At 41.1% G+C, this 129,061-nt stretch overlaps 3 protein-coding genes across 4 annotated transcripts; 1 reads left to right on the top strand and 2 right to left on the bottom strand.

Moving 5' to 3' along the window:
* Positions 1-13,933: 13,933 nt before the first annotated feature.
* On the bottom strand, positions 13,934-20,412 carry c4h11orf98 (chromosome 4 C11orf98 homolog). The gene is made up of 4 exons (XM_080421318.1): positions 20,346-20,412; positions 18,601-18,734; positions 17,045-17,142; positions 13,934-15,250 (listed from the first exon to the last, which is right to left on the bottom strand). The coding sequence occupies exons 1-4, from the start codon at positions 20,379-20,381 to the stop codon at positions 15,132-15,134; spliced, it is 387 nt and encodes a 128-aa protein (XP_080277444.1). The 5' UTR covers positions 20,382-20,412; the 3' UTR covers positions 13,934-15,131.
* Positions 20,413-29,433: 9,021 nt separating this feature from the next.
* Positions 29,434-121,692, top strand: gsap (gamma-secretase activating protein). Of its 2 annotated transcripts, XM_080420735.1 has the most exons (32): positions 29,434-30,011; positions 30,913-30,983; positions 34,456-34,512; positions 35,616-35,685; positions 36,754-36,801; positions 37,110-37,198; positions 39,299-39,368; positions 39,900-39,949; positions 40,812-40,922; positions 43,089-43,145; positions 43,776-43,822; positions 44,739-44,824; positions 45,958-46,035; positions 46,732-46,824; positions 48,046-48,138; positions 52,069-52,246; positions 52,809-52,974; positions 55,957-56,026; positions 58,704-58,783; positions 60,156-60,236; positions 64,125-64,247; positions 65,405-65,460; positions 67,614-67,645; positions 70,292-70,353; positions 77,413-77,508; positions 88,187-88,257; positions 88,346-88,440; positions 88,673-88,792; positions 108,923-108,984; positions 117,921-118,025; positions 118,808-118,904; positions 119,278-121,692. In XM_080420735.1, exons 1-32 carry the CDS (start codon positions 29,855-29,857, stop codon positions 119,376-119,378), a joined length of 2,772 nt encoding a protein of 923 aa, XP_080276861.1. In that variant the 5' UTR covers positions 29,434-29,854; the 3' UTR covers positions 119,379-121,692. The 2 variants fall into 2 exon arrangements, with proteins under 2 accessions (XP_080276861.1, XP_080276862.1); XM_080420736.1 differs by lacking the exons at positions 108,923-108,984; positions 117,921-118,025; positions 118,808-118,904; positions 119,278-121,692 and adding an exon at positions 91,153-91,464.
* Positions 96,184-100,346, bottom strand: LOC308079312 (somatostatin receptor type 5-like). Its single transcript, XM_080420739.1, has 4 exons — positions 100,248-100,346; positions 98,803-99,269; positions 97,625-97,801; positions 96,184-96,802 (listed from the first exon to the last, which is right to left on the bottom strand). The coding sequence occupies exons 2-4, from the start codon at positions 99,214-99,216 to the stop codon at positions 96,437-96,439; spliced, it is 957 nt and encodes a 318-aa protein (XP_080276865.1). The 5' UTR covers positions 99,217-99,269; positions 100,248-100,346; the 3' UTR covers positions 96,184-96,436.
* Positions 121,693-129,061: the final 7,369 nt, after the last annotated feature.

The raw sequence follows: 129,061 nt of genomic DNA on the forward strand, positions 1-129,061 counted from the left end.
TTTTTTGTTTTGTAATGTATCAGAGTGCAATACACCTCCCAACCATTAGTGTCGCATGGTTGAAAGTATCGGAGACAATTTGGATAAAATGGCCGGCGATGGGATTAAAATGCTTTTTATTGAACAATACGGGAGATACGGGTACTCATCGCGGTCCGCATCGCCTTGTAACATCCGTGGCTCGGTGGTAAGCACTTTATATTTGAAATCTGAACGTTTATGTTTATGTGAGAGATGGCAATGTGAAAAAATCGAACACAACTTTAGACCAGGGGGACTCGGCACCATGACGCTTGTATACAAGCGTCATGTGAACCATGGCTAGTTCAGGCAGATGTCCATGACAGAAATAGGCGCAGTCTATTTAAATGCCAATAAGTTCACTCTCAACTCTTCTAGTTGCTGCTGCTTACATGCTGCCACCTTTGCCGACTGCTTTTGCTTCACCTCCTCCACCCCAGCATCCACCTGTTGGTTCTGCTCCCCGCGGGTGGAGGGTTCTAGTATATTTGATCACTCCCTGCTCTCATGCTGACCCTCTGCGTTACGCTTAGCAACAAGCGAAGGGAATCAGAGATACAACAATTATTGCATCTCATATATCTAGGTCTGTCACAATTATTACATAATCGTATAATCACAATTATTTTTGCATAATCGTCATAAACGTTTCCATATTTTCTAATATTAAAAAAGCAGAGATAGCAGATCTACAAGCTTACAACGTGTGACTTTGTGACATGTTGTAAGCGTGTAGATCAGCAATTTTGTTTTTAAATTTGAAAGTAAAAAATTATCAAATATGTCAGTAATATAAGTTATTTGTCATAGGCTTTCTGCCCTGTGCAATTTTTGATTATGAAGCCTAAAGGCCAGACAGAAATGTAATTTTTTATTCATATTATGTTCCAATGTTCAATGCCAAAAACACAATTAAATCGTTAATCCCAATTATTTGTGTGACAATTAATTGTCAACTTGAAGATTGTAATCGAGACAGCCCTACATATATCATCACTCAAATATTTTTCCATAATCGTGCAAGTTGTCTGACTGAAATGTGTGATCGTATGATCATTTTGTATTTGATCATAACTGAAGACAGCAAGAAGGGTACAGTGTGTGGAGGGCTTAAAAAGCTTAATTCATACTTTGTCGCTCGCACAAAGGTGTTGCTTATTGAAAAGGAACTGCTTTTCAAATCATAAACGATAGAAAAGACGCAATGCAACACCGGTGTGCAATGGAACATAAATTAGGCTCAGGAAGGAATCAAAAGCTCATCTATGGCTATGGTACAAAGCATGTACAATTCAAAAACACATGCAGTAGTGCACTGTATACACAAAGTGATAACCCTTTAAAGTACATCATGATGTCAGGTTACATTGTCCGTCATGTCTCTATACTGGTGTGAATTCAGAGGCTTCCTGAGTATTGGGGAATAAAAATATTGCTGTCTGTCCTTTATATTCCATAGCCATCTGATGCATTTCTCTCTTTGACATAGTGAAAGCGTGGACATTGCCATTAACATACTGTATAACTGTGAGCCATTCAGAAACCAAAAAAAACATTACATTATTAAATGAAGGTGGACATTATTTTTAAACATACCATAAGTCTCAGACATTTTGTCCTTCTGAGATCCCCTCTTGGGAAGCAAGACTCAAAAAGTGTGCCTGTTTTTTTTGTGAAAGCCATGACTTTTACACCTCATAGTGCAGATCGTTGAGCTCCAGTCTCGTGTAGTGGCGTCTGTCGAAGGACTCCATGGCTTTACGGCCCCCCACGGCCAAGGCCAGCATGAGGATGACCAACCCCAGAACCATCACTGCCACCAGGCCGCTCTTCAGAGCCCCCCGTGCAGCTATGGCCTTGCCCTGACCCTGACCCGCACCCTCCACTGAGACAGGGTCATGGAGGGAGTGATCTGACTGAATCGCCCCCTGGGCCACAATGATCAGCGCCGCAACGGTAGTCGTCCTGGTGGTGGATGGCTCTGTTGCAACAGTGATTGGAGTAGTAGTAGTAGTAGTAGTAGTAGTAGTAGTAGTAGTAGTAGTAGTAGTAGTAGTAGTAGGAGTAGTAGTAGTAGTAGTAGTAGTAGTAGCGGTAGTAGTAGTAGCAGCAGCAGCAGCAGCAGTAGTTGTGGTGGTAGCTGTAGTTGAAGTAGGTGTCGCGGCGGCCGGCTCTGGCTTTGCAACGGCCCTGTGTTCAGCATCGCTGTCGGGCATCACGGCAGCTGGCAAAGTGGTGGGAGTCTGGACGTGCGTGGAGGCTGTAGTGGTGGTGGTAACAGGGTGAGGTTTGGGTTTCTTGGGTGACTTGTTCTGTTTCTTAGTGGATTTGTTACTCTTCCTCGTGGCTAGTGTGTTTGTAGTGGCTGTGATTGTTGCTACGGTTGGATGAGCCTCGCTCGCTACTAGCCTAACTGCAGTTGCAGTCGTAGTTGTAGAAGCAGTGGTTACGCTTGGCGGTGCTGCCACCAGAGGCAGTGTGGCTATGATGATTATGGGTGGAGGTGTTTGTGTTGTTGTGGTGGTGGTGGTGGTGGTGGGCTGAGTTGTGGTGGTCGAGGTGCTGGTGGTGGTTGTAGCTGGTGTTGTGGTAGTGGTTGTCGCTGGCTGTGGAGTTGGGGTGGCATGTGTGGTGGTGGTAGTGGGCTCTGGTGTGGTGCTAGTGATGGTGGTAGTGGGCTCTGGTGTGGTGCTAGTGATGGTGGTAGTGGTGGTGGTGGTGGTGGGTAGCGTGGTGGTTGTCACTGCCGTGGTTGGCAGCATTGCTGTGGTACCTGGTGTTGCGGTGGTTGTGGTTGGCTGTGGGGTGGTGGTTGGGGTGCTCGGGGATTGGGTGGTGGTGGTTGTGGTCGTTTGGTCTGCGGCAGGAGTCGTGGGTCTCACCGTGGTGGGATGGAGCAACCCTAGAGCAAAAGCAACGATTTGAAACAAAATATTGACTTAACCCATTAAGACCTGAGAAGATTCTAGAAATGTCTTCTAAATCCTAACAATTTTTTGAAAGAAAAACCCAAATTTATTTTCCTCGGTTTTTCAAAAATAGCAGATCTACAAGCTCATAGCGCGGCACTCGGTGCCGCGCTATGAGCTTGTATATCTGCTATTTTTGAATAGCCTAAAGAAATCTAAAAGTGACACAGATGCGTTCCAGGTATTTTAACAAGACAAAGAATCTAAAAGCACTGCTAGCTACACCCAAACGGACCAAAGGACTTTGAACCGATTGACATTGCCATCCTTAGAGCCCAGCATGTTCACTAGAGGGGCTAACTAACACAAATGATGATTAGTGCCTGGAATATATTTGTATATTTGTTGTATATTACAGTATGTATTCACTGAAGGATTCATATTATTTGAACAATAACTGTACAGTGAAATGAAATAAAATACCAAAATAAAAAACAAGTGGCCATTTTTCAAAAGTGCCCTTTGGCCAAAGGATGGCACTATTTATATTTATTTATACGTTTACTTGGATGGGACAGCGCATATAAATGAACATCTCATGAATGGATTTAGCAAGAATGCTAATTTCCGTCCATAGTCCCCAAGAGCAGTGGTTCTCTACCTTTTCTGTATCAGGGCCCACTCGAAAATATTGAAAGCATTTGCCGCTCACCCATCTGACCAGGTCAGGTGGGTGGGCGGCACACGGCCCACCCACCTGACCTGGTCAGATGGGTGAGCCACCAGGTCAGGTGGGTGGGCCGCGTGCATTCTCAGAGCATTTTAATGATCGAGTGTGTTCCACCTCGGATCAATGGAACTAGCGCACTATGCTATAAGTTCTTATGTATTGGTGTCACATTTTAATATTAATGTTATATTATCAGTAAAACCGTAGTGTTTTGACAATGATTTGCGGGCCCACTTGCAATACCGGCCCACAGGTTGAGAACCACTGCACTAGAGCACTGTTTCCCACACACTGGGTCGGGACCCATTAGTGGGTCGCAAGTAACCATCCCTTTATTTTGTTTGTGTCCAAGATTTTGTTTTAATTATCATTATTTCAAAAGATTTTCAAACAATTCACAATCTTTCATAAAAAAAATAATAATTCAAACTTCAAAATTCAAAATCGAAGAAATGTCATGAATTAGGAAAAAAATGCATTTAAGAAATAGTGGGGGGGGGAAATAGCCGATCTACAAGCTCACAACGCATTGTAGATTGTCTATTTTCACTAATTTGGGTCCCAGGGAGACATCAAATTTCACTTTTGGGTCTCAAGCTAAAAGGTTTGGGGAACCAGTGCACTAGAGGAACAAAGCAATGCAGTTCAGTTACCTTTGAAGATATCATAAGTGTTGATGCCCTCCTGAGCCGACATCAGAGGACAGTCCTGCTCTGTTGCACAGTGGAACAAGTAGCAGTTTTCAGTCGCCGAGGGTTTCTTAGAGTTGAACACAGCCATGTTGCACTTGGCACCTTTAAGACATAAGAAAGAAGAAAATTTTTAGTCAAACTGAGTGTTTTAACTTAGCCTTTAGCAGCCAGGCACTGGCCTGCACTGAACTGCGCCACCACTCTGCTCAGCAGCTTCATGCAGACATAAAAGAATAGCCACTGTTTTATCCAGTCTGTGGAAGTCTGAGTGATTTTAATTATTATTTTAGGTATAAAATACACAACCACGTGCCTTATATGTATTGTTTCATTTAATCACGTCATTTAATCATTGCAGCCAATAGGTCTGTATCTATTAAAAGTTTGCACTGGGCCTTAATGCATGGACTAGTTATGTTAGAAAGGGTATCCTTGGCATATGACTTAGTATGTTACGTGCTTCTTCCAGAGTTCAGGGCCATGATCAGGTGTCTGGGGTTTTGCAGAGCGCCACTAGACTGTTCTAAATTAAGCTAATTATTAGAATCAGCACAACGCCTAATGACTGTACATGTATACGGATACTATGGATTGAGTTTACACTCACTACACCAATATGCAATATCAACCATGTTACATGTGGTGTCATCAATACGGCCATAATGACTATTCGAAGTGTACTTATATATAACCAGCTTTAGTTGGGCGGCAGCGGCTCAGGATGTAGAGAGTGTCCGCTTGGGGAACGGAAGGTTTCCGGTTCGATCCCGGGCTCCCTCTGTCATTACTGTCAAAGTGTCCTCGAGCAAGACACACTGAACCCCTAACTGTTCCCGATGAGCAAGTTGGTGCCTTGCATGATTTCCTCTGCCATTGGTGTGTGAATGTAATGCACTCTGGATAAAGGTGCTATACAAATGTACCATTTAACATTATGTAATACTTAATTCATGACTACTTGCCTACAGATCTGCAAACCGAATGAGTGCTGTCTTTTAGACATGAGTCAGGGAAATAAGGAACCTTATCCGAGAGAAGATGTTATGATGAGTGGATTGTGACAATTAGTGGCTGAGTGTTGTCTATCTATAGCACCTTTAATTATGACTAGGCTTACTTATAAACAATCAGAGAACTTTTCTTGAAACGTGCCTTAGAATATAGATAAACTTACCATAGCCCTGCAAGGCCAATTTAAGTGGTGTGCCAGTCGTTCTCGGCTTGTGTTGAGGCAACCAAAAATGTAGTCCCTGGTAATTACATTTCAAGCTACCACACAAGGTACAGATGGACAGTACATGGTTGGACAGACACTCAGATGGACAAAGATAAGATAGACCACAGTTTTATCCACTGCTGCACTATTGTTAACTCGATAAAATATGGGCTATTTCCCAGAATCTGGTGATAACAGTGATAAGAACAAAAACAAAGGTAATGTGGATAGCAAAAAAACACTAGAGGGAACAAACAGTGAAATGACAAAGCTATTGCAATTCCGAATTGCCGCTAAAGCAGTGCATCTACATCAACATAACTCAAGTTACTCAGTACTGGAATACAACTGCCAGGCTCTCAATGACTTTCTCTGGGTTGGTGCAACTACACATTAGACACTGCTGCCATCTGCTGGTGATGCTCAAATCATGACTTTATTTAAGGGTGGTGTAAGTGATACACATTGTTGTTAAAGTAAGTGTAAATAGCGCTATATCCTTTTTTTTTTACGTTTTTTTGTGTGGCTTTTATACCTTTATTGATAGGACAGTAGGCTGCCAGGACAAAGGGAGAGAGATGGGGAGTGCCATGCAGCAAAGGCCGTCGGACTTGGGAGTCGAACCCGCGACCCGCTGTCTGGCTGGACCACCAGCCTAGGTACCCAGACGGTTATGCCAACCGTCCGGGCCAAATACCGTCATATTCTGATAGTAATCATTGTCTATAGAGTGTTTGTTCAGTAACAGGAGTCTCCCTGTCATGTACAGTATATCTGCTGCTATGTACCTACCTGTATCTTTGTGGGGTTCCCTCTCCTGATGGAATGAAATGTGTAACCTTTGTAATTGGATTATAGAGCTTAAACTTTTTAACCATACTTAATTTTTTAACCAAAAAATATCACTTACTATTAATCGATCTAAATGCATTTTTTTGGTGTGCGACACCCGTGTGCAACTAATTATAAATCAGGCACATGAATTTCTAAAAGAGATGTGATTTCCAATCCCCAGATGTGGAGGTCTTGACCACTTGCTCAGCTAAACAAACAAATGAATGAATGAATGAATGAATGAATGAATGAATGAATGAACGAACGAATGAACGAATGAACGAAAAATAAAGCATCGTAAGCATCACCTACCCGGCTTCACTTCCTCTGAGCAGCAGGCCAGGACACAGTCCCGCTCGGACGTGACCACGCGCGTGTCCATGGCCGTCCTGGGTGTGGTTAAGGCAACTCTGACGTTGACGACAGCCCCCTTGTGTTGTCTGGAGTAACACGTCTCTGCCTCCATCGGCGCGGCAGAGACGACGGTCATCAGCATCATGGCCGCGGCCGCGACGAGCGTCCTCGCGGGCAGACTGTTCCGTTTGAGCGTCATGGCTTGCAGCACTTCCACCGGGGCTCGTTTTAGAAAGGCCAACAACCCTCAGCACGGTCCACAGCGGGAGAGCACGGATCTAGAGAAATGGTCTGCAGAGTGTTCAGTGTCAGGAGGACGTTTATGCGTATTTGACAGCACGGTGGAAACAATCAGGAAATATGGGAGAGAGAGAGGAAATGGCCATGTGACAGATGTGACCCGGGATGACCTGACCCGATTACGCAGCATAATCGCATGACATCGCCCGTCAAGCGTAGTTTAAATGAACGCTAAGTGACTGGACCACCTGGGGACCCGCAGACGTAGACTGAATCATGCTAAACGTATTGTTCTGCTGATTCAATCAAAGTGATTATACAAAGACAACGTTCTGCTTCTAGAGATGTGCGATATCTTGATTTCAGAAGAGGTTCACAAACAGTATGGAATGAATGCACCAAACATTGAACAAAGACTAACCAGGTCAAGGAAAAACGTAATGTTGGTCTTAATTGTCTGCACAATTGACAGCATTTAATCTCATGTGCTGTGGCCTAAAACTGTAAATCCACAGTGAAAATTACTTTCACACTCCAGTGACAAAAGGGCCAAGACACAGAAGTGTGTTGAGTTGTGAAGAAGAGAAATACTTTTTTTTTTTAAATTCAGACAGCCTAGTTTTGGTGATAAGGTCACACTTACTTATGTCGGCTCAGCATAAAAGACATAAAACATTTTAGAGCTGAGAGTTAAAAGAACACATTAAGCATAAATCATCATCTTTGATTCTTTCATCACAGATATAAAAGGTTTCTAGCTGTTGGAAAAAGTCATTCACAATGACAAGTTCACGATGACATGTCATGTGTCATTTCAGCGTCAAAGATTACACAGAATTGACACATGACGTCTGTTGTAGCATCTACTTTGACTCATGTTATATTCAAAGCTGCATTTGCTCTGTGAAACCGGGCCATGTGAGTTTGCTCTCCACGTCTCCATGTCTCACCAAGGGAGACTCTTTCACAGTGGCATGGAAAATAATTGGATTTTGTAATTTGTCAGGGTGCAAAATATGTGTAAGTCTACACTAAACAAACTTGTACAACTGTACATGTACTGTAGGCACCCTGGTAGTTTAACTAGTTGGTAAGCAAACCAAATTCATTGAGGCATTCCAGGTGCAAATCTCTATCCAATTAAGAACAAAGTCCTAAAACACTACTAAAATAAAAATCTCAACACATCCAGCAAAATGAGAACTGCAGTCTTTCAGTGCTGCTAACTAAGGCCCTGGTAGACTTCAAGACACCTCAAAAAACAAGCTTCCTTCAAAACCTTATGTGTTCACACACCAGCTACTCTTGCTGCACGTTTTAAAAGAACTCCTCCCTCAGCTATCAGCCTGACTCAGTGAAGTTGATCTTCGCGTCACCATTAAAAACCTTGTTTTTTTTACCATCTTTATTTCCCTTGTCTGTTTCCGCTTTCAAAGTGACACTAGACCACTAGCTTCAAAGCCAACAGCACAGAGTATAAATATAGAAATCTAAAAAAAGGAAGATATTTCTGTCAACCGTTTCATTAGCTCCTTTGGAGCGAGAGAAAAGTCAGATTCACACCGTGAAAACTGGCTGTGACTTTAAGCTGGCTGTGACTTTAAGTGCACACGTTTGACTAATATATCCTATAAAAACTAACATTTAGAAATATCTTCAATTGTGAATCGCTGCCACAGTCCTTCTTCATAATTAATTAGGAGGAGAGTTCTAAAAATCGTAATGCCATCAGTACATCTAGACCTCAAATCAAATTGATGCACGTTAATTAAAGGGATACTTCACTTTCAAATAAAATAAACATTTAAAAAAATTATTTAAAAAAAATGAAAGAAGTTATGGCAAAATAAAGGCCCCCTCACGCATTAGAGTGTCCTACTAATGTGTGAGGGGGCCTTTATTTTGCCATAACTTCTTTCATTTTTTTTAAATAATTTTTTTTAATGTTTATTTTATTTGAAAGTGAAGTATCCCTTTAATATTGTATGTATTGTATGTCTTTATGATGAATTAAGTACAAAGGACCACAATGGAGGGGGCTTTTTTTGTTATCCTTTTAGCATTGCTTTTGTAACTGTACTGACGTACACTTTCCAAGCTTTCTCATAAAATCAATCAAATCGTGTTGGCTTACAAGTATTGATTGATTACTTGATTGATTTTATTTGGTGACATTACATAAAAAAGAGCACAATAGCACTTTCCCGACATACAGTCATAGCATCACAGAGGACACAATAAAGCCCACGGGCTTATTCCCATTGTGGCCCTCTGTACATAAAACACTTAACAGCATAACAAACAAACAAAAACAACAGTACAGGAACAGAGTATGCATAAAGAAACTGAATCTAAGTCAAATGTGAGCGGACAAATGATTTCTAAATTCAAATTCCATCAGAAATCAATGGGTATTTCTGTGGTGGAGTTGATGTACTCACCGACAGCTTAAGTTGAAGTAGTTCTCCATCAGATGTTGACCAGCCGTCTGGGTCCACAGTCCATCACACCCAGAGACCCACTATCTCCTCACAGCAGGACTCTGACCCCGTCTCCTGCATGGGATGAGGAACAGAACAGCCTTGCTGTTATCTCCCTTTTTATCTCGCTAGTCGTGAAAAGTAACCAAGTATACTGTGTACTTAACCACTTAAACCCCATATGGATAACCGGAGTCCCTCAGGGCTCAATACTAGTGTATTTTCTGTTTTCTCTTATTGTGGGGAAAGCTTTCGCTGAAAATAGCCGTTCGACAAGCTAACAATGGGGATTGACGATCTGCTATTTTCAGCGAAAGCTTTCTCCACAATACCTATGCTGGGGTTTAAGTGGTAAGTATCCTACAATTTGGAGGTGTTTTTAATGTTATTTTAGTTTTTGTATAGTTTATACTTCTACTCCGCAACATGACATGTCAGAGGCAAATATTGTAGGCTACTTTTTTTCTCCACTGCAATTATTTGACAGCTTTAGTTTGCAGATTTAAATTATTATTAGAAAAACCCCATTGTAGGTGTATTTCAGGTATTCGAAAATAGCCACTGTACAGCTCACAACAACGTGTGGCGTGAGCTTGTATTTTGGGAGAAAGAAGTTTGACACATTTTGAAAAAAAATTAGTACTTTTACTCTGTTACTGTAAGTATATCGCATGGCCGGGAACAGTCTCTGTGCTCTTCCTTATTGCAGCAGATATCTGACCCATATATAAGCAGGTAAACAACACCTCTAGATAAACCCAGTTCATTTTTACACCCTGTTATGCCAGAATGTCCTGAAGTTGTGTTACAAAGGAGTGATACCATGGGCCTTACCTAAAAACATGCTGCCAATGAGATAAGAAGCATGGTAAAAAAAAAACAGACAAAGGCCTAGAATTGGTGCTGTTTATTTAGAGGTGCACAGTTATCATCATCTATCAGGCTCACAGCTGGAACTTAAACAGTGAATTGTGATTTTAGACTGGGTGCAATAATTGCACCCAGTCTAAAATCACAATTCACTGTTTAAGTTGTTTCTCATCTCATCTCATCCCATGCAGCAAGCAATGGATGCATTCACTGAACAGCATGTAAGATAATAAGGCTACAATGATTCCACAATGACGCAATCTTCAAGCAATTGGTGGTTTTCTGAGGACACTTGTTATTATCTCACACTCATCCTGCAGCCACTTTAAAAAGGGGCCAAAACAAAAGATCACAAAAGGCCCTGTATATTAGTTATACCAAATATACAGAGAGAGAGCACGCCGTTCTATTGGGTGATTGTAAAAAAAATCATCCATTTCTTCCACACATTGTTTGTCCCATACTGTACAGTCTGAGGACACCGATGCTGCACCCGACCGCTGGGCATCTAAACCTGGAACCACAATGTATTGCATTTGCATTATAGCAGTGTTAATACTAGCTCCATAAAGAACCTCTCACTCCGCTATACAGCTCCGAGATGAGGTTCTATGTCGTTACCTTCCAGAATCGGGTGAACGTCCGCCAAGGCTCCGCTGTTTACCCTTTTGTATACGTCGTATCCCAAAACTAATGGTAGATTCCAAGCCGCACGGATGTTTAAAGTTTGGTTCGGCGCATAAAATTTTAGGAACGGAGCGAAACTACCCGTTTAAATCGCTTATTCAGTCAGCCTGTGGCCATGTTTCCCATTGTAGCCAAACCGGGAGCAGTACTGGCAGCGGACGTAGGGGGGTTTTCCGGGTTGAATGGGAAACATGGCCACAGGCTGACTAAATAAGCGATTTAAACGGGTAGTTTCGCTCCGTTCCTAAAATTTTATGCGCCGAACCAAACTTTAAACATCCGTGTGGTTTGGAATCTACCATTAGTTTTGGGATACGACGTGTATACACAAGGGTAAACAGCGGAGCCTTGGCGGACGTTCACCCGATTCTGGATAAGAACGACATAGAACCTCATCTCGGAGCTGTATAGCGGAGTGAGAGGTTCTTTATGGAGCTAGTATTGCATTTGCATTATAGCAGTGTTAATACATAGAGTTCTGTATTGATTTAGTACCTTACCCGTCCGCAGAGGACATGTTGACGATCCGAAGTGTTGCCGAGAAATGATGCCAAATTAAAAAGCACCTTGAGCGGATGGTTTCTTCCCTTGAAATCTCACTATAATAGCCTATATATAAACTGTATCGGATCGTTTTATAGGCCCCACTATATCACGATGATTTTTTTTTTTTTTTTTACCAAAACATGGCCAACGCGAAACGTATAGCATCTATTCTTCTTCTGGACCAAAACATGATGATAAAAGAGTGGAGGAGAAAGCAATCTACGATGCAAGAGATGTGAGTGTACTAGCTACTGAGTCTGAGTGTGACCAGTGGCCAGGTTTTGTGAGAGAAATAAGCAACCAGGTCGGGGAAAACGAGCCCAAAAAGAAGCGACTATTTAGGCCACATGAGCACTTTAAACCCTATTCATACGTCGGCTTTTTGAAAATAGCCGATCTACAAGCTCACAACGCGTCGCGACGTGATCTGCTATTGTCAAAAAAAAAATCTTGGAGAAAATGGGAAACATGTGGAATATTCTTGAAACATTTTACTGACACAAATCTGGTACAGGCGGGTCCCTGCCCTGGCATAACATATTTTCAGATGGGGCTGCGCAGACACATATTAATTTGGGGGTCTTTGACATCAACATTTTTGAGAACCAGCTGTGTTTAAACAACATTAGGAAACGAGCACCAAAATAAGCAACTCCACAGGAAAACAAGCCCCAAATCGCTTATAATAAGCGGACATGGCAACCCTGGTAGCTACTGAGTGTGAGTCTGACCCATTTCAGTCTTTGTCCTTCTGGAAGGAAGGGGGGAGGGAGGGATGCTCCTTCCATCCAACACAACACAACGTTCTGTCAGCATCAACACAACACATGTCTCTATCGGGTCCAAAATGTTAAACGTGTCATCATAACTGATGTAAATAAAATAAAAAATATCCCCACAACAAAAGCAGGAATGTAGGATGTTATAGGGAATTACATTGATTGTGCACACAGGCGTATTAATAATTGAAGAGGATGAACAACACTTGCTGCACAAGCACTCTCTACCAGTTAGAAAATGATGCCAGAATAGATGGGCTACATTTGGGCAGCCATTTGTGCATCCATGCGTTTTTTTTGGGACCCAAACTATGACAAACTAGCTACATTCCCAAATATAAAATAATACAGCCGTTATCAATTTGTCCCAGAGAACAAAACTCCCAATATCTGATTCCAAATATCAGCCTAAAAACCTCAGAGTGACATCACAACAAAGAACATTTTTAAATCAATCATTGGCCCTTTCATTTCATTCATTCATTTATCATACACAAACACATGGAATGGATGGAGGGAAGGAAGTGTCAGGAGTGATTTGTGACAGAAGGGTACCAGTAAGAGTGAGAGGGAAGATGTGTAAGACGGTAATGAGACCAGCCATGCTGTATGGCTTGGAAAAGGTGGCACTGACAAAAAGACAAAGGAGGCGGAGCTGGAGGTGGCAGAATTGAGGATGCTATGATTGTCATTAGGAGTGAGTGACAAGGAAGGAAAAGATCAGAAATGACATTAGTGCCCATACCATAGGGGTTGGTGAAAAGGGCCTCTCCGTGTAGAGTTTGCATGTTCACCCTGTGTCTCCTAGGGTAGGTACCCTCACAAAGACAGGGCGCTTGATGGAGGGGAAAGGGACTGGTTGGAATAACGTGTTCCATGCATGCGCTACGTCTAACCAGGGAACCTCCCCCCTGTCAGGTGATAAGAAGCGGCCTGCTAGCTCTCATGCATTGAAGGAGGCACCCAGGATTATTTAGACAATTGGCACTGGGTGAAAAAATAAGTTACAAAATCGTGGGATAAGAATTTAAGACAAGAATAAATGACTACATTAGAGGATCAGCCCAGGTTAGAAGATTTGGGGGATAAGACAAGAGAGGCGAGGTTGAGATGGTTTGGACATGTGCGAAGGCGGGATGAGGAGGAGTACATTGGGAGAAGTATGCTGAAGATGGAACTACCAGGCAAGAGGAGAAGAGGAAGGCCAAAGGAGGTTTATGGATGCGGTGAGAGAGGACATGCAGGTGGCTGGAGTGACCGAAGATGCACAGAACAGAAACAGATGGAAACAGACAAGCCACTATGGGGACCCCGATGGGAATTAGCCGAAAGAAGAAACACACATATGCCCCAAAACAACAATTTAACTTGCACTTATTTGTTTTGAGAATCAATTATTTCAATGTCCTATCTGTGTTGTTATTGGGACACTGAAAACAGCAACAGTGATGAAGTGACTGAAGAATATTGCTTGGAATGAAATAGTTTGTTTAAAGTGATTAATATAAAGTGACTTGGGCTTTAAGGTTCTAAAGCCAAACCAAATCTTAATAAAAAAATTACAAGTCAGATGCATAACAGTTGAAATAGCCTTTAATTACATCCATAATAAATGCAGACGACATAAGAAACAATCTGGTTGATGATGCATAGTTTGTCTGTGGACCTTTCACACAGGATCACAAACCCTACAACATTCCAGTCAAATGTTTACACTATTACACCCAGGTTTATTACGATATTTCTTTATGACGTTGTCTTCTGCCAATATTTATATAATATACAAAATAGCGGAGGCATTGAAGCGACTCTGTAGGTCTGAAAACAGAAGAAGAAAAAAAAAAAAAAAAGGCAACCCAGTTGTGTACTCTTAAGGAAAAGCAATCGGGTTTCTGAAAAGTCTGGAATCTTAACCACTTAAAGACGAGAGACTTTTAGACAGATTTTATATTGACGTTTTATATGCAGATATCCGATTGGCCATTTATCCCATTGTTTTTATTTTTTTCCTTTATTGTATTGGTGGATTTGATAATAGTCTTGCGTTTCCAGACGATAGATCACCCAGCAAGCAACGCAAGACTAATTTGATAATGGTTGTTCCATTCTAAACACGTTCCTCCCTGGAACCCCCCTCCCTCCCACCAAGACCCCTCGGGCCACAATAAGGATGCTGGGGTTTAAGTGGTTAAGACCTGAGGCCGATTCTACAAATGCCTTCTAAACCAGTAGTTCTCACAGTTTTGAAGATCTTTCAAAAAAGTTCAAAAACAGCAGATGTACAAGCTCACAGCACGGCACAAAGTGACGCCTGTGAGCTTGTAGATCTGCTATTGTAAGGTTAAGGAATTCAAAAGCACCTCTAGCAGCCCCTAGAGGTCATTCTGAAACAGACATTGCTATTCTTAGTGCACTCGTGTCTTTGAATCTGACAATGCATATCTCAGTTGGTAATTCACTGCTAGCAGATGACGCAGGGTTTAGACATTCTCCAAATACTTTTTTTCCCCCTTCAAGCAGTCACTGGCAGCAAAATGGAAAAGGATTTGATTCTCGGGGGCCCGGTAATGCCCCCTCATCCAAATCCAAACTATGTTGTGTTATTTATCACTGTGATTCCAGACTTTTCAGGACACCCTGTGGATCATATTCCCCGTTCAGTTCTCCCATTAGATGGCAAGGAAACACCCATTGTGCCCCTCTCCAGTTCAAATACTGGATATTGTCCTACGTGGCTGGGCGCCAAAATGGGATCATTTTTATCACCCTCCTCTCATTCCACATCTGCCATTTCCACATCCACCTGGGATCCAACCCCTTTCTTCTTTTTGTTCTTTTTGCCTGGCACAGATGATGAAGAGGCCTCTTTCTTTGGTTGTGTTACTGGCTCAGCTATGGAGACAAGACAGAAAAATTCACACAATAAGAGAGATATTTTATCCTTTTATGGCGTCCCTATATCGGGCATGTCATATTGTCAGAAATGATGAACAATCGCAAAAATAGCCAACCTACAAGCTCACAACCCGATGCGATGCTAAGTGTTGCGAGCTTGTAGATCAGCAATGGTTGCTATTTATCATACAACTAAGTAAATACGGTTTACGTGGTTTTAATACAATCACGTCACTTTCTTATAAATTGGGACAACCGCTAATATGTTGTTGCACATGCATTACAAGAGGATCAAAGGGCACAAACTTTCAAACTTAGAACACTCAAGCATAATACTCCATCACGGTGTCGCGTTCCAACACAAACTGATTTTCAAAAGCATTGTGAAATTGTCGTATCACAGGGTATAAACTAGAAAAAGTGCTCCTCGGAGCACAGGTCTCCGCCAGGTCAGGTACGTTATTGTGGCCTCTTGGTGGCGCTATTATAGGCCAATGTGAAAGGGGTGTCATTTCTTCTTAGGCTTTTCACGGCAATCAGACACTGCATTCATGATTTGAGGCTTTTGTTCCAAAAATGTGTTTTGCTAAGATTAGACCTGCTGGTGGCGCTATAACAGGCCAATGTGAAAAGGGTGCCATTTCTTCCTCGGCCTAGTGGGAATGTGATTACAAATGAATTTTGTACATAGTGGTATTTTTTCTGTATTATCTGTATTTTCATGTTGATTTTTGAAATGTTTGGTTGCTACTATATATATGTCTATGAAATTAATTCAAGGACCCCAACGGAAACAAGTCCGGACCTTTTAGTCAAAAGCATTATAAATGTAACTGTGTTGTTTTACATTCTTTTGCCTAATAAAAATTTCAATCAATCAATCAATCAATGTGTTTGTGAAATTTCACGGAAATCGCAAGCTGCGTTCATGATTTGAGGCATTTTGTTCAAAACGGACCAATCCTGCAAACTTTGGAAGCCAACCTTAGCCAATGAGGATGGAATATGGAAAATCGGACAGATCCGTGTTGATCACATGACTATAGAGATAATGTGTACCGATTTGCATGACGTTTGGATAAAATCTGTAGGAGTAAATGGGTTTAGCACAAATCGGCCTCCTGGTGGCGCTATAACAGGGCTATGTGAAAAATGGGGGCAGAGGTTCTGAATTGGCATCCAGGGAGTGTGTGTGCACAGTTTCGGAGCGAGCGGGCCAACGGCGTCGGACATTAGCTGTTCACAGACGGACACACGGACGGACGGACACACACACACACACACACGGACGGACACACACACACACACACGGACGGACAGACGGGGGGGTAAAACATACTCTCTCGCCATGCCTTCGGCCTGGCGGAGACAATTAGGCTTCAGTATTTCACTGTGCAGCCAGGCACTAGACTCACAAGTCTCTAAACACTTTGTTCAACTAGAGACTAACACCACATTCACACTAGCAGAGGCCATTTATAACTGCGTTTGTGCTGCTAAATAGGTGTGTACAAAGTGTCGGTGACGTGGATTTTCATGGGTACACCAATCCACGCCTATTTCAGACCACAGCACACTTCCGGTTGGCCGTCTCGCCACACTGAGGGAGGCAACAGAAAAGTGGTGCTGCGCCTCCTGTCGCCGCGGTGAAGGCGGCAGTTAATCTTCTCCTTAGACAATGCACTGAACCTCGCCACTTTCTCGGAACACGGAAGCGGAATACCAATGTAATTGCTAAAACTGGGTGGAAGCAATTCGGGAAAAGAAAAACATCCACTGGTCCTTCCTTACCGCCCATGCTTGCCTTTTCCTTATCCATGTGACGCAGCTGCTTAAGAAGCTTGTTTTTTTTCTTCCCAGATAAGGTGATGTTGGCTCTTGGGCTGGTGCTGCGGGTGAAACACAACACTAATTTTAGAAATTAGGCTACCGCATGGGAGTCAGGTCAAAGATGTACAATATGAAAAATACAAAAATCACCCCTGTTCAGTTACTGAAAATAGAGCCACAAACCAAACTAAAACATTAAGACAAAACACACTGGTGTCAATGCAAACATGCACATCTGCCTAGTTTAGGACCAGTTAATTGGGGGGCGGGGGGGAGAATAACCAGAAATAACGATCGTCTCTGTTCCCAACGGATTTTCTTTCAAGGCAGCACATTCCAATATTGGGCAAAACCACAAAATGGCGGTGTGATTGATTCATTGCTGCAATGAATGGATATTTTTTGCATGTGTAGGAATGTGCCAGAAAACAGAAATACTGCTACAGAGAAAAGTGAAATTCCACTGAGTACACTGATTTATTACTTAACACCTTTACCGCCGGGCCCGTAGTTCTACGGGCCGTTAAATCCAACGGTTAAGCGCCGAGCCCGTAGTCCTACGGGCTGCGGTCTTTTCGCGCATGCGCGGTCCGGGTGCACTTTCGGAATTTTTTTGATCCACTTCCGTTTCCGGTTTGATGACAGGAAATAGAATTATTTGGGATCCGGTTTCGACGATCACGCCCGCTCCCATTCTACAGACGAAACTGAAACTCAATTCTCTTCCTGTAGTTTTTTCTCCTCGCATTTCACTGTTTAACGTAATCCGCTCTAACTACAGTCATGGAAGTCCGTTTGACATGCGGTCTTCACTGGGAGATACAGGGAGATCTCGCGGATGTAAACAGACCGTTCACGGCTCAATCTTAAGGATTTTAACAAGATCTATGGCGACATGAAAAAAACAAAAAAACAACAAAAACACCTTGGCAGGTGAGTACATTATTATGAGATTAACCTCTGGCGGTGGATGTGTTAAAGGACCATAACCTATCTTCATATAATTGGTCCTCACTAATGCTCATTATAATGTTGATCACATTTTTTGCATTTTCAGAATATCTTTCTAAAGCGTGGTAAGGCTGACCTACAACAGATTAACTTTCATTCAAAAATATTGTGCAGGTCTGTATACACACACACACACACACACACACACACACACACACACACACACACACACACACACACACACGGTTGTTGTTTATAAGGAGTTGGTGGTTGGGTAATACACTGGAATGTTATTGTTTTTTTTTGCAACTGATGTGTCTGATATTGCCATGTGGGATGGGTCAAGCAATTGTCCTGACACGAAAATAAAATGTTTATTAATTAATATAATATGGTAATAATAATATCTCAGCCTGTGTCTCAACCCACCTAAACATACATTTCTGGGAATCATTCCCGGAAATGTATGTGTGTGTGTGTGTGTGTGTGTGTGTGTGTGTGTGTGTGTGTGTGTGTGTGTGTGTGCGCGTGCACGTGCATGTATGCATTTGTTCAGCATTATGTACTTTCTCTTCTTCAGATGGTGAGCAGTGATGAGGCCCTTGTCAACCACAGCTCCAATTATCTGGTGGTGCCCGTGGTTCTTCCTCTTCTGTTTGCTCAGCACCCTCCGCCGCTTGAACAGATTCTTGCCCAGCTCCTGCAAGGAGGACATAGAAGATGTACATCTGTGCTTCTCAAACACCCCCAGAGGCGTCATTTCAGGAGAATTTGAGGGTGTCAAAAATGAGTCACCATTTAAGCCCCTTTTCAAAAATAGCTAAAACAGTGGATCTACAAGCTCATAACACGTCAGGTTATAGATCCACTATTTTCACAATTGCCAAATTAGCTTAACCACTTTAACCCTATATAAATAGCCGGTCTACAAGCTCACAACTGGCTGCTTGTATATCTGCTATTTTCCTAAATACAATCTTGAAAACCTTTTAATATTTTGAAAACATTTTAACATAATCTTGTATGCGGGGGTCCCTCCCTGGCACAAAATATATTCAAGGGGGGGGGGGGGGTCCACGGCCAAATACAAATTAATTTGGGGGTCCTTAACATGAAAATGTTTCAGAACCACTGATATATGGAATCATTGGAATATCTATATTGATTGACTGACTGAATACTTGTCAGAAATGTAAACAGCACGTGGTACAGTCAGACTTTTAGGCTAAAAGGATGACACACAAAAAAGTCCTGGGGGACTTGTTTCCATTGTGGTCCTATAATATGACATCACATAGATGTCAAAATCAATAAAATAAATGTCAGTCTTCTTGTTCCAAGGCCATCCTACATTCAGTGTTAAATTGGCAAATTTTTCACCTGACACGTTAAAAAAAAATTAATTTGGAAAATGGTCTAATGTAATGTTAAGAATACATTATTTGAACATGAGACATACATTTGACATTTAAGGCCTACTATTTCTACAATCGCAACAAAACCTGCGGCTAGCCAGTCACTACGGGCAGAAACAACTACTTTAACCGAATTCTTACTTTAAAAGGTAGGGTAAGTGATTTGCTTTGGTTAAAATAATTGTTAAATAGCTCTATATTCTGATAGTACTCATTGCTATAGAGTGTTTGTTCAGTATTAGGAGTCTCCTTGTCCCTCCAGCTCTTTATTAAACAGAAAATGCATTTTCGTTTCAGTTTCAGTTTCATTTACAATTTTATCCAACCAGGACAGAGAACTCAATCAGGATACAGATTAAACAAGTGAAATTGGAAGTGATGACACTAAGAAATGAGCAGACAAAATTGGAACTGGAACACTATACAAATTAAGCTTAAAAATTGGTACTTTCTCCTGATTGGCTGAGATTTTGACACCTACCGAAAAATGTATTTTCTGTTTATTAAAGAGCTGGAGAGACAGGGAGACATCTGTTACTGAAAAAACACTCTATAACAATGATTACTATCAGAATATAGTATTTTAACCTTTTAACAAAATACTTTTTGTTTTAACCAAAAAATATCACTTACCCTACCTTTAAATATTTAATATTTTGTTGGGGAGAGAAATAGCCTAATTAACATGGAGATGCCAACAGCAATGTCTATGTGCCCACACTCTTCAATAAGCTAGCATGGATGCTAACAGCTAACCATCAGGAGGTCAGTTCAGGAAGGACAGGCTGAGTCTCAAGCATCTGTAACGTGTCGTACTCAACAATGGTCTTTACTCGCCATTAACTTGACCTAACTTTAGATTATTATTGTTTATGTTATTGTTGTCATTCTCTTACTGTTTTGGGTCTGTTGAGTCCTGCTGGGGGAACCATGCTTGTTGTTGGATGATTCGATGATTCACGTGGCTCGAGTGAAACTTCCTCCTTCCGGGTGTGGTTCACTTCTCATTGGCTGTTATCGGAAGGAGGTGGGACCAAAGTCTGGTCCCGGGGCCCACCAGGGGTCCAAAAGAGACCCTAACGACTAACCCGATAACTTTGCTGATGGAGTAAGGCTGCCACCTAGTGGACTACAGCTGTAACTGCCGCGTGGTGTCACCTGAGAATGCTCAGCTAGGCTGCTGCTTATTTTTGATATACATGATTTTAACATTACATTATGTTTTTGAGGAACAATTTATGCTAGGGTTGAGATAATTTTATACTCATATGAGCTGTGTGGCACAAACTGTAAACTGTGCTATATGTGGCAAAAACAACAACAACCACCACCACAACAACAACAACTGGGCATCAGACAAACAATGTTATCCACATCACTTATAGTTTAATAACAAACAATTCATTAACAAATAAACAGGGCACAAGGGTATTTGATATGGTGCAATAATGTGCAATAGACTAGCCTTTTCATTACTGAAAAAGGGTTGATTGGTTTGACAGTTTGACAGTCATTAAACAGCCTATGGATGTACAGTATAACTGGTATAGTGCAATAACAATAATACACAATTACACAATTTTGGGGAGCATGTGTGCAAAATAGAAGGTGCTCACATGTTCTACACAACTGAGCCTGCAGACGTCAGCTGTGGTCTGCACATCTGCCTTCATTACCACCTCCCACACATTGTAGCAGGAATTATAAGACACTGCATGGTTTTGTTCAACTATTGCCTTCATTACCACCTCAGTCCTACACATTGTAGCATTATTATAGTAATATAGTACATTTACTTTACTTGGGGTTTCCATCTCTGAGCATGTAGCTGCACTATTTTTGAAGACCTTTAAAAAGTTTTGTAACAGGCCTTACTACTCACCTAAATAAGTGCACATTGGAATATAAGATTTCATATCCACCCAATAATATTAGACTTAGGGTACGGTCACACCTAACTTTGATTCTGCCTATGTGGCCGTCTTTTTGCAATGGTTTGCAATGGCTCCGTTCCCATTGAAAACCACTGCAAAAAGACGGCCACATAGGCAGAATCAAAGTTAGGTGTGACCGTACCCTTATGTATGAAATATTGACAAAGACTAAAACTAAGGACATTTTCCCAAGGTTTTAGATAGCTTCAGGGGTGTAAAAAGTTCTCACATGTTTTACTTAAAGACGGGGTGCCGTGATTTTCAGTGATTCCCCCCCCCCCTAAAACATAATTATCAACACAACACCTGTTGTGTTATGATAATGAGGGGGAGGGTATATTTTTACTATGTCACAAAAGGGCTTTTTTTCTATTGGCACGTTTGACCCTCAAGGTTTCAGCCTCCAGGTAGAGACTCAAAATAGTCAGAGAAGACATAAAACACCATAAAAACACCACCAGGGGGCTTAATGAAGTTCTATCAACTTCATAGACACATGAAAAACAGAAAAAGTGCAAAACCATGGCACCACCTCTTTAAGTAATAGTATCAATTCTGCAATGTAGAAATACTCTGTTACAAGTAAAAGTCCGGAATTCAAAATTGACTTGAGTAAAAGTACAAAAGTATTGGTATCAAAATGTACTTAAAGTACCAAAAGTAGAAAGTACTCGTTATGCAGAATGTCCCATTTCACAAGTTTTCAAATGTATGAAATGTATAAAAATCTTTTGAAAATAGCAGATCTACAAGCTCACAATGGCATTGTGAGCTTGTAGATCGGCTATTTTCAAAGGCCAAAATGGATTTAGAGCTAATGTATGGTGGTTAATGTATGTTTTGTAATAATAATCTACAAAGTAACTAGTAACTAAAGTTTTCAAATAATTGTAGTGGAATAAAAGTACAATATTTGCCTCTGAGATGTAGTGGAGAAGTAAAAGTACTGAAAATTGGAAATACTCCAGTAAAGTAAAATATACCTCGAAATTGTATTTAAGAGCAGTACTTGAGTAAATGTACTTATTTACACCACTGATTGATTATATACAAATTGAACATAATTCCACTCTTCCACTGCATTACAGTATATGCAGTTGCAATATGCAGCCCTGTCCAGTAGAGGGGGTCATGGTGCAGTGTGAAGGCTAGAAAGGGGCGGGGCGGCAGGTACTAGGTAGGTCGGTGGAGACAGTAAACCCACCTCTACAGGATGCACATGGCCGTTGTTTGTTTTCCCTGACAGCCCGCACTGCAGGCACCGCACAACTGAGTGACACATCTCATAAAACCAATGAAGTTATTTGAAAAACACGTACTTTAAAAAAAAACAACATCAGGCAGGTTAGACTATTGATCTTTCCAACAACAAACAGCTCTATAACGTTAGATAATGTTGTGCACAAACTGTCGTTCATTAACGTTTACTCTGTTTAACAGGTGGCCAAAGCAAGGCGAGTTTATTTGTATACTCACATTTCAACTACATTTATTTTCAACAACATGGCAACACACAAGGTGAGGAGATGGAGGGGCTGACTGTTGTTGTAACCTGGATAATACTTTATTTACTGTTCATCTGGGTGTATTTATTTATGAGCACGGAAAACATGGCACAGGCTAGCCATGGATCACACGACGGTCGTCTGTCATGACAGTCATGGATGAACTTCAACCTGGTGTTTGCACTTTCTCCCTTTTTGGCCCGTGCATCGACATAAACGTTTAGATTTCAAACATAAAGTGCTTACTGCATGGCCACGGGTGTTACAATTATGCACGGGTCCTCGGCATTGCCCGTATGTTCCGTATTGTTCAATAAAAAGCATTTTAATCCGATCATTGGCCATCTTCTCCGCATTTTTTCCTTTGCTTTCGACTACGCGACCCTATCGGTTGGGAGGTGTATTGCAATCTGATACATTATAACTCTATGAGAAACTGGCCACCGATTGGATTAAAATGCTTTTTATTGAACAATACGGAAGATACAGGTACTTTTGTGGGCCCGTACATAATTGTAACATCCGTTGCCATGAGGTAAGCACTTTATATTTGACATCTGAACGTTTATGTAGATGTGCGGACCGTAATTGGAGAAAGTGCAAACGCCAGGTTGAAGTTCATCCAGATATGACAGTCATGTTTCAGGGCGAGGCACAGCCTGACTAAATAAGCGACTTAAACGTCTATCGTGGAGAGTTAGCGCCGCTGGTCCATAACGTTAGAGGGAGTTCTAATGTTATGGACCAGAGAAGGCTCCAAACGGGGCTAGACATGCAACTTGATGATCAAGTTTGATCTAATGGATCTGAACTGAAGGAATGGTAACGCGTAAAAGCGCCTCCTGCGCGCTTTGGAGAGCCTAGGCCATGGATGCACATGGCCATGTATGCGTTTTTGTATCAACATCCAGTGGTGGAAAAAGTGCTCTCATTTTTTACTTAAAGGTAGGGTAAGTGATATGTTTTGGTTAAAACAAAAAGTATTTTGTTAAAAGGTTAAAATACTATATTCTGATAGTAATCATTGCTATAGAGTGTTTTTTCAGTAACAGATGTCTCCCTGTCTCTCCAGCTCTTTAATAAACAGAAAATAAATTTTTCGGTAGGTGTCAAAATCTCAGCCAATCAGGAGAAAGTACCAATTTTTAAGCTTAATTTGTATAGTGCTCCAGTTCCAATTTTGCATGCTCATGTCTTAGTGTCATCACTTCCAATTTCACTTGTTTAATCTGTATCCTGATTGAGTTCTCTGTCCTGGTTGGATAAAATTGGAAATGAAACTGAAACTGAAACGAAAATGCATTTTCTGTTTAATAAAGAGGTGGAGAGACAAGGAGACTCCTAATACTGAACAAACACTCTATAGCAATGAGTACTATCAGAATATAGAGCTATTTAACAATTATTTTAACCAACGCAAATCACTTACCCTACCTTTAAGTAAAACTATCAATAGTGTAATATAGAAATACTCTGTTACAAGTGAAAGTCCAGAATTCAAAATTTACTTGAGTAAAAGTACAAACGTATTGGTATCAAAATGTACTTAAAGTACCAAAAGTAGAAAGTACTCATTATGCAGAATGTCCCGTTTCACAACCTTTTAAATGTATTAAAATCTTTTGAAAATAGCATATCTACAAGCTCACAATGCATCACATCAATTGTGAGCTTGTAGAGCTGCTATTTTCAAATGGCTGAAGATACAATAGGCTTTACGTTTGGAACCCCCTCAAGTAACCCAGAGGGTTTATGGACCTCACTTTGAAAAGCACCACTACAATAATATGCATGCAATACTGTTACAGACCTATAGTATAAAGTGGATGGATGGATGGATGGATGGATGGATAGATATATGGTCTCTTTGTCTGTCTGGGGGTTTGCCTTGCTTTATGAATGGATGTATGGATGTATGGATGGTCTCTGTCTTGTCCCTACATCCCTGACAAAGACTCTAATGTGTGGCAGGACCACATGGACCCTGGAGTGAGAACCACGGAGCCCCCCAGCGGCGTAGGATATGAGAGACCGCAAATAGAAGCGGTTGAGTACCACCATCAGTTCTGGAAAGTAAGTATATTTACTTGACTGCTGTACTTAAGCACATTATTATTATTATTATTATTATTATTATTATTATTATTATTATTATTATTATTATTATTATTATTTACTTGAGTTGAATATCGTCTCTGTCGGGTGAAAACCTCATATGTCCGAAAATGTAACTTTTCAGGATTCAAATTCCAAAACAGCAAAAGTAGCAGATCTACAAGCTCAAAACGTGTCGCTTCGCGCCGCGTTTCGAGCTTGTGCATCTGCTACTTTTGATGATTTTGTGTGACGCTGTAGTATGATCAAGTAGGGAGTTAATTTACGAAAAGTTAAAATATGGACATAAGAGGTTTCTGCCCGACAGCAACGATATATACTTTGTCTACCACTGATTATCCAGAAGGACTATAAAAACACCATGGAGAGCCCCATCACCCTAAGCCCAGCTAGAGGAAGCAGCGTGCCTTATATGATGACCCCCAGTCCCAGGTCTGGCTGTTATAGTTTTGCATTTTTCATTGGTTGTTATTTTTGTTTCAGTTAAAGGGTAAGTGATATTTATTTCTTTTTGTTAAAAACAAGTGTTAAATAGCTCTATATTCTGATACTAATCATTGCTATAGCTCTCTCCAGCTCTTTAGTAAACAGAAAATGCGTTTTCAGGTCATGATGCCAATTTTATCCAATCAGGATAGAGAACTCAGTCAGGATACAGATTAAACAAGTGAAATGGGAAGTGACGACACAAAGAAATGAGCAGACACAATTGGAACTGGAACACTATAAAATTGAAGCTGATAAAACTGGTAATTTCTCCTGATTGGCAAAATTGGCAACGTATTTTCTGTTTATGAAAGAGCTGGAGAGACGGGGAGAACCCCTGTTACTGTGGACAAACACTATAGCAATGAATACTGTCAGAATATAGAGCTTGAACCTTTTAACCCCCAAAATATCACTTACCCTTCCTTTAAAGCTGTGACTTTGTAACTTTCCTCCCCTACCCCGAATTTGAACCCGGTTTCCTGCGCAAGTGCTGACATTTTTACCATTGAACTAAATGGAGCCTGCCTGCCTGCTTGGTCAGTAGCCTGGCATGGCCAGACTGATCATGTGGGGAGGAACTTGTAGATAAATTAATACATTGAATCAGGTCAAATAAATGGTCAGATCCTGAGTCTAAGGTGAGACATGACCTTTGACACAATCTAAATGTCTCAATAGAAGGGCAGGGAGACAAAATACAACCACCCTAATTGTATGAGTTATATTGTATTAACATACTCTTCAAGTAAGACGCGCGAACGCGGGAAGCGAACGCAAAAAAAATAAAATAATAATGAAAAAAAAATATTAAAGAAAAAGTAACCAATAAAAAAAATAAAAAAAATACAAATACATTAAAAGGAGCATCTTAGAAAAATACAAATTCACAAAAAAAAAACTTTGAATGTTTTTGAACAATTCAACAAAGTGTTAGAAGTGCCTGTTTCACCCACTTCCGGGGGGCGGAGCCAAAATCCGAGGCCGAAGTATTTGTTCGTAGGGGGGAGGGGGTATAAAAAGTTAGGGGGGGGTAGAAAAAGTTTCGGAGCGATTCGGGCACTTCTCATTTAACATGGGGTTTCAATGGGGAGTTTTTAGAAGCCTTCTCCGGGGCGTGGCTTCCGGGGGAAGGGGCGGGCTTAAATGCAACCTTGACAGGTGTGTTCAGTTTTCGAAGACCTTTCATTTGATGTATGGTACGTCTATATTGGACATTTACTTGGCTGCACACAGGCAATGCACACAATAGTGCACACAGAGACGCAGAGAGACACACAAGCCGAGCACGGTTTCATAGTAAGCTCCACTTTCCGCTGCGTTCGCAACCATACAGATTGGACAAAATTACATAGGGCCGCTTTAACTCAAATGTTTTCCTAAATAGTTTCTAGTCTTAGTTATTTTGTTATTTTAAAACTAATGACACCCTGCTCTGTCTCTGTTGTTGACAGTGTGATGACCCCTGATCCAGCCAGCAGCCTTGCGGACACCACGGCGGGCGTCAGTGGCTGCATGCCGTGTGGTTTAGTAGTTTACTGCCGCTTTTGTAGGAGGAACGGGGAGACCGCCGAGATCTATAGGTCACACTTCCTGAAGTCGGTGGACGGGAAAGTGACCTGTCCATACCTGCGCCAATACGCGTGTCCGATATGCCAGGCCACCGGAGATAGCGCCCACACTATCCGCCACTGCCCACAGTCCGCCACGGCCCATGATTGGATCAAATAAAAGCACGTCTTCTACGGCATTGGTTCTCAAAGTGGGGTCCAGGGACCCCCAGGGTTCCTTGGGGGGTTCCAGGGAGTCCCCAGCAAAATGTGTTAAAATAGCATCAAAATTATTTTATATAGCAGATATACAAGCTCATAGTGAGTGCCGTGCTATGAGCTTGTAGATCTGCTATTTCTTTTTAAATTGTGAGCAAACCTTTGAATATATATATATTTTTAAGCGAACATTTGTAACTCAAATCTTTGCTTCTGGGGGTCCCTGGAACAGAATATTTGAGATGGGGGTCCGCAGCCAAATATATATCATTTTGGGGGTCCCTGACATGAAAAAAGTTTTAGAACCACTGTTCTACGGAAGTATGTCATGGCACCGAAAATAGCGCGACGTGTTGTAGATTGGCTATTTTCGGTTATTACTGTAGTTGTTTTGAGATCAAAGAGTATTTGTTCCATGAACATGAATGGTCTCGGATATTTCATAAAAAGCCCCAATCTGTGATTGTTTCCCAAGTGGTTGGCTGCATGTAGAACAGCAGCAACATATAGGTTTAGAATGATAATAACCTAAACATTATAGTTTTACATAATGTGTTAATTGTTCAGGAAACGAGGCACAAGTACGGGGCTCTGTGTGTGTGTGTGTGTGTGTGTGTACTTTTATGTTTCTCCTTTATGCCGTTTCACACATCGCAGATTAGGATGTGGCCTGACGAATGTTAATGTCATGAGATTTCATTTTTCTTTATTCTATGGTGGGCCTAAATTTAAAAAATAATATACGAAGAAATGGTACGTTTACTTTATTTGGGTATTTTCTATTTTTCAGTACTTATACCATATCATATTAACCAATTAAGCTCTGTATACTTTGGCAATTCAAAAATAGCTGATCTACAAGATCAGTTGTTTTTGAGAGATTTTGACACATTTAATGGGTCCTTTTACTTTTTGTTCTTTTAGTATGTTTTGATGCCAAATACTTTTGTACTTTTATGTTTCAAATGTTTATTGTGAAACACAATTAAAGTCTCAAGTAAAATTTTGAATACAGGACTTGTGGTAATACTATACTTTTATTTTAGGAAAACTTCGACATTTAAACACAGCAATGCATTGATTGCTGTGTTTAAATGCTGTGCTTTTACTGCTTTTACTGCTTTATATATATATATATATATATATATATATATATATATATATATATATATACACACACACACACACACACACACACACACACACACACACATATATATATATATATATATATATATATATATATATATATATATATATATATATATATATATATATATTTTAAATTAGATTTTATATTACAAATGAGGGCAAATTGAAGGGTAATAGGTCTGATAATGATGTACGTGCATGATAAAATCATATAGCCAACAATTCACATTATTTCAAACCATTTTTCCAAAGCATACATTCATTCATTCTTTATTCCTATGTAGTATCTACACTTTTGACTCATGTACTGGGTTTGAGTACTTTGTCCACCACACTTTATTGGTCACGTGTGGCAACGTGCATGTAGCAGACAATGGTAACACTACAGTACTGCACTGTTTGTTTATGCAGATCAGACAGTAGGCTATAATTTCCGTGTTTGCTCCACTGGGGTCAGGTGACTGTGAATGACAAAACACTCGCCCCAAAACACAGTCGCCCCGTGGCAATGGCAAATCCGACAGGTCACTCACCACCTATACCTAAATGTAAAACTATGCCTAAACCTAACCTTATTCCTAAACGTAACCTCTCAGTAAACTATGCCTAAACCTAACTGTATTCCTAAACCTTAACCCCAGTAAACTATGCCTAAACAGTAACCTAACATAATTCCTAAACTTGACCTCACTCAGTAAACTATGCCTAAAGTTACCTACCATAAGGTTAGAAATAAGTTTAGGTTTTGGCATAGTTTGAAAAAACCTAAACTTATTATTTCTAACCTTATCCTCAGTAAAACATGCAAGAATACAAGAACCGCTGGGGGCGAGGGGTCCGCAAAAAAGAATTGGGGCGAGCGTGTTTTGGGGCGAGGCTTCTGGTTACCGATTGTGTCTGTCTGTGTGTGTGTGTGTGTGTGTGTGTGTGTGTGTGTGTGTGTGTGTGTGTGTGTGTGTGTGTGTGTGTGCCATCCATACAGCGGGGCGGTGAGACATTCCAGTCCGGCCGTAGTGACGCTTCTGTCGGCTTCACAATAGCCAAGCTCCCCGCTGGCCCCTGGAGGAAGGAGGGACGACAGATTAAACACACCAGCATGAAATGAAAACATTTCCGCGTGTTGTCATTGTCAACAGGCGATCATTGAACAAAGGACAGCACAAAGCAACAGATTTGGGTCAGTTCAAAGTAGACATTTCGTAAAAGTTGGAACTTTTACGAGCGTCTCTCTCTCTCTGTCACATGAGAGAGAGCTGTGACACTGCAAGGTGTCGCTTCTGCCTTGGTTGATACATTGTAGCGACACATTGGCGACAATGTATCGACAATGACTAAAACAAGGAAGTTTAACTCGGACTTGAGTGATCAAACATTTGCATTTTATTTTATTTTATGATCAACACTTTATTGAGTGATCAAAACATTTTTTTTACATTTGGGATAAATGCTGTTGGGAAAGAAAGACGTTGTCTTCCTAAGACAGGAGAACCACCAACGAGGTGGAACAGAATTCATGCTGAAGATCCAGCCGACTTTCGACCTACAGAGAGATGTGGTGACAGATCTCTGCAGGAAAGAAGCATCGGATGGCAGAGTGAAAGGTAAAAAAACTCTTTTTTTTTAACATACCACCAAAACTGGTCCCAGACTAAGGTTGAATATTGATGCAACAATAACACTAGACCAGTGCTTCTCAAGTCTAGGGTTAAAATACTCCAGTAAAGTAAAAGTACCTCAAAATTGCACTCGAGTACAGACTCAGTACTTGAGTAAATGTGCTTAGTTACTTTACACCACTGCCCTTAAGTAACCCAGAGGGTCCCTGGACCCCACTTTGAGAACCACAAGACTGACCTAAACGTTAGCTGATAATCAGCACAATCTAACTGCATAGCAAGATGTCTCCTGCATTGCACGAAAAACACTTTTGATTCAAGCTGCATCATTATTATGTTTCAACTTCTGTTTGAAGCTGGAAAAAAAACATAAATATGTCCAAATGTCCAATATATGTCACACAGATATGATGTCAGTAAGTATTGCTTTGTTTCCATTGAGTCGTGCTGCTATGTGTGCTATATGTGTTCAAAATTATACAATGGGATGGGAATGTAGCCTACAACAGAGGAACTATCTGCTACCTTACAGGTGACACACACACACACACACACACACACACACACACACACACACACACACACACACACACACACATTTGTGTTTAATATGTAAGTGACAGGAGAAGAAATGGGAGAAATCACTCAAATTAGTAGCATTTACACTGACACTGTTCACAATGACTGGGTAGAAAGAGAACAAGGGATTGAATATTTTGTTCACGGACAATTTGACACTTTGAGGCAGGACAGTCACTCAGCTTTGTAGCAGGCAGCCCAACCTGCCATCCACTAATGCTACACATCACTGCTATGCATTCATTCATTCATCCATCCATAACATATACAGTCAAATTAATGCCATTCTCATCTTGTGATCTTGTAGAATTTTCCGGATTGGTGGACACTCGCATCCTCAACATAGAAAGAGATGGAGGAGTCCTGTACTCTTGGAAGGTAAAGTTGTTGACGTCTTCTTTTAATACAGATTATAATGGCATCACAAAATACATAATCTGGGTCTGGGAATGACCAGCAGGGCTATTGTTCTCGCATTAATAAAAAGACAAAATAAAACATTTGAAATCTTGTTTGAAATGACCAAGCCTGCCTGCCGATGATTGATGTCACTGGTAGGCAGGTTTCTGAACTGTCCACAGCCCTCCTCTGAGACACAGTAGACACACATGGTACCATAATAATAATGAGCATTAGTGAGGACCAAGTATATGAAGATGGCTTGAAAATTGGTGAAGTGGTCTTTTATGTCAACGCCTGTATTTGATTGCTTTGTGTCACAATACCTGTAATTGTAATTGTGGGAAAAAATTTAATATTTTGAAACTTGTATGGGGGGTCCCTGTGGCACAACATATTTTCAGATGGGGGGGTCCGTGGCCAAATAGCCTATGTATTAATTTAGGGGTCCATGATAAATAACCCTAGACTTGAGAAGCACTTAGTCTGGAACCAGTTTTGGTTCCAGTTGGCACCTTTATTCTTCTGTGTGTACACCAGTGTGGCTGCCCTTTTATCTTCAGGCTCACAAGGTAATCAGTGGGGTCAGTGGGGTCGACCAGGGCAATCGGCAGGTCAAGTGTGTCATTTCACATGTCGTCGCTGCTGGTTGAAAAACCTTGTATGTCCAAAACTGTTACGTTTCAGGAAATGAGGGGGAAAAAAAGAACCTGTGTTCCAATGGATCCAATGTGGTTATTATTCAGTCACGAGCTCTTGTTGATAATTTTCATTGGTTCAATATTTATAAAACGTACAAATGCATAATTTTTTTTGAAGGTAGTGAAGAATACAAGCAGATCTACAAGCTCGCAATGTGACACGCTGTAGGCTTGTAGATCGTTTTTTCCCCCGCTACTTTTACATGACCCTCTTGCACAACGGTGAAGGGCATTCATTTACCGAAAAAACTCAAAAAGTTGAAATATGGAGGTACAAGGTTTCTGTCCCACCAGCGGCGATGTAGCATGGAGCCTCATGGTGACAGAGCCTGCATGGGAAAAACCCTCATTGTTTGGTCTAGTCAGAGAGGGATTAAGCCAGGGGTCATCACCACTTGGGATGGACATTTTCATCAAACTACTTTGTTTTCGCCACAGACATACAAAATAATCAGAATCATCTTAATTGTCACATCACATGTTTACTGGTGTAAAACAGTGGGTGCAATTCGTTTTTGTGCAAGCAAGCTCCATCGTTTTTGTTATTTCCATAAAAAGGGAGAAGAAGCGGGGGCAGGGGGAGCAAGGGGAAGAGAGAGAAATATCAATAAAAAACAACAATTCAATTCAATCTTTATTTCAGACTCAGGGTCCATACAACAAAACAGGATGACAATCACACAGTAAAAGCAATAAAATAATAAAAATAAAATAAAACACATAAAAGAAAAAACAGTCCAACTACAGCTGTTCAAAGTCAGTAGAGGCTGTTACGCCAATGTCTCCATATCATGGAAGAGAACCGAGTAGAACTCTTGACAGGGTTAATTAAAATCTTAATAACATGATTGTCAGACTTTTCAAGACGACATATGAATTTGTACATTACATTTCTTAACAGGGCTTAACAGGTAGGTACCCCCAGGTTTACAAACAGCTGGCTGGCACTGTGCCATCTTGGTACTTTCACCAGCAACCGTAGAGCATCATTATATGCAACTTTTAGTTTTCGCATGCTGCTGGCTTTGTAGTTACTCCATAAGTGAGCCGTATACAATGGTGTACAGAAGGCTTTAAAGAGTGATACCTTGACATGTACAGAGCATTTGTGAAATTTCCGCATTAGTATGTTTGCCTGGGCATACAATTTGCATCTTTGTCTATGGATGTCTTTGTCATCAGAGAGATCATCGGATATACAGTGTCCAAGGTACTTAATCTCACTGCACACAAGTAGTATGTTGCTACTGAGAATAAAATTAGGAAATACTGCCTTTTTATCATCTTTACTTCGCACAATCATGATGCTACTCTTCTTGGCATTATACTTAATATTAAAATCAATGCCATACTGGGAGCAAACCCTGAGAAGCTGTTGTAAGCCTGCACTGTACGGGGAAAAGATAATTAAATCATCCGCATACATAAGGTGGTTGACTACAGCATCACCTATGACACATCCAGTTTTACTCTGGTTCAGTTTCCTAGACAGACCATCCATGTATAAATTAAACAATAGGGGAGATAAAATCCCCCCTTGCTTGACACCATTACCAACATAGAAATGTTCGGACACAGTACCTCCCCACTTCACCTGCATAGTCTGATGTGCATACCAAAAGGCTAGTATCCTTATAATGTACTTGGGTACCCCTCTTTGGCACATTTTGTCAAATAATTTGAAATGATTCAACCGGTCAAATGCTCTAGAAGCATCAATAAAACACAGAAACATGGTGGAATTGTGACTTCTATATTTTGCTATAATGTCCTTTAAAGCAAAAATACACATATCAGTGCCGTGTTTCCTTTTAAAACCAAACTGGTTGTCAGCTGTGGTAATATACCTATCCAGTCTGTCCAACAGGATTTTCTCCAATACTTTGGAGAGAATACTAGCTAAAGCAATGGGTCTGTAATTATCAATGCTATTTATTTTCCCAGCTTTGTCCTTAATAACTGGCACAAGTAGTACAGATAACATGGAAGCTGGTAAGATACCATGGTATCCACATATTTACACAATGGGTGCGTTCGGAAATACAGCACTGAGCGCACTGGCCAATACAAACTAATAGGCGAGTGCGCTCCGGTGCTTGTAGATCGGCTATTTTTGGCAAAGAGGCATAGTAGAGGGAAAAAAGAGCAGACCACGTAAACAATTTTTTTAAAATCTGAAACACAATTTTATACGATATAGAGGGGGTCCCTGCTTCATCTCTCTCTCAGTTAGGGGGTCCTTGGCCTGAAAACGTTGAAGACCCCTGGTCTATGCCAATGTGCTACACTTTCTTAAAAATGACAGTATTTGTGCTATCTATGTGTCTAACCTATTCTGAAGAAAGCCTGGAGACTGGCAAGTCAGCCACTGTACTATATTAAAGGTTCGATGACATTCATTTTAACTTTTTTTATTTTTTATGTTTTTTGGGGGGTTTTATGACCTCAATTACACCCAAAAAATCTGAACTTTGAACATTCAGTGGATTTTCTGTGGTCTGGGGTTTTCTGAATAATTAGGCTGAAAAGTAATCTGAGCTTGGCCCTTCGACAGTGAGGTCACAGTCGATTAATCCCACCCACTCTCCTCCTCGCCCCTCCCCTCCCCTATCCTTTCCTTTGGGGGGGGCGGAGCAGAGGCGATGATTGACAGGCAAAATCCCTCACCAGCGACACCCGCAGGCAAAGGATCCTGACCATAAATGCTCTTCTATTCTGTTCTGTTCTAATGTTGTTTTGTGTTCCGATAGGGAACCACAGGAAACACCAGGATTGGAAAATATGACCCTAATACAAAACAGAACAAGGTACTGTCTGTCTCTCTCTCTCTCTCTCTCTCTCTCTCTCTTTCTCTTTCTCTTTCTCTTTCTCTTTATCTTTCTCTTTCTCTTTCTCTTTCTCTTTCTCTTTCTCTTTCTCTCTCTCTAATCTTCAGGTAGGTTCATGAGCATACACAAAAAAGAGGAATGCACTTACAGGTTTTCTTGTGTGTTTTTTGTTCCTCCAAGAGTCAGCTTTTCTATTTTATAATGCTGGAGGGGAAATACAATATGTTTGTACTGCCACACCCTGCCTGCCCTGCACATGTCTGTATGTATGTATATAGAATGTAACATTTGTCATACATATGTGACGTCTGTGTGTGTGTGTGTATTACTATACTTGAGAGGGCCAAATATCCCCACAAGTTGGAGCATAGGCGGCGGGTAATGAAGGCTAGGGTAGGCTAAGCCTTCCCAAATGTTAGGCTATGAAATTCTGGGAATTGTGCAAATTATATATAATATATGTGCGCAGCATTATTTAGTAACATTTTTGATAATAATTCAGTAAAATCAGGCAAAAATAAGAATTAAATAACCTAACCCTAATCCTAACCCTATAACCGAAATAAAGTAACCAAAAACCAAAAAGAAACTAACAGAATCCGCCCAGAAACCGCATTTAAAGCGCGCGTGCACGGATTTCGGCGCCCGCGCTTCGCGGCCGACCCCCAGCCTTCCCAATTGTCAAGCTCACCCGCCGCCTCTGGCGTTATGCCTGATTCATACTTTAGTTGTCATGCACCGTAAAATGCCGATCTACAAACTCACGACGTGTTGCGCTGTGGTGCGTTGAGAGCTTGTAGGTCGGGTATTTTCGGCTTCAGGGTTAAAAATGAATGAATTTTGTTTTTTAAATGCCATTCATAAAATTGGCATATAAAATTGTTGGAGTAGTATAGTATTACAAAGGTGTGTGTGTGTGTGTGTGTGTGTGTGTGTGTGTGTGTGTGTGTGTGTGTGTGTGTGTGTGTGTGTGTGTGTGTGTGTGTGTGTGTGTGTGTGTGTGTGTGTGTGTGTGTGTGTGTGTGTGTGTGTGTGTGTGTGTGTGTGTGTGTGTGTGTGTGTGCGCGCGCTCCCCCCTACAGCTCCTGTATACATTTGACAAGCAGATGTGTGTGAGCAGCTGCTCTGTTAACAAGGAGGAGACTCTGCTAGGTGAGTTCTTCAGACATTTACTCTCTAATCCAACTACTTTTCAACAGGTTTTTTTTACACCTGAGGAGACCCATTTTATATGTCAGCAGTTCAGTGAGAAAGCAGGCCTAACCTGAAACCATCTGGTCCACATCGTTTGTGTCAAACTTTGAAAATGCGATAATCACTGTGCCAGAAGACGGCTTGGTTAAGAACCTTGTCTGTGGTCCTCACTTACTTATACCAGTGGTTCTCAAATATTTTCGTGCCAAGGATTGATATATATTTGGCTGCAGGCCCCCATCTGAAAAGGTTTTGTGCCAGAGACCCCCAGAATAAAAGTTGTAAATTATTTCAATATTTTTCAAATATTTTCAAAAATAGCAGAGCACAAGCTCGCAGCGCGGCAGGAAGTGACGTGCCGTGATCTTGTATACAGTATCTGCTATTTTTGAATAGCCAACATATAAATGGATAAAGTGGTTAAAATGATTATGATGCTATGTTAATTACTTCGGCTTGGGACCCCTAGACCCCCCCCAAGGACCCCTGGGGTTTCCCCAGACCCCACTTTGAGAACCAATGGCTTATAGGATCAGTTCCCACTAGATCAGTGATTCTCAAGATTTTTCATTTCAAGGAATCCCCGCAGTTTACTATGCCTTAGGCCATGGACCCCCACAGGTCCCTTTGGTACCATTTGTACACTCTCACAGTTAACCAATCATTAGATGGGGACCCCCTCTAACCTCCTCCAGGACCCCTGGGGGTCCCCGTACTAAACTTTGAGAACCACTGTACTAGATAACATAGGGGAGAGTGGATCTGGTTTTCATAATAAATTATCCACCCAAGCAAATTTGTAAATAAACGTCAAACATCATGACTTAAAATAATTTATATCAATATTTTTGGAAATCTCTATGGGAAAAATGAATGGTATTTTTTTAGTGGAACCACAAAATGGATACAGGTTACAGCAGGGCAAGAGAAAAGTTTGGTAGATTGGCAGACTTTTTTTTTACAGTATACAGCATAAACTATGTGATATGAGACAACATTACTGTTGGTTTGCATGTTGTCTTTCAGCCGTCAGCCTGGCACAGAGGACTGGTGCAGGGGAGCGCTTCAAACCAGGTGACACACTCACTCACTCACTCACACGTTCTCTCTCTTTCTAGCTCTCTCTCAAAAAGTCTCTAATTTCTTTGAGATACAGTGTGTGAGACAGACGTGTTTGCTGTTCAGATTTTTTTTTATAAACCAGTGCCTTTAGATATTTTGCCTGATGTTTCAGTTGACGTTAATGTGGCATGTTTAATTAAATATATGCCACTGTATATTATTTATCACTCTTGTTTGTCCATTTCTTTACCTAACCTTTCATTTCCTCTTTCTCTTCTTTTACTCTCTTTCTCGCTCTCTCTCTCTCTCTCTCCCTGTAGTATCAAAATGTCTGACTCTCCTCATAGAGATTTATCCCATCAACAACACCAGAGTCCTGAAGGCAGTAGACTGCAGAATCAGAGTGCAGGTATTTTGCAGCACCTGACTGGTAAAGGCTGTCTTGAAAAAGAGAATGCAAGCACTCGTCAGTTGAATAGTTCACACTTCACGTTTATGGGTTGCACGGTTCTGGCAGATACAGTATCTTTGAAAAGATCACAAGCACTCACTCGGTCCTTATAGGAACTCTTATTTATTGAAGCCCCAGCAGCAGATGACACATGGATGATTAAAGTTCTCAGTCGCCACGTCTGATTTCAGTCATTTGGATTCCATAGAAGCCTTCATGTCTTCTATGGAAGCATGTTGCGCAGCAAAAATAGCCGATCTACAAGCTCTCAATGCGTCGCGAGCTTGTAGACGGGCTATATTCGGTTATTAATTTAAGATTAGAGCATTTGAAGTGGTCAGACTAGCAAAATAGCTTATGTATAAGATAGGGCTGAAGTGGTTAATGTATGTTTTATAATATAATATATTTTTATCTGCAAAGTAACTAGTAACTAAAGTTTTCAAATAATTGTAGTGGAGTAAAAGTACAATATTTGCCTCTGAGATGTAGTGGAGTAGAAGTAAAAGTACTGAACACTGGAAATACTCTAGGGAAGTAAAAATACAAAAAAAAATTACCTAAGTACAGTACTTGAGTAAAATGTACTTACTTTACACCTATCACGCTTCAGCACTGCTGACGCCCTTCGTTTTTTAATGTCATCACAAGTATTGTAATACAAATGTGTGTGTGTGTATTTATATATATATATTAGTCCCCATCAAAGTCTATAAACAGGTTGACATTTCAGTTGTGCACCTTCCCCTGCTCACGGTTCAATTTATTTTGTACCGTCTTCAGTGGCAGGTCATGGGTTTTACTTCAGCCCTCTCTCTGCATCCGTAGATACAGTGTGAGATGTGTTGACATTTCACCGGTGAAATGGGTCATAGCGTCCATTCTGTAGATGGTCTTCAAATGTCTTGGATTTAAATAGCTGAAACACGGAGTGCACTGGTGCTGTCTTAACCTTCTCTTGCTCTCACCATTTCCTGTTTGTTTGCATGCTTAATTTGGGAAGAACAAAACCAAATAGTTTATATCATGGGTTCCCAAACTTTTCAGCCCACGACCCCAAAATAATGCGGCCATTGACTCGCGACCCCACCTAAGCCTGGAGGTAATTTATGCACATCAACTTGCTTGTTCGGTGCGCATTTCTAATGTATTAAAATGGTAAAATGTACTATTACTAATATTACTACTATTACTACTATTACTATTATTAATGTTAAATACCCAAAATAATTTCGCGACCCCACCGTCAGTGTCCCGCGACTTTGGGAACCCCTGGTTTATATAACAATAGGTGTTGGTTCTCAAAGTGGGGTCCCCTCAGCGGTCCTTGGGGTGGGGGGGGGTTCCATGGGGTCCCCAGCAATATTAGTTAATATAGCATCAAAATCAGTTAAACCTATGTATATACACATTGGCTTTTTGAAAATAGCGATCTACGCCACCGTTATACAACAAAGTCTAATACAGGGTCAAGTGGTTAGTCGATTATACAAGAGACCACAAAATGTGGGTCTCGAAAGAAAACGTTGGTGAACTAGAGGAGTAATGTCAACTCCACAGACGAATGAAAAACTGAAAAAGTACCATCTTTTAAACTTTAAAAGATGGTACTTTTTCCGTTTTAAAATTTTTCCTGGCTAAGTGCCAACCATTTTCCAAACCATAAATGTTTGTTTAAATTTTTTGAAGAAACCACTGGATTCCATTAATTTCAACATATGGTATGAAAATCTACTTGCAGAGACTTGAAACTTGGTTGTCACAGATTAAATCAACGCTCCAATGCGTAGTTATGCATTTTAAAGCACTGATGTGATTTGAGAATTCTAGCCAAAAGAGTCCCTGGAGAAAAGATTGGAGGAATCTTCAAACGTCTATGAAACGTTAAGTAATGTTTTAATGAGAATCTAAAATAAATAAACGGTCTAAATTACATTTATATATGATGAACGCTGCGAATAGACAATGACATGCATTGACACCGATATGGTATTTTTTTAAAAGACAAAAACACTCATTCAGATACTGACTAGTGCTGCGCTGTGTTTTGTTTTCCAGTTTCTCTACCCAGAGACAGACAAGACCACAGTGATGGAGAGTCACTTACTGCTGCTAGCTGAGGACGGATGTGAGTTTTTCTCTTTCTCCCTGAATTATTATGAATAATCAATCCTTATCTGCTCTACTAACCTGTCTTTAAAGCTGCAACTATGTAACTTTCCTCTTCTACGCCGGATTTGTACCCGGTTTCATGCGCAAGTGATGACATTTTTGTCATTGAGCTAGTAGAGCCTGCCTGCTTGCTCAGGGGAGAAATTGAATGCCAGATCATGTGTCTAGGTGAGACATGACCGTTGACACGATCTAAATGTCGCAGTAGAAGAGCAGCGACTGGGAGACCAAATACAACCACCCCAATTGTATAAGTTATATTGTATTAACATATTCTACCATACGGATTGGACAACATTACATTTTATTCATTTTCAGGAAAGTTACATAGTGAGGCTTTTAAGTTCTCAGTATTTCTGCAACAGTCCTGTTGAATTAAGGTTTCTGTAGAAAGCGTATTTTGCTGCAACCAAACGTGTGTGTGTGTGTGTGTGTGTGTGTGTGTGTGTGTGTGTGTGTGTGTGTGTGTGTGTGTGTGTTGTTTCAGATGCGGATCAGTATCATGTTCATCTGACTAAACAGGAGGGCTACAGAGTGGTAAGGCTTCTCTAGACACCACTGGTTCTCAAAGTGCCAGTGGGGTCCTTCCTGGAAAGATGGCTAATATAGCTTAAAAAATGTGATCAACCACTTTAACACCTATATATATGTTGGCTATTTAAAAATAGCCGCGTTGTGAACTTGTGAAGGTCGCTATTTTCAAACACATCTTGAAAATGTTTACTTGGAATATTTTTTTGAAACATTTTAACAACTCTCATCTTGTAAGGGGTGGGTCCCTGGCACATACTATTACAGATACAGGTAATATATTGAAGTGCTCAAAATTGTCTATTTGTTTTCTGTTTAATAAGAGCAAAAACAACATCACTTTGACTTACACACATCGCACTTTGTGCCTCGTTGTTTTTGTTGGAGTGAAATAACTCTAAACAATCCTTCTCTTTCTCTCTGTCATGTCCACAGTCTGCGTCACTGACCTTGGTGTGTGACTGACTGTGTGTGTGTGCGTGTTAATGTGATATAACCTATAACCATTATAAAAAAGGGGACATATTTGTAACTAGTACTGGTGCTCCACTGTGCCTCTGTAGATTATTAAAACAATAAACAACTCAGGGCCGAAAATAGCCAATCTACAAGCTCACAACGTGTCGTGCTGCCGACAAATACATATGAATTGGGGGTCCTTGACATGAACAAGGTTTGAGAACAACTGACCTAAACACTTAACCGTGTGTGTGTGTGTGTGTGTGTGTGTGTGTGTGTGTGTGTGTGTGTGTGTGTGTGTGTGTGTGTGTGTGTGTGTGTGTGTGTGTGTGTGTGTGTGTGTGTGTGTGTGTGTGTGTGTGTGTGTGTGTGTGTGTGTGTGTGTGTGTGTGTGTTGAATGGAAACCAGGTGATGGTGAATCCAGACCGTTTGTCTAAAGCAGTGGACAGAGTAGCAGAAGACATCAGCTGGGTGCAGTGGGATGGACACGCGCAAAGACTGTACTACCTCACACTAAAGGTAAAACACACACGTGGGCCGTGAGGATATTGCAAGTGGGCCCCCAAATGATTGGCAAAAAAACTACAATTTGAATGATATCATAACATTAATCTGAAAATAAACAATGTAAAACCTTAAAGTCATAATTTCAACAATAAATATGAACTTGACATTGGTTCCATTGATCCCACAATCGATTGATTGATCATTAAAATAAACTTTCTCTGAAACATGCACGCGGCCCACTCATCTGACCACTTAGGTTAAGTGGTCAGATGAGGCGTTAATTGGCAAATAATACTACACAATAAAATCCTCAGTGTTCATTTATCTATTTGTAAAATTGTTGAGGACTTTACTGTGAAGAGCAGTGGTTCTCAAACATTTCATGTCAAGGGCCCCCAAATGAATATGCGTTTGGCCTAGGACCCCCATCTGAAAATGTTTCTGTACCAGGGACCCCCATTTTGAGAAGATTAGTCTTAAAGTGGTTTTCTAAATTATTCAATATGTAAAAATCAATAAAAATGTAATAACAAAAAGAAAATCTCACACGTTTTCAAAATCTTTTCAAAAAGATAATAAAATAGCTGATTTTCAAGCTGACAACGTGTCGCCAGCTTGTAGATCTGCCATTTTCCAAATATCCCAAGTATAAAGTAGGAGTTAAAGGGATATTTCACTTTAAAAAAAGAATTGTGTAATTCTATCGTCTACTCAGGCATTTGAGAGCCCCCCAGACAGTTTTTGAGTTGCTTGATTCAGTATTTAGATATTTGATATACATTTTTATCAGACACACCGCCTTTCTATACAAACTCTTATAACTTCAAATTCCATTTTTAACATGTTAGATTAATCAAAAACACCCGTTCCTGGTTCTGGTGACTCATCCTGCCCTCCTAATACGTGAGGGGGCCGTGTTTTTTCGATTACTTTTTTCATTTATTTTATTTAATGTTTTTATTGTTTAATTTTTTTTTTCATTTTCCAAAAAGTATATAAAAAATCACACCCAGTGTGAAGTGGGCGGTGTGGTCACAGTGGTCACACTGGTGGCCAATCACAGCGCAGGATTTGGTGTGCAAATATCCAAACCTCACATATAGGGGCGGTTTCACCGCCCAAAAATGAAAGAAAAAAGTAGTTTAAACTAGAAAATGTGCTCCTCGGAGCACAAGTCTCCGCCAGCAGACCCGTGCTATTTTAATCAAACGGCTATGGCGTAGGGATATCTGAATTTGATCTTTGACTTGTTGTGCTTCCACCATGTACTGAGCTGCCAGGAGATAGTCTATGTCTTTAGCAAAACGGCCATCACTTTGCTTCTTCAGGAACGCCATTGTTGTTGTGTTAGGTGTTCTCAGAGGGACACACACACGCACGGACGGGTGATTTGTACTGGAAGGTACTGTTCCAATCAAGACTGATTGATCCTGACACACCTATTTATAGGATTTTATTTCGTCATGCGTCCCTCTAGCCAATCAAAAGCATTGGTGTCAACATATTGTCACGTGTCACGTGGAGCTTGACCAATGTTAGCTTGGCTAGGGGGGGGGGAACACACAGCGGGACGAAGCGAAAACATACTCTCTGCCTCCAGCGGAGACAAAAACACGGTGTCCTCACGTATTAGAAGGTGAGGACACGGGGGGCATGTCTGATAAAATTTATATCAAATATCTAAATACTGAATCAAGCAACTTAAAAACTGTCCAGGGTGTTCACAAAAGCCTGAGTAGACGTTAAAATGACCCAATTTCTTTTTAAAGTGAAATATCCCTTTAAATGATTTAACGGATTTTTATGCTATAGTAACACATTTTGCTGGGGACCCCCCTGGAAACCCCTTCAAGGACCCCTGGGGGTCCACGGACCCCTCTTTGAGAACCAGTGGTGTATATAGAACAAGCTTCTGTTCACAGTTAACCAGTACATTGACCAACGAGAGATGCTGGTGTCACAGCCATGTGATTCAACAAGGTCATAGAAATTATGTCAACCACTTTAATCCATTAAGACGCATCTGTGTCATTTTATGATTTCTTTGGCTAAATAAAAATAGCAGATATAAGCTCCTAGCGCGGCACACTATGTGTGATAATGAACTATAAAGTGAAATATATTGGTATTATATGTGATAATGTGAACCTATAATATTATTATTATGTGAACCTACAGGACAAATATATGCTGCGAGCGGTCCAGTTCTACCCCACCCACAACTGTGAGACCGTGGTAAGACATCCAACATATCATGAATTGTTTTAAACTGTATATTTTTATATGATATTATTATTATATAAAAAATGAATATAATATACAGTATATTATTTGATTTTATGATTATGATTATATTATTTGATTTGACAAAAATACGTTCATTGTAGGGGTGTGCCGATATATCGTCCCGCGATATATCGCGATACGTTTTCGCGACGATATGTATCGTTTTGGGGAAACAAAATATCGTTAAAAAAAAAATATATGTATATATATATTTTTTTTAACAATAATAATAATCAGGCATGCAAACAGCCCGAGGTGAAAAGGCTGACAACATGTTGTTTTTTTCGGGTCAGGTGTCACACTATTGCCCTATTTGGATTCAAAACGGCTATTGTAGCTGAAAAGCTACAAGTTTGCGTCTGAATAATGCAAAAACATAATTATTTGTTTGCATTTTTTCTCCCCCATATATTTTCATAATAAAAAAGTGCGTATCGTATCGTATCGAAATCGTATCGAAGTTGTGAGCCAAATATCGTATCATATCGTTTGGCACACCCCTAGTTCATTGTGATGTTTACAAATTGAAAATGTTGTAAAATATACATTTCTGTGAGTAAATTTGTGTTGTTTTAACAGTTTGAGCTGACAATAGAGCTGCCCCCAAATCCCTTCCCTTCAATGAGGTGAGACAATTAGCTGTTGGCATAGAGCAGTGGTTCTCAACCCTTTCAGGCTGTGACCACCCAAAATAATCATATTTGAACCTGGGACCTCCCAAAATAATCATATTTGAACCTGGAACCTCCCAAAATAATCATATTTGAACTGGGGACCCCCCACCCCAACAAGCACGTGGAATTGTAGGCATTACATTTAGTTTGACTTGGTTCCACAGATAACATATTGTGAAAATAGTTGTGAGCTTGTTGTGAGGGTATTTTTAAAACTATATTATTTGACAATTTGGCCAATGTTTGACCAGTTTTTATTATAGTATATAGTATTGTTTGTTGATTACTTTTATAAAATATATATCATTTTTACATATAATTTCTTTTAAGGTATTAAAAAAGGTCTCAAAAGTCCTTAAATTGTCACTTCACTGTCATGTGGGGACCCCCCCAAAATCATGTGGGGTCCGTGGGGACCCCCCTGGGGGTCTCGACCCACAGGTTGAGAACCACTGGTATAGACTCACTGTCGGGTAGAAACTTTGTACAGGAAATGTAAAAAAAAGCCTTGTTGCAATGGATCCAATGTGGTTATTATTTAGTCACAAAGCTCTTGTAATACTTTTCATTGGTTAACCACTTTCACTAGTCAAAAACATTTCAGAAAAATGAAAACATCAGACTACGGCTTTTGTTCCGCATTCATTTACTGGGGGAAAACAATGTAACATGTTTAAATATGGAGTTACGAGGTTTCTGCCCGACGGAGACGGAATAATGCATGATAATAAACGGCGAAGTAGGATTGATTGATTGTCTTATTTTATTTGATGTGTGTGTGTGTGTGTGTGTGTGTGTGTGTGTGCGCGCGTGTGGCTTATTATTGTCTACACTTATTTAGCTTTGTATACTTGTGTTTGTCTACTAGGTTTGTGAATGTGGGCTTTGATCATTACCACCAGGAGAGAGCAGAGCATGAGCTGGTTAGGATGGAGGTGTTTACTAATACTATAGGTAACACACACACACACACACACACACACACACACACACACACACACACACACACACACACACACACACACACACACACACACACACACACACACACACACACAAAGCCTTCATAATAATAATATTTTTTCATTTATCTCATACTTTTCCCTCTGTCTTTGACAATGCCTGTGCCTAAAAACAAGAGAGTAAGTGAACGTCATGCTAAATTAAATTACGATACAAATGAGGGAATCACATAATCGACTTGATCAACCACATTTTTAAATACCAAAAAGCTTGCCTTCATGAAATACTAGCTGTTATATACATAAATGACAATATGATATATGAAATGACCTGATCTATTGAAATGAGCTGAATCAGTTGCTAAACAAGATTTTGCATCAATAAAAACAGGTGACAACAAGAAGCTAGTGAGTTTGTCAATGGCACCAAGTCAGGTGTTTATTTGCTTATTTAAAGACAGAACTTGCCCTTTTTAGGGTAGACTCATGAGCTTTTAGCAGAAAGGACAATTGATAGATTCACGTGATGAGGAAATTGAAGGCATGTTAAATATGAATATCATGATTTGTTTTACTGTAAACATACCAAGGGTCCCAATCATATGTGATTTGATGTCATATATGATATACATTACGTACGTTGTGGCTGAATCAAAACCAATGTAAATATACATACAAGAGCCTAAACAAAAATAATAACTACTTCTTTGACCTTTATGTAAAAAGTATTACATTTCTTGATTTGAGTTATTTGTCTCAATGAATGCTTCCACTACAATGCCTAATAATTATACACTGATGTCCACCTACGCCCTGTGTTTATTTTCAATAAACACATGGCTCGCTAACTGAGCTAAAATACTGTAGTAAAGTAAATATAATAAAACCAAAACCAAACTAAGTTACGTGGTTCTCAAAGTGGGTTCCAGGGACCCTCAGGCTTCCTAGAGGGTGTTCCAAATGGACCCTTACAGGTCTGTTACTCTGAGAGTGTACAAAGTAAGGTTCCATTTGTACATTATGGGGGTGGTTTGAAATGAAAAGGTTTCAGAGCCACTGAACCAGTAAAAAAGACAGAAGTGTCTTTTGACGTAGGTAACAGCACCCTCTTGTGGATGTTTACAGGAAGTATGTGTGTGTGCTACAGCCAGCCTCCAAATGACAACCAGGAGCTAACCTACACCATTGTCCTGGTTCACAAAGGTAGGCGTGTGTGTGTGTGTGTGTGTGTGTGTGTGTGTGTGTGTGTGTGTGTGTGTGTGTGTGTGTGTGTGTGTGTGTGTGTGTGTGTGTGTGTGTGTGTGTGTGTGTGTGTGTGTGTGTGTGTGTGTGTGTGTGTGTGTGTGTGTGTGTGTGTGTGTGTGTGTGTGTGTGTGTGTGTTGAGAAACAGACATTGTTAGGACAGTTTTCCTGGTCCTCACAACAAGATAAATTGTTGGTTTATGGTTCAATATTATTTGGGGAGTTTACAATTAGGAGGAATTCAGGTTGGGGTTTAGGATTAGGCATTTAGAGGTTAGGTTTAGTGGTCGGGTTTAGGATTAAGCATTTAGAAGTTAGGTTTAGGGGTCGGGGACGGAGTTGTGCCTTATTTATACTTATTATATATATGGCCGCCCGCAGCTACGCATACTATTGCATGTGTCAATCACCCGAAATAGCATTTGTCCAATCATACGGTTCACTGCAGCTCAACAGTCAATGTGAGAGATGGTCAGGAGATATCTGAGGACTGTGTGTGTGTGTGTGTGTGTGTGTGTGTGTGTGTGTGTGTGTGTGTGTGTGTGTGTGTGTGTGTGTGTGTGTGTGTGTGTGTGTGTGTGTGTGTGTGTGTGTGTGTGTGTGTGTGTGTGTGTGTGTGTGTGTGTGTGTGTGTGTGTGTGTGTGTGTGTGTGTAGGATGCAGTAAGACCTTCAGAGTAGCTCTGAACAACAACAGCCCCCATCAGACAGAGACACACCCCCAGCTTCATCCTCTCTTCCTCCCCATGGGTTTGTGCGCACACACACACACACACACTACATTTGAATTATTTCATTTTGATGTGCACAAGAAGCGCATGCATAATTAACTCACAGAGGGCAAAAAAATATAACACATTGATGTTTTACCAAAGGCTTATATTTCATAAGTTTGGCTGTAATTAAACAAATGTCCATGTAAAGATCAAATGGGCAGCATTATTTAAAAAAACATTTTTAACATTTTTTCAAATTTCATTAATGAACACAATATCTGGAATATCCTGCAATGAACCGACATCTGCGTCATTGTGATGAAACCAGTCTAGATTCACAGTACTGTGTTTAAACATTTCTGTTGTCCTTTCCTGTACTTCTCTGATGCTGTCTGAGACCAGATCAGGTGCTCAATCAGGTCAGAATCAGAATCAGAATCAGTTTTATTGTCACATCACAGGTTTACAAGGTAAAAAAGTGGGTGAAATTCTTTTTTGTACATCGTTCCCATCGCAACGTTAGTTTCCATAGAAAGAAGAGGGGGGGGGGGGGGGAGAAGAAGAGGGTGGGGGGCAGGTGGGAAGGAGATCAAAAACAAGAGAGCAACAGAAGGCCAGACAAGTTATCTACATATTTACAAATTACCTGAGATAATAAAAAAACTAAAAAACTAAACTAAGGTGCCTGAGCATAGCAGCAATGTATTGTATACTGTGCATGTTATACTTATACTGTGCATGATAGACAAAGGACGTTAAGGTGCTTAGAGGAAAAGGAGCACAATAAAAAGACCCAAAAAAAGTCAGTGCGTTATACAAGGGATTAAGGTGCAAAAGGTCAGTGCGTGTCCACCTAGAGTGGACTGACCCTAGTATAATCCGCATGTAGCTCCATGAGGGAGTGCAACAAAAAGTCATTTGTACCTGGTGTAGTCCACAGGTGTGTCCGAGGGGGGGCTAAAGTCCAAGTAATTGTCCCTGGTATAATCCACAGGTGTGTTCAGGAAGAGCCAGAAAAGTCTGCGCCGCCTGCTGTCAGGCCGCCTGCTGTCAGGCTGCTGCTGAATGGTCTTATAATATAGAACTGTACATTGAGCAGTTAAATATATATATATATATATATATATATATATATATATATATATATATATATATATATATATGTGCACAAGATATATGTGCACTTCTTGTGGCTGCAAACGCACGCATGCACACAGTCACACACAGCCCCTTGACAGACTAGTGTGTTTTACAGGGTTCTACATGCTGGTGTGTGTATCTGGGTGTTTCCTTCACTGCATCAACAGCAGACAACAGGAGATGCTCTGTCACTCTCTCTTCCTGTCCGGTAAGACTCCCTTCCTTCTATGTCACTGTATACACACATGACGTACACTAACGTTGTATGTCAGGGAGAGGTACATCATCATAATTAAAAAATAAAACTCATTAAAAAAAGCCCAAAATAGCAACAACCTCACAACGCGTTGCAGTGTGATGCATTGTGAGCTTGTAGATCGTCTATTTCCGCTATTTAAAAAAATAATTCTGGGTTTACCAGAACTCAGGGTTAGTTCCACCTCCTGAGCAGGCCCCAAATTAGGTTCTGAGAACCTCATGAGAAATCGAGTCTCCATATGGAAACAAATCCAGAACCTGTCTTATAGAAACAAAACCAGGAGACCTGGTTCTGCCAGACCCAGAAGGAACACATTCCTAGTAGGCAACACCTACCTACAAACCACTTTATAAGTTAAAAGTATAAATCATTTTAGGCATTTTGTGTGTGTGTAGCATTTTGTGTATAGGGGTATTTGGTTGTAGATTTGTGTATAGGCTAGACCAGCAAACCTTCCAGTCTGATTACATTCACCTGTCCCTTGTCAGTCAGTGCACAGAATATGGGCAGAAGGGCTTTGAATCCAGCATTTCATAAGTTTAGGTAATTTACTATACATCCACACGGCGTAGTGTCATCAGTGGGTCGTACCTAGGGGGGCGGAGTCGCTCGGGGGAAAACACAGATTTCCCCCAGCTGTTATAGACAGAGGGATGTGGGGTTTTCAAACTCATATGCTGTAAAAGTATACCAATTTAAAAGCAGGCGTCATGGCTTGCCAGATCACAGGCACAGAACCTTGTTGCCACTCGTCAAGGAATGCCACATTAGCAAATTAAACAAGAGTCCGACTGGAATGTTGTCCTGACTGGACAGAGGATCCAACACAACACAATGGCCCGAGGTTATCTGATTTAATCGCCTGGTAAGAGACACTATTACATTTTCTATAGAAATGATCAATTAAACTTATCATAATATCAAAAAGCAAAAGCCATTCATTCATCAATGATGTTTATAGAACACGTTTTAGTGAATTCCAAGTACAGGAGACATCGACGCCATTACAGTTTGGAAACGCAACATGCAGCGATTTACAAGCCAAACCCAGCTATCCTCGTTTAAAAAACTACAGAAAACACAATTGTTAATCTGGCAATGAAGACGGAGCTAAAGCAGTGTGTAAATCCTGCATGATATTAAATGACGCACTTCGCCAAATGGTAATGGCGTCTGTGCCGTTCACAAAACAGTCTCTAAACTGTACTTCAAATTCACTATAAACATTATTGATGACTTAATGGCTGTTGGGTTTTGATATTATGGTAAGTTTAATTGATCATATCTTGTAATAGTGTCTCTACCAGGCGATTAAACACTGCATATGTAAACATGTTTTGTAACAAGGAGCGAGACGAGAGGTAACCAGAAGACTCGCCCCAAAACACGCTCGCCCCCATTTTTCTCACCAACCAGCGGTTCTTGTATTCTTGTATTTGTTTTACGGTTTGAAATAAGTTCAGGGTTAGGCATAGTTTTACTGAGGTTCAGTTTAGGAATAAGGTTATGTTTAGCAGTTTAGTCATAGTTTTACTGAGGTTACGTTTAGGAATACCAGGTGAATACCGGCGGGTTTGCCCCGGGGCGACTGTGTTTTGGGGCGAGTGTTTTGGTATTCAGACGGAGCTGGAAAGAGGGAAACAGATCTCCGGTCTCAGTGGTGCTTGTGCTGAAACTTCACTAATGCAATAAGACAGGGGTCTTCAACCTTTTCAGGCCAGGGACCCCCAAACTGATGGGGAGATGGAGCAGGGACCCCCTACCTCGTAGGGTAGGGGGGGCTACCACATACATTGTATATTTATGTATACAATTGTGTTTTATATTGCCTGCTCCTACGCACCTGCCCCAGTAGGTGTGCAAAATAAAAATTCTCTACAAAATATGTATAAACATACCATGATATTGTTCATTGTGCCTCCATTTATCTGTTTGCTATGGATTCATGTTATGTTTAAAGACAATTTGACATTTTGGGGAATTTCTTTTTCTTTTTTCTTTTTTTTTAAAACAAAAATATTGTTTAATCAAACAACAATTTCGCGGACCCCCTGCAGTACCTCCGCGGACCCCTTAGGGGTCGCAGACCCCCTGTTGAAGACCTCTGCAATAAGATATAAGGATAATCTGATAAACCACATGAACCCCAGCTTACGTATTCTGGGGGGAACATAAACCAAACATTGCCAATCTAGCTCACAGTTACAACGCGTCGCGTTCCGACGCGCTGTGAGCTCATAGATTGTCAATGTTTGGTCTTTTTAGTCACATATATCTTAATAATAAGTCAGCTTTTCCGAGGGCGAGTGGACGATTGTGTTCCAGCTGTCCTTCTGATGGATTTTTCTTGGCTGACAATGTTCGTCCATAAAATAGCTCTGAAAGTGATCCAAACGATTGTGTATGATGTAACTCTATGAGGCAGATCGTTGTGTTTTCCCCCCGAGACAAAATCGAATGGGGCTTTCCTGGGCGTTCCCGTCTATCTCCGTGTGTATCTATGCTGCTTGTGTAGTAATAAACCTCTGAAATAAGTTATGTAGAACAACAAAATTGCCTAAAAGTAATCCAGCGGACAACAGCAATACGTTTTAAATGAATTTAATGCAATCAACTACAAAAAAAGCCATGTTACTGTATAAATAAAACGTATGTTAACTTAGTAGCCTGCCTTCGGGACTCTCCTGGCTGCCGTAGAGGCCTAGATTAAACCAACTAAGGGCTAAGAGCAATAGCCTACATCCGTGATGTAGCCTAAACTTAAAAAATAAATAAATATCAGCAACCATCCTGGGTCTAGAGCTAAAAAGACAGCGGGTAATAATGAACCAAACTAGGCACCACAATGACAACAAGTACAGATCCTGTACAGTTACACGACACATGTTTAAACCAGTTGAATTAAAGGTAATTCAATGTTTGTTAGTGTCCCCATTCACTGCTGGTTCAAATGGTAGCAAGTCCAGACCATAGACTGTATAAAAGAGATGGACAAAGCCAGACCGCTGGCTTCTACAGACCGAAAATGAAGCCGATTGTTCAGGAATTTGAAATCCGCCATCTCAAATACAATCCAAAAAGCACGTCGGGAACAGGAACCGGAAAACAATCCCCAAAGAATGCTATTGGTTGGGTAGCTTGTCAATCAAGAGTGGGGGCGGGGAATGAATGCTATTGGTTGTGTAGCTTGTCAATCAAATCATCCCGCCCCTCCTAGAGAATAGCCTACTTTATCGTCAATTTTGAAATAAATTGGACCATAGTTTAGCAAAACGCATGTCATGATGATTGAAAGGAGACTTTAAACTAGCGACTGGAAGCATATAGAATTTATGAATTTTTTTATTAAGGTAAGAAAATCTAGTCTAAAGTTTGTCAAAAACCCATCCACTTGCGTTAAAATTTATTCTTTCTGACACCAGCAGGGGTAAAACAGCGAAACTACCGGCCATTCATATGAACTGTCTCTTCCGTATTGGAGTCAATGTAAAAATCTCAAGCTGGCCCCTTGGTCCAGACCTGCTCTGTTGCCCCTGGTGGTTGAAATCTGAAGCGTTCCTGAATGGCTGGGGAGGAAAAGAGGCCCTGGGTCTGGCAAAGAGCTGTCTCTGTGTCTCTGTGTGTAGGTTCTTCTGATGCATTTTTGGGTCTTTTTTTTTCAAGATTTTCTTTTTAGCTTTTATGCCTTTTATTGCTAGGTCAGTAGTCTGACAGGAAATGGGGAGAGAGATGAGGAGTGACACGCAGCAAAGGCCGTCTGGATCGGGACTCGAACCCGCGACGCTCTGTCAGGCTACTCTGGAGCCTGGGTGCCTGGACCGCTATGCCAGCGGTACCGGCCAGTGTTGGGTCTTTTTATCTGTGCGTGTAAACCTGTAGGTTCTGATGGAGTCTTGGGTCTTCCGGGCCTGGCGTCCAGCACTGTGGTACTGGGTCGGCGCGAGGAGTCCACCGCCTCCCTATTGGACCTGGCCAGTGGGCGGGCCTACACGGCTGCGCTCAACCCCGCCTACCTTTTCCAGATACTGGACGGAGACCCGCCTACCTGCACTCCAGAGTGAGTTGTCAATTAGATCAGCGGTTTACAACCGGTGGTCCGGGGACCACGGCGAAATGAGTTAACATAGCGTCAGAATCATTTGAACCATTTAGCTTTGGCTATTCAAAAATAGCAGATATACAAGCTCATAGCGCTTCACCGAGTGCCGCGCTATGAGCTTGTAGATCTGCTATTTTTGAAAAATCTTGAAAATGTGTGCATATCTTTGAAAATATTTATTTTTAACTCCAATCTCTGCTTCCTGGGGTCCCTGGCACAAAGTATTTTCAGATGGGGATCCGCGGCCAAATTTAGGGGTCCTTGCATGAAAAAGGTTGAAAACCACTGAATCAGATCATTACTTTTACTAAGTGATGGACATGTTAAGGTGCTTTTTTACCGGTTGTGACTTTCAACACAGTCTCACTGCCTGTCTTTATGTATTTATTCATGTCTCTTTCTCCCTCTGCATGCCTACGATCTGTCTCTCTGTCATCCATCTCTCTCACCATCAGTTCTACTTCTTCCACTAAATGTCCTAGTTGTAATGCAGTCACTCAGTCTTTACCGCACCCTGCAGGCAGAAGAACCCCGATGTATGTCCCAGTTTGGGTCCTGAAGACGACCCACCCATCCGGCCCATCTACCCTGCCCGCCGTAGCAGCAGGAGGCCTGACGCCCAGCGCCTGGCCGCCCTCCACTGTATGCTGGTCTACATGGGAGATGACCCCCAGCTGGAGCTAAAGGTAGGGCACGGTTCAATTCAGTTTTCTTATAGTGCCTCTAGACAAAGTTGTCTCTAGACACCTTTACAAATCGAGTAGTGACCCCACCCTTGAGCTAGCAATTTTTGTGACAGTGGCAACGAAAACACTCCCCCATTAACCCATTAAGACCTGAGGCCGATTCTACAAAATGTCTTCTAAATCCTAAGGGTTTTCTGAAAAAGCTTATGTTGCTATATCAGCTGTAAAGTCAAGTACACTGTGAGTGGTGGTCAGTGGCCTGAATCGTGCCAGACTGCCAGTATGGTTCTTCTTCAGATTGTCAGTAAGAAGGACAGGCTATTGGACAGAGTGCTGACCATGTTTCAGATGTTGTCTGTGGCAGTAGCTCTAAATGATAATGTCAATATACATAAACACTTTTGCTGGATCGCAGCAAATGTGGTTCTTTTTTGTTCCGGGGTGAATTACTTAACCCATTAAGACCGGGAACGCATCTGTGTCATTTTCAGATTTCTTTGGCTATTCAAAAAATCTGATTTGAGTTAAAAATGTTAGCTTTAAAAATATATGTACGGTAGGCCTACATTCAAAGATTTGCACAAATTTCCCACGATTTTTCAAAAACTAGCAGATCTAAATCACACACTGTGTGTCAAGTTCTTTCACAGTTCAGCTCCAAACCCAAGACAAGGACACAACTCAGTGTTAAACTCAATCAACTCCTTTATTTCTCCAACTCTTATATTTCATTTTGGTTGGTTTCTTTTTGTTGATTGGTCAATCATAGTCAGGTTGTAAACCTTAAGACAGAAAAAAAAAGGTTTAACAACATTGCCGTTCTACAACAAATTAGGGTATTTTTCAAACAACTCATATCTCTTTAGGGTTTCAAACAATAAATGTTTCAAACATTAAATTATTTAAAACAATAAATGTCCTAAAACAATTAAAGCCCTTAGGCCAAACAACAGTGTCTTTAACCAATTAATGCCTTAAACAAGTTATTAAAGTCAATATTTTTAATTAAACATTTTAAATGAATTAACCAGTCTAAATGAATCAACCATTTAAGTCCTTTAAATGGAATAAAGACATCTTAGGAAAAATAGCTGATCCACAAGCTTGTAGATCAGCTCTTTTTCACTTAGCATTTTAAGCCTTTTTTAACATGCCAAATTCATGAATTCCACATTTTAGTAGTCTTAAAGGGATACTTCACTTTCACATAAAATAAACATTAAAAATAAATATTTAAAAAAAATGAAAAGTTATGGCAAAATAAAGGCCCCCTCACACATTAGTAGGACACTCTAATGCGTGAGAGGGCCGTGATTTTTCCATTACTTTTTTCATTTATTTTTAATATATTTTTTAAATGTTTATTTTATGTGAAAGTGAAGTATCCCTTTAACTCAAATAAACCATAACATGGTAATTTCATGAATTTTCTACATTAAGAGTTTTAAATCATTAACAGAATTTTTAACCTTTTTAACTTTGTATTATTTTGCATTTCATACTTTTCTTTCCAAACACAAAAAGAGGACAATGCTACTTAATGTGTGTGCAATGCTGCAATGTGTTCCTTGATTTAAACTTAACCAGTTAAACATGAACACATTATAAGCCACATTTCAAACACATAAGCAGTATTGCAAAACAAAGTAAATAAAACCAGTTCACCGACCATTGGCGTCTTTGGGCTGAACTTCTTTGGTAGAACTTGGAGTTCCTTCTCTCCTCTCTGAAGTGTGTTTGTATAATGACTGAGCACCTCCATTCCATTTCAGGTGCTTCTGATCAGGTAATGAGCGGCCATTTTACTGCTGCATTCTGGGAAATGTAGTGTAGAGCAGGGGTGTAGTTTTGACTATACATGGGCCAGTAGGAAGAGAATTGGCACTAGGCTCTCAGCACTAAGTCAAAGCTCCCTTTCTGAGTCTTGACTTAACACTGTGAGCTTGTAGATCTGCTATTTTTGAATAGCCAAAGTATAAAACAATGGTTTACAGTAAGTGGTTACACAGATGCATTCCCGGTTGTGATGGGTTAATGAGTAGGTACTGTAGGCCTGAGACAGAGACGCTAGTGAAGCTGATGCAGTCAGACTTAATGGAGCCAGCACTGCATCGTCTTCTTCCCTTCTTTGTAGAGAAAATCCATTTCTCCTTCTCTTTCTGTCTGTCATGACTTATTGTCGGGTTCTCTGGCCTTTTACCAGATCTTTTAAGAATGAGTAAAGATACATTAATTTGTGTCAAGTACTGGGCGATATTGTCAAAATCACACATTAATGTTTGACTGAATACCTTGATATCGATAATGTCACGATATTATGGGGATAACTATTGTTGCTTTCAGAAGATGGTTGCACACTCCAAATGGAGGAGAAATGATCATTAGTGGTGTGGATATGATGAGCTAATGGTTAGAGGCATCCGTTTGTCACTTTCACTCAGTCTAATCAGTTTTGAAAAATGTATCACTCATTGCAGCGGTTCCCAACCTTTTCTTGATCAGACGACCTCGAAAGCATTTGCGGCCCACCCATCCTGACCACTTAACAATGTTTTACTTAACCTTTTCTATTTTCTATTCACCCTATTTAATAGTGAAAATAGCCGATCTACCAGCTGGTTGATCGGCTATTTTCACTATTAAAAAGAGCTGAAGTGGGCCTCCAGGCACCTATCCTTCAATGTATGCTTCAAATGTAGCCTGACAAGTGTCGCAGGTTCGAGTCCCGATCCCGGCGGCCTTTGCTGCGTGTCACGACCCATCCCTCTCCCCATTTCCTGTCGGCCTACTGTCCTATCTGTAATAAAGGCATAAAAAGCCCATGAATAAATCTAAAAAAGGGCTTGAGTGGTTTAAGTCATTTAAGTTTGGGTCCCGAAGGGACATCGAATTTATCTTTTGGATCTTGAGCAGAAAAGTTTGGGAACCCCTGGTTTTAAAGTACAACTGTTAATGCAGAGCTTTGTGATAATCCTCCCACAGATCATTGACTGGCTTTGTGACAACCAGATGGCCTTTGAATCCTTTGACCAGATCCAGGAATTCCTTCTAGGTGGGTCTCTTCTTGTGTTTGTTTTTTAACTCGTTCAATCCGGGAACGCATACTGTGTCATTTTAGATTTTTTATAGCTTTAACCATTATTTTATACTTTGGGCTATTCAAAAATAGCAGATCTACAAGCTCATAGCGCGGCACCGAGTGTCACGCTACAAGCTTGTAGATCTGCTATTTTTTTAAATTTTTTATCTTGAAAATATGTGCAAATCTTTGAATGTGTATGTTTTTTAAAGCGAACATTTTAAACTCAAATCTTTGCTTCTGGGGATTCTACAAATGCCTTCTAAATCCTAACATTTTTCCTTATTTTGCTATAATATCAGTGGTTATTTTTTCATCATGTCAAGATGATACGTACGTATTTTGTCCGCGGACCCCCCCCCTCCCCGCATCTAAAAATATTTTGTTCCAGGGACCCCCAAAAGATTTGAGTTAAAATGTTATATATATATTCAAAGATTTGCACACATTTTCACAATTGTTTTTTCAAAAATAGCAGATCTACAAGCTTATAGCGCGGCACTCGGTGCAGCGATATGAGCTTGTATATCTGCTATTTTTTTTATAGCCAAAGAAATCTAAAGTGACACAGATCCGTTCCCGGATTGAATGGGTTAACACTAGCTAATAGAACTAATGGTTTGACTTTCCCCTCGTCGTCACGGGAAGAGAACCCAACTGACAAAGCCTGGCCCCCTACGACTGAACGACAACAACGAGAATTTAGTTTTGCTTGCAGTGAACTTTGGAGCCCACCCCCAGGGGTCCCGGACCCCAGGTTGGGCAAGACGCTACACTCGAAAATGCTCCCTTAGCAATTTATTAAAGCTCAAAGTGTCACGTGTGGTGATAATAAAATGCCAGGGGAGCTTTTCTGAGCATGGGGGAACATTATTTTATTTTACCTTTCATAGTAGTATAATATTTGTCGTTTGGATATGCATGCTTTAACACTGTTTTTATTAAGAGGACACAGCTCAGTGAAATTATGTAAATGAGAGGGAGGAAAAAAAGGAAATAGCGTACAATAATAGCCTTAAGCCTCAGAGAGGGGAACTAACTGCAAAGGAATAATACAGTTTTTGAAATGAACTCGGTGGAACTGGAATGTTGTCAACGCCTCTAATATCGGAGCGTGTGAGACAGATGGCCGCTGGCATTACGTGTTCTGTTTGTTTGGATAGCAATTAAGATGATCACTCTTTTGGTTGACAATCAATTTAGTTTGAACAACTGTTTGGTTGTTTTTCATTTTTCCTTTTCAGTTGTTATGCCAATTCCCCTCATGTTTGTATAGAACTGCTAACTCCTACTGTTTTTGTCTTGGGGAGTGTGAAGACCAGTGATTCTCAAAGGACCCAACAAATTCATATACCGTATTTTCCGCACTATAAGGTGCATCTGAGTATAAGGCGCACCTTCAATAAATGTATTATTTTCATATATAGGGCGCACCGCATTATAAGGCGCATCCGCACTATAAGGCGCACTGACGGTGCGGCTTATAGTGCGGAAACCAAGGGAACCAATATTGATACATATATAAGGCGCATCGGATTATAAGGCGCATCCGCACTATAAGGCGCACTGACGGTGCGCCTTATAGTGCGGAAAATACGGTACGCATATTTGGTCACAGACCCTCACCTGAAAAGACTTTGTGCCAAATCAAATATTTTCCTAAACTCTTGAAAATAGCACATGCGTTGTGAGCTTGCAGACCACTTGTCATTGCAGACCACTTTAACCCTATTTTAGCACTAAGGCTATTCAAAATAGCCTTAGTGCTAAAATAGGGTTAAAGTGGTTAAACTGATTTGGAAGCCAACACGTTTTGCTGGGGGACCCCACGGAACCCTCTCAAGGACTCCTGAGGGTCCCCAGACCCAACTTTAGATCTTCCCAATGTTTCATTCATGGACTACCGTACATAGTTTGAGGGATTTTCAAATTTACACCTTTAAATCATGCATTTGTTTTGCCATTTTTAAGTGTACCGGTCACTGCAGACAGCATAACAAACATTTCCACTTCACCGGGTCAGGTGCTTTTTGGTGGTTGTAATTTCACGCTGCTCGCGCATCAAAGCGTTTGTGGGTTGTTGTGTGGTCCTTTTACACAGTGGTTGTCAAACTTTGTGAAGCACCCCCAAATTGACCCAAATTGAATTGGCTCTAGCTGTGATTCGCAAACCATTTTAATTTCAAGGACTCCCAGTTTGACATGCATTAGGCTACGCACCTCCATTTAATGGCATTTCTATCTCTGGGACCCCAATTTATATTGTAAAATCAAATGTTAATTTAACTCTGGGATTGTACAAATGGAACCAAATGGACCCTAACGGGTCATTTACAGCCATTTGTACACTCTCTGAGTTACAGACCCATAAGGGTCCATTTATTGGTTCCTAACTATCTATCATTTAGCTGGAACTCCCTCAAGGACCCCTATATATCTGTGTCACATTGCGACTGCTATTTTTGAATTCGTTTTAACACAACACCTCTCTTATGGGGGTGCCTGGCACAACATCTTCTCAGATGGGGGGTATGCGGCTGGTTTGGCCGCATACCAAAGCACAAACATTTTGATTTGACATTGAGAACAAGGGTTGAAAACCACTGCCCTTGACAATCAGTTTGACTGTGCTTGTGTTTGTGTGTTACAGCCTCTCTGTACAGAATCAGCTATGACAAGTCTCTGAGTCTGGACAAAGTCCTGCCTTACTCCTCTGTGTTTGACATGAAGGTATTACGCACGCACGTACGCGCACGCACGCACGCACGCACGCACGCACGCACGCGCACGCACGCACACACACACACACACACACACACACACACACACACACACACACACACACACACACACACACACACACACACACACTCACACCAATTTTTTGTCTGGAGTTAAAGAACAGGTACAGTACCTCTTTGAGTTTGATGCTACCCGGTTTACACTTTGCATCGTGTCAAACCACATCAAAATTAGGTGTTTTGAGAAATCCGACTTTGCTCCGTCCCTAATGTGCCTTTGTTGTGTTATGTGGTTAGTCACAATCGGATGCCTGTCTGGTTTCTGTGCTTAGCGTAAACAGGGTATGCTAGCTCCCAACGTCACTCTCATTCAGCAGCTAGCTAGCGACACATTCACTTAATTAACACCCGGGTCTTTTTGGTCTTCAGTAGGCTCTGAGCCACTACTGCTACAATGGCAACTCTCTTCTCAGCAATACTGTAGATTTGAGACTGAGATTTACTCCCAATATCACCATTTTGGCACATACTGGCCCTCATTTATCAATGGAGTGTACAAACTGGCTTATATTTTTGCCTATATTTATTATATGTGTATATGCCTTACACCAAAGTCCAAGTGAGATTCAAGCGATCCTATACAGCCAATCCTAGCGTACATTTGGTCGGAGCGTTGATAAATCTGACGGCTGAAACCGAGCGTCATTTAAATAACACGCCCTTAAAGGAGGAGTTCACCCAAAAATGTACTTATTTTCTATCAATTACACACCCCATGAAGCCTTGATTTCATGGATTTATTTTTGTTTTTGTGGCATTCCTAAGACAATAATTTTATGACCGTGTATTTCCGGTAGGAGACACAAATAATCTACTTTGTGTCTCCTACCGGATACATTAGCCGGTAGGAGACGGGAATCAAATTATTAGCTTAGGAATGCGACAAAAACTAAAAAGAATCCATGGATTCAAGGCTTCATAGGGTGTGCAATTGATAGAAAATAAGTCATTTTTTGGGTGAACTCCTCCTTTAAATATTCTCGAAATGCCCCGATTTTGCGACATGAAGAACCAGAATACGACCAAACAAAGCATGGAAAGCCAATAAGAAAGGGTTTCCCCCGCCCGCCTCTGCTATTTTTGGCTATTAGTTCATTTAAGATTATCGAGTATTTGAAATGTACTCTAGCTATGGTCTAGCTAGCAATAGAATATATGTTTAAAAGCACCTTCCATAAACATGAATGGCCTCAGATACATACATTTTCAGTCAGGAGATTTTATTTAGCTTTATTCCATGTCCCTATGCATAGTTGCATACAAACGGTCCTAGTGGTTTATTGTGTCCATGTGTGTTCCAGGAGGTCCCAGAGTGTTTACTGAAGGTGCCTGGTGTGTCCTGTTCCACTGAGCTGCATTCTGACCCTGTCTTCAGAGGGAAGGTACGGTACTGGATTATTTCTCTTTTTTTGACTGGTGTCAGCAATAGACCCATATGAAGAAACATCACACCCATATGAAGTTCAAATGAAATGAACTTAACGCGACACACTTTGTGAGCTTGTAGATCGTCTATTTTAGACGACGAAAAGACAGGAGGCAGCGCTGGAGGTGGCAGAATTGAGAACGCTACGATTCTCATTAAGAGTGACAAGAAGGGACAAGATCAAAAATGACTACATTTCAGAAGATCAGCTTTGGGGGTTTGGGGGATAAGACAAGAGAGGCGAGGTTGAGATGTTTTTTGGACATGTGCAGTGGAGGGATGAGGAGGGGTACATTGGGAGAAAGATGCTTTTTTGGAAAACTTTATTTTATTTTTGTTGGGGCTAGTGTAAGTTACAGGTATGTAGCCTGGTAAACCCTCCCTCCAGAAATCTCAATTCCATTTCATTTCAGGAGTGAGTCTGGCCTGATCCGCCTGTCTGCAATATTGGCTGTGCTGGAGTTGGGCGGGAGTAATACCGTTGACTGACAACCCCTTCAGCCAATGATAATTTTTCCCCTTCAGCCAATCAGCAGTTCACCAATCTTAATGTGACGCGACGGGACTTTTGAGACAGCCATACCCAAAATGGGTTGCCTTTTTCGGGTACAATGGTGTCACTGCCCGCCCCTACCGGTTCTCTAATTTTTTTTTTTTAAATAGGCTTTGTCATGATTAATTGACCACATATATGAAGTTAAACAACTACATTCTATCCAAACGATATCTTATAAGTAAATTCCGTGCCTCAAAATAGAAGTTAGAGAGCTTTTTGAAGTAAAAAAATAGCGGAGAAAACTGCCCACAGAAAAAGATGGCTGCCGTTCGTGTTTTGGGCTCACTCGAACTCGCCACCTGATTGGCCAACTGTCGCTGTCAATCACAGAACGATGTGCGACGACGCTGATAGGCGCGGTCGTTTGGCATATACAGCCAATATTGCAGAGAGGCGGTTCATGCCAGACTCACTCCAGGAATCAAATAGAAATTAGATTTCCGGAGGGAGGGTTTACCAGGCTAACAGGTATGGTGTGTGTGATATCAAATGTGAGCTTGCCATAATCACAGCAATCCTTAATCATATTCCATCATATTCAAGGGCTTTTGAAAGAAAGCATTTTCTTTTTGGTCCTAAAAAACGCTGCGATTAATCGGTTAATCGATCAATAATGTTATCAATTAATGAATTAATTGATGATTTGCATCCCTAGTTGTGAGCTTGTTAATCGGTTATATTCGTCGTACGAGAAGTGTGTGTGTATGTGCAGGCCTAGTTTTGTCAGATGTAAGAAGGAGGTTAAAAAAAAGTTGGGAACCACTGAGGTGCCGGTAAGCATTCAATCAGAGCGACAATCAGACTCTCAGTCGTGTCACATAATGAGCGGGTCAGCTGAAGCTACACGTTCTATTTGTCTGACAAATCACTCAGTCAGTGAGTAATTTAGTCACTTCATCAGCCATTCAATGAGCCAGACGTTGAGCCAGCCACCAGCCAGGCTCTTGTTTGGTCCAGCTTCAGTCACACGCTGCACATCTTAACCCTTTCAGTCCGGCAACGTCTCTGTGTCACTTTTAGATGGCTTTGGCTATTAGAAAATAGCAGATCTACAAGCTCATAGCGCGGCACTCTGTCTACAATGAGCTTATAGATCTGCTATTTCTTTGAAAAAAAAATTTGTGCAAATCTTTATATACATTTTAACTCAAATCTTTGCTTGTGGGGGGTCCGCGGACTTAATGCATATAATTTTGGGGGTCCTTGACATGAAAAAAGGTTTGAGAACCACTCAATCAAAAAAACTGTTAGGATTTAGAAGACGTGTAGAATCCCCCAGAAGCAAAGATTTTAGTTTAAAATCTTCGCTTAAAAAATATACATATTCAAAGAGTTGCACAAAATGTTCACGATTTTTCAAACAAATAGCAGATCTACAAGCTCATAGCGCGGTACTCGGTTTCACACTACCAGCTTGTAGATCTGTTTTTTTAGTACAGTAGTATAAAATAATGGTTTAATACAGCAAAAAATCTAAAATGACACAGTGTGTATATGTGTTCCGGGATGGAATGGGTTAAGTAACAAACTGTGTGCTTCCTCCTGCAGAGATAACTGCCTCGTGATGAATTACACTTTTCCTCTTCCTGTAGGTTTTTCTACAGTAGAGAAGAAACAGATTGCTATCTTCAATGCATTATGGATTTATCCATCAAATCTGTTGTTGCTGATTTGTGTGTGGCAGACTTTTGCTGTGTGTGTGTGTGTGTGTGTGTGTGTGTGTGTGTGTGTGTGTGTGTGTGTGTGTGTGTGTGTGTGTGTGTGTGTGTGTGTGTGTGTGTGTGTGTGTGTGTGTGTGTGTGTGTGTGTGTGTGTGTGTGTGTGTGTCTTTGTTACTGAATATTGAGAATATTGAGATTTTTTTTCACGTCTGCTATTACAATTACAATACCGGTGGTTCTGAAACTTTTTTTTATTTCAAGGACCACCATAACTCTGAGAGTGTACAAATGGAACCACCATTTGAACACTGTCGGAGTTACAGACATGTAAGGGTCCATTTTGAACCCCCTCAAGTAACCCAGAGGATCCCTGTGCCTCACTTTGAGAACCACTACAATAATATGTATGCAATACTGCATGTGTGATTGAATTTGTGTTGATCAAAAGTTATAATGAAGGACAAAATTATATAGATTAAAAAAAAATGAAAAAGGAATTGATAAAGGGAACCGTTAAGGAATCAGACTGTTATGAGAGAATCGTTAAGGAACCGGAATCGTTCAAATCATAAAGGATCCCAACCGAACAGCTGAAATCAATAATATTATCTCTATTCAGATATTGACCCGCAGGCCGCATTAAATGAAGGTGGGGGGGGGGGGGGGGGGGGCCGCATGTGGTCCCCCGGGCCGCCAGGTGCTCCATGTATGCTGAAGCACGGTGGTTCTCAACCTGATTTTGGGGGGGTCCCCAGATGACAGTGAAGTGACAATTTAAGGAGTTTTAAGATCTTCTTTAACTCTTTCATTGCCAGACTTATTGGCACTTGTGTCGTCCCAGTGCCAGGAAAAAGGTGCATTTTTCCTCCGTTTGTTTTTTAACATTGAAGTGAATGGAGCAGCATTTTTTTGGATAGCGTTATCTCCTAGTTCCTTTGAGATAAACAAAAAAAAACAAGACCAAAAAAAATATATATATATTAAGAATTATTATTATTTTTTCGTCATTTCTGTCCGTGGCCATGAGAGCCATCGGACGGGAATTCCCGTTTTTGGCAGTAAAACAGTTAATAAAAAAAAAAGACCATTACTGCATCAAAAGTAATCAACAAACTATACTATAAAAACTGGTCAAACATTTAATTGTCAAATAATATAAGAAAGAGCCAAACATTTAGAGAATAGCCGATCTACAAGTTGTGAGCTTGTAGATCGGCTATTTTCACATTATTTACCTGTGGAACCGAGTCAAACTAAATGTAATGCCTACAATTACAAGTTATACCACCCCAGTTCAAATATGATTATTTTGGGGGGTCGCGGCCTTAAAGGTTCTATGACATTCATTTTCACAAAAGATGGGGGGATTTCTTTTTTCATTGCAGTTGAAAAGGCTTTAGAAATGTGAGAGAAAAACACCTGCCATGGATCAATGGAGTGGAATTTTTTGTTAAAACTTTCTATACACGTTTGAAGGACCATGACAAAGACTTCTAATGTGTGGTAAAACTGAATGTCATGAAACCTTTAAAAGGTTGAGAACCACTGCTGTAGTATGATGAAGTAGGCCATTAATTTACAGGCAAAAAACCCTGAAAATATGAGTTTTCTTGTGTGTGTGTTTCAGGCCAGGAGTCTGCAGGGTTTCTGGGCAGACCTGCAGTGGAACACAGAGAGGATGAGGTACCTGGAGGCGGGCCCCAACCCCAGATACAAGACCTCCCACTTACTTACCGTCTGGGACAAACTGGTGAGTGTGTGTGTGTGTGTGTGTGTGTGTGTGTGTGTGTGTGTGTGTATGTGTATGTGTATGTGTATGTGTATTTGCGAGGGCTGTACATCTTAACCCATTCAATCCGGAGAACGCATCTGTGTCACTTTAGTTGTCTTTGGCTATTAAAAAATAGCAGATATACAAGCTCATGAGCTTGTAGATTTGCTATTTTTGAAAAAGAAATGGTGGAGAATGTGTGCAAATCTTTATATACATTTTTAACTCAAGTCTTTGCTTCTGGGGAACAAGAACAGGGAACAAGTCTTTGCTTCTGGGGGGTCCCTGGAACAAGACTTTTTGAAATGGGGGGGGGGGGTCAACTTCGTATCATTTTGGGGGTCCAAAACATCCCCGCAAGTATAGTAGAGTTAGAGAAATAGACAGTGTGAGGACACATTTTCGCAAGAGAAATGAGGTTAGATATTAGGGGTTGGGAGTTATGCCGGATTTATACTTAAATAAAATACAGGATCTACAAGCTCACAACGCGTCGCAGAGCGAGCTTGTAAATCGTCTATTTTCGCCTTTTTAGAGTCTGTGTGAATGGTACAAATCGGCATTGATGATATCGGCGTTCTAAAATACCGATGTCCTCACAAGTATAGTAATGCAAACGTGTGTGTGTGTGTGTGCATGTCGCACGTCCCAGATAGAGAACCTCACACATTCAGACGATCCTGCATAAGGGTGTCATGTGTGCTTGCTCCTAACTAAACCTGTGTGTGTGTGTGTGTGTGTGTGTGTGTGTGTGTGTGTGTGTGTGTGTGTGTGTGTGTGTGTGTGTGTGTGTGTGTGTGTGTGTGTGTGTGTGTGTGTGTGTGTGTGTGTGTGTGTGTGTGTGTGTGTGTGTGTGTGTGTGTTTCTATCTCATTAAAATCGTAGCACGCGCAATGACAGAACTAGAGCTTCACTTGATTTATTTAAATTCTACACGCATGCCCCCCCCCGCCCCTTGCTCCGCTTTGATGAAAGAGATGCCGTGTGTGTGTGTGTCTTTCTCTCGGTTTCTCTTCTATCACTGTGTGTGTGCGTGTTTGTCTCAGTTTCTCTTCTATCATGCGTTCTCGTGCACGTGTGTGTGTGTTTGAATCTTTGTGTTCCCTGACACTGTGTTGTTGTTGTTTTTTGTCCAGAGGTGTGAAAGCACAAAGTCTTCCAGTCCCGTGGGACACATGGACAACACAACCAAGTAGGTTTACCTTCCTCCATGACTATCTGAACAACTACAGTACCGTAATTTTCGCACTATAAGCCGCACCTGAATATAAGCCGCAGCAGCTAAATTGAATGATTTGTACATATATAAGCCGCACTGGACTGTAAGCCGCGGGTGTAAAATCCATAGTCCCCTAGTGGGTCGAAAAATGGGGAAAAAGTCGCGGCTTATAGTCCGAAATTTACGGTATATTAGCCACTCGGCTGGACGCTGGAAAACCTTGGTTTTGACACGCTCAATAACACAAGTCCAGACAGTATAACTGCTGTCGGGAGATGTTCCTGTTCATTTGGTTATTGAAATAAAAAACTGTTCCAACTTTTGGATCCTCCTGATTGTATAATGTGACAACACGATAATTTACAACCCGACGTTGAGTCGTTACCACAACCATGAGAAGTCCGTGTTTACGTTATTGTCTGCTAAGCTATTTGTGCTAATAACGCGAATGACAGGATGTTTGAGCAGTGACTTGAGCACCTCAATGGTTGGAACAGTGCAAGCATCACGCTGTGTGTGTGAGAAGTGCTATGGACATGATATCCAAAGCGCTCCCCTGCTCCAGTGTTGATTTTGACAGCAAATTTTGATCTAGTTTTAGTCAGTCTTTTGAATAAAATGTTGTTTAGTTTTAGTTATATTTTAGTCATCTGAAATATTTAATTTTTTGTCTAGTTGTCACAAGATAAGTAAGATAAATCATAAGATAAACCTTATGAAAAAAGGCAGTGGTGGAAAAAGTACTAAAATTCTCTACTTAAGTAAAAGTACCAATAATGCAGTATAAAAATACTCGTACAAGTACATACAAGTAAAAGTCCAGAATTCAAAATTTACTTGAGTAAAAGTACAAAAGTATTGGCATCAAAATGTACTTAAAGTACCAAAAGTAAAAGTACTAAATATTTGAAAATAGCAGATCTACAAGCTCACAACGCGTCGCGATGCGACGCGTTGTGAGCTTGTAGATCGGCTATTTTCAAATAGCCTAGGTATAAAATAGGGTTAAAGTGGTTAATGTGTGTTTCATAATATCATAATTTATATCTGAAAAGTAACTAGTAACTAAAGTTTTCAAGTAAATGTAGTGGAGTAAAAGTACAATATTTGTCTCTGAGATGTAGTGGAGTAGAAGTAAAAGTATTGCAAATTGGAAATACTCAAGTAAAGTACAAATACCTCAAAATTGTACTTAAGTACAGTACTTAAGTAAATGTACTTAGTTACTTTCCACCACTGAAAAAAGGTAGTCGACGAACATTTTTCTTCTTAGTTTTAGTCGACGAAATCAACACTGGAACAGTGCAAGCATCACGCTGTGTGTGAGAGCGCTGTGGACATGATATCCAAAGCGTTCTCTGTGGACATGTCGGCCCATAGCTGTGTTCCTCATCTATTCACCTGCCCCCCCCCCCCCCCACCCCTCAAGGTGACCTGCCCACACGGGTAGAATGGCTCCTTCAGCTGCTGATCGCTGATTAATAATGTTCAGTGATACGACAGTGTCCTGTGCGGAAAAATAGCATCTAAATACTCCCAAATGAAATCTAGTCTTTACATAAAGCTTTAAGAGCTCAAGACCATTATCAATAACAAATGGTCTTCTTCCCCGAGTGTTCCCTTTATTTTTAGTACCGGATCACACAATTGTCCTACTATTGTATATTGTCACTGTCGGGCAGAAACCTTGTATCTCCATACTTCAACTTTTTATGTTTTACATTTTTTATTTCCAACACCTTTTTAAAGTGATTAAGCGTGTCTGTGAGTTTTATAAATACTGGAACCAATGAAAAGTATTAACAAGCTTGTGCATGAATAATAACTACATTTTATCCTACATTGGAACACAGGTTATTTTCCTGAAAAGACATACAAGGTTTCCACCTGACAGACGCAATATACATGCACTGCAGCAGAGCAGTGCCATGCTGCAGTGCATGCTGTATATATCGCGTGATTTAAAGTTTGCAAAAAAAAAAAGCCTGAATGATTCTCACAGCTCTGTGTGTGCAAAGATGATGGTTCATATGAACGCGTGTGTGTGTCTGCGCGTGTGTGCGTCCGCGAGAGGATGATCACTCATGTGAACTGAACCTTTTGTTTGTTTTCTCTTGTTTTTGTAGAGTCCTATCTTTGGTGGACACCTGGAGCCTTGGTACTGTCACACACACACACACACACACACACACACACACACACACACACACACACACACACACACACACACACACACACACACACACACACACACACACACACACACACACACACACACACACACACACACACACACACACACACACACGTGATAGATCACAAAGCCTTGGCCTCTAATAGAACACAAAATTTCCTCCAAGGATTGTTGGGTATTTAAAACCAGGAAACGATTCGACCTCTGTGTGTGTGTGTGTGTGTGTGTGTGTGTGTGTGTGTGTGTACTACTTGTACTACTATACAAGTGTAGTAGAATTTGAGAAATGCACATTGTGAGGACAATTTTCCTCGTCCTCACTTGAGAAATGGTTGTTTTATGGTTTAAAAAAAAGAAAATGTGTCTTACAATAAGGAAAAGACAGCTTGGGGTCAGGGTTAGGATTGGACATTTAGAGGTCAAGTTGAGGGGGTTGGGGTTAGACTTATGCCTGATTTATACTTGGTTGACACAGCTCACAATGCGTCGCACATTGATGCGTTGTAAGTTTATAGGTTGGCTGTTTTCGGCTTAAAACTTTTGCGACGCGTTGTAAGCTCTTACTGACCTCCCATCATGTGCACTTGAGTCCCTCCAAATTATCCAGAATACCGCAGGTCTTCAGCCAGATCTTTCTTTCTTTCTTTCTTTTTGTTTTTGGCATTAAAAATGGCAAAAACATTTGAAAAATGGTATTCATAAAATTCCCCATCTAAAATGTTGATGTCCTGATAAGTACAGTATTTTGGCGTTAGGCATTCATAAAATCGCTGTCCTAAAATGTTGGTGTCCTCTCAAGTATAGTAATACAAACCTGTGTGTGTGAGTGTTCATGTTTCTTGCTCCGAGGGGTCAGGTTTTTTGAAGTCCCACCAGAGAATAGAGCAGAACAGAACAGAGCTCCAGTCTAATTTATCACAGAGAGAGGAGAGGTTAGGAATGCTGCTCTTATGTAAGAGAGGCTCTCACTCTGTGTGTGTGTCTCTCTCTCTCTCTCTATTTGTTTCTGTCACTCTCACTGGTTCTACCCCCTGTTGGCCAAGGTTATCATGGCTTTTTATGTTTTATTTTCAACAGGGGTTGATGGTTTATTTTATTTCTTATTAAAAAAAAGCTTAGTTTTAGTTAAGTTATTTTAAATTAGATTTAGTTTTATGTATTTTAATAAATGCATGGTGTTCCTCTATACACACACATACACAGGGGTGCAAAGTAATAAAGTACATTTAACCAAATTCTGTACTTTAAAGGACAAGTCCGGACTAAAATAACATATAGCCCTTTTTTTCACATCTTTTCCTGGCCAAGTCCAGGAAAAGACAAACTGTGATTGGCCAGTAGTCACTTTGATTGGCAGTTATGCCGAACACTCACTCCAAAACATGACCAGGAAAAAAAGGCTATTATGTTATTTTAGTCCGGACTTTAAGTCCAATTTTGAGGTACTTTAACTTTTCTTGAGTTTTTCCATTTTTGTTTTACTCGACTTCAATTATTCAACATCTTTAGTTACTACTTTGCAGATTTTGATTATTAATCCAAAACATTACATTAACCACTTAAAGGAGAAATCCGGACATTTTAAGTGTTATCTTTGATGTGTCGTTACTCACCTACCGACGTAGAAAGTGGCGTTGATTTTTTCCAGCGATTCCCCTGTCGTCATTTTTTCGACCCCCTCCGTTGGCATAATGGGAGCGCGTGGCTAAGGGAAATTCGTCTATTATAACCGATGCAAAGTAATTTTTTTCTCTACTACTACTCATTGTAGAGTCTCATGATACTCAAACATGCACTGAAAGTCCCTGAGAAGCTATCGCTAATGCCGAACGAGCTAACGTTGTTTGCTTATTTCTCTGCCTGGCAACACCGAGTTGCCAGGTTCTGGGAGAGAAACAAGCAACCAGCGTTAGCTCGTTCGGCATTAGCATTAGCCTCTCAGGAACTTTCAGTGCATGTTTGAGTATCATGAGACTCTACAATGAGTAGTAGTAGAGAAAAAAATAACTTTGCATCGGTTATAATAGACGAATTTCCCTTAGCCACGCGCTCCCATTATGCCAACGGAGGGGTCGAAAAAATGGCGACAGGGGAATCGCTGGAAAAAATCAACGCCACTTTCTACGTCGGTAGGTGAGTAACGACACATCAAAGATAACACTTAAAATGTCCGGATTTCTCCTTTAAACCCCAGGATCCATATTCTGAGGGAAAACCTTAGCAGAAAATAGCAGATCTTGCGACGCGTTGTAAGCTCTTACTGACGTCCCATCATGTGCACTTGAGTCCCTCCACATGATCCAGAATGCCACAGGTCTTCAGCCAGACCAAATTTCTTTCTTTCTTTCTTTTTTCTTTCTTTCTTTCTTTCTTTCTTTTCTTCTTTCTTTTCTTTCTTTCTTTCTCATGCACGTTAATGAACATTCCATACATGAAATCCCCACATAAAAAAACACAACAACACAAACATAACAACATACAGAATAAAACATAAGTTGATAGTTGATTTAAGTAACTAAACTAAACATCCTAACTACTTTCTAAAAACTGAAATACCTAATTATATATGTCTAAGAATGACACTGTGATATGTGCTCTGTTGTGTTCTAGATAAGAAGCTGGTCCCGCTGTTCCAAGAAGAGGATTACCAGCAGAGGGCGCTCATAGGCCTGGTGAGAGAGAAACACTGACACACTGCAACAACAATGACCCATGTGTGCACACACACACACACACACACACACACACACACACACACACACACACACACACACTCACTCACTCACTCACTCACTCACTCACTCACTCACTCACTCACTCACTCACTCACACACGTTTGTATTACTGTACTGGTGAGGACATAAACATTTTAGGACGATGGTTTTATAAATTATATTTTAATTATTATTATTATTAGTAATATTATTTTGCCAATTTTAATCCTAACTCTTAAGCCGAAAGTAGTTGATCTACAAGCTTGTGAGCTTGTAGATACTGGTGGGGTTGTTAGGCCCTCACAAATATAGTAATACAAGTACACAGACATACACACACACACACACACACACACACACACACACACACACACACACACACACACACACACACACACACACACACACACACTTAAAGTCTGCAATCCGTAACTTTTTTTATCCTACCCGGGAATTATAATCAAGCTCTCCCACATGAGAGACCAAATCTCTACCACTCAACCAAGACGCAATCCCTGCTTGTCCAGGGGAGATATTGTGCTAATGAGGTTCAGACAGCACTACTTGTCCACCAGTAGGTGTCCTACCCGACACCATCTAACTTTCTCAATGGAAGAACATTATATTATATTGTGTTATATTGTATATCATACTCTGCCATACGGATTGGCAATACGTTTCATTCATTAAAATAAGGTTCCGGATTGCAGCTTTAATACGTGTACATAACACTGACATGGCGTCCCATTCAAGAGGCAGTTGTCCTTGATACTATTTACATTCTACATTCCTGATGATGCCACACACTCCATTATTCACCTTGACTTCACTTTGATTTTGATTCTTTTTTTACACGCACGCACACACACACACACACACACACACACACACACACACACACACACACGCACACGCACACGCACGCACACACACACAGAGAGCACTTGAGTCACACATGCACAGAAAAGACTAGCCTTGGCATTCAGAATTCCATGCAGACAGAAGTGATGGAATCTCTGACATAAACACGTGCCCGTGCCCAGCGCCCTGTCCTCCTGTAATGTACTTAAAAGGTAAAGACTAGTGGGAGGCATTAACGGCTCTGGTAGTCAGGATGTTGAGGGCAGATTATCAGGCAGGTTTGAATGTTTAACCCATTCAATCCGGGAGCACATCTGTGTCATTTTAAGATGTCTATGGCTATTCAAAAATAACAGATCTACAAGCTCATAGCGCGAGTGCCGCGCTACGAGCTTGTAGATCTGCTATTTTTTGAAAAAATCTTGAAAATGTGTGCAAATCTTTGAATATATATATATATTTTTCAAGCAAACATCTTTAACTCAAGTCTTTGCTTCTGGGGGTCCCTGGAACAAAATGTTTTCAGATGGGGGTCATATACATATAATTTTGGGGGTCCGTGACATGAAAAGGTTTGAGCACCACCGATATAGCTATACGTTTTTTCGAAGACATTTGTTGAATCCCCGGAAGCAAAGATTTGAGTTACAAATGTTCGCTTTAAAAAAGATATCTTCAAAGATTAGCAAATTTTTATTTGTTTTCAAAAATAGCCAAAGAAATATTAAAATGACACAGATATTTCACCGGTCTTAATGCGTTAAGCCACTACGACTCCACCAGCCTGGATAAGCATCTCACTCTGGCAGGCCGCTGTGCACTGAATGAGTGTTGGACGTATGCTGGCTGCACTGCACCGAATGCAGAGCCAGGAGAATGTTGTCGCTGTCGGACGGACACTTTGTACGTCCAACTGTCACTGTAAGATCATACACATAAACCTGGACTGCTTCGACAGAACAGGATCTGAAGGTGTGGAGGGCACTTGCCTGGAATGCCTTGCGTGGGATGAGGAGAGTGTGCAAATCAGACATCGGAGATGACCTCACGATGCGGCTGGTTCGTAGCTAGAGTGAAGTCAGTGTTGCTGTATGGGGCCGAGACATGGACGCTCGGTGCACAACAGGAAAAGGCCCTGGATGGGAGTCTTCTAAAGAATTCTACGAATGGCACTAGGTGTCACATGGGTGGACCACATCAGAAACGTGGTCCTGTACGGGGGCCACCGGCCGGGTCACAGACAAGGTCAGAAAGAGAAGGATGAGGCTGACAGGGCACAGCGTCAGGCACCCGGAACTAGTGGCAAGTAAACTGACACTGTGGGAGCCAACCCAGGGCACAGCTAGGAAAGGAGAGATGTGCACTACCTACGTAGACACATTGCGGCGCGACAGCTTAGCTAACAACGCTGCAGAGCTCAAGAACCTGATGCTAGACAGGAGAATGTGGAGGGCAGCGATTCAGTGGTCCTGAGTTGGTGTTGGCTAGACCGCACTCTTGCGTTGTATCTCCAGAAAGTATAGTACCTGCCTCAGAGATTCTGTCTCGGAAGAGAGGTAGAAATATGTTCTCTCTTACAGCAGACCTAGGTCCAAACCCGTAGGACATGAAATATGGATTTCAGAGTCAAGCTCTGTACAAATGCATAAATGAACACTGAGGATTTGTGTGTGTGTGTGTGTGTGTGTGTGTGTGTGTGTGTGTGTGTGTGTGTGTGTGTGTGTGTGTGTGTGTGTGTGTGTGTGTGTGTGTGTGTGTGTGTGTGTGTGTGTGTGTGTGTTTCCTCCCCGACTGATTCTGAGGATTTGTATGTCTGAGTGAATTCAATGTTGTGTGAGTGTGTGTATTTCAGAGTGAATCGAAGAGTTGTGTGTGTGCATTCAGAATAAATCCAAGGTTGTGTGCGTGTGCATTTCAGAGAGTGAATCCGAGGTTTGTGTGTGTGTGTGTGTGTGTGTGGATCTGGATCTTTGCCCCATAGCCTTTTAAGATTATGAATCTTTTGGTAATTTTTGGCTTTGTCAGAGTTTAGGGAGACAGGAAACTGAGAATGGAGACATGACAGGGGTCTGCTTTGAACTCTTAGGGTCCTTCTGGGTCCCAAAGACTGTGTGGTCCATTCCCAGCCTGTGGGCCGGGCCAACAGACCTGGGTTTGAATCCCATGGTACTGTAGGACAAGTGTTACCAAACTTTTCAAGCCGCAACCCCCCCCAAAATAATCATATTTGAACTGGGGACCCCCCACTCCCGACTTGGAATTGTAGGCATTACATTTAGTTTGACTCGGTTCCACTGATAAATATAATATTGTAAAAATAGCCGATCTACAAGCTCAACGCCTCGCACTGCAAGGCGTTGAGCTTGTAGTTCGGCTATTTTCACGAAGTTTTCCTCTTTCTTATGTAATATTTGACAATTTGGCCAATTTGGTATTAAAAAGGTCTTAAAAGTCCTTAAATTGTCACACTTATACTGTATGTATGTTGGCTTGTTTAAAGTTGAGTGAGAAAACAATGTTGCACATGAAGCTAATATCTGGGGACCGCCCCAAAATAATTTGGGGACCCCCCCCTGGTGGTTCCGACCCCCAGTCTGACATGAAAAGTTACGGATCGCAGCTTTTTAAACGCTGGGGATTTGACTGTGTACCCTTTGGATGAGTCAACGGTAACAAATAGGACCAGAAGGCCCACATGCACGTCCACATGCACGTCCACGTGCACGTCCACGTGCACGTCCACATGCACGTCCACATGCACGTCCACATGCACGTCCACATGCACGTCCACATGCACGTCCTCGCACCTGCATGCTGTGTTGCTGCATGCATGGCTGATTCTCCCACAGCACTCAAAACAAATAAAAAGATGACACAATGCTCATTTAAGACCTTGGAACGCATTTTCAGTGTCATTTTTTGATTTGAGCTAAAAAACATTATTTTACACTTTGGCTATTCCAAAATAGCAGATATACAAGCTCATAGCGCGGCACCGAGTGCCGCGCTATGAGCTTGTATATCTGCTATTTTAAATCTTAAATCTTTGAATTAGATAGCGAAGATTTGTAACTCAAATCTTTGCTTCTGGGGGTCCCTGGAACAAAATATTTTGAGATGGGGGTCCGCGGCCAAATACATATACATTTTGGGGTCCTTCACATGAAAAAGTTTGAGAACCACTGACATAGCAACATAAGTTTAAAAAAAAAAACCTTATGGGTTAACTCAGAGATCGTTGAAATAAAATACAAACTACAGACCTGTAAGGGTGTGTGCTATTCTTAGACCAACCAAGACCTCTCTCTCTCTCTCTCTCTCTCTCTCACTGTGTCTCTCTCTCTGTGTCTCTCATTGTCTCTCTCTCACTGTCTCACTGTCTCTCTCACTGTCTCTCTCTCGGTCATTCCCCCCTCTTCTTTCCCCCTCTGTCTTTTGGTCTTGGTTGGGCGTTCAATGTTCCCTCCATTCATCTTCCTGTCGTCCGTCTCCTCTCATCACTTCATCCTGTCCTCCATCCTCACTTCTCTGTCATCCCCCCCCCCCCCCCCATGCCGCCTTTTTGGCTCATTCCCTACTTCCTTTCCTTCCTATTGGTCCTCTCCTTCACTCCTTGTCGCCTTACCTTCTTCCTTCATCCTGTCACCTCTTTATCTCCTTCATCCCTCTTGAGTCACCCCCCTCCTCCTCCTCCTCCTCCTCCTCCTCCTCCTCCTCCTCCTCCTCCTCCTCCTCCTCCTCCTCCTCCTCCCTCTCTCGCTCCTCACCTGAGACTCCCGCTCATCCCTTGACGCCACCCTTTCTTTTTTTATCACTCTGCCTCTTTTTGTCTTCTTCATTACTTCTTTCTCTCCCCACACCTCCCTCCTTATCTCTCTCCTTCTCCATCCTTCCTTCCTGCGTTCTCTCTCTCTCTCTCTCTCTCTCTCTCTCTCTCCTCCCAGTAGGATAGCAGGTCAGAACACTGCTCACTGCTATCACAGATCTGCTCTGCTGTACTCTGTTTCCTCCTCCTGCTCTACCTCCTCCTCCTCTTGCTCTCCTCTCTTCTCCGCCCGTCTCGTCCCTTCTCCTCTTAAAGCTTTTCATCCATTCATTCACGCTTCTCTCCTCTCCTCTCCTCTCCTCTCCTCTCCTCTCCTCTCCTCTCCTCTCCTCTCCTCTCCTCTCCTCTCCTCTCCTCTCCTCTCCTCTCCTCTCCTCCATTCTCCTCTCATCATCTCTCCTCTCATCTCCTCATCTTCTCATCTCTCCTCTCCGCCCAGCTCCTCTCTTCTCCTCTCTCCTCTCTCCTTCATTCCTCTTCTCTCCTCACGCTGTTAGACTATAATTTGGGACAGTGTAGTCGAGGGAAAACTTGTGAAGTGAACTTTAGCTGACCCTACTGAGAGTGCACACCAAAGTGTGCTGCAGTACACACACACACACACACACACACACACACACACACACACACACACACACACACACACACACACACACACACACACACACACACACACACACACACACACACACACACACACACACACACACACACACACACACACCCTTTTCCATCTATCTCATATAAAAGTCACACACGCACTAATACGATTTCAGTGACTTTCTCTCCCTCATACTCGTTCACAAACTCGCATGAAATTCCTGGTCGTCAGATACAAACACGGCGCACGAACACACATCAATTGACATATTAACACATACACATATTAATACAAAACACACACTAATGCCAAGTAAAGGGCGTTGCACATGGGGAGTGACACACTGCCTGCTTGGTTCAATGGCATCGCTCTGCGCTGCTCATGTGAATATAGTACAGAGGTCCTGACGTCACTCGTTCAGCCCCTGGGTCACAGAAGTCATTTCTCTATGGAGAATAACATTGGGTCATCTTAGAATCGTCTCATATAAGAATTGTGGTCCAAAAATAAACAAATTGTCCCGGCACTAATTGTCAGGGAGGTGGCTCTGTATCGTTTATAGTCAGTCACTCATATTTGAGACGGTCTGTTTCTGGCGTTTTCTCGCCGTCAGTTGATGCTTCAACACAGTTCTTAGATGACGCGACCCAGGTAGCCGTACATTACGTCAGACTTCGGCTGCTCTATAGATGCCTTTCTATAGAGCTGTGGTTCTCAAACTTTGTGTCAGGGACCCATCAAATGTATACGGACCCCCTTCTGAAAAATAATTTGTACCGGGGACCCCCAAACAAGATTTGCGTATCATATTTCGAAAGAGTTTGACACATTTTGAAAACGGGGGGGGGGGGGGGGGGGAATTGTGAAATGGGGACATAATGCATAATGAGTACTTTTACTTTTGATACTTTAAAGGTTCTATGACATTCATTTTCACTTTTTTTTAAAAAAATTTTGGGGGGTTTTATGACCTCAATTACACCCCAAAAATCTGAACTTTTTTCTGAATAATTAGGCTGAAAAGTAATCTGGAGTGTGAAGTCATAGGCCATTAATCCCACCCACTCTCCTCCTCGCCCCTCCCCTCCCCTATCCATTCCTTTGGGGGGGGGCGGAGCAGAGTCGATGATTGACAGGCAAAATCCCTCAACAGCGACACCCGCAGGAAAAGATTTCTTTTTTCATTGCAGTTCAAAAAGCTTTAGAAATGTGAGAGAAAAACACCTGCCATGGATCACTGGAGTGGAATTTTTAGTTAAAACTTTTTATACAAGTTTGAAGGACCATGACAAAGACTTTTAATGTGTGGTAAAACTGAATGTCATGAAGCCTTTAAGTATATTTTTTTGCCAGTATCTTTGTACTTTTACTCAAGTCAAAAAAATATGTGCAGGACTAATGCAGGTTACTTGTAACTTCTATTTCAACATTGTGGTACTGCTACTTTTACTTAAAGGACGACTTCACCCATTTTCAACCAATCTTCATATTATTCTCTGTCTTCACACATTCACACACACACACACACACACACACACACACACACACACACACACACACACACACACACACACACACACACACACACACACACACACACACACACACACATTCTCACACACACACACACACACACACACACACACACACACACACACACACACACACACACACACACACACACACAGAGTCACTAACAGCGTGTGTGATGTGTGTGTTTTGTTTGCAGATGGTTGATAAGCTCAGAGAGCATGTTAACAGACATCTACCTCGACTGGGGAAGAAGAGGATCGATTCACTGGTGCTCAGCTACGTAGCTAAGCTGGTAGGTACTGTGTGTGTGTGTGTGTGTATGCGTGTGTGCGTGTGTGCGTGTGTGCGTGTGTGTATACTTGTATTACTATGCTTGTGAGAATAGTAGAATTTTAGAAATGGACATCGTAAGTATTAGGGGTGTGCCGATATATTGTCCCGCGATATATCGCGATACGTTTTCATGACGATATGTATCGTTTTGGGGGGAAAGAATATCGTTTAATTTTTTTTACAATAATAATAATCAGGCATGCAAACAGCCCCGAGGTGAAAAGGGTGACAACATGTTGTTTTTTTTCGGGTCAGGTGTCACACTATTGCCCTATTTGGATTCAAAACGGCTAGTGGAAGCTGAAAAGCTACAAGTTTGCATGTCTGAATAATGCAAAAACAGAAATATTTGTTTGCATATTTGCTTTTTTTCTCCACCATATATTTTCATAATAAAAAAGTGCGTATCGTATCGTATCGAAATCGTATCGAAGTTGTGTGCCCAATATCGTATCGTATCGTTTCGTGAAATTAGGCACACCCCTAGTAAGTATTGTAAGTTGGGAAAAATCTATTCATGTAAAAATCGCGATTCTTGTTATCAACGATTCAAAATCGATAAGCAATTTCCAAAAAATCTATATTAAAAAAAAAACTATGGTGTGTGTGTGATATGAAATGTAAGCTTACCATAATCACAGTAAACATTATCATGTCTTCAGTCATATTCAAGAATTTGTACAAGCAACCCTCTCTGGTATTATATATTTTGTCGTTTGAGCTGTTGGAAAGAAGTAGGGCTAGACTTGGTTGTTAAACAATATGACTGTTGTGAATGAAAATAATTTAGATAAAACTGATTGAGAAACATTTTAAAATGAGAATTGATTTTTAATTTACGTTTTGGGGTTGAAGCTATGCCAGATCAGGGACGCAGGGGGGGGGGGGGCGGGGGGCCGGGGGGTTTGAACATACTCAGTTATCAGGGACTCAGGGATATCCCCCCCCCCCACTTTTGGGATGAAGAAAAAAGAAAAGGAAAAAACCTCAGACATCTACACTTCATGGAGTAAATATTTTGTACCGAATTAACCAAAATAAAGTTTTTAAAAACAAACCCGGGAAAAAAACGCACACGCATGCACACGCACGGAACGCACGCACGCGCACTGTTTGTTTTGGTGGACCAGAAACATCCCTGTCCACCAAAACAAACAATGAAAACACAGTGAGAGGGCAGTGTGTTTCTGCAGGTAAACACCACCACACTACTCCTGTGTCTGATAACTGCTGCTATAGAGGGGAAATAAATGGGTAAAATGGCATTAATGAACTCACTGTCCTAAAATTAGTTTAATGCATGTGTGTGTGTGTTTGTGTATGGACAATCCAGAGAGTGAGTTAAAGTTTAAAGTTATGTGAAAGTAGCTGTGTTGCAGAAAATCTCTCCGTTGTTTTCACTTCCCTCGAACGGAGAGCATATCTGCCTTATTGAGACTAATAGCCGTGTGTGTGTGTGTGTGTGTGTGTGTGTGTGTGTGTGTGTGTGTGTGTGTGTGTGTGTGTGTGTGTGTGTGTGTGTGTGTGTGTGTGTGTGTGTGTGTGTGTGTGTGTGTGTGTGTGTGTGTGCGCGCACAAATATCCTATTAACCCATTAAAACCGGGAAAGCATTTTAGATTTTAGCGTTGGCTATTAACACATCGACCGCCAGAGGTTAATCTCATAATGTACTCACCAGTGCCAAGGTGTTTTTGTTGTTTTTTAGTTTTTTTCATGTCGCCATAGATCTTGTTAAAATCCTTAAGATTGAGCCGTACAAGGTCTGTTTACATCCGCGAGATCTCCCTGTATCTCCCAGTGAAGACCACGTGTCAAACGGGGCATCCATGTTGTAGTTAGAGCGGATTACGTTAAACAGTGAAATGCGAGGAGAAAAAACTACAGGAAGAGAATTGAGTTTCAGTTTCGTCTGTAGAACGAGAGCGGACGTGATCGTCAAAACCGGATCCCAAATAATTCTATTTCCGGTCATCAAACCGGAAACGGAAGTGGATAAAAAAAAATCCGAAAGTGAACCCGGAAGTGAATAGCGCGAAAAGACCGTGGACCGTAGGGCTACGGTCTCGGCGCTTAACAGTTGGATTTAACGGACCGTAGGACTACGTTCTTGGCGGTTAATGTGTTAATGGTAAAAAAAAATAAAAAAATCTATAAGTGCTGTTATCACCAGAGACATCCTACACAGTCAAATCCTGAGCGTTCATTTAACCCAGAGAGTCAAAAAATCGTTGTGGGACCCCCTCCTCCTTTAACCCATTAAGACCTGAGGCCGATTCTACAAATGCCTTCTTAATCAGTGGTTCTCGTGCCAAGGACCCCCAAAATGATATGTATTTGGCCTCACGGACCCCCATATGAAAATGTTTTGTGTCAGGAGACCCCTAGAACAGAAGATTTGTGTAAAAAAAAATGCAAATATTTTTTTTAAATATTCAAAAATAGCAGATGAACAAGCTCGCAGCGCAGCACACATTTAATGGATTTTGACACATTCACCGCCAAAGACGAATATATCCGTCTTTTAAAATCCACCCGTTAACCGTCAAAGACGGATAGATCCGTCTTTAAAATAAATATATATATATATATATATATATATATTATTATTTTTTTGGGGGGGGGAAACGTCCAGAACCCAAGATAACGTGATCCGAAGATTTACTGGCTGTACCCTGTTTTAAAAAACCTCTGGCACTTAATGGGTTAAGAGCACTTGTTCAGTGCATCAGGGTGACTAATCCGTCCTCATGTCAAGGACCCCCAAATGTATTTATGTATTTGATAGCGGGCCCCCATCTGAAAAAAAGGAACCCCCATAAGAAAAGATTTATATTCAAATAGTTTCAAACTTTTTCTAAAACAGCCTCAGTATAAAATAGGGTTAACGTGGTGATTTTGACGCTATATTATCACATTTTGCCTGGGACCCCCTGGAACCCCCTCAAGGGACCCCCACTTTCAGAGCCACCGCTCAACACAAGCGGTGGTGATGATCATCCTCTCTCCCCGCCTGTCGGCGCTTATTGAGACTAATGACGGTGCGCTGACACAGGGGAGTGGGGCTTTGGTTGTGCGTGTGTGTGTGTGTGTGTGTGTGTGTGTGTGGACCAGGGGTGGGGATTGGGAAGGAGAGGCGCGTTATTACTTAAGTTGGGGAAACTTCTGCCCTTGATAGATTGCACTCGCCGCGAACATTATCGTCATTGTTATTTATTTCCTCTCCCTGTCGCATTCCTTTCATAACAACCCAGCAAAGTCAGATAGAGGAGAGAGAGAGAGAGAGAGAGAGAGAGAGAGAGAGAGAGAGAGAGAGAGAGAAACAGCTCGTTACAGCTCAATAGGAATTATTTGAGAGCGGGGGGGGGAACAGTATGCGGAGTGCAAAAGGGATGAAGTATTTTAATTACGCAGCGGAAAAACTTCTCTCACATACTGTAGGCAGAGAGGTTGTAGGAGTGTTTTTCTTGTCAAGAGAGAGAGAGAGAGAGAGAGAGAGCATCAGAGAGATCCAGGCTCATTAAGACAAACTGCTGATTCCGGTTTGCTGGTCTAATAAGAAGCCACCAGAGGAATGCTACTGCTGTGTTCGTCTGTGTCTTTGCAATGGTTGAGTTTTTAATCGGTGCTAGCCGCTTCTACAAGTGACTGTACGTGTGTGTGTGTGTGTGTGTGTGTGTGCGTGCGTGCGTGCGTGTGTGTATGAATGAGGTACACGCAAGCACAAGCACGCACGACACACACTAGCAGCAGCCTGGTAGGTAGGTCAGTATGCATAGTACATACATGTATGCCCCCACAAATGTAGACCAACAATCACAGCGAAGTATACAGCTCAGCTGACAACTGCTACACCAGTCGCAGTTCGAACAAAAGTAGCCTAGACCAATCACAGCTCACCTCACGCTCACCCTCGGCAGATCCAGCACCGAGTGACCTGAAGGGGTGACTTAGTGGGAACATACTCCAAAACTAGGGCTTTCACAGAATCGTCGAATATTCGACTATCAAACCACTATTCGACCACTGTACATCAACGTCGATTATACTCTGATATTATTTTTTATATAAAAAAGACCTGGAACTTTGTCATTTTTAGATTTGAGCTAAAAAGCATTATTTTACACTTTGGGCTATTCAAAAATAGCAGATCTACAAGCTCATAGCGCGGCACCGAGTGCCGCGCTATGAGCTTGTAGATCTACTATTTTAGAAAAATCGTGAAAATGTGTGCAAATCTGTGAATATATATATATTTTTAAAGCGAAAATGTTTAACTCAAATCGTTGCTTCTGGGGGGTCCCTGGAACTAAATATTTTGATGGGGGTCCGCGGCCAAATACATATAATTTTGGGGGTCCTTGACATGAAAAAGATTGAGAACCACTGATATAGAAACATACGTTTTTCAGAAAACAGTTGAGATTTAGGAGACATGTAGAATCGGCTTCAGGTCTCAATAAAGCAGAAAAAAAAAACATGGCTCTATGCTCAATGATGACAATTACAGTGTGTAAATACTTTACTTACTATTGGTGAGTTTATTAATGTAGTTTGTTTAACACGTTAGATTGGAGACGTGTTGTGACGTCCAGGCAGGGCACAGTAGCAGTCCTTCCTATTGCAGAGTACGTCCACAGTTTGGTAGGACACTACAGTAGCTCTTGCGGTCATGTTTCTTATTCAACTTTATCTCATGCTTATCCAAAAAAAGGTGCAAACGTGTGGCATTAATAACTAAACGGGTTGCGGGTTTCGCGACTCGCGATGGAGTGAAGTTGATCATGTATTTCATAGCCTGCTGTTAGAGCATGTAATCATAAGGCATCTTGTAACGACCGAAGGATGGACATAACTGTGGTTGTTGTTGAACATAGATAGCATAGGCTTAAACAATCATTTTGTGAGTTATTTCAAGTTCAATGAACTGAAGGAATAAGTTTGCTACATTTCTTTTCAACCAGAGCCGTGCGTGGCTCTGATTTTTACAGAGCAGAGCAGAGTGTTATGTTATGCTCCGTCGTCGAAAATAGCAGATCTACAAGCTCACAACGCATCCATCCGTGAGGCGACCCCTGCTGTCCCACCGGATCATTCTAACTTCAACTTGGCGACGCCCTTTTAACTGATTCACTGCCAATCACGTAGATCTACGCGAACCTATTTAAAGCCGCCACGTGCCAATCGCGTAGATCTACGTGAACAAAAAATAAATAAAATATATATATAAATATATATATTTTTTTTCAATTTGACCCAAAGACCAAGGAGATATGATTTTTCGAAGATCTAGACTCCTATCCACTTCCTTGTTAACTTAAAACTTAAAAATTATGTATCTCGGCTCCTGAGTACATTTCTTTTTTCCAATGAAAAATCTCTGGCACTGGCTAAAAAAATATGAAAATACCTCTGGCAGTTAATGGGTTAATAATAATGTATTAGGCTACTTCCTCTCTGGGTGTTTGTTGTATGTGGGGATTATCTGGCGCATGTATCTGTTATGAAAGAGAAATTGCATCATGAGTAAAACAGCTAGTCCTTGGGCCAGACCAGATATTGGTACCATTTCAGTGGGCAAAACCTTACCTATACTAAATTGTTTATACTATAAACAACATAAACTTATAGGGTCATTATTATAAGTAAATTAATGTATGATAGCCTTTCCATTGGAGTAGCTTTTTATATTTTTGGGACATTTTGTTATTATCCTATATAAGCGGATTTCCATTATTTCCAAAAAGAACACAAACAGCCAATAGCATATAAGTTATGTAATCTTGAACCTAAGGCAACTAAAACAATTATAAAGGTTGTTTGCAATTGCTGTAGTAAAGGCAGTGTATTTGAATCTGCATACACATTTTGTTGTTTTGATATTAAATAAAAGCTGTTGAACCGTACTGACTTCAGTGACAATTCCATACTTATTTGTAGCCTACTCATTCAAATATCCTATTTGCCGTACCTCAGCCTAGATTGGGAGCATAATTATTCTCTAGTGTGAGCGGTTCAAAGATCCAATCTTAAGCCTCCCGAGTTGCTCACAGGACAGTCGGGGCGGCCCCATCAATTTTCCCTACTTCGGACAACCCTGAGAATCTGAATAGAATCCTGTAGTGTGTGATGCCTCATTGTTTTAAAATCGTGTAGTGTGTGCATGTTTAAGATAACCTGATGAGAGAATCTTATAAGATCATCCTCTGGTCTTGTGTGTGATGCTACCAGATTTAAATATTGTTTTACGATAATAAAAAAAAATCCTTATGTGTGAGTCCAGCTTAAAAGACAATCCCTTTGATCCTAGAAAGATCCTGTAAGAGAGAAGTGCTGGGACAAGCACTTAAAGAAAGCTGTGAGCTCCAGGTGGTCATTATCATGGTAAAACAGCCAGCAGAAGCAAAAAAAATACTGGTTTGTGCGGAGGTGAGATGCATGGGCCCTCCGAGTCTGTAGTTGATGCCCTTTGTATTTTTAGACTCTGTTACATAAGCTGTTCTTTTTTGTTTTCATTAAATGAAGTGGACTGTCCGTTCCCCGTTAATATGTGGGGATAAATGGACGGGTTGCGTAACATTTGTACCCAGCGAGGCCAGACACCTGGTTCCTGGCCAACATTCCTGACCGCTACACTGTGAGTATAGAGGCAGGGAAGTGGCATCTATTGTTAACTACTGTATGTCCCCATTATGCTCTAAAACCATATGGTTCTCAAACCTTTTCATTTCCAAGACCCCCAGTTTGACATACACGGACCCCCATAACTCTTGAGTGTACAAATGGAACCATGTTTGTACACTCTCAAGCCCCCTCCCTCCCTGTTTGACCTAAATGGAACACAACAATCACTTTAACCATATACATTGGCTATTTGAACTTAGCCGATCTACAAGCTCACAATGTGTCGTTGTGTCGTGATGCAACGCTTTATGAACTTGTAGATCTGCTCTAACACACATCTTGTATTGGGGGGTCTCTGGCACAATGTCCTTTCAGATGGGGGGGGGACGGGGGGGACCGTGTGCAAATACATATACATTCCATGTCCCAAATGGCTGCTTTGTAAAAGGTCTTTTGCAGGGTCTTTAGTCTCTTTGGCAAGACTGTATATTAACACATTCCATGCCAGAGTTTAATATCATAATGTACTCACCAGTGCCAGCGTTTTATTGTTGTTTTTTTGGTTTTTTCATGTCGCCACAGACCTCGCTAAATAAGTTAAAAGTGCGCGTTCATTTGGTTCTAAACACACAGCGGATCTGTGAGAAACGGCCAGCGAAACCAGTTTCCAAATCCGAGCCGCCATCTTGAAGATACAGCGGATCAACGCTAAACAGTGATCAACGAGGAGAAAAACAACAACCGAGAAAATCGAGTTTTAAACAGGATCCCAGACAGGAAGCGGATACGATCGAAAAAACCGGAACCCGAATAATTCTGTTTCCGACCGGAAACCGGAAACGGAAATGGATCAAAAAAAATCGGAAAGTGCACCTGGGGAAATTTCAATGGGAATCGGCGGTTCGCGTAGATCTACGCGATTGGCACGCTGCGGCTTTAAATAGGTTCGCGTAGATCTACGCGATTGGCATTCAATGTGTTAAGGTTGGGTCTATAATGCAAATTTATAACAGTATTTATAATGCATTACAATGCACTTATAAGGCTTCATAACACATTATAAATGTTTATAATTATGCATAACAACTTACTTGTGGAACAGCACATTATAACTACCAGGTAACACTTTACTTAAAGGTCGTGTCTATAATGCATTATAATCACACTTGTAATGCATTGCAATGCACTTGTAAGGCTTCATAACACTCGTTAAATAAATGTTTATAATTATGCATGACAACTTATAACAAAGACATGTGGATGTGCTGTTCTGCTGAGCTTCTAATGCGTTATGACCAGCACTTATAATACTTCATAAACCTTGTTATAAGTTGTTATGCATAATTATAAACATTTATGACGAGTTTTGTAATGCCTTATACGTGCATTATAATACATTATAAATGCTTATAAAGCATTATAGACCCGACCTTAATATACAGTCTTACCGTCTGTTTAATCTGTCTGAAATAGATACCAAAAACAAGTACACCATCCCTAGGCAGATTTACATTTTTTATTAAAAGTGAATTAGCATTGAGATGAGTAGAGTTTGCCATGATGGGGTCGCCACAGGACACTTGATATTAGACAGCAGTTTGGGGGGGGGGGGGGGGGGGGTTCTGAAATACCAGGAACTTCCAGGAAGTGGATTGGACGCACATCCTGTTTTTCTCCACAGGGATGAGGGTGTAGTCAGGTCAGGTGTGTGTGTGTGTGTGTGTGTGTGTGTAGGTGTGTATGCACTTGTGTGCGAACACAGTTTTTGAGTAGATTGTGTGTGCCTGTATGCTAGTGTATTTGTACAGTGTACGCACATGGGAGTGTGTCTGTGTGTGTGTGTGCATGCGTGTGCGCGCACGCGCGCGTGTGTGTGTGTGTGTGTGTGTGTGTGCGTGTGTGCGTGCATGCAGCTGGTTGGTTGGGCTTCCAGTGTAATGAAATGATGCATGTGGTTAGATGATGATGTGTGTGTGTGTGTGTGTGTGTGTGTGTGTGTGTGTGTGTGTGTGTGGTGCCATTGGTGTAATCAGCCACACTGCTCTTGTTCTGTGGAACATAAATTAGGAAGTGAAAGTGGAAGAGCTGTGCAATACAATCTGGTATCTCCATATCTCAACTTTTTCTGTTTTGTATTTGTAAGTCAACAGTTTTGGACGTGAAAGGTTTCTACCGACAGCAACGTAGTCATTAAACACTGCAAGTGGCTGCAGTGTTTTTCCTCTCGGCTTCCTTCTCAAACAAATAATTGCACTTTGATGGTCTGTCTGTCTAGCTTCAGGGTCTTGAGCTTTGCTGTGTCAGCTCTGCTGTCACACCGCAGTCGATCTACGTAGGTGCAGTGGTGAAAAAAGTACTCAAATGTTTTACTTAAGTAAAAGTATCAATACTGCAATGTAGAAAAACTCTGTTAGAAGAAAAAGTTTGGAATTCAAAATTTACTTGAGTAAAAGTACAAGAGTATTCGTATCAAAATGTACTTTTTTACCAAAAGTACCAAAAGTAGAAAGTACTCATTATGCAGAATTTTCCATTTCACAAAAAGTTTTCAAATGTATAAAATGCATAACAATCTTTAGGAAATAGCAGATCTACAAGCTCACAATGCGTCACGAGCTTGTAGATCGGCTATCCAAAATGTATGTAGGGCTGAAGTGGTTTTGTAATAATAATCAAAATCTACAAAGTAACTAATAACTAAAGTTTTCAAATAATTGTAGTGGAGTAAAAGTACAATAATTTGCCTCTGAGATGTAGTGGAGTAGAAGTAAAAGTACTGAAAATTGGAAATACTCCAGTAAAGTAAAAATACCTCAAAATTGTACTTAAGTACAGTACTTGAGTACATGTACTGTACTTAGTTACTTTCCACCACTGTGGATAACCCGGCAGCCGGTGTGCTCCGATGACGCAGCGCCTGATGACGTCACCGGCCGTGTTGAGCGACACAGATACAAAGCCACAAATATGCTGTGTATTTTTGTATCTTTGTATCTTTATTGTTTCTGCCCATGTGAACGCAGCATTAGAGCTGTGGGGGTCCTTGAAATAAAAAAAAGTTTGAGAACCACTTTCCTATCGAATCACAAGACGTCCCTGCGTGCCTCCCCTCTCGGCTGTGCTAGCTGTCTGTCTTAATAAAGAAACAATACACAATGCCCGGCTTCCAAAACAAAAACATCCTGTCGAATATACTTGACTGGCACCAAAAGATTAATATGTGAGTTATGTTATTCCCCCAAATCAATCGTCTCATCTGTGACCTTTGACCCTTTTTGTAAACATGAGACTGAAATATGCACCGACACATTTCTGTTTAGTTATCTTTGTGTGTTTGTGTTGTCTTTAACACAAACACTTTATGAAGGGCAGCACTGTCAAAATAATTGAACCTCAGACTGTACAAAATGTGGCGCGCTGATGGCCTATAGTGGTTAAGGCGCATACCACATATAGGCTCAAATGCGACAGCAAGTTGCTGGTTCGGTTCCCTCGCCCGACGGCCTTTGCTACGTGTCACTCCCTTTCTCTCTCTCTCCCTGTTTCCTGTCACTCTTCACTGTTACTATACAATAAAGGCAGAAAAGCCCCAACAATCATAACAAATCTAAGACTAACCAAAATGTTACATTTTTAAACTAAGAAACGTCACTTTCAATTTCCATTTAATTGAAATTGAAAAGGGATGTTTCTTAGTTTAAAAAAAGGTGTTCTGTTTTGTGTGTGAAAAGGCTATAGCACTATATTCCGATAATAATCATTGTTTGTTCAGTAAAAGGGGTCTCCCCCGTCTCTCCAGCTGTTTAGTAAAAAGAAAATGCATTTCTTTACAGGAGAGAGTACACACCAGTTTTATAGTGTTTCACTTTCGACGTTGTCTGCTCATGTCTTTGTGTCGTCACTTCCAATTTCACTTGTTTAATCTTTATCCTGACTGAGTTCTCCATCCTGATCCTTTAAGGTTGATGATGTCCCTCTCATGTCAATTAATACAGACGTGTTTGTTTGTGTTTAGCTGGAGCTCATCAGACACATACTGGAGTCAGTGTGGCAGAAGTACAACCTGGGTCCTCGTGTGCTGTGTTTGTGAGTAGAGCCTACATACTGCACATACATACTGTACACACATGTTTTAGTGTGAACATTAATGTGTCATCATAATGTGCCCATCCAGCGCTCAGCAGGGCACTCCTGCAGAGTGGGCTGTGTTTCATCTGATGTGTCGTATCCTGGAAGCCACCAAGGGACTCTGTCTGCCTCTCCCTCCAGGTAGGACGGGCGCGCACACACACACACACACACACACACACACACACACACACACACACACACACACACACATATATACACAATAGACTCTGGTGGCATATACATTTTCCTGTTCCGGGTCAGTTTCTCATAGCATTAATTTGATTGGCTCAGCAGCAGATTTGAACCGGAGAACACATATGAAGGTGTGTGGTGTGCTGCTGTCCTTAACCCTCCATATCCATGTGTGCAGGCTACCACACCCTGCTGGTGGCGCTGGGACTGCGGTGCCTCCCTCACCACACCTTCCTCCAGTACGTCGACCACGGCCTGCTGCAACTCACAGACACCTTCGTGTCACGGGTCATGACAGGTACTCACACTCACACTTGAATCCATTTTTCTCCTCAGTGGGTTGACCAAATCCATCTGAACTTGCACACGGGGCATTAACCATTGGCACGTGGAAGAGAGTGACAAACAAAGCATTGCATGACGAAAGTGATGATATGTCATGGAGGACCTTTTCTTACCGCTTGAAAAATGAAAGGTTGCAGACGCCTTCATAGTATTTTGGGGAAGATAAAGTTTTCAAAATACTGTCATGGCTCTTGTGAGTGTCATTCAGAAGGAAGGTTGCTTAACTTCCAGATAATCTGTGTGTTGTAATCACGTTCTGCTGTATTGACATTTACAGTGGTTGCTTGTAAATGGCCTACGTGACGTCGTGACATACTGTAAGGCTGTAGATTGAACCTTGTTCTGGTTAATATGACTCCAGAGATGTTCCAGAGAATGTTTGAGGTTTTTAAGGTTGTGCAACGATTGTGCAACTTCAATGCAACAAGCTTGTGGATCTGCTATTTTTATGCTCATGTGTGACGCTGTAGTATGATCAAGTAGGGCGTTAATTTACACATTTAGATGAGAGATAAAATAGATAAGAGGTTTCTGCAGAATGTTACAAAGTGCTTCCTCTCTCTCTCAGTTCCTCCTTTCTTCCCCCCGCCCCTCTTTCTTTCTCCTGATCTACTTAAATGAGTCGAGTAGACAAAACTCTGATCCTCCAGTTCATTAGCAATACCACAGAGACATCTGAGGTATATATATACTGTATATTGTAGATCGATAGTAATTTCTTCACAGAACATAGTTTTTCGTCCAAACGTCAAAATGACCGTGAACAACAGCTCCAACATCACGATCCTTTTGTTGAACTCCACCATGACTGAGACTTCTGTCCTGTTATGGAACATTTCTGCTGGGTTGGTCATCACCATGGCGTGTGTCCTGGGCGTTCCCGCTAACATCCTGGTCATAGTGAGACTCCGGCGGAGCTCCAGCGTGACGGAGCGCCTGTTCGTCAGCCTGGCCGCGTCGGACCTCCTCTCCCTGCTCTGTCTCCCGCTGGCCGTGGCCTTCATCCACCTCGGGGAGCAGTATTTAACGGCGTGGCTCTTGAAGTTTTACTTTTTCTTCTTCAACTTTTGCGTTTTCTCCGGGTTCAACATCGTGGTGCTGATGAGCGTGCAGCGATATTTCCAGGTACGTGTCTGAAGATCCCACCGGGCTGTTATGTCACTGGAATGACTGGAAGCTGGTACTGAATATGTCTATTGGATATCCATTTAATTAGTATTAAAAACACTTTATTGGTTAAAGGGCAAGACCACTTTGGTAGAGGTTTGGGTTGTGTAGTTACCTTGCCATGATGTAACTCCAAAGGTGGACTAGAAATCAAAAATAATTGTTCCATTGTTTAGAAATTGATAATTCAAAATATGCTCCTCATTGACTTACATTGTGCGATAAAACAGCTCTCAAAGTCACTCTTTTAGCACGTAAACGAACACAAACAAAGCTGATTCAGACAATATAGAACATCACCAAACCCAGTACTGTTTTTTTTTTTGAATAAAAATTTTAACTTCCTGTTGATTTTACTTTTTGAAGATCCGGATCCGGATCTGCGGATCCAGTCCGGGTTTTCTTCTTAATAAAAATATCAAAATCAACAGGAAGTTGACATTTTTATTCAAAAAAAAAACAGTACTGGGTTTGGTGATGTTCTATATTGTCTGAATCAGCTTTGTTTGTGTTCGTCTTGTCCACCTTTAGAGTTACATCATGGCAAGGTAACTACACAACCCAAACCTCTACCAAAGTGGTCTTGCCCTTTAACAACATACAATTGTGTGGAATTGTACTCAATTACCATTTTGTGGATCTGGCTTTCCCAGTTGTGAGGTTGTGAGTGCAGAGAGAACAGTTTGGTAGAGTATTAATTGCTGAGACTAAGTGCAACTTAAGTTGGTCACATTCCAACAGGAAAACTATCGAAGCGATTTTCTTCATCATTGCATGCTTCTGTGGACACACTCACATACTGTATAGAACTGTATGCACATAGAATCAGAATCAGTTTTATTTGTCAAGTTTACAGGTGTAAAGCAATTATGATTTTTCACCCCCTCCAGAGAGAGGATAGAGGTCAGAGCAAAGGGATAGAACACAGGTTAAATAAAACAAATAGTGCAATATATACGTTATATACAAATAGCGTATGTGAAAGTGTGTACATACATGATATTTAGAACATTAACATCAAACAGGGGTGTACATGTTCTTTCAGAAACGTTAACATACATTCATAGTGCAGCTCACATTAAGAATATTCAGGTTCAGAAGTATATAATGACTAAAATGCAAACCATTCATTCATCGGCCATGCAGGTTCTGCACCACCAAAGCTGGGCCCGGTTAGGCAAGAGAGGAGAGCAGCTGCTGCTAGTTGGAACATGGATGCTGGCAGCCATCTTGCCTCTACCCATCGTGTTCTTACTAAAAACCGACAAGTTGGAAGGCCAGGTTCTGGAGAATCTTTTTTGCGTGAGCGAATTGGGAATGGACGACCATAATGTTACACTGATCCTGGAGACGTTCTACATCTTGGTAACAATGTTTGGCTACCTGTTCCAGTTGACCTTCTACGTTCGTCTCATCAGCAAAGTCAGCGGCGCGGCGGTTTTCAGCACGTCTCGCATGATAAAACTCATCATTCAGATCCTCGTGGCTTCCCTGGCCTGTGCCGTTCCTTGGGTCACGGTTCGTGTGATTTTCGTGGTTGGTCTTCTCATGGATTCTGGGAGTGTGCGTGACTTCAGCAGGAACCTGGGGTTTGTGGGGTGTTTTTATTTCCTCAACAGCTGCCTCAATCCCTTCCTGTATTTCTTCGCCTCCCGGCACCAAGGTCAAAGAGACACCGAGAGACCAATGGCCTCTGTCTCCCACGACCCGATGACATGATGATGACAACCTATTAGGGGTGTGCCGATACACTAATTTCACGAAACGATACGATACGATATTGGGCTCACAACTTAGATACGATTTCGATACGATACGATACGCACTTTTTTATTATGAAAATATATGGGGGAGAAAAAAAGCAAATGCAAACAAATAATTCTGTTTTTGCATTATTCAGACATGCAAACTTGTAGCTTTTCAGCTAATCCAAATAGGGCAATAGTGTGACACCTGACCCGAAAAAAAACAAGATGTTGTCACCCTTTTCACCTCGGGGCTGTTTGCATGCCTGATTATTATTATTGTAAAAAAAAACAACGTATCGCGATATATCGCGGACGATATATCGGCACACCCCTACAACCTATGTATATTATATGTACTAATCGTATGGGATTGTTTTCTCTACCTGATGCTTTCGTCTAACCCACATCAAGTGCCGCTTCAGAAGACTCTTGGGCACCTAATACCAGTCGTTCCCAAACCTTTTTCATTCCAAGGACCCTCAGTCTGGTATGCATTAAGGCCATGGACCTTTTCTATGCATCAGTTATGACTAAGTTATGCCTCATTGCACATACATACATTTATTTATTTTTATATATATATATATATATATATATATATATATATATATATATATATACAGTATATATATATATATATATATATATATATATATATATATATATATATACTTTATTTTTATTTTTATATATATATACTTTTCTGTCTATTATGTTATGCTGATGTAGATACTAGATAGGTCAATCAATAACTAGATATTTATATTTATATAAAGTCACAAAAAAGCCAAAGTTAGTTTCCATTGTGGTCCATTAAAACACGTAGCCAACAGAAATACTGCTTCTTATTTTCATTTTTTAAATCATAGTTTTTCTTTTATTATCATTGTCATTGTATATTATTGTAGTACAGTACTTTGAGGACCTCACACAAAAATTGCATTTGGCTTCTCGTCCCAGTGTGATTAGTGACAAATAAACCTTCATGATTCTTGAAACCTGAACATGTGCAGCAGCCATGTCAAGTCATTTATTACGCACTTTTAAAAACGACAGCAGTTGACCCAAAGTGCTTTCTAAAAGACAAACAGCAACATAGATCTGTAACACTGATGCCGTTGTATGATAAGTTATGCTTAACTCTTTAACTGCCAGAGTATATACAACTAAATAAGGCCCAGACTGCCAGCGATTTCACGTCATCTCATGGTTCTGTGTGAAAAAAATAAATAAAGTTTATTTAACAAAAAAAAACTCGTCCAAACTGGTCGTTGGCAGTGTGGGCACTGGCAGAATTGGACGAGTTAACTCGTCCATGGCAGTCAATGAGTTTAATAATGAGATGTTGTGTTGCATGTCTGTGAGGAGGTGGGTTAATAATTGTGAATTGTGAATAAAAGTAGCCAATAGTCAATTATTATTAGTAGAATGAGTTCAGCTCCTCCTGGTCTGTCCATAAATTCATTATTTACAAGCGGGGAAAAGTGTGTTTACAGTTTACTATGCCACCACAGCTCCTTTATTTTGATCCATTCTCTTCGTCACAAATGTATGTTTTATAATTTCTTAAATTAGACTTTGATTATGTTCTAGCCTGCCATCTAATGCCTTAGAATCTTTTTTGCCCGAGGCCAAATTTACTCTCCAACCCCTGATAGGCTATAGACCGTAGTCCATTCACAAAAGCAATAATAGAGCATGTAACATAAACAGTTAAAAAAACAACAACAAGGAGCTCAAACTGTGTTTAGATTAGATCAGCAGCATTTGGCTGTGCATGGTGCTGAGTCATTGTGACAGATAGGCCATGTGGCAACTGGGACTACCCACACTTCTGTTACTGTGATGTGACAACGGGTCATTAGTTTGTCATCGTTTGTTGTTCTGAAGTTTAATGCAGTGGTTCTCAAACCACTGCATTAAGATTTGTGTTGCAAGATTTGTGTTGTCAATTGTGTTGCTTTTTCTCAAAAAAAAAAAAAAGCAGATCTACATGCTAACAACGCGTTGCACAGCGGCGCGTTGTGAGCTAGTAGATCTGCTATTTGCGACCCACATCTTCATCATATAGGGGCTTTTTTTCTACCTGGTGATGATGCTTTGATCTAACCCAGTGGTTCTAAGGACCCCCAAATACAGTAGAAATGTATTTGGCTACGGACCCCCATTTGAAAATACTTTATGCAAGGGACCGCCATGCAAGTTTTGTGTTAAAATGTTTCAAAAAATATTACAAATATTTCAAGATTTTTCAAAATTCATTTTTTTTAAATAGCATAATTATCTACAAGCTCACAATGCAATGCCTTGTGAGTGTTCTTTCAGATACTTTCATGTTTTGCCAGTGTCCTGTTCCAGTGAGATATCTCTTATTTGTACTGTGTGGCTTTAAGGCTTTTTCATCCACGGCACCCCAAATTATAAAGTTACTTTTCACTCTGGCACATTCTATTCATGGCATATTTTACTACATTGAGTTAAAGGCATAGTATGTAACTTTGCCCTGTGTTTACATGACACTAAATAAAACATGTTTTACCAATAATTTAGCTCTATACCAGCAATCTTCAGCCACTGGAGTAGTAGTGTGGTGGTGTTTACCTGCAGAAACACATTGCCCTTGCCCACTGTATTTTGGTGTTTTTCACTGTTTGTTTTGGAGGATGAGGATGTTTTTTAGCCTGAAAAGTAACTGTTTTGGACACACAAGGTTTGCTGCATTGCTTTGTAGAGGTTGGTATAGTTCCCAATACCTGCCAGTGTGATTGAGATTTCAGTTCCATGTTTGTTTTTTCTCAGTTCACTGTCAGTCGGAAAAGTCTTGTCAAATGATTTGTGGATTTGTCAGAGAAGGTGTCTTTCCAAGTTCCCTTTCTTTGCCATCGTTGCTGATGTAACAAATGCATTTCCCACTCAACATGACGGAAACAATAAGCCGCTAGGGTGCAACAGCAGTGGCAACACAAATGATTGAAATGGGTGGGCCATGTGCATTTTCAGAGCAAGTTTATTTTAAAGATCAATCGATTGTGTTCCGACTTGAATCAGAAAAAAATAATAATCATGGCTTTCTTAGTTCTTGTTTAACATTAATTATTTTATATTAACTGTTGTTTTGCTGATTATTTGGGGGCCCGACCCACATGTTGGGAATCATTGGACTAGATGTTGTGGAGGTCGAACAAGTAGTTTTGAGTATTTCACTTCTGAGATCTGATTTCTGAGAAATGTACCAAAGCGACTAATTTTTTTTTGTTTAGAGAGCCCTGTCTGCCCGAATTTTGACATTATAATGCCATCATCACAGATGAACTTGCAGTTTTCTGCACAATTGTGAACATGTGCAGCAGCATTTGGCTGAGTCATTGTGAAAGACAGGCCATGTGGCAACTGGGACTACGACTACCCACCATGATGCTGTTGTTGTTGTGTGATTTTTGGAGGAAGTGTGTACTGTATGTATGGCAGTGATTTTGTTTGTTAAGAGACCTGATCATTAGCTCTACTTTGCCTTTCTCTTTAAATATTTGTCTTAATTTCTGTCTAGATTAAGTCACAAATTACACATTACAAATATACACACTTAAGACAACATGCAAAAAAGAATATACACACAATTTACTACAAACCTGCAAACAAATCAATATTAGCAGCAGTTGTAATAGTAACAACAGTGTAGAATCAGAATCAACTTTATTGTCACACAGGTTTACAGGTGTAAAACAGTGGGCAAAATTTGTTTTTGTGCAAGCTCCATCGTTTTGTTATTTCCATAAAAGAGAAAGGAAAGAAGAAGATGGGGGGCAAAGGGAAGACAGAGAGAGATCAACAAAAAAACAAAAATGTATCTACATATTTACACATAGTATATCTATCTGGTGTGGTAAGTACCTGAGGTGAGACATAAGGTGCGGTAAGTACCTGAGGTGAGAGACATAAGGTGCGGTAAGTACCTGAGGTGAGAGACATAAGGTGCGTGAGCAAAGCAGTGCCGTTCTAATGTCCAAAATACTCACAAAATACTACTTTGTCTTTATTATAGACAAGTTCTTCTCAAATGTTTATATTTCAAGGGATATGGGAGAACCTTAACTCATTCACTGCCAGGAATTAATTAATTAATTCATCCGTCTACTGTACCCTTGCCAGCAAAAACGGCGATTTTACTGTACCTTTGAAAAATCATGGAATATTCTCTGTGAACACGATGCTCGCAGACGGGGGTCCAGTAGCGTGCGTCCCGTGGGAAAAAATTGGCCCGCCGCGATCCTCCATTCCAGAGCCATGGCCGTTTGAATGTGGCTTGTTTTTTGAAAAACACTTAGAAAACAACAGAAATCTGAGAAAAGCCCCCCCCGTCGTCCGTGGCAGAATTGGATTTTGGACGTAAATTACGTTAATGATGTCCATGGCAGTGAATGAGTTAAGGGTCACTGGTAGGCGGGTTTCTGAGCTGTCCACAACCCTGCTCTGAGACACAAAAATGGTGCCATCTTAAAATGAGCATTAGTGAGGACCTGTTATAAATTACGAAGATAGGTTGAAAATAGGTCAAGTGCTCCTGTACTGTCTGTTCTAAACATAAACAAATGACTGAAATGGCACAAATAAGGTCTCTACCTCAATGTTCACACTGTTGCGCATTATGTCACAATAAACCCCCCGCAATGAGACGGCTTTCCTCACATCGTTGGATTGTTCGTCTCCGTTCTCTCGCTTCTCGCCCATCCTCCCTTCCGACGCCCGGAAGCAAAGAAGTAGAAGAAGGGATGCAGGGAGCTGTTGAAGAAATACAGGTACTCCACAACCTCCAGCTCGTGGAGAACCTCCAGCGTGGGCTGGGATCCCGCCCACGTGGCGATCACGGTCAGCACGTGCACCAGGACCCCGGGGATGCCGCACACCAGGGCGGTGACGATGATCAGGACGATGAGCTTGAACATGCGCGGGGGGTTGAACAGCACGGCGCGCTTTACTCCTCTGATGAGCTGTATGTAGAAGACCAACAGCACCAGGTAGCCAAACGCTCTGACTGAGGTGTAGACCACCTGCAGATAGGGATGGGACGATGAAGGTTATTTTACTGCAGCTATAGGGTTTTTACAAGGTTCTGGCCTCACTGCACTGGCATTTAGAATAGATTTGGTAAAATGGTATTGTTTTAAAGGGCTATTTCACTTTCAAAAAAACTTTTTGTCATTTTATCGTCTACTCAGGCCTTTGTGAGCCCCCCAGACAGTTTTTAAGTTGCTCGACATGCCCCCTTCCTATACAAACCCATTGTAACTTCAAACTCCATTTTAACCATGATAGATTAATCAAAAACACACGTCCTTGGTTCTGGTGACTCATACCGCCCCCCTACTTTTTTTTATTTATTTTTAATGTTTTTTTTAGGAATGCTATAAATGCTATAAAAAATAAAATAAAATAAATGAAAAAATGTATCGGAAAACCACAGCCCAAAACCACAGTGTTTTCAATGAATCTAACATGGTTAAAATGTAGTTTGAAGTTATAATGGGTTTGTATAGGAGGGGGGCGTGTCTGATAAAATGAATATCAAATATCTAAATACTGAATCAAGCAACTTAAAAACTGTCTGGGGGGCTCACAGAGGCCTGAGTACATGATAAAATGACCAAAAGTTTTTTTGAAAGTGAAATATCCCTTTAAGTCACTGAACGGCCTTGCACCAGCCTTTACATTTCTCACCTTTTGATCACTTACACTCCTCCCTGCAATCTTAGATCTGTAGACCAGCTATTACTCAAAATGTAGTCATATTTTTTATTATCACGATAGCTTTAATCACAACTATTTTGGCCACAAAAATTGTGACATGAAATTTCATATCATCACATCCCTACCTGCAGAAACAGAGAGGTGTCAAAGTGACTGGAGCAGGCATGCGCTCCCAGACCCTCCTCTAATCCCATTAGAAAAGCCACGGGCAGAGCTGCGACGAAGCCCACAAACCAGGGTCCCAGCAGCAGCATCTGCTCTCCTCTCTGTCCCAGGACGGACCACTTCTGAGGATGCAGAACCTGTTGAATGAGTACATTAAACGGATGGATACAGGACAGAGGAACAATATTTGACCAGGAGTATCCACTATATTTTGACTTTGTACTAGTGTTGAGTACTCTGTCCACCTCTGCATTGAGGCCATTACTGTACCTGAACGATAAGGGCGTCTGAACAAACTTAAAGGACCACACCGGTGGTCTGTCATGTTTAGCCCATCGCAATGTGACGCATTGTGAGCTTGCAGATCATCTATGGTGAAAACTAGTATGGCGAAAACCAGTGGTGGAAAGTAACTAATTACATTTACTTAAGTACTGTACTTAAGTAAAATTGAGGTATTTGTACTTTACTTGAGTATTTCCCATTTCCAATACTTTTACTTCTACTCCACTACATCTCAGAGGCAAATATTGTACTTTTACTCCACTACAATTATTTGAAATCTTAAGTTACTAATTACTTTTCAGATATACATTATTATATTATAAAACATACATTTACCACTTTAGCCTTATGTTATACATAGGCTATTTGAAAATAGCAGATCTACAAGCTCACAACGCGTCGCATCGCGACGCGTTGTGAGCTTGTAGATCGGCTATTTTCAAATATTTTAGTACTTTTACTTTTGGTACTTTAAGTACATTTTGATGCCAATACTTTTGCACTTTCACTCAAGTACATTTTGAATTCCGGACTTTTACTTGTAACGAGTACTTCTACATTGCAGTATTGGTACTTTTACTTAAGTAAAACATTTGAGTACTTTTTCCACCACTGGCGAAAACTAGAATATTAGCTGAAATGAAAATGAGGCTTTACAAAACGATAACTGACTGAAAAACTGTATTGTGGGTTTACAAAACTAACGTTCTCTAAAATTCCTAGAGAAAATGTCCTTCAAAAAAGGCCCATCTACACGCTCACAATGCGACGCATTGTGTGTCGGTCGGAATTCAAACCAAATGGAATAAACACAACATTCAAAACTCCAACAAATAAACAAATCCACACAAACCTTGAAGTACCTCTGTATGCTCATCAGCACCACGATGCTGAAGCCGGACGCCAGGAAGTAGAAGGAGAAATAGGCCTGGAGCTGGCACAGTTCGTCCGTCGGCGCCAGCGCGCGGTTCCTCACGGCCACGGCCGGCGGCAGGCCGAGCAGGAACAGGAGGTCGGCCAGCGCCAGGCTGAAGAACAGACGGCGGGTCAGGTTGGAGCGGCGCAGGCGCAGGCGGCAGCTCAGTCTCGCCAGGACCATGAGGTTCCCCGGGATGCCCAGGACGCAAGACGCGGCGAGGGCCGAATAGACCAGCACGTCCTGCAGGGCGGCCGCGGGGTCGGACTCGTGCTCGGCGGGAGGCGATGGCGTTGTTCCTCCGTCAGGAGGAGGTCGGAGGGTGGAGGCGTTGCCTGGTATCATCTCCATTAGGATTAACAATAGTTATCCTTCGTTCTGTTGAGCTCAGCATTCACACCTGACTGTAAGGCAAGGCAAGTTTATTTATTTATCCTTTCTCCCTAATTTAGTCGTTGCACCATTTAATCCCTCCCCACCAGTGGGGTGCACAGACATTTTGAGGGGCAGGTGCTCAAGTAGAAAAAAAAGGGCACCTTGCGCGGCGCGCGGAACCGCCAGCTGCCCTAGTAGTGTGAGATTTATAGAAGAAAATTGCAATGCACATTTTGGGGAATTGTTAATATATTAGAAGCTTTTAATCCAGAATTGATCGATGTCACCATGGGCTACATACTGTAAACTAAAAAAAAAAAAGGGCAGGTGCTCTAGCACCACCTAGAGTCTATCTGTGCACGTCCCTGCTCCCCACACACATTTATGTGTGTTGTCACTGCTGTTGTATCTGTTGTATACTCGCTCACCTGCCAGTGAGGAGCCCCCACCGGGAGGACGTAGAGCCTTCGTCCTACTCCTCCCGCCCAACACTCCCTGCTGACAGGCTCCGCCCCCAGCCGGCAGGAGTACCTACAGTGACGAATATCACCCTCCCCCGCCCGGCTTCCCTCCCCCCAAACATTGTGTTCATATAGACCCTCGACCAAGTCGGACGCATCGCGGTGGATTCTCGAACATTTCAGCAACAAGGCAATTCAATGTGCTTTTACATGAAATATGAAGCAAAAGAAACGCACTACAACAGGACATTTGAATTCAGTATTAACCCATTAAGACCTGAGGCCGCTTCTAAACATTTTCTAAATCCTAACAGTTTTTCGGAAAAAAATGTAAAAAAATAATTTTCACGGGTTTTCAAAAATAGCAGATCTACAAGCTCATAGCGCGGCACTCGGTGCCGCGCTATGAGCTTGTATATCTGCTATTTTTGAATAGCCTAAAGAAATCTAAAAGTGACACAGATGCGTTCCAGGTATTAATGGGTTAAAGGACATTTGAATGCAATAAAAACCAAAGAAGTAAAGATGAACAGAATTGTGGCAGACCTGCAGTTTTTGGGGTAGTTGGTTCCAGATGTAATGGTGCATAAAATCTGAACTGCTGTCTGTATCGACATCGGTGGCTGGGAGGGAGCGACTATCTGTCTTACCGTCTCGACAGAGAAAAGATATGGACCAACGATGGTGCTTTCCTCATCATGACCACTATCTACAGCAATGTTGTCATTGCGTCATGTCCGTGGTCCGTGTTGCACACACACACACACACGGCAATGTGATGGAAAAATACAACTAAATTGTCCTTTTAATTATGCAGAACAAACTAGCACCTGCATCATACAGTTACACTAAACAATTTGTCTTTCAAAGTAAAATCTCTGTAATATATATTTTGAAATGAAAAATCCTGAGATAAATAAAATATCCCAAACAGTTATATCCTTTGTCCGTATACTAAAATGCTACCTTGTTTCTGGTGAACTGCATTAAAATGAATTGGATTCTCTCCGGTCATACATAATATTACTCCATAATGTACAGTATTACTGTAAGAAAAGAAAATCTTCTAAAAACAAACAAACAGAAAAACATCTTAATGGATCAGCGCACTGGCATGTTTAGTGCATTGACTATAGCTCTGTTCAGACTGGCAGCCCACATCTGATTTGTGTCCTGTTCAGATTACAGATTACAAGTCACGTGTAGTTTTTATGCAGTCTGAAGGGAACAGCAAAAAAAAACAAAAAAAACATGTGAAACTGATTCTTTCAAATCAGATTTTAATTACATTACTTAGCCCTGTTCAGACTGCATAAAACCAACCCGACAGACTGGATTTGGGCTGCCAGTCTGAGCAGGACTCATGGTATACTGCATGTGTTATTACTACTCTTTCTTTCTTTCTTAATTAATTTCTCTGCATCGGGCAGGATGACTGTATATGTTGCATCACGTTTGTAAACTGGTTGTTTTTATCTGGATGTTATTCTTCCTGTGATTGTGTCTTACTGTACTTTTTTGTTGTTGCTTTTATACCCCTTTTCCCCCCACAACTTATTTTTGTCATTATGCGAATGAATTCCCATTATCTTTCCGTAGACTTTTTTAAGTCAAGTCCTGTATCTGTAACTTAAAGTGCTGTGCTGTCTCTGGCGCCTGAATTTCCCCATGCGGGATCAGTGAAGGTATCTATCATCTATCTATCTATATTAGACCTATTATCACCGTGCATGCAAGTGGGCTGACCCACAGTGGTTGTGAATTATAATCCCACCCGCTTCAGGTCAGAGGACGTCCTGAACATGAACGGCAGCATGCAGAACAAAGTGAAAAACAAACCAGAGAGGACACAAAAAAAAGATGCTGAATAACTCTGCAGCTCAATGCGTTAAACACTTGGATGGAGGTGTTCGGGGTGTGTGTGTGTGTGTGTGTGTGTGTGTGTGTGTGTGTGTGTGTGTGTGTGTGTGTGTGTGTGTGTGTGTGTGTGTGTGTGTGTGTGTGTGTGTGTGTGTGTGTGTGTGTGTGTGGGGTGGGTTTTGAGGGAGGCTTTGAACAGGGCAAGGGTGGGGGCGGCTTTAATGTGTGCTGCGAGTGAGTTCCAAAGGGAGGGGGGCTGCAACTGAGAAGGCCCTGTCACCCCAAGGGTTTGGCGGTGAAGGAGGTAGGGTTGTTGCTTGGTTGTTGAGGGCGGTAGGTGGTGATCAGTATTTTGTGTTTGACTGGGAGCCCCAGTGAAGGTCGTGGAGGACTGTGGTGATGTGGTCTCTGGATCAGGTCCTGGTGAGCTGGCGGGCAGCATAGTTTGGCGCACACTGTAGTTTCTTCAGAACTTTGGGTGTGTCACCGTATAGGTAATCTGAGTTCCCAGAAGTTTTCGCCAGCTCGGCGAGGAACTTCTGGGCCAGAGCCCTGGTATTTGTGGGCGGGATGTAACTTACGCTCAGAATCTGAGCGGACACGCCTCTTACCGGTCTGAGAGCTGTGCAACTCGTCTAAAAAGTCCGACAAGAGGCAAACAGCAGTACACAACAATGGCGGCCGCAATTTCTCAAGGGGAAATTGCTTCCCGTCGATCCTATTTAGATGCAACACCCAGTGCATGTGGATCCCGCCCCCTTTTCTTCATTGGCTGTTGATTTGAATCACAACGCAGTGGCCGCGCCCCTGCTGTCCAAGCTCCGACGCAATGCCTCCCAGACTACCGTATAGGAGGCTATAACAGTAGTGGAGTCTGGATGTGATGAAGGCGTGGATGAGTGTCCCTGCAGCAGTGTGGGCTAGTGTGGGACGAAGGCGGGTTGCGGAGGTGGAAAAAGGCTGTTTTGGTGATCTGGTTGACGTGGGACTGGAACGAGAGGGTATCGATGTAGTTATTTAGTCACAAGCTCTTGATACTTTTCATGGGTTTAATATTCATAAAAAACAGACGCACTTAACCAATTTCACTTGCACTTTCAAAATGTTTAAAAATGAGCAAAAACTGCCAAACTACAAGCTCACTTGAGAGCTTGTAGAGCATTCTTGTATGATGAAGTAGGGGCATAACTTTACAAAACGACATACAAGGTTTCTGCCTGACAGCAACGATATACTATGTTGTGTTTTTTTAGACCAGTGCAGTTGGGTGTAATTTCTTTGCAACATAATGGGTATAATATGACATTTTTTTTTGTGTCATTTGAAAGAGAGTGGATTGAACACTCATAAGGTTTGGGGACAGCAGGGAGTCTTTTAATGCACTGAGCGTCTGGGAGTCTTTCTGTAATGTTGCATCATAAAATAGAGGCAGTGGAATAATAATGGACCTGTCCAACACCTGCAGGGTGCAGGCACCCAGGACTAGATCTGACACTTGCAAAACGTCACTGTCGAGTGGAAACCTTGTATGTCCAAAACTTCCTTTTCAGCAGTGGTCGTAAAAAGTACTCAAATGTTTTACTTAACCCATTAAGGCCTGAGTCCGATTCTTAAAATGTTTTCTAAATCCTTTTTTTTTTTTTTACGATTTATTCAAAAATAGCAGATCTACAAGCTCATAGCGCGGCACTCGGTGCCGCGCTATGAGCTTGTATATCTGCTATTTTTGAATAGCCAAAGAAACCTAAAGTGACACAGATGCGTTCCAGGTCTAAATGGGTTAAGTAACAGTATCAATACTGTAGAAATACTCTGTTACAAGTAAAAGTCCGGAATTCAAAATGTACTTGAGTAAAAGTGTAAAAGTATTGGCATCAAAATGTACTTGAAGTACCAAAAGTAAAAGCACTCATCATGCAGAATGCCCCATTTCAAGTTTTCAAATGTATAAACATCTTTTGAAAATAGCAGATCTACAAGCTCACAATGTGTGGCGATGCGACGCATTGTGAGCTTGTAGATCTACTATTTTCAAATGGCTGAAATGTATACAGGGCTGAAGTGTTTAAATGTATTTTTTGTTATAATAATCAAAATCTACAAAGTAACTACTGTAGTAACTAAAGTTTTCAAATAATTCTAGTGGAGTAAAAAGTACAATATTTGCCTGAGATGCAGTGGAGTAGAAGTAAAAATACTGAACATTGGAAATAATCAAAAATTACTAACTCTTAATTATTAACAATCAAAATTGTTCTTAAAGGTAGGGTAAGTGATATTTTTTGGTTAAAACAAAAAGCATTTTGTTAAAAGGTTAAAGCACTATATTGTGATAGTAATCATTGCTATAGAGTGTTTGTTCAGTAACAGGAGTCTCCCCGTCTCTCCAGCTCTTTATTAAACAGAAAATATTTTTTTTGGTAGGTGACAATATTTCAGCCAATCAGAAGAGAGTACCCATTTATGAGCTTAATTTTTTTATAGTGTTCCAGTTCCCATTTTGTCAGCTCATTTCTTAGTGTCATCACTTCCTATTTCACTTCTTTAATCTGTATCCTGACTGAGTTCTCTATCCTGATTGGATAAAATTGGAAATGAAACTGAAACTGAAACGAAAATGCATTTTCTGTTTAATAAAGAGCTGGAGAGACAAGGAGACTCCTGTTACTGAACAATCACTCTATAGCAATGAGTACTATCAGAATATAGAGCTATTTAACACTTATTTTAACCAAAGAAAATCACTTGCCCTACCTTTAAGGGCAGTACTTGAGTACATGTACTTATGTTCTTTATTCCTCCATTTTCTGAAAAGCAGTGGTGGAAAGTAACTGTGTTCCAATGAATGCAATGTAGTTATTATTTGGTCACAAGCTCTTGTTAATGCTTTGAATTGGTTCAATATTTATAAAACCCACAGACACACTTAACCCATTAACACCTGAGGCCATTCTTAAAAAAATTCTAAATCCTAACAGTTTTAAAAAAAAAATATATATATATATTTTTTCACGATTTTTCAAAAATAGCAGATCTACAAGCTCGTAGCGCGGCACTCGGTGCCGCGCTATGAGCTTGTATATCTGCTATTTTTGAATAGCCAAAGAAATCTAAAGTGACACAGATGCGTTCCAGGTCTTATTAGGTTAAAGCGGCACTACAAGTATGTAACTTTTTTTTAAGAATAAAATGTAATTTAGTCCAATCTGTATGGTAGAGTATGTTAATACAATATAATTCATACAATTGGGGTGGTTATATTTTGTCTCCCTGCTCCTGTATTGAGACATTTAGATCGTGTCAAAGGTCATGTCTCACCTATACACAGGATCTGACACAAATTCTGACCTGATGGTCAAGATCCAATTTATCTCCCCTGAGCAAGCAGGCAGGCCTCTATTAGCTCAATGGTAAAAAAAAATGTCAACACTTGCACAGGAAACCGGGTTCAAAGCCAGGGTAGAAGAGGAAAGTCACATAGTGCAGCTTTAACCATTTTCACGTTTTACTTTGAAAACGTAATAAAACGATTGCCGAACTACAACCTCAAAAACACGCCGCATAGCTTGTAGATCGGCTATTTTTTGCAGCTTTTGTGTGACACTGTAGTGTGATGAAGTAAAAACAGAAAGTTGAAATATGGAGATACAAGGTTTTTGCCCGAAAGCAACGGAAAAGGGGAAAAAGAAAGTACTGTCCCACTGAATGAAGCTGCCATGATCTTTTATCGCTGCGACGTTTCAAGCAGCACACTGCTCCTCTCCAGGCAAATGAATAAGTAGCACAATAAAGTAGGAGACAATAAAGTTGAATGATACAGTAATAATAAAGTAGTGGCTGCCTATTAGGAGACAGTAAATTTAATATTTGCCCATTGAGCAGCCTGTATGGTGTGAGCCATGCCGGTCATTGGTTTATTTATTTGTTAGGATCCCATTAGCTGTGCCCTAAATCACTGGTTCTCAAACCTTTTAATTTCAAGGACCCCCAATTTTGCATGTGCATTAGGGTCCATTTGTACGCTCTCTTATTTCATGAATAAATTCATATAATAAATCCTCATCTTTTCATCCGTTTCTGTTTTCTGCGTCTTCCTCTGTCACTCCAGCCACATGCGTGTCCTCTCTCACCGCAGCCGTAAACCATCTTGGCCTCTTTGGCCTTCCTCTTCTCCTCTTGCCTGGTAGCTCCATCTTCAGCATCCTTCTCCCGATGTACCCCTCCTTCATCCCTCTGCACATGTCCAAACCATCTCAACCTCGCCTCTCTTGTCTTATGCCCCAAACCTTCTAACCTGGGCTGATCCTCTAATGTAGTCATTTCTGATCTTGTCCTGGTCACTTATAGTGTGCGTTCGGAAATACAGCGCTGAGCGCACTGGCCAATACAAACTAATAGGCGAGTGCGCTGCGGTGCGCAATTTCCGAACGCACCTCTATTGAGAATCATAGCATATCCTCAATTCTGCCTCCTCCAGCTCCGCCTCCTTTGTCTTTTCGTCAGTGCGACCTTTTCCAAGCCATACAGCATGGCTGGTCTCACTACCGTCTTACACATCTTCCCTCTCACTCTTGCTGCTACCCTTCTGTCACAAATCACTTTGACTTTTTCCTCCATCCATTCCACCTTGCCTGCACTGTCTTCTTCAACTCTCTTCCACACTCCTCAATTATTTTTTTTACAAAACGTTATGGTATTTTTGAGATATTCAATATATAATGTCTTTATAATTATAGATTTTTGCATTCAGGTTCGTAAAAAACAAGTATTATATTGACTGCTCCTTGGTAGTTCAGAAGAAGGTACTCTCTCTGTCCTTCTCTCTCTCTTTCTCTCTGTTTTCTTTGTCTCGCCCTATTGCTCTCCCACTGTTTCACTGTCTGTCACTTGTTGGTGGTCAACTTTATCTCTCTATCTATGTCTTAGGCCATTGGTTGGGGGGTCCGGGTACCCCCAGGGATCCTTAGGGGGTACCAGGGCGTCCCCGGAAAAAAATTGTGTTAATATAGTGTCACAATAATCTTAACCACTTTAACCATATTTTATACTTTGGCTATTCAAAAATAGCAGATATACAAGCTTTTGAATATTATTATTATTTTTACATAAATATTCTCTTCTAGGGGTTCCTGCCACAAAACATTTTCAGATGGGGGGAGGTCCGCGCCCAAATAATTTGGGGGTCCTTGGCACGAAAAAGTTTTAGAACTCCTGTCTTAGGCTGTCTGTATCTCTCCCCACATTACATGGTGACAGCGTCAGAGAGAGAGAACATAATATAAGATTTATAGAGAATATACGTCTCAAACCGACAGTATGTGACAGCTGGAGCCAGCTGGACAGTATTGTGTTGGCAGCTACATTAGAAGGATAGTGAAAACATTACCATGTTATGGACCCCCACAATTATATGTATTTGGCCACAAACATAAAACATAGCAGATCTACAAGCTCACAGCGCTTAATATATCGACACGTTGAGAGTTTAGGCTACTAAGCGAGGACATGTGCAAAAGAATGCATGTATTCCAAACAGAGGAGAATTCGGAATAAAGTGTTTGTATGGTAAATTCCGATTGGTACATACCGATTCAAACGGTATATACCACCCCTCCAAACCTGAATGAAAATTCATTCAGATCAGACCGGAATGGAATATTCTATTCCAATTGAGGTGTTTACATGAGCATTTTTATTCTGAATTAATTCATTCATTCATTCATTCCGAATATAAGTGGAATATACCTGTCCATGTAACCGCAGCCACTGTTGCACACTGTTCTTTTTTGTTTGCATGATCTATATTATATATTATATCGTTTAATATTATATCATATTATTTTACATTGCGGTGTATGCAATTACTACTATACAGCTTTTGAGAGGTTCTGTGAAACCAAAAATGTTTAACTCTTTTGAAAGGGATCACATCCTGAGTCTAGACTTGGCACAGAGATCAACAAGCCGAAAATAGCTGCTTTCTCCTTCCATTAGACATTAGTCTCATTATAGCTGAGGAAACTTCCTTCTGCCTTTTAACCCATTAAGACCTGGAACTGTGTCATTTTTAGATTTGAGCTAAAAAGCATTATTTTACACTTTAGGCTATTCAAAAATAGCAGATATACAAGCTCATAGCGCGGCACCGAGTGCCGCGCTACGAGCTTGTAGATCTGCTATTTTTGAAAAATCGTGAAAATGTGTGCAAATCTTTGAATATATATATTTTTAAAGCGAACATTTTGAACTCAAATCTTTGCTTCTGGGGGGTCCCTGGAACAAAATATTTTGATGGGGGTCCGCGGCCAAATACATATCATTTTGGGGGTCCTTGACATGAAAAAGATTGAGCACCACTGATATAGAAACATACGTTTTTCAGAAAACTGTTGGGATTTAGGAGACATGTAGAATCGGCCTCAGGTCTTAAAGGGTTAAACACAAAACAAACTACTGTATCCTTCCGGTCGGGTGGAAACCTCATTTTGTCCAAAACTGTTACTTACAAAACTGATTCAAATAAAGAAATAGCAGACCTACAAGCTTTTAGATGCTATTTCTGATTCTTTTGTGTGTCAGTGTAGTATGATCAAGTAGTAGGCCATTAATTTACAAAAAAAGTAAAAAGAAAAACATGAGTTTAAAATATGGAGATAAGAGGTTTCTGCCCGACAGCGTGGCTATTTTAATGAATATACTAGTGTTTGGAGATGAAAGATGCCTTTTAAAGTGTGTTTTTGTGTATATATGGAGGAAGTTTATGACTTTGAAGTGAGATGGTTTATGCATGGTTTCCCCTCCCCTGGGGAGTAGGGTCTATGAAGGATACGATATCTATCAATCTAAAATTAAACTCTAAATATGTATATCTTTTGATGCGAGTGCCAGTCAGTGCGTGTGGGAGCTGTACCTTTAAAACCACACACACACACACACACACACACACACACACACACACACACACACACACACACACACACACACACACACACACACACACACACACACACACACACACACACACACACACACAAATTAGTTGTCTTTTAAAGACAAATTTAACCTTCTCACTTCCCAGCATGCATGCCGCTCCACACCCCAAAATATGACCTTTCAACCCCCAGCTCACCTTCAAAGTGCTAATTCATTCACGTGCACGAGTTCAAAGAGAACACACGCACAGATGATTTATTTCTGTCATTAAAGTGTCATTGTTCCCCCTCTATCCCTCTACCTTTTCCATGTCTCTTTCTTCCCCAATCCCTCCATTAATTTCTCACTTGCTCTTTCTTTGTCTTTATCCCTTTTCCTCTACCTCTTGTTTGTTCCCCTCCTCCTCCTCCCCCTCTATCTCTGCTCAGATCTGGACAACAGTGATGCCAATGAGAAAGTGAAGTTCAGCATTCTGAAGAGACTACCTGAGGTCAGTGGTGCAAAGTAACTTGAGTACATTTACACAAAGAGTCAGAGTCAGTTTTATTGGTCACATCACAGTTTAAAGGCGTTTTGTAGTATTCTGTGAGAAGAGAGAGGATACGGTGAGAGCAAAGGGAAAGAGATAGAAGATAGATAAAGATATATACATTATATCGCTGTTGTTGTTGGGCAGAAACCCCTTATCTCCATATTTTAAATGTTTGTGTTTTTTCCGTATATTAACGCCCTACGTGATCATACTACAGCGTCACACAAAAGCATCAAAAGTAGCAAATCCGCAAGCTCGAATTTTGAGCTTGTAGATCTGTTACTTTTGCTAATTTTGTGTGACGCTGAAAAGTCACAGTTTTGGACATATGAGGTTTCCACCCCGACCAAGACGATATACAGATGGCGTATGTGAAAGCTTGTATACACATGATATTTTGAACGTTAACATCATTTGCAGATGTTATTTTGAAACGTTAGTGTCAGTACTGTACAGTACACGTATTATTGTTTTCGTAGGAGGCGAGATGTATGGGAGCGCTTGTTTCGGCGGAGGCCACAGAGGTGCGCCGTTTGAAGTGGACTTAGGCGAGCGAGCTTAGGCGAGCAAATCGCCGTGCTGAACTTTACGAAGTCCGCTTCAGTCGACTCAGCGCCGTCCGAGTTATGTTCCGATAGGGACAGAATCGTCATCATCCCCCCCCAGTTTCGGTACCTTTGAGACGTCAACACAGCGGTCCAAGTGAACATAGCCGCCGTTTCAGCCAATCACAAGGCACGTCTCAAGTATCGTATCCTACAAAAACATTAATCACGTACGATACAGAACTTAAGTACAATTTTGAGGCACAGTACATTTACTTGAGTTGAGTATTTTTTGGGGGTGTTTTTTCTACTAGATGGTGCTCTTCGTTGGCAGTGAATGGCAGTGAATGAGTTAAGCTCGACTTGCTCAACTCCACAAATTAAAGCTGAAATGATTGATACAACAGAAATTCTATTTTTAGGGTGGATTTTCTATTTAACCACTTTCAACCTGATGTCCCTATTTTTGGCATATGATAGGTACAATTCCCCTTTTAAAAAATATTAACATTAAAAACTAAATCTAAATTAGCAGATCTGCAAGCTTACGTGTCACCGCATTGTAAGCTTGTAGATCTGCTATTTTCGCTATTCACCGTACGACGAAGTATACTAAGTTATTGTTGTTACCACGTTGTTTTAGCCCAAACCTGTACCGTAAATAAAAGGAATATTTCTTCACATCAAAACATCTAGGTGTGTATTAATCTAGTTTAACACTGCAGAAGGTGTGCAGGTGTAGTTATCTCGTCTTCACCATCTAGCACGTGGGATAAGGAAAGAGCCGCCTCGCATCGCTCCGACGCACGGCAATTAAATGTCTGTCCCTGTGAAGTCTGTGTCGTCTGAAACGAGGGCTTTTTATCCCTTTGAAAATGAGCCTTCAGTCATGATTAGTGTTGCCATGTCTGCTTATTATAAGTGACTTTGGGCTTTTTTTTCTCTCTGTTCAGCCGTTTGTAAATATTGGTAGTTTCGGTTTGCAGGTTTTATGGGCTTGTTTTAAAGTGTAGTAGTTTATTTGGACTTGCTTCCTAATGTTGTTTAAACCAGTGATCCTCAAACATTTTCATTTCAGGAACCCCAAAATTAATATCGCATTGTGAGCTTGTAGATCGGCCTTTTGAAATTGCCGCGCGTGTGTGTGCTCATGTGGCCTAATCGCTTCTTTTGGGTTGTTTTCGAAGACCTGGCCGCTTGTTGTTCTTGCTAAATAAAATCGGGCAACCCTGGTGGTCATGTTTGCTTGTGGGATAGATGCCACATTTAAAAAGACAGCCGTGGTTGGTGTGAAGTCCTGAGTGGTGATTTAAAGCTTTATTATGTGATTTTATTTTTTGTGAATGAAATGCTATTTTGTCCTATCTGTATGGTAGAGTGTGTTCACACAATATAACTTATACAATTGAGGTGGTTGTATTTGGTCTCCCTGCTTCTTCTAATTGAGACATTTAGATCCTAGGTTGGAAACACGACATTTGACACAAACTTGATCTCCGCAGAGCAAGCGGGCAGGCCCTATTAGCTCAGTGGTCAAAATGTCAGCACTTGTGCAGGAGAGCCTTGTTCAAATCCGGGGTAGAACAGGAAAGTTACATAGTGCAGCTTTAAGTATGATGGTTAAATTAACACTCAGGATTTTTTCATGAGCACTGTTTCTCAACCTCTGGCCCGGGGCCAACTAGGGGTCCAAATCGACCTTTACGGGTCTGTAACTCTGAGAGTTGCTCCAGCCACTGAGAAGAACCGGGCAGAACAATTTTGGCCTCACCATGAGGCATGACACCATGACGACAGAGGTTTGTCAAATTATAGGAGGATACTGATACTAGAACTCTGTGTTCTAGATGCCCAAGCTCTGCTGGGCAAGCATGTCAGTATCATGGTCAGTATCATGTCAGTATCATGTCAGTATCATGTCAGTATCATGTCAGTATTATGGTCAGTATCATGGTCAGTATCAAGGTCAGTATCATGTCAGTATCATGTCAGTATCATGTCAGTATCATGGTCACTATCATGGTCACTATAATGGTCAGTATCATGGTCACTATAATGGTCAGTATCATGTCAGTATCATTCAATACTGAATCATGGTCGGTATTATGGTCAGTATCATGTCAGTATCATGGTCACTATAATGGTCAGTATCATGGTCAGTATCATGTCAGTATCATTCAATACTGAATCATGGTCGGTATTATGGTCAGTATCATGTCAGTATCATGGTCAGTATCATGGTCAGTATCATGGTCAGTATCATGTCAGTATCAGGTCAGTATCATGTCAGTATCATGGTCAGTATCATGGTCAGTATCAGGTCAGTATCAGGTCAGTATCATGTCAGTATCAGGTCAGTATCAGGTCAGTATCATGTCAGTATCATGTCAGTATTATGGTCAATATCATGTCAGTATCATGGTCAAGTCAAGTCGCCATTATTTGTTTAGCACATTTAAAAACAACAAGAAGTTCACCCAAAGTGCTTGCCATTCAAAATAACATAATAAAATACAGAAAACATAAAAAGCAATACAATTTAAACACAAAGGTTAAAACAGGCAATGAGTTTGTTGCCCTCAGACTGAGCTAAAAGCAATAGAGAAGAGGTGAGTTTTTAGGGTGGATTTAACATTTTCAATTGTGGAGCTGGTCTATTATGTGTAATGGGAGATTGTTCCATAGTCTGGGGGCAACATGAATGAACCTATAGTTTTAAGGTTTGTTTGGGGAACTGCAAGGAGCTTTTGGGAAGATGACCTAAGTAACCTGGGGGCAAGAGGTGCAGTAAAGCAGATCAGACATATATTGTGGAGCTAAGCCATTTAAGGCTTTAAAAACAAAGTACAATTTTAAAAATCAATACAATGTTTCACTGGTAGCCAGTGTTGGGCCAGAACCAGGGTAATGTGCTCTGGGTCAGTATCATATCAGTATCAATATTACAGTATAAGCCTGCCATGGTTTTACCCTTCTGTCGTTTTTTAAACCGAACCGGAAAACTAACAACAACAAAAAACTGCCGTGCTTGTAGATCGGCTACTTTTCTAATTGTCGTACAAAGAAATATGTAGGACTTGAGTGGTTAATAAAGTGTTTGCTTTCCAAATGGAATCCTGGCATCACGCACCCAAACCAAGTCACACGAGGTCCAGAAGGGAGGGAGCTCCTTGTGGTTACCCCACTGACTCCGTCATGGTGTCACCCAAAAAAAAACACATACAAATAAATGGTTATATTAACATCATCCAATGACATTAATCACACATGCATTCCCGTAGTAAATAACCATGCAATATAATAAAAACAACAATAATGATTTATGTGCGCCTAGAGGCATGCTGGGAAATCCCCCTAAGCCCCTGACAGACCAGTAATGCCTCAACAATATTCATTCATAGATTAATTGACGATAGATGAAATGTACTGTAAATCAGTCACAGTTGATAGACTATATCTTTATTGATAAACTGTACATACAGTATCATCCCTGTCAGGCAGAAACCTCATATATCCATAATTCAACTGTTTATGCCCCCCCTGTAAATATGCTCTACTTTAGTCATAGTAGTGTCACAAAAGTAGCAATATTAGCAGATCTAAAAGCCCACAGGTTCTTTTTTACCATTTCCTGAAAAGGAGCAGATTTGGACATATGGGGTTTCTGCCCGACATCGACGCTATATTCCTCCATTCAGAGACCCTGCTCATTATTTGATTTTATTCTTATTTATTTTGGTTTGGTTCTTGACTTGAAGGTCTTCACACATCCGGGAAGCGTGACGGATAAACAATGTGAAAAGGCATTGCTGAATATTTCACTTCAAACCATTCATGTAGTTTTATTTATTCACACAATAAAAACGGTAACAATTAAAAATAAAAAATAAACTGAAATAAGTGCAGGTGAGAAAGAGTTTCCAAAAAAAAAAAAAGAAATGGCACTTAATATTTGTACTCTGTGTGTACTCTTGACACAAACTCTTCTTCTTCCTTTCCTTTCGGCTGTTCCGAGGTCGCTACAGCCAATCGTCTGCCTCCATCTCACCCTGTCCTCTGCCTCCTCTTCTCTCACACCTCATGTCCTCTTTCACTACATCCATAAATGTCCTCTTTGGTCTTCCTCTCTAGGCCTCCTGCCTGGTAGTTCCAATCTCAGCGTCCTTCTGCCAATATACTCACCCAAACCATCTCAGTCTGGCCTCTCAGGCTTTATCTCCAGAACATCTAACATGCGCTGTCCCTCTGATGTACTCCTTCTGCTCAGGGACGTCACAGGCTCTCAGAAGGTGGGGGGGATGGACTTTCGGTGGACTATAGCCCTTATTTTATACTTTGGCTATTCAAAAATAGCAGATCTACAAGCTAATAGCGCGGCACCGAGTGCCGCGCTATTACAGTAGCTTGTAGATCTGCTATTTTTGAAAAATCGTGAAAATGTGTACAAATCCTTGAATATCATTCTTTTCAAGCGAACATTTGTAACTGTCAAATGTAAACGATTTTTTTTTTTCTTCAAAAATGTGCGTTTTTTGGGCGGATTTTGTTAGTTTTTTCCCTGTGTTTTGGTTACTTTATTTCGGTTTTAGGGTTAGGGTAAGGTTAATTAATCATTTTTTTATTTATTTTTTTCAAAAAGTGGGGGGGTATGAAATCACGGATCTGTGAGAGTGAGGGTGTCGCACAGTGAATGGCCGCGACGCCCCTGGATCCTATCCATCCTTGTTGTTACTCCCGGAGAGAACCTCAACATTTTAGTGAGTCTCCAGCTCTGCTTCCTGTCTTTTCCTCTCTCTAAACTCTAAACCATACTCGGGACACAAAAACAATGACCCCCCGGTGCAGTGTTAATTTCGTAGACTAAAACTATGACAAAAATAGTTTGTCGAATGCCTTTTTTTCACTGATGAAACCTAAATAAAAATTAAGCTATGACGACTAAAACTAAGACTAAATATACTGACGATTTCGTCAGCAAATAAAAACTAGACTAAAATGTTAGGGAGGGATCTAGTGGAGAAGAGATCCAGTAGAACTAAAGACAATTCATCTCAAGCTTGGCTGCGCGTTGGGTATCACGCTCCAAAAATAGCCGATCTACAAGCTCACAACGCTTGTAGATCGGCTATATCCGGCACACGGGTAAGTATAAATAAATCAGGCTGTACGACGCCATCAAGGCCGGGCAAAATACAGTCGACTAAATCAACTGTAGATTTAGTTTACTAAAAATCTTATATTTAGTCAACTAAAAAGACTAGGTACTAAAATATGAATTTTATTCAAAAGACTATGACTCAAACTAAACTTACTGTACATTTCTGTCAAAACGAACGCTGCCCCGGTAGGTAAGAAGCTTTACTCTTGTACAGTTATACCTCTGCTGTGTTTCACTCTTACTGTTGTTGTTGCTATAACCTGAATTCTCCTCTGGGATCAATAAACGTTTATCTGATCTCCTCTAATCTTACGGTAGAATTATTATCCTATTAAAATGCCAGTTCGCAACTTTGTAATGCTTTGGAAACGGTTCCAGTTCATTTGTGGAGATTATCTTCTTACCATAACCTACAGCAAAGCAGGTTGTTTTCTTAACTTATCCACCACACACACACACACACACACACACACACACACACACACACACACACACACACACACACACACACACACACACACACACACACACACACACACACACACACACACACACACACACACACACACACACACACACACACACACACCTTTCCTTGCAAACTTCTTCCCGATAGTTGAAGTTTACCGCTCTGATAACGCAGAACCTGTACCTGCTCTCTTACCCACACTGAACAACAGCCCATCTAGCACATTCAGGGACGTGCTGGCCACTGGGAAATTCTGTAAAATTCCAGAACGGCCGCGCCATTTACGGGCCGCCAGACGGCCGGTGGGCCACCCAAAAATAATAATAATATATATATATATATATATTATTACGGTAATTTCCGGGTCGCGCAGCCCAATTATTATTTACATTACTGTTGGGCTAGGACATGGCGTAATTTACATAGGGTTGCTGGGTTAAACCCCCCCCCCCCCCCGTTGACAAAACGGTGGGCCGGTTCGGAAAATCCCAGAGCTGAATTTTGGTCCCAGCACGCCCCTGAGCACATTGTTACTCGCCTCACCTATTCCCCATGCCTTCTTCTTAACCAATAAAACAATCAAATTGCCTATTATTTGTGTTTCGGAAAACATTATTCCCGATTGGATAATTATCAAGATGAAGAGAATCTGTGATATTTCGATCAAGCGAAAAGAAAAAAAAAGAAAAACTGTATGGACACATTCCCAGACAGTGCCCATATTGTAGAACTGGCCCTGGTGTGGAGAGTAACTTCCAGGCTGTCCTACAAAAAAAACACATTCCTGTAGCACTCTATTGTGCTCCAGTTTCTTCTGGCGTTGCAGTGAGCTCCCTCTGTCCAACTCTTTCTTCTCTCTGGCATTAGATTCCGTATCTGCCAGTGACACAGGAGTGGCTCGTTTGTCCACCATTGTTCAAAGTCTTGCTCAACATTTGCATCTATGCAGGGCGAAGCGGGCGGTCCCCCCCGCAGGGCCCCATCCGTTTGATAGGTCGTCAAACAGACTAATAAAAGTCCTCCTCGCTCCTTCCTGTGCTAATCACACAGACACAGCGCTGCCAACATACTCTCATGGTCTTTTCACGTGGGTGTATTTCAGTGCATCATTGACCAGACGTAATTTAAGAATGTTTGGGTAAGGTTCCACGTTTAACCCATTAATACCTAGAACGCATCTGTGTCACTTTAGATTTCTTTGGCTATTCAAAAATAGCAGATCTACAAGCTCATAGCGCGGCACCTGCCGCGCTATGAGCTTGTAGATCTGCTATTTTTGAAAAATCGTGAAAAAATATTTTCCAGATTTTTTTCATAAAACTGTTAGGATTTAGAAAACATTTTTAAGAATCGCCTCAGGTCTTAAAGGGTTAATGTCATAAACACTGCTGAGTTGAGTCGACGTGTTCCGCACTATACTGTAGATGTATAAATGTAGAAACTTCATTGGCCGCTGCTGCGGTTCATTGGAGCAATGTGGTCATCGCGGCGGCCATATTTTGTGGGGAGAGCCATGCCTTCTAATGCATGTATGTCTATTGAAGCAGGAGCTCTCGCCACAATTAAAATAATCATAACTCGCTGAATTCTCAACCAATTTTTACATGGTTTGGTTTGTTCAAAATGTCAGACATAGACACGTAGTTATGTTATGATATAGGCAGGTTATGTGGTTAAATAACGAATTTGGGTTTTCATACCAAAACACCATATCGACTGTCAGGTGGAAACCTCATATGTCCAAAACTGTTACTTTTCCGGATTCAAATTCAAAAAACAGCTAAAGTAGCAGATCAAGAGCTTTTGGATCTGCTACTTTAGATGCTTTTGTGTGACACTGTAGTATGATCAAGTAGGGCGTTAATTTACGAAAAAAAAGTTAGAATATGGAGATAAGAGGTTTCTGCCCGACAGCAACTATATCTTACATAGATAGCAGTAACAGTAATGGTTATAAAACAGAAAAAGGTCTTAGTCTCAGGTACGGCAAGCTGCCCTGCATAATAGGGGTGGTGTTGACATGTGGCCCCACTGGCCAATGAAGCGTCTACCTATTTATGTCTACACAGATGTGAGAATTTCAAAGGGCCTGCCATTGGCAATTCATGAGCAAATCAGTGGGAAATCCAAACCTTTTTCATGGAGAAAGTGTGACATTCGCCAGGTGTGAAATGGTGTCATTTCAAACAGTGGCTAATCAGGGCAGAATAGGGGGGGGGGGACGACTGACTTTTCAGGGAACTTTCAGGGAAAGATCAGGGAAGTGTGAAGAGTTTGGCTGTCGTATCTGTATGTTCTGCACACTGTACAACTTCCTCATGGTAGAATAAAGGTACTGTTTTGTCATAGCGCCACCTACTGCAATGTTGGCAAGTCAAATGGGCAATGGAAAGCCACTATTGGATAGCAGCGCATACTAATGATGTGGTTTTAGATTGCACATACAGTCATTTGAGGATGTAAACGGTGTGCATGCTGCTGGATTTCTCCCATAGAAGCTCTTTGTGGATTACCAACTAACATGAACATTCCCCAATGTCCTTTATTTAAAAGTAACGAAGTGGCACTTGAAGGTGATTCAGAGAATATACTGTGTGTGTGTGTGTGTGTGTGTGTGTGTGTGTGTGTGTGTGTGTGTGTGTGTGTGTGTGTGTGTGTGTGTGTGTGTGTGTGTGTGTGTGTGTGTGTGTGTGTGTGTGTGTGTGTGTGTGTGTGTGTGTAGACTATGGAACAGAAAGTGTACCAGTTGTGGGACCATCCTGTCAGTTCAGCTTTCATCTCCAGGGAATACGTCAGAACGCTGCTGGAAAAACGGAACAGGAATAAGGTGATTAAACACGCATTTACACACGCACACCAGCACTCCAAGTTAGTGTGAAAGTGAGTCGGTCTTTTTGTCGACAACTGATCAAGTCAGTGTAAAAGATTTTCAGAATCTTTGAAGATCAGCTTGAACTTGTTCATTGCTTTTGCACCACTCTCTTGTACGACGAAGTAGGCCATTCATTTACATTAAAAAAAAAGATGGAATATGGAGAATGTGGACATACCAAAGTTTCAGCAACAATATCCAAAAGTTACAACTCGTTACGCTGCGCCTTGTTGTGATCTTTTTTTGATCGACTATTTGTCTATTTGACATATGATGAAGTATATCTGGTGGAAACATTTTATTTATGTCCAAAACGTACTTTTCACGATTCACGAATAGCAAAACATTTCAGATCTGCAAGCTCAAAACCTCATTTTGAGCTTGTAGATCTGCTATTTTGTGCTACTTTTGTGTGACACTGTAGTATGACCAAGTAACAACATGGATACGAGGTCACTGCCCGACAGTGACAATATATGGCTCAAGTGGTCCGCCCAATAATAGACGGCTTATGTGTACGTGTCATCTTCTAGCTCCACTTCGAGGCTAAGTATAGTTGTGCTCTCTCCAAAAAGTACTGTCTCCACACTAATATCCCTTACGGGTCAATTCTTTTACACTTTCAGAGTTAAATTAACACTCCACATTTAGTAATAAATGTGTTTGTTAGAACCAGGACAAGGTTATGAGAGCCCTCAGTCCAAAACGCAGTGTGTTTACATGTGTGTGTTCTCCAGGGATCTGTGTTGGCAGGAAGAGACAAACCAGGATTCAGACCAGAGTTCCTTCCTCTGAGCTACCTGACCAAGATCCTCACTGACGTGGAGGAGCAAGGTAGTGGGTGTGTGTGTGTGTGTGTGTGCGTGCGCGTGCTGCTATACATTTGTGACGACCAAATGTCCCCACAAGTATAGCAGAATTCGTGAAATAGACATCACAAGAACATTTTAGTTTTTTGTTTTACAAACTTGTCAATTGGCTATTTCCTGCTAGGTTAGGGTTTCGGTTGGGGTAAAAAATATAATTCTGTCTGTCTCATTCTGTGTGTCTGTCTGTCTCATTCTGTGTGTCTGTCTGTCTCATTCTGCCTGTCTGTCTGTCTGTCTCATTCTGTGTGTCTGTCTATCTCATTCTGCCTGTCTGTCTGTCTCATTCTGCCTGTCTGTCTCTCATTCTTCCTGCCTGCCTGCCTGTCTCTCTCTGTCAGCGTTGAACCCATTTGAGGGGGAGGAGAACGTGGATGCCAGCTTTGTGGAGGAGGTGGCTCTGAAACAGACTCTCATCCTGCTGGGATATGAAGAGAAATGATGGATGGATGGATGGATGAACGAACGGAGGAAAAGAATCTGAGGAGGACAGTAACAAAGTTTTTGCAAGCTCATGACTTTTACTCGGCTACATTTCTAGGAAGGGACTCTTGGGATCCAAACTTACAAAACATAATATTGAATTAACCACTTTCTTTCTTTCAATCATTTTATTTTCATTTTTCACATATTACCACAAACTGATACATGACTCACATATAAAACAGACAACATTTAACCCTATCACTAACAAACTGACATACATACAGTACATACAATATCAACCACTTAAAAACCTATTTCAAATGTAGTGAAAATAGTAGATCTACAAGCTTACAACGCGTCACGGTGCGACGCATTGTGAGCTGCTAGTAGTTCTGCTATTTTCACAATTTTAGTTTTTTTTTTGTTTCTTTTTGTTACTTCTTTTGCTATTGTTTTTTATTTGAATCCTGAAAAGGAACGGTTTTGGACATATGAGGTTTCCACTCAACAGAGACCAGATACTCCCTGGTCAAATATTACTCCTCTACAAGGGAAAGTTACTTACGTACTAAATTTGAACTTAACTTGAAGCAGTGGTTCTCAAACGTTTTCATGTCAAGGACCCCCAAACTGGCATGTATTTGGACCCCCATCTGAAAAGACTTTGTGCCAGGGACCCCCCACAAGCTCACAGCACGTCACAAAGTGCTTGTAGATTGGCTATTTTTTTAATAGCCAAAGTATAAAATAAGGTTGGTTCAAATGATTGTGATGCTGTATTAAACAACACATTTGGCTGGGGACCCCCTGGGGGTTTGAGATACCACTGCCTTAAATTACTGTAGTACTTAAGTATTCAAAAGTACAAATGACATTTTCTTTTTGATCTCAATGCATTGCTGTTTACAAAATAATTACAATATTTTTCTAGAAATGTTAAGACTATCTATACTATAATGGTGAAAATACCAGATCTACAAACTCACAACAATGCAACATGTCGTGAACTTGTAGATCTGCAATTGTTGCTCTATTTAAAATAGGTTGTGGTTCATTCAGAACCACCAACCGTTCGTACCTTTTTCCTTTCCTAGCAATGTAGTGGAGTCAAAAGTACAATATTTGTCTTCGAGAGTCATAAGTATCCAAAACTACGATTGCTAGTTTACTACTATTAGTAAAGTAGGCAACAGATGCTACAATTCACTTCAGTTGCTACTGTCCACCACTGCACACAATCATAATAAAGGGACAAAACAAATTGAAATAATAAACCCAGTCTCATAAAGGGATAGAAAAATCCACATAATCATCACATGATCACATAAAGGGACATACAGGCACAGAAGCAGAAGAGCTTTTCTGCCAAGACTGCTAAATACTGCTAAATGGATCCGGAGCCGGAGGAATCGGATCCAACATTGAGGAACCGAAATCGGTTCCGTCGCATTTGGAACCGTTTCCGGAACTGGTTTTATCACACTGTCAAGAGCTGCTATGTGGACAATAACAGTGGTTCTCAAACCTTTTAATTTAATTCCCACCATAACTTTGCGAGTGTACAAATGGAACCAAATGGACCATAATGGACCCGTAAGGGTCCTTTTGGAACCCCCTATAGGAAACGTTAAAGGGCCCAGTGCCAGAGATTTTGGTTTTTTGTAGCTTTTCAACTGGTCACAGAAAATGTGTATCCGTTCTGATCGCTTGTCTGACCGTGTGTAAATACATCCGGTAGCAGTGTGGGTCGCCCAGAGAAAAAAAAGCCCCTTCTCTTGAAGCAGCATGAGAATATACCATCTCTAGCCAAAAATGCACGCTTTTCTTACCTTTTCAACTGGCCACAGAAAATGTAGATCCATTATTATCGCTCATCTGGCCGTTGGTAAACACACCCGGTATCCGTGTGCTTCGCCTAGAGAACAATCATTACAACCGCGACGTTCCCTTCTCTTCCAGCAGAATGTTGAAAATAACATGTTTCACGAAATCCAGGGCAAAAAAAAATCAACTCAAGATACAGCCATTTCCATGTAAAACCTAAACAGGAAGTGGACGGAGGCGGAAATCTTCGGATGCCGTCGTTTCCGGATCCTTGTTGAAAGTTGAAAGTGAAAGTGATCACTCGGGTGAAAAAGAACAGCGCGTTTTTTTTTATAAAAAAACACTATAAAACAAAATCATTAAAATCCTAAAGGATCCTTGTTTGAGTAGAAAGACAAGGACCATGTAGAAGGAGTCTAGGTGTTCGGTTGTTTCAGGGTTATATTTCAGGGTTAATGACTTCTGTGTGTTCCTAAACTCACAGTAGTTCATTCTCAACAGGGAAACGTCTCTCTACCTTTTCCAAATAAAAACTTTTAAAAGGTTGATATTTGTGTGATGTCTTTTGTCTTCTTCTTCTTTTGTGTATCATCCTCAAATGTCCAACTCAGTATCGTGTAGCCACGCCCTTGTCTCTGGTCCCAATTGGAAGAGGCGGGCCTCTGAAGGTGGTCTGTACAGGGGGCAGGTGTTAATTATGTGTCTTTGTTTGGGCCAGTATGACGTTTATTTGCTTTTAAAAGGTTGAAAGGTAGTCGGATGTATATAAAATCTAGACACATATTTAAAAAGAGTCTCAGCCATGTGTCCAATCTTTAGTTTTGTATTAGTAAGTAACTATGTGTGCACTTTGTCAATGAAGCTACACAAATAACGGCATGTCAGCTGCTATGGTGTGGTGACCATAGACATATAAAGGTAGACGCCTCATTCGGCTCTGAAGCGTCTGTATCTCGGGCGCGCTTCCTGCTTCCGCAGGGCTGCCGTGTGCGTCACACACGCGGAAGTTCGGTAGGCCAATCAGAGGCAGGTGGGGGCGGGTCTTTTTGTAACCCAGCTCTTAACCCTTTGAGAGGCAGCAGCTGACAGCTGTGCGCAGCTGTCTAGTTAGTTGGAACTTGGCAAACTCCACACTATTTGTGAAATTCAAATAAGAGACTGGTCCTTTTTCATATCAAGGTCCATTATTTATTCAGCATTTGAGTCACGGAACACCGTTTGATAAGCTTTAGCCTCTCACACCCAAAACGTAGAATATGTTATCGTTCGATAAGCTGTTGTCAAAATAACAATTGTTTATGTTCTCTAATTGTGTACTTGTCTAGTAAGTAATGCAGATGTTTAACAATTTGACTCTTGACAGTGTGAAATGTTATACTCAAGATTTAAAGATCTATAAGGGTCCATTTGGTTATTATCAACTCTCCATCATTTAGCTGGGTACCACCTGGAACCCCCTCAATGACCACTGGTGGTTCCCGGACCACTGGTTGAGAACCATTGCACTGACAAGTCCCGGAAAAGACGCACTGTGATTGGCCAGTAGTCAACGCACTGTGAGCGCTGTGATTGGCCAGTAGTCACTTTGAGTGACAGGTTCCCTGCGGAAGACGGAAGAGCAGCCGTGTATTGCGATACAAGTCGCCCCAATGAACTGCAGAGGCCAATGAGGTATCTAGGTTTCTAATATCTATGGTGGTGACTGTCTAGAGTCTACGCCTCCTTTGGTCAAAGAGGAAATAGCGATCTTTATGAACAGTTGACCAATAACAACTAAATGCTTCACAATCACAATATTGAACTAGGAGATTCACTACACAATAATGACCAACATTAAGGAGATCTACAAGCTTATAACAACGTCACATGTTTGTAGAGTGACACCGTCTTACGATAAATAGAACATTATGCATGCAGCTCCGCTCTGATCTCAAGTGTACCCTGTGTGTCACAAGGTGTACGTGCCATTAACTCATTCACTGCCAGAATAAATAAATAGATCTTAAGTCAGGAGATATGATGGCAAATACATCATTCAGTTATGGTGCCCTCCTTTCAACATCAAATAAGACCTAAAACATTTGCTGAAGTGTGAACGGCCTGGTGGCACATGGGTAGAACTCAGGCATCACAAGCAGAAAGTTGGTGGTTTGACTCTTGGTCCTGGAGAATCTTTATTTTTGAGCCTATGGTAAGGCAAGCCCATCTTTCGCCGCAGGCTGAAAACCCACCTCTTCAGGAAACACTACCCTTCCTCTTTGCCTGGCCTACTTGTTAACTAGTTGTACGAACCCTCTTGTTTTATTTTTGTATTGTTTTATTGGATCTTGTTTAGTCGATACACTTATTTGTTTTAGCTCTTGCTCATTTGATTTAGCTATTTTGTCTCGTCTGTTTAAGAAAGTAGGTAGCTGATATATTGCACTTTTACCTTAGCGCTAGCCTAGGTATACTCTTGGTTGCTTGTTTTTGCAGGAAATGCACTTAAGACTTCTGGTGATTAGTAGTTTCGTTCCCTACCTATGTTGAATGCACTTATTGTAAGTTGCTTTGGATAAAAGCGTCTGCTAAATGACTGTAATGTAATGTAATGTAATGCAAGGAGGAGGGATTTAGCCCGCCTCCCACAGGTAATAATTATTGAATTTTAAGCAATGTAATGTTTTCTCTTTGTTAGTCGACTCTCAGCGTCATCCACTGTTCCGTTTTTATTCGGCATCTAAAATGTGTTTTAAGTATTATACTGTCACCATGATTTTTCCATGCCACTGTAGCACAGGAGATGAGTCTGCATCTTCTCAATCGAATGGTGATGGTTCAAAACCACCATGGGACATGTTTTCACTCTTTAAGAAACGCACTTCTAAGACTTATTTCAAAAAGGTTAAGTATTTCATCGTCAACTCCATCCTCTATATGTCTCTGTGGTACACGTAATAGGTCAGGGGTTTGTAAACCAAAGGTTGAAGTATCAAAGAAAATAAAGATTCCCAGATTCAAACCCACAACTTTTACATTATGGAACCTCACCTTTCCTCTTGAGCCACCAGACCATTCACACCATACAAATGTTCTGGAGGTCAAGTTTAAGGGAGAGGTGGCAGGTCAAAAGATGATAATCCACAGCAAACACCTCTCCCCCTGACAGAATGACTGCATCTACCATACATCCATCGATAATCAGGGTTCATCATGACTGAGATTTAGGTTATAGTTTAAAACCACCTGTTGGGACCTTTTCTCTGTACCCAGAACTATTTCATTGAGAGCAAACAGAGATGGTTAATAATGTCATTAAAATGTATTTCCATTATTGTCATATCTTAATCATTGTTAGTTTGAGATGACCAAAAACTGTCTAAGGCAGTTTTAATCAACCAAGACCATACACGTTTTTGTTTAATCAAGTACATTGTCACTTTGGATCGTTACTGTAAGATAATTGGTGGCTATAAGCTTTTCAAATACTTTCTCAAACAGTGTAGTATTATGACCACAGCTTCTATTTGATTAGCTGAATTACGTTTAATTGAGAATACCACTGTACACTTATGGCATACAGCCTGTCAAATCAATGAACAATTACAGACTGGTCCCCATACTTGTGAACTGTATTCGGTTTTCTTTTGAGTTATTTTAACAACTCAGGGTCAGGGATAACAAATTGAGTACATTTAATTTCATGTATTTATTGCAACAACCATCAATCAAATAAAATACATACAAAAACAGTTGAACAATTTAGTCTAACAAGAAAGCATCATTTCTTTTTTAACAGTACTGTCATATCATTTCTTTAGCAACAGTATTGTATGACTTCATTGTCTCCGCCAGGCCGTCCGTCCGTGTGTCCTGTCCGTCCGTTAGCAGCTAATCTCCGGCACCGTTGGCCCGGTCGCTGCGAAACTGCACACCCACTCCCTGGATGCCAATTCAGAACCTCTGACCCACATTTTTCACATGGGCCTGTCATAGCGCCACCAGGAGGCCGATTTTTGCAAAACCCATTTTTTTCCCCCCATTACTCCTACAGATTTTATCCAAACGTCATGCAAATCGGTACACAGTATCTCTATAGTCATTTGATCAACCCGGATCTGTCCGATTTCCCATATTCCATCCTCATTGGCTAAAGTTGGCTTCCAAAGTTTGCAGGATTGGTCCGTTTTGAACAAAATGCCTCAAAATGCCTCAAATCATGAACGCAGCTTGGGATTTCCATGCAATTTCACACGCACATTCCCACTAGGCCCAGAAAAGAATGCCACTTGACAATTTTCAAATCAAACCGATTTGCATTTTTAACTATAACTGCACCGATCTGCGTGAAACTTTGCAAGCACACTCCCTAGAGGCCAAGGAAAAACATCTGCCCAGCATTTTTCACATCTACTTTTCACAGCGCCACCAGGAGGCCGACTTTTGGAAAATATTTTTTTATTTTACTTTGTAGATTTGGATTATTATTACAGAACATACATTAACCACTTCAGCCCTATATACATTCAGCCATTTGAAAATAGTAGATCTACTGTACAAGCTCACAATGAGCTGATAACATGACGAAACAAGAGTTCGTTGTATTATCTGTTATATCATGTAGTCTGCTACTTACAGAGACATTTTACATCATATCAGACGGCAAACGATTCACCCGGGGAACGAGAATACATTTGAATAAAGAATTGGATAATGTTTTAAACCATAGCATATATGTTAGAGCAGCCACTTGAACCCCCTATTCTGGGGGGAACATTCACCAAATATAGCTAGCCGATCTACAAGCTGACAAGGCAGTTGTCAGCTTGTAGATCTGCTATTTTTGGTGAAGAGGTTTGGTGTAGTAGAGGCAAAAAAAACAACAACGAAGTTGTACAAAGTGGTGGCTCGTGGTAAATGCTTTGATCATCTCACATCAATTTTAACATCTTATCTGAATGACAGATGCAATGAATACAATAGTATGTTATTTTACGCTATGGTACAGTATATATCTACAAGCAGAGCCATAGTTGAACAAGTTGTGGCTCGGGTTGGAATCGATCCCGTCCTCGTGTGGTTTTCCTTTCCTTTACAGAGGCACTAGTCAAAAGCAACACAGAAAGCAGTGAGGATCAGCCGGTACTAATAGCGTGGCGGACTAACAGTACGTTTTAACAGCGGGCGACTCTCCGGACGATCGCCGGACGACATCGTCCAAAAGATAAATAAAATCCATATTTTCAGCTCAACATCGTCCCGCCGCCCACTTCGCCTCTTTGCCCAGCTATCGCCAGTAGTTGCCGGCTCTCATAGACATATAATGCACTTCTGGAGAATACTATCCTGAATCGCCCGCTGTTAAAACGCACCGTAAGTCATAGTCACAAGGCCTAGCAGAGTCGATTGCTAGGGCTCGTCGATAAGGGCCACGGGTTCGAATCCCAGTGAAGCATGGGTACCGAAGATCATCTCATCCAGGCGTGAGCGGGGTGGGCACGGGGGGTTATTCCCCGTGGTTTCGAGACAATAAAGCGGAGGGGTTATAGAAAAAATATAAACGGGCAGCTGAAATATTACAGAAAGATTGAGAGAGGGTTGCAATGGAAATGCCTCCCAAATTCACTGGGTTAGTCATAGTGACATAATTATTTCTCAACCACAAACCAACTTTTTGTTTGTCTCAGATCAAGGACCACAATGGAAATAAGTCACATGACTTTAGGCCTAAGAAGACATGGCACCATTTTCACATGAGCCTATTATAGCGCCACCAGGAGGCCACAATAACCTACCTGACCTGGCGGAGACCTGTGCTCCGAGGAGCACTTTTTCTAGTTTGTTATGACATTATTATGAGACTATTTTATATTCTATTCCCATGTCAATGCAGGGGGAAAAAAGTGAACTCCTTTGTGCATCAACTCCAAAGAACAGGCCATGTGATGTAGTTGGCAGGATTTTACTGAAGAAAAATAGAAAATAGAAAATTAGACAATAAGCATGCATGAAATTGATGATGATAATAATAACAATAACTTTACGCCAAGTTAAGTACAGGTATACATTACTATTTTCTCTAACAGAGGTGGCAGGTAAATAGGTGGGTAATCACACTGTATTTTTTAAATTTCTCATTATTTTAAGAAACTGTTTCCTTCCAACAGGTTACTAAATATAGCCTACAGGTCTGCACCTATAGGCTGGCGTATGTAGCCTAACTTAAAGGGATATTTCACTTTAAAAAAAACTTTGTCATTTTATCGTCTACTCAGGCCTTTGTGAGCCCCCCAGACAGTTTTTAAGTTGCTCGATTCAGTATTTAGATATTTGATATTAATGTTATCAGACACGCCCCTTCCTATACAAACCCATTGTAACTTCAAACTCCATTTTAACCATGTTAGATTCATCAAAAACACCCGTCCTTGGTTCTGGTGACTCATACCGCCCCCTTAATACGCGAGGGGGCTGTGTTTTTTCAATTACTTTTTTCATTTATTTGTAATATTTTTTTAGAAAAAATAAAAAAATGTAATGCAATAAAAAATAAAAAATAAAAAATGAAAAAAATTATCGGAAAACCACGGCCCCCTCACGCATTAGGAGGGCAGGGTGAGTCACCAGAACCAAGGACGGGTGTTTTCGATGAATCTAACATGGTTAAAATGTAGTTTGAAGTTACAATGGGTTTGTATAGGAAGGGGGCGTGTCTGATAAAATGAATATCAAATATCTAAATACTGAATCAAGCAACTTCAAAACTGTCTGGGGGGCTCACAAAGGCCTGAGTAGATGATAAAATGACCAAAAGTTTTTTTTAAAGTGAAATATCCCTTTAACTAAGTGTACCCATTTACAGCATAAATACAATTCAATGCACACAATAATCACTGAATCATAAGTATGGTGTTTAACCACTTGAACCCCAGCATGCCTATTCTGGGGTAACGTTAATCAAAAGTAGCAGATCTACAAGCTCACTACGCTTGTAGATCTGCTATTTTTGACAAAGAGATTTGGTGTATAGACAGAAAATAGGTCCGTTTTACTAAGTATAGATAGAGGGTTTAAGTGGTCAAATATTTACTTACTGACCATGTGACACAACAGGACAAACAAACCATCAAAGGGTGATTTCTGAGCTCAGTCTCACCATGTTCTCAATTAACCTAATTAGCTGCTACTTCTCCTTGTGATTTCCGTATGCCTTGCAGCACATTGCTGCCTCAAACAGGTCAGCTGTACAACGCAGTTTGTGACTATTTATTTGTAGGCCTGTTGAGCAGGGTTCTTTAACAGGGGGTCCGGGACCCCTAGGGGGACCTCAGAGATACTGCAAGGGACCGCAGAACCCTCTTATCCCTGGGGGGAACATTACCTGAAAATAGCAGATCTACAAGCTCACAACGCGCCGCAGGCGGCCAGACGCGTTGTGGGAATAGATAGGCTATTTTCGGCAAAGAGGTTTGGTGTAGACAGTAGACTAGAGGAAATGTCTGAAACACACACATTTAACATGAAACCAATATGTAGTGGGGGTCCCTGCTTCATCTCTCTCTCAGCTAAGGGGTCCTTGGCCTGAAAAACGTTGAAGACCCCTGATATAGAGGCAATGAACTCACAGACTGCTTTCACAGACCGTGGCTGGTTGTTAGTGGGATTCAGGAGGCTCTTTTTCAGTGTTACAATACTTGTGGGCTCACTTGACACCACTGCATACATCATCTTTCTTTTGTGCAGTGGTGGAAAGTAACTATGTACATTTACTTAAGTATTTCCAATTTTCAGTACTTTTACTTCTACTCCACTACATCTCGGATCCAAATATTATGCTTTTACTTCACTACATTTATTTGAAAACTTTAGTTACTAGTTACTTTGAAGATTTTGATT

Source organism: Gymnoscopelus braueri (genome assembly GCF_963280865.1).
Source record: "Gymnoscopelus braueri genome assembly, chromosome: 23".
Lineage (NCBI taxonomy): Eukaryota > Metazoa > Chordata > Actinopteri > Myctophiformes > Myctophidae > Gymnoscopelus > Gymnoscopelus braueri.

What these genes read in the sequence shown, in the direction of transcription:
- c4h11orf98 (XM_080421318.1), bottom strand. Translation starts at nt 20,381, where the DNA reads ATGGTTCCCCCAGCAGGACTCAACAGACCCAAAACA. An exon ending in GACTCAACAGACCCAAAACA is followed by an intron (nt 18,735 to 20,345) that starts GTAAGAGAATGA and finishes TCCTCCTTGCAG; the next exon opens with GAGCTGGGCAAGAATCTGTT. An exon ending in CACCATCTGAAGAAGAGAAA is followed by an intron (nt 17,143 to 18,600) that starts GTACATAATGCT and finishes TTTCACCCGCAG; the next exon opens with CACCAGCCCAAGAGCCAACA.
- gsap (XM_080420735.1), top strand. Translation starts at nt 29,855, where the DNA reads ATGCTGTTGGGAAAGAAAGACGTTGTCTTCCTAAGACAGGAGAACCAC. An exon ending in CTAATACAAAACAGAACAAG is followed by an intron (nt 34,513 to 35,615) that starts GTACTGTCTGTC and finishes TCCCCCCTACAG; the next exon opens with CTCCTGTATACATTTGACAA. An exon ending in AACAGGAGGGCTACAGAGTG is followed by an intron (nt 39,950 to 40,811) that starts GTAAGGCTTCTC and finishes AATGGAAACCAG; the next exon opens with GTGATGGTGAATCCAGACCG.
- LOC308079312 (XM_080420739.1), bottom strand. Translation starts at nt 99,216, where the DNA reads ATGGAGATGATACCAGGCAACGCCTCCACCCTCCGACCTCCTCCTGAC. An exon ending in GCATACAGAGGTACTTCAAG is followed by an intron (nt 97,802 to 98,802) that starts GTTTGTGTGGAT and finishes CTCATTCAACAG; the next exon opens with GTTCTGCATCCTCAGAAGTG. An exon ending in ACACCTCTCTGTTTCTGCAG is followed by an intron (nt 96,803 to 97,624) that starts GTAGGGATGTGA and finishes CCCTATCTGCAG; the next exon opens with GTGGTCTACACCTCAGTCAG.